Source organism: Cnephaeus nilssonii (genome assembly GCF_951640355.1).
Source record: "Cnephaeus nilssonii genome assembly, chromosome: 21".
NCBI classification, from domain to species: domain Eukaryota; kingdom Metazoa; phylum Chordata; class Mammalia; order Chiroptera; family Vespertilionidae; genus Cnephaeus; species Cnephaeus nilssonii.
Genome location: NC_137092.1, coordinates 19081828 through 19225615, shown reverse-complemented (window position 1 = coordinate 19225615; position 143788 = coordinate 19081828). Strand labels below are relative to the sequence as shown.

The following is a 143788-nucleotide window of genomic DNA, read 5'->3' as shown; positions in this document are numbered from 1 at the left end:
TTCCTGGTCAAGGGCATGTACCTGGGTGGCAGGTTCATTTGTAAACAGGGGGTGCATGTGGGAAACAACCAATTGATGTGTCTCTCTCACATTGATGTTTCTCTCTCTCTCTCCCTTCCTTCCTTCCTTCCTTTCTTCCTTCCTTCCTTCTTTCCTTCCACTCTCTCTAAAAATCAATGGGAAAAATATCCTCGGGTAAGAATAATAATAAAAAATTATAAGCCCGGCTGGTGTTTCCCAGTGGTTGAGTGTTGACCCATTCACTAAGAGGTCACTGGTTCAATTCCCAGTCGATTCCCAGGGTACATGGCCGGATTTTGGACTGGATCAATGTTGACTTTCCCATTGATGTTTCTATCTCTCTCTCCCTCTCCCTTCCTTTCTCTCTAAAAATCCATTTTAAAAACATAAAAAATAATAATAAATAAATAAAAACTCAGTTACATTGCCAGCTCTGGGACCATGCTGTATTGGGGTGTGGTCTCCAGGGTGAGGTAAATGCTCTAAGCCTTTGACTAATACAAGGTAATACGTTCTCTTCTCGGGGAACAAAGGAGTGGAAATGAGGGTTATGCCTCCCACAGTTTGCCCAAATGGTCCTTGCACAAAGTGTTTATTTCCTGTCCCCATGACTTTGGGACTCTGCTAGTTTAGCAGTCTTAATAATTAAAGTAAGAATACATCCATCGGGGACATAGAACTTTGTGAAGTAGACAAGTAGAAATGTCTTTCAATCAGAAAATAAAGGATGACAGTTTAGGGGAGAAGATAGGATTACAGACAGCAGTTTGAGGGTCATCAGATATCAGATGTAAAGGTATAAGAGTAGATTAGCCCTCTGAAGGAGAGTGCAGACTGAGCAGCAGCCAAAGACTCTGTCCTGGGACATCCCACAGTCAGAGGCTGGAAGGAATGAGAATAGGCTGATGCAATCACCATAAAAATCAATGAGGCATTTCCAGTTTTAAATGGTATTTGGCTAGTAGCCCCTGACTCAGCCTCTCCCAAAAGCTGCCTAAAACACATAAAAAGACAAAGAAAAATGACAAAATTCATACCAATGCAGAACATAAAGAATGACAGACTACTTATTGCCAGAAGGAATTAACTGAGTTCAAGAAGCTGATGGAATTGGGTTCAGAGAAACAATGGTGGTCCACACATACTGTGCTTCACGATACAGAGCAGATCCACCCTCTGAAAGGCAGGAAATTTGAGCATCCCTGCCTCACTGTATGGAGCCTGGCTTGCTGACTCACCTCCAAAGTCCACAGTCCCACTCTTTGGTTATAGTACTGTCAGAGGCTATCATCTTTCTGTGTATATCTGGAAACTGCAACTTCCAAAATTCCGTGGGGAAGGGTGAAGTGGGGAGGTAGACGCAGGTAGTGAGTGGTCCACTGTGCCCTGGCAGATCTGTCCCTGTAACAGTCTACAGTCCAAGTGCTGGTCACAGCACTTGCTGAACTGCACCCAATCGTTAGTTCCACTGGCTTGGTTTGTTAGAGAATCAGTTCCTCTTCCTCAGGCAGTGGCATCAAGACCACAATGTCTTATCGCAGTATAGCAGAGCCACGTAAGAAAAAACAACGGGAATTACTCTAGACATGAGCATATCTAGTTAGAGATCTGAAAGGGGAGCCTGGGTATATGATGGGTGTACTAGATGTAGGTGAAAAAATAAACTGTCTAACTGATGCAAGGTCTTAATAATTCCCTCCAAAAGCTAGTGCATGCTTGTGTGTCTTATTTTCTCAGGTTAACTTTCCCACTTTGTCTACAGAACCTTAAAGAAATTATGAGTATACTAGAGGCCTGGTGCACGATATTCATGCACTCAGGGGTTGGGGGTCCCTCAGCCTGGCCTGCACCCTCTTGCAGTCCAGGAGCCCTCAGGGGATGTCCAACTGACGGCTTAGGCCACCTCTGGCCACAGCCCCTGTGTTCGCCAGCCATGAGTCCGGCTTCTGGCTGAATGTTGCTCTCCCTGTGGGAGCGCACTGACCACCAGGGGGCAACTCCTGCGTTGAACGTCTGCCCCCTGGTGGTCAGTGTGCGTCATAGGGACCAGTCGTTCTGTTGTTCGGTCGATTTGCATATTAGCCTTTTATTATATAGGATGTTCAACTAAGAAATAAATCAAAATAAGAGTCCTAGATACAACTTAACAAAAGGAAGGTAAACAACCCAATCAAAAAAATGGGCAATGGACCTAAATAGATACTTTTCTAAAGAGGACATAAGGAAGGCCAAGAGACATATGAAAACATGCTCAAAGTCACTAATCATCGGAGAGATGCAAATCAAAACGACAATGTGGTGCCATCTCACACCTGTCAGAATGGCTATTATCAACAAATCAACAAATGACAAGTGCTGGCGAGAATGCGGAGAAAAAGAAACCCTCTTGTTCTGCTGGTGGGAATGCAGACTGGTGCACCCACTGTGGAGAACAGTATGGCATTTCCTCAAAAAGCTAAAAATGGAACTCCCATTTGACTCAGTGATCCCACTTCTAGGAATATATACCAAGAAACTGGAAACAACAATCAGAAAGGATATATGCACCTCTATGTTCATAGCAGCACAATTTACCATAGCTAAGATTTGGAAACAGCCTAAGTGCCCATTAGCAGATGAGTGGATTAAAAACCTGTGGTACATCTACACAATGGAATACTATGCTGCTGTAAAAAGGAAGGAACTCCTACCATTTACAACAGCATGGATGGACCTGGAGAGCATTTTGCTAAGCGAAATACATCAGTCAGAGAAAGATAAATATCACATGATCTCACTCATTTGTGGCACATAATGAACAACATGAACTGATGAAGAAAAACAGATCCAGAGACAGAGAAGCATCGATCAGACCATCAAACCTCAGAGGGAAGATAGGGAAGGGTAGGGGTAAGGGGAAGGATCAACCAAAGGACTTGTATTGGACACAGACACCAAGGAGGTGAGGGCACGAGTGGGGGGCATGGGGGACAATGGGGGATAAGGACACATATGTAATACCTTAATCAATAAATAAAATAAAATAAAAAGAGTTCTAGATGAGGAAGTCGTGGACATTAAAGCACATTTAACATCACTCATTCGTTCGTTCATTCAGTTAACAGATATTTTTTGAGTCATTGCTATGTGTGCTTAGCATTGGAAATGCATCAGGGAACAAGGCTATTGTCCTGGAGCTAGTGGAAAGTAAAGAAAATTGAACAAGTAACTATAATCAAATGTGTAACTATAATGAGGCATGTAATAGGGGCAGCTGGCCTATTTTAGGGTCAAAGAGGATACACCAGAAGAGAAATTTTAGATGTGATCTAAAAATTGCTAGGAATTAGCCACCCAAACAAGAGGAGGGGAAAGAGTGTTTTAGACAAAGGGAAGAACTCTTATAAGCCTCAGAAGCAAGAGAGGACATTTGAAGAACAGAAATATGTTCACTGTAGCAAGAGCTTAGAGATCAGGCTAGAAAGGTGGTCAGGGGATTCAATCCTGACTGTAAGCCATTCCAAGGGGGTTGGTTTTTAATCCTAAAGGTAAGTCAAGGGATATATGGCAGAGTTTAACAGGAAAGAGATTATCAGATTTGAGCTTCCTTTTTAGAAACAGGGGGAAAGATAGTATCTGAGCACAGATGTAGGGTGGGTAGATGTGCCAATGTTAGGAAAACATAACAAAAATTTTAAATTAAGTAGAAGAGCCCTGGCCAGTGTGGCCCAGTTGGTTGGGAGTCATCCTGTGCACCAAAAGGTTGCTGGTCTGATTCCCAATCAGGGCACATGCCAGGGTAGCAGGCTTGATCCCTGATGGGGGCATGCGGGAGACAGCCAATTGCTGTTCCACTCTAAAACTCAATAAAAACTGAAATATTAGGAAATAGCATGTTATTTAGAAATATGAGTCTAAATGCCAGAGCAGCCAGCCAAAAGACGTGAAAGCAGTACCTCCTGAGGAATAAAAAGAGGGGGCAGTCTTGGGGGAGAGAAGAGACCAGAGATTGCCTTTCTCATTATAAGCGTTATAATACTATTTGGCTTTTTAAACAATGCACATGCAGTAAGGTGATAAAAATTTTAATTGAATTTTAAAAACCAACAAACTGATTATTTTTCTTTTGTTAAAATAAAGCAAAAGGAAAATGTGGGCAACTCCTTTATACCAGGATAGCAAACTACACAAAATCTTGTTAGTTCCTACCTTCTTCCAGTTCTGCAATTTCGAAGTTTCTTGTTCTCTGTGCTCTAGGTCCCTCACATTTTATTAAATAAAGAGTATTTACCATTTTCACAAGGAATGAGGAAGAACTAATAAAAATGATCGATAAGTATAAAGAAGCCTGAAAAGATGGGAATCTAGGGCAAGTCTTTTGGCTGAAAAATTTTAGAACATGAGATATGAAAAAGAATTATAGAATGTGTGGATTTTCTTCAGAAATTTTCTTCCTGGAGATAGATGTTTTTATTAAACAAATCCATCCTGCCCTAACCAGTTTGACTCAGTGGATAGAGTGTCGGCCTGCGGACTGAAAGGTCCCAGGTTCGATTCCAGTCAAGGGTATGTACCTTGGTTGCGGGCACATCCCCAGTAGGAGGTGTGCAGGAGGCAGCTGATCGATGTTTCTCTCTCATCAATGTTTCTAACTCTCTATCCCTCTCCCTTCCTCTCTGTAAAAAAGCAATAAAATACATTTTTTAAAAAATCCATCCTGCAAACACTGTTAAGTATAGCAGCAACCAGAGTGGTCCTCTAATGCATTCCCTTAGCCAATGATTTCAATATTCAAGACAAAACATGCCTAAGCTGGAATATAACACAAATTAATAAAATAATAAAAGCTAATAATAACTGAGCAGTTGCTAAGTGATAAGCATTGTGCTGAGCCCTTTATTTGCATTTTCATCATTTGCATTCTCACAATGTTCCTATGAGTTAGGTTGACTTTTCCTAATTCTACATATGGGAAGACCTTTTCAGGGATAAGTCATTTGTCCAAGGAAGTGGCAGTCTGAATTTAAACTCTGATCTATCTTATTCAATAGCCCAAGCTCTTATAAACTTCCAGTGTATTTTGAGCAAAACCAAAACTGACAAGGTGGGACATGGGAGGGGGGAAGATCAGCAATCACTCTGGCTGCCAAGTCTCAAGGCAGAAGTATAGGAGTGGAAGAGAAAATGACTGAGGACCCATTGAAACAGCAAAAGAACGATACTACTTGATAAAAGAATGCCACAGTAAACTGTCACATGAACACTACTAGAATACAGCATAGTACATGGAAAATAATTCACCAAACATGTATTGAGTGACCTCTGATATGGTCACTGACCTAGATACTGCCAGCATGTATTTTTTCATTGATGTAATATACAGGGTGGGATAGCCGAAACCGGTTTGGCTCAGTGGATAGAGCGTCGGCCTGCAGACTCAAGGGTCCCAGGTTCGATTCCGGTCAAGGGCATGTACCTTGGTTGTGGGCACATCCCCAGTAGGGGGTGTGCAAGAGGCAGCTGATCGATGTTTCTCTCTCATCGATGTTTCTAACTCTCTATCCCTCTCTCTTCCTCTCTGTAAAAAATCAATAAAATATATAAAATATATAAAATATATATATATATATACAGGGTGGGATAAAAGTAGGTCTACAGTTGTTTGCATGGAAAATAATACAATAATTAGTACATAATAATACAAGAATAAACTCACAACTGTAAACCTACTTTTGCTCCAATCTGTAGTCAGCAACAAAGAATGTGTTAAAAGAATCACTACAAAATCCAAGGCCACTTGCTATCCTGAGAACATTCAATAATGTTTTAAAGGAAATTATTGTAATACTATAGCATATCCAGTAGAGGGCACTAGGTGATCAAGATAGTTTTGAACTTCAAGTTATCAAAATAGTTAATAGGAGCATCTTTCAGAACTACATAGTCATGATTTTAAAAAACATATCAGGTATTCCAAAAATTTGACAAGCCTTAAATCAAAAAATAAAAAGGATTGATATATTAATATTGGGGAGATCACTAGGGTCAATATTCTAGATGCTTGCACAATTACAGATTTTTTTGTGTGTGATTCTATTTATAAAATAATTTCCATTACTTATTTGCAATTCTCTATTAGGAAATGCACTTATGAAAGAGATGGTTTAGGGCACTGGCTGGCAAACTCATTAGTCAACAGAGCCAAATATCAACAGTACAACGATTGAAATTTCTTTTGAGAGCCAAATTTTTTAAACTTAAACTTCTTCTAACACCACTTCTTCAAAATAGACTCCCCCAGGCCGTGGTATTTTGTGGAAGAGCCACACTCAAGGGGCCAAAGAGCCGCCGCATGTGGCATGTGGCTCGCGAGCTGCAGTTTGCTGATCATGGGTTTAGGGTATTAGAATAAGCCTTGGGCCAAAAGGCAAAGGGCTAGAATTTGAGATCACTTCCCCCTGCCTACTCCCACCAATTGTCTTTTGCTAATTATATGCCTGGTGGCAAATTACTTAATCTCCATTTCCATACCTCTAAAATAGTCTAATTTCTCCCTTGTTTATGAATGTGAAAATGTGTTGCAAATGTTGTAAATATGTAAGGTATATAAAAGTACTGTATAAAAAGTCAAGCTGTTAGAAAAAGTAGCACTGTTTAAGCACTGTTAATTTTCCCTAAAGCTGAGATGGCATCCCAGGTCCAGAGCCTCATCTCTGAAGATTGTAGGGTTGCTATTAATCACATGGCATCTTATGAGCTGCGTGTCAGTGATGCTTCTTTACCTACGGCCTGTTATTACAATGAAGACACCTCTTTTTGCAAAGGGAACATGCCAAACAGTTCCTAAGACCTAAGAAAACGTGGGGGTAAAACCTGCCTTCCAGTGATTGACAGGCCTGATATAAATAACTGGGGAGCTGGCATACAAGCTCTAGAGTCTGCTCTGGAGTTGGAGAACAAGTTAACCAAGCTCCTGTTAGACCTGAAGACCGTGGCTTCTGCCAACAGTGAAACCAATCTCTTACGCTTCCCGGAAAAGTAGCTGCATAAACAGAAGAGGAACACAGGCTGTCTGGAGCACCAGCTTGTATATCATGGGGGATTAGGAAAGCAGGCCCAGCAGGAGACACATTTTAAAAGCCTGCTGAAGTGTCAAGTAAAGAGACCCAACATCTGAAGGCAACAAAGCAAGTCCACCCATTGTAGTAGGTCCCAAATCAACTACTTAAGAATCTCAATGTTCTCCATTTGACAGAAGACTGCTTTCCTTCATCGTTGTGTGTACAAATACATGTTTTTGCATTTTGAAAATAAATCTGGTTTTTGCATTACAAAAAAGAAATTCCCAAAACTTAGCACAATGAGTTCTTTTAACTCTTTCAATGAAAACGCTCTCATCAAGCACTTTAATTCACCAAATATTAGTTAAACACCCAAATGTATAGAAGTAAAATTTGGGAGATGTTGCTCCTCCTCAAAATGCTTACCAGTGTGGAAGGTGTGAGAAGGGAGAGAAGGGTCAAGGATGGTTCCTGATTTCTGCCTTAGAGTACCTGGGTGGATGGTGGTACCATTTTTGAAATAAAAGATACAAAGGAGGAATAGAATTTGAAAGAAATTAAAGAATGCAAATTTGATTTGAGGCATGATAAAATAAAGTGCCTATGGGACATCCAGGCAGAGAAGGCAGGTGGCAACTAAGTATAGAGAAAAAGAGTCCATAAGAGAGATTTGCCCTGGAAAAAAAGAGAATTGGTAATATAACAATAAAAATAAGATGATAAGGGGCAGGGGGACAAGAGAATCCTTTCCCAGGGACAGACTTGCTTTGCTAAACCCATTTAGAGAAGCTAGGCTTCAAAACTCTATGGGAAGATTATAAGTTAGAGAAGTTACTCTAAATTACTCTAAGACAGTGGTTCTCAACCTTTCTAATGCCGCGACCCTTTAATACAGTTCCTCATGTTGTGGTGACCCCCAACCATAAAATTATTTTTGTTGCTACTTCATAACTGTAATTTTGCTACTGTTAATGAATCGTAATGTAAATATCTGTATTTTCCGATGGTCTTAGGTGACCCTGCTCGCGACCCACAGATTGAGAACCGCTGCTGTAGAGCCTAAGACCATCGGAAAACACAGATATTTACATTACGATTCATTAACAGTAGCAAAATTACAGTTATGAAGTAGCAACGAAAATAATTTTATGGTTGGGGGTCACCACAACATGAGGAACTATATTAAAGCGTTGTGGCATTAGGAAGGTTGAGAACCACTGCTCTAAGAGGAGGATATATGAAGGGTTAGAAGAGAATGAGAGACCCTGTAGCTGGTAGTATTTTGGGAAGGGTTCAAAAATGTTCGATTAGGGGAGGAGAAACCAAGATGGCGGCATAGGTAAACACCTGAACTTGCTGCCTCGCACAACCACTTCAAAACTACAACTAAAAGACAAAACGGACATCATCCAGAACCATAGGAAGACTGGCTAAGTGGAAATTCTACAACTAGAAGGGAAGAGAAAAGTACACTGAGACTCAGAGGAGCTGCGGAAGTAAAGGCAGAGGTACGGAGGTGCGCGTGTGTGTGCGCGCGGAGAGGGCTGGCAACTAAGGACGCTGCTGGCTTTTTCAATCTGCAGGGAGACACAAGCTCCCGACTGCTCTGAACTCCAGTTCTGGGCGAGACTCTGGGGACCCAGACTCATACGGGGAGAAACTGGACTGTCTGGCAGCGGGTGGAACACGAGGGCAGCTTTCTCTCAGAGGTGCTTGCAGTGATTACCGTGGGACACTGAGACCCGGGGCCTCTTAGGGCAGGGCTAACAGGAAGCCATTGCTGTTTGCTCCACCCTGAAACCCCGCCCCAACCAAGCTGTGCGCAGAGGCTTTTGCATATGAATGGCCTGGTCCTTTGAAATCTAAACTTACCTAATAAACTGCAGCTGGGTCAGTGAGACCCAGAACATCCAAAAGAAGGCCCAAGGCCCCGCAGCAGCTTGCATTGCTTCATAGCTGGGCCTCATCTGGGCACCTCCAAAACCCAAACAAAGAAGAGGAATCTGCAGATCTCTCCATAGTTCCTGCTGGGTGGCCTCAGGCAGAGGCTAAATTAGCACCTCCTTGGAGATCCAAGAGCCAGTGTACCCAGGGGTCAGAGTAGGACCATCCAGATTACAACTCCTCAGATCCATAAGGGACACACTCAGGGGGCAGACTCAGTGAGCACCAAAGCCCCACTGAAGCAAATCTTGCCTCATAAGGGTGTCTCCAGCATAGAAGTTCTCCCAGCATAGACACAGCTGATCCTCACAGCCAATTGGCCTGGAGGTCAATTCCTCCCAGTGATACCAACAACAATCAAGGCTTAACTACAACAAGACTGTGCACAAAGCCCACAAAGGGGTGCACCAAGAGTGTCCACCTCAGGTAACTGGGGAGGCTGAGTCCCTGGGCCCTAGAGGACACCTAGCACACAAAGCCACTCTATCAACTCAGGGAAGTAGCCAAAATACGGAGACAAAGAAACAGGTCACAAATGAAAGAAATGGAGGAAAGCCAATGACTGGATATAGAGTTCAAAACCAGTTATAAGGTTTTTCAAGAATTTCCTAGAAAAGGCCGATAAATTTAGCGAGACCCTTGAGGATATGAAAAAGGACCAACTAGAAATTAAGCATACACTGACTGAAATAAAAAATAATATACAGAGATCCAACAGCAGACTAGAGGATTGCAAGAATCAAGTCAAAGATTTGAAATACAAAGAAGCAAAAAACACCCAACCAGAAAAGCAAAAAGAAAAAATAATCCAAAAATATGAAGATAGTGTAAGGAGCCTCTGGGACAACTTCAAGCGTACCTACATCCAAATTATGGGGGTGCCAGAAGAAGAGAGAGAGCAAGATACTGAAAACCTATTTGAAGAAATAATGACAGAAAACTTCCCCCACCTGGTGAAAGAAATAGACTTACAAGTTCAGGAAGCGCAGAGAACCCCAAACAAAATGAATCCAAAGAGGACCACACCAAGACACATCATAATTAAAATGCCAAGAACAAAAGACAAAGAGAGAATATTAAAAGCAGCAAGAGAAAAACAGTTACCTACAAGGGAGCACCCATACAATTGTCAGCTGATTTCTCAACAGAAACTATGCAGGCCAGACGGGAGTGGCAAGAAATATTCAAAGTGATGAATAGCAAGAACCTACAACCAAGATTACTCTACCCAGCAAAGCTATCATTCAGAATTGAAGGTCAGATAAAGAGCTTCACAGATAAGAAAAAGCTAAAGGAGTTCATCACCGCCAAACCAGTATTATATGAAATGCTGAAAGGTATTCTTTAAGAAGAGGAAGAAGAAGAAAAAGGTAAAGATAAAAATTATGAACAACAAATACATATCTATCAACAAGTGAATCTAAAAATCAAGTGAATAAAAAATCTGATGAACAGAATAATCTGGTGAATATAATAGAATCAGGGGCATAGAAAGGGAGTGGATTGACAATCCTTGGGGGGAAAGGGGTGTGGGGGGTGCAGGAAGAAACTGGACAAAAATCATATACCTATGGATAAGGACAGTGGGGGGGAGGGGGTAAGAGCATGGGGTGGGGTGGGAACCAGGTGGAGGGGAGCTATGAAGGGAAAAAAGAGGAACAACTGCAATAATCTTTACAATAAAGATTTTTTTAAAATAATAAAGAAATAAATGGAAAAATACTCTCAGGTGAGGATCAATAAAAAATAAAATAATATAAATAGCTTGAAAAAAATGTTCAATTAGGAATTTAAAATTATTTGTTGTGTGATATATAATTCTTCTCCTTTTCCTTCCATGAAATCTTTAGTAAAAGCTGGCTTTCCTTCTCAGTATTTTGTGAAGTAGGTTTCTTTTTGGGGGGATGTGACAAAAAATGAGTAGTGTCTTAAGGTTTGTATAGGGAGAAGCCAGACACGGTCCATAGGAGGACAATGACATAATTGTAGTAGTCAAAGTACTAGGAGCATTTGCAAATGTCCCTCCCTGGTGAGGGCTAATACCAAGCAGTACCCAAAAAAGTCACTGTGGTTACATGGGAAGGTCTTTGATCATCTCAATTCTCTTCTAAAAATAATGTTTTGTTGTTGTTGTTTCTCTGTTCCTCCATTACTGCTTTCTCTGTGTTTTTAAAATTGAGATGTAATTGACTTACAACATTACAGTCATGTACTACTTATTGGTGGGGATACGTTCTGAGCCAGCAGAGTTTCTACTATAAACTCAGAAGACCAAATTTATTTTCAATGTTATTATATTGATTCTAAGTGACAGGGGGCGGTGGCAGCAAAAATAGAAAGCAAAGTATAGATTTTCAAAACCTACACTTTAGAATATCTTAGAAGCAAATGCGTCAGGAACTGGAAACACTGGTCTCTGGGAAGGGAATGAGAGGCTGGAGAACAAGAGCGGAAGGAAGACTTGTGTTCCATGGTATATCCTAAAGTACCTTTGAATTTCATAGCTGTAAGATTTTATGGGCCATGGAGCCCTTGTTGACATAAAGGCAGGAACCAGATGAGCCTAACTTCCAGTTTCCTGGAGATTCTTTGCGATGATGCTGAAGCCATCTTCCAGCCTTTATTGTGACAGATAAACCAAATGGCTTTGTTCTCATTTACCACGTGACCACGCTGAATCCAGCTGCCGGTCGGAATCCGGGCTCAGTTGTTTGCTACTCATGACTCAGCCAGCACTTGTCTTCACAATACATCTTGTCCTGTTGAACCCAATAAGTCACTAGCTAACAAAAACTGGTTCCCTCCCTCTTTTAAAGTTGTGGGTTAGTTGACTAATGTTCTTCAGTTTCCCAACAATAAGAAAGAGATTTTTAGGCTGTGAAGGTCCCCTCTCTTCCTTTAGCTCCTGTTGCCCACAGATTTGAAGCTTGAGGGAAAAGAATTAAAATTTGAAATTATTGTTTCATTTAGCTATTTGTCTTGAATGATTTTGATATATCTTTGCTTAGAAAATATTGAATTTCTGAATTTTAGCAACAATGAAATGAATCAAAAGATGTTATTAAATGTCTCTGCCTTTTCCAAGGAGTGAAATGTAACTATTAAAGATAAAATAACACACATAAACCCTCACCGGGGAGAAGGGAAGAGAGAGATGGCAGTGGTGGTAGGGGAAGAAGGCTGGAAATGGAAGTACTTTAGCTGATGTCCTATTTTCCTCAAAATATTTTTAAGAGACAACAACAAAATACAATTTTTAGAGCCTAAAGTATAGATGGTACCATATATCAGTGCTTTAAATATTTAAATAATCTATATGTATATAAAACCCTAATATGCAAATAGACCAAACGGCGGAACACCTGAACAACTGGTCACTATGACGTGCACTGATGACCAGGGGGGCACGTGCGGAACATGGCGGGCATCAGCTGCAGCAGGATGGTGGAGCAGGTGAGTAGGGGTGCCAGACCAAGGAGGGGCACCGGTCACTGTCATCGGGGTGAGCCTCTGGTGGTTACTAAAAATTCTTTGCTCCCACACGCTGTGGCCCCGCCCGGTGCTCACACCCGCTGCTGGTGCCGGAGCCGTCACTTGAACCCACTGCCAGCGCCAGGCACCAGCCCTAATCACTCAGCACTGTCAGCAGGTACAAGTGGTGGCTGCCAGCCCCAATCATCCCTCAGGGCTTCTCCACCTCCCCCTGCTCCTGAGGGGCGATCAGGGCCAGCAGCCACCACTCGCACCCACAGCTGGCACCGGAGCTGCCACTCCCACCTGCTGACGGTGCCCACCACCAGTCCCAATCACTCGGCACTGCCAGTGGGTGTGAGTGGCAGCTGCAGGCCCTGAACACCCCTGAGGGCTTCTCCACCTCCCCCTGCTCCTGAGGGGCGATCACTGCAGCAGCTACCACTCGCACCTACTGCTGGTGCCAGCCCCAATTGCTCCGCACCGTCAGCAGGTGCAAGCGGGACCGGCGCCGTCAGCTCATGGGAGCAGCGGTGGTGGGAGCGGGGCTGCCGGCAGACAGGACCAGGGGCCACGGTGGGAGGGGCCGGGCAGGGGTGCAGAGGATGGGCCGAGACCCGCCCCTGTGCCCATCGCAGCTTTGCGGCCCACAGTTCCTTTCAAGGTGCATGAATTCATGCACTGGGCCCCTAGTGTATTAATAAAATAGAGAGAGAGAGACAGAGAGAGAGAGAGAGAGAGAGAGAGAGAGAGAGAGAGAGAGAGAGAGAGGTGCGCTTAAAGATATCTATTTTAGTATGAAGTCATTATTTTCCTTTTCCTCCATAAATAGTGAAAAAATGTGATAATTTTTTACTATTACTTTTCTGTGCTGTGTTAACTGAACCTGAAATACATTCTGAGTGTTTTCTTTCTCCTGCAAGTATTGTCTTTGAACTTTTCCCAAATTTTGCACCATAAACCTACACATGGCAACTTTGGCTTTATATTTAAAACCAATAATAATTTTTAACCAAAGTAAATATACTCAAATGCACAAGATGCAAAATGACAGAAATAAAATACTCAAACCCTGGTGAGGTCATTCCATTATTCTGTCTGTTGGAGGCTACTTATCTGCTTTACGGACTGGACTGATCCTTTATTCCATCTCACTCCAAATATAGTTGCACTTCTGCCATCGAACTTGGAATTTTCTTCTCCCCCAAAGGATCTAGGAGATATGGAAGAAAGAAGCAATATTTCAGCTCTTGAACTTGCCAGGGGCAGTAGATTGTATAGCATATTCAATGCCTTGGTCTGCTACCCCTACTGCCAGGGACATTGCATGCTGGCTCCAACTTCAAAACTCTCTGGAAATTGTTGTCATCTGATGAGAGCCACTTCACCGAAGACATGTCCTCAGAATGTCACGCTCCCTTCCTGGGGATAGTTCTCATCCAATAACTGGTCAATGTGAGGTAATAAAGGTCTGGCCTCTTGCCTCAAAGTGGGATAATTTTCAGCTCCAGACTTTTTGTGTGAAACAGCTGAGGCCTCTGGTGTTGCTGCATCAAAGATAAACTTTCCCCACTGCCCCCATGCCCTTACAGGTGTTGTCCCTGGGAGGACTCCTCAATTAAATTTTCTCCACAGGTCACCATCGGAAAGTCTGCCTCTGAGGAAACAACCTAAGGAGTATGGGTTGATTTTTCCCCACACCAGAAGTGAATTGGTTTATAGTGATAAGTCTGTACTCTTTTCTCACCATTTCCCTTTAACTTCCCAGTAGTTTTTGTTCCTTTAACTTCCTGTGGCAGCATGTTGCAGCAGGAAAACGAAAGCTGGATTATTTCTTGCCTATTTTATAGCTACCCAAAACAACATTCTAGACTTTCTCTGTGAGTTTAGGGGAGAAGATGAAGTCTTTGAAATTAAATAAGGCTAGCTGACCTTGATGGACATCAAACTCATGACCTTGCCATTATTTTGCTATGCTCTGCCCAACTGAGCCAATAGTCTCATATAGAAAACTTAAAAGTGAGATTTAAAGACCATTTCTATAAATCTTGCTATTCCTGTTAATGACAATTATCAAATAATCTACAAATTATATTTTTGAGAGATTTTACATTTCTCAATAGATTCTGGTTGAAGATGGCAGATTGATCATATGAATGAATGTATCTCCACTCCTGCCTAAGACCACCTCTTAACCCTCCAAAAACGAAAAGAATAGAGAAGAGCAGCAGATAAGAAATTTCAACAAGCTTTTGAAAACCTGAAATCAGATGAAGTAGTAATTGATTCTGCATAACAGGAACTGAATAGCCCCAGGAAAAATATACAATATGTGGCCTCCAGTGAACAGTCTGGTTCCTGCCCAATCATCCTAAACCTGAGGAAGAGAACAAAGGTTCCCAGAGAAAACAGAGATAACATAGGAAGAAGAAAACTCTTTTTAAAACTCTAAAACTTTCAGGCTCACTCTCCCTCTCAGGAGCACACCAAAGGTGCCTTTCCCTTCCCCCTTGGCCTCGCCCCAGGCTCCATACCTTTGCCTTTCTCTTTCCTAAGCTCCAAGGGCTCTTCTTTTGCTTCTGAACTTGTTTCCTGAGCCCACGCAGCCCAGCTGGCTCACTTCTACAACCAAAAACAAAAAAACCCCACAAAAATAAACTCTAAAACTTTCAAGAGTTAAGAGATGATATGACACCATTAAAAACAAAACAGGCCCCAGCTGGTGTGGCTCAGTGGTTGAGCATCGACCTATGATCCAGGAGGTCAGGTTCTATTCCCATTCAGGGCACATGCCCAGGTTGCAGGCTCAATCGGAAGCAGCGAATCAATGATTCTCTCTCATTATTTATGTTTCTATATATCTCTCCCTCTCCCTTCTCTAAAATCAATAAAAATATTTTTTTAAAAAAAAAAAAAAAGAGGAGCCAAGGTGATAATTGAGTTAAGTGGTGGGTACATAGGGTCTTTATTATATCCTGTCTACTTTTGTATATATTTGAAAATTTCTATACTAAAAAGCTAGGATAAAGGTAAGCTCCCAATAAAGGAAAAGGTGTTAAATCCATTTTCCTGAGCAAAGAAAGCATTTGTTGGTATAGATCCTCTATTGTTCCCTAGCCAACTTAGAAAAAGAAAGAGTCCATTTTCTTGTAAATATTTTCCATTAAAAAGTCCATTTTTGTTTTTATGATAAAGAGCAGCCTACCTGAAAATAATGAAGACTTAATCTCTCTTCAGCTGAATAGGCCTTGACCTATACACCTCAAGGAGAGACCCTCATGAAAATCTAAGCAGGAAGCAAAGTGTTGATGAGTCACCCCATGGCACTCTTTCTCTGCATTGACGCTAAATCGAAACTTCAGTTAATAACTAGGATTGTTTTGCTGCCTAAGCACTTGTTTTGTGAGAGATTGATAGCTATTAATAGGTTTGAACACTTCCTTCTTTTTTCCTGGGGGTGTTTATTGCAAAAGTCCAAGTGTTATTGGTAGAAACCTAGATAAGTCATTATTTGGATAATATTCTCTTAGTGAAATTCCATTGGTGGTTTCAGTTAAACAAAATACGATGTTGCCTTTCCTGCTCTAAACTATTTGACTGGGTTGTTTATACATGAAGTTGTGCCAAGCCTACTCTTTCCCACAAAGGCTGTGTTTTACTGGTCTTTCGGGGTGATTCATCTACTATATACACATAAAAATTATAGTTCATAAGGTTGTTGTAAGAATTAATTAGCGTTTGCCATGTACTTATGATCCTCAGATAAAAGGCACTAAGGAAATACAGTGTATCTACATAATATAATAACATCCGTACACAGTGTAAAAGAATATTGGGATCTTTTTGAATGAAAGGTCCGGTAGTAACTTCAAGTTATTTTTATTAGTGTTTGCAGAAGAATCAAACACTATTTGGAGGAACAGAATGAAACTGAAGAGATTTTTTTCAGGTGAACATGTAACAAACAAAAGAAGGAAATAGACAGTCTGTTGTAGACTAAGGAAATATAGCCTTTTGGATACCTAAATATCAAAAAGAAGAAAGAAAGGAAGGAAGAGAGAGAGAGGGAGAGAGGGAGAGAGAGAGAGAGAGAGAGAGAGAGAGAGAGAGAGAGAGAGAGAGAGAGGAAGAAAGAGAGAGAAAGAGAGGAGAGAGAGGAAGAAAGAGAGAGAGAGAGGAGAGAGAGAGGAAGAAAGAGAGAGAAAGGAGGAGAGAGAGGGAGAGAAAGAGAGAGAGAGAGAGAAAAGCATATGCTCAGTGTTCAAAGGAGACAGCCTAAAAGCAAGAATGAAGATCCTTGATTCTCCACATACTTTTCCCATTGAGATGAATAATTATAAACTCACCAAGAAGAGCTTATCACAAAAACTTGATCTTATGTTACTCCTCATTAGTTTTACATGTGGTTGGGGGAAGACAGTTCAAAGGAAGAGAAGGGAGGGAAGGAGGAAAAAATGAGTAAACATCAGTGGACACAGGAGAAACCTATGGATTATTTTGAACCCATCCTTCTATTCCACTGCTCCTGAAAATGAAGGCCTAACAATATTTCCTCCTAAATATCAGTTCCTCCTATTCATTCTCACCTACTTCACCCCTGATGGATACCTCAGCATCTCAGATCTGGATTACTGCGGTCAGTTGCCACCTGGCTGGCCTTCCCAAACATTCTCACCCTGCATACCAAACTCATCCTATCTAAACTATCTTCCTGCCATGAAAGCCTGTTATCCTCAGGCCCCCACGCTACCTGTCCTGCAGGACCTTGATTCAGTCATATTGTTCTCCTTGGGAGTGATCCTCTCCCTCATAATCTTTAAACCACTGGGATGTACGATCCTTCCCCTCCATCAATGTCAATGTAGCTCACTCTTAAAGTTTCTGATAAACTTTAAAGCCTTCCCTGACTATGTCAGCTCACAATAATCTTTCTCTTTCCTGGCCTTTTTAGTATCTGAGCACCTAGAGTTTGTACCACGGACTTTCATGTCTGTCACTCTTACCTACATGAGGAGGCTGTAACCTCTGTGAGGGCAAGGACTGCTCGGGATACACATTTTGCATGTCAGAGTGAAGCACTTCCAAGGAGCACAGGAAATGTTCCTCTGATTGTCTGATCCCGACTGAGCTCTGCTGTTGTCTCTCTTTTAAACCAGGATGGTGGGGTCCTGTGAGGCTCACTGGCTTTGGAATCAGAGCTGAAGGAGACTTCCACCTCTGCCACTTATGTTCCACCTCTGTTGCATGAACGTGGGTAAGATTTTTATTTTCTCACATATAGATAGCCACCAAAGCAAATACCAGACATGTCCATCCGGCCCCTGACCCATGGAGACAGACATCAGATCTGGAGAGAAGAACCATCAGGCTGTTGAGAAGAATGTTTCATCGGCCACATCCAGCCTAAAGGAAACTGACCTGCCAAGTTTTTTACTTCCCTTGCTATAATTCTATCCTCACTAGCAAAAATCCTGGTTTTCCAGAATCCCTGGTCTTACTTCATCTGAGGAAACGTAGGCATAGAAGGATTGGCTGCTTGCTCCAGGTGACTTTTTAAATAATAGAGTCATGCTTCAAACTGAGGCAGCCTAACTCTGAAGTCTATTCTCTTGACCATGGCACTTTAGGGCTCCTCTGGTGTAGCCAAAATCAGGTAGAACAAGCAGAGCTGTTAACAGTCTGGGGGACTGAGTCGGGAGTGTGGCTTAGGAGCTCTGCTCTGGCAGGCCCCCTTTGGCAGAAGACTTAGAAGGATCGCCACTGTTCCTCAGCTTTTATTTTTATTTTTTAATTAAATGTATTGGGGTGACATTGATTAATAGGATCATAGGGGTTTCAAGGAGCTTTTTTTTTTTTTTTTAATAAACTGGATTTTCTCAATTACTTAAAGATAAGGAGCCCTGGCCATTGTGGCTCAGTTGGTTGGAGCATCGGCCCATTTACTGAAGGGTCATGGGTTTGATTCCCAGTCTCAGGGCACATAAATGTTTTCTAGGTTCAATCCCCAGTGGGGGTGCATATGGGGGGCAACTGATTGTTGTTTCTCTCTCACACCAATGTTTCTCTCTCTCTCTCTCTCCCCCCTAATCCCCTCTTTTTCTCTCCTCGGGTGAAGATTGGGGGAAAAAAAAAAAAGATAAGGAGTGTCTTGAAGACAATTCACAGTGACCAAACTCATAAGACACAAATACACAGCCATAATGTCATGTAATCTATTTATAAGTCCTCAATAAATAATTATTATGTGAAAGGCAAGTTCCAGGTAGGACTATGATAAAATTAGTTTAGCTGCAATCTGCTAACTCATCTTGGTAAAGTATGGAGAATAATTTAAAGAACTTACTGAAAATTTGTGCATATTGCTACTTCCCCATTTTTGTCAGTTTCTTTTGACCACGTTATTTGTTTCCCATAGCAATTGACAGTAATTCCTTAAAAACAAAAGGGCCCTGGGCTTTTTCCTGAGGTCACTGAAGTTGGTAGTTTCTCAGCCTTGTAAGGAGAAACATAGATGGGGTGGTGGCACCTGTGAAAAAGAGAGGAAGACAGGGACTATCCCATAGACCCAAGCGAAGAAAGGTCTCCAGAGATGTCACTGGATCTCAAGAAATGCTCCATCAGCCCTGGCTGGTTTGGCTTAGTGGTTGGAGCATCGGCCCAAGGACCGAAAGGTCCGGGTTAGATTCCCGGTCCAGGGCATGTACCTGGGTTGCAGGCCCTATCCTGGCCCGGGTCAGGGTGTGTACAGGAGACAACCTATCAATATGTCTCTCTTACATCAGTGTTTCTCTCTCTGCCCTCCTTTCCTCCCTTCCACTCTCTCTAAAAATCAATGGACCCTAACTGGTTTGGCTCAGTGGATAGAGCGTTGGCTTGCAGACTAAAGGGTCCCAGGTTCGATTCCAATCGAGGCAGCCAATTGATGATTCTCTCTCATCATAGATATTTCTATCTCTCTCTCCCTCTCCCTTCCTCTCTGAAATCAATAAAAATGTATTTTTTCTATTGATTTTTATGTTTTTATTTTGTGTATTAAACAAATAAAATAAAAATCAATAGAAAAAAATATCCTAGGGTGAGGATTATTTAAAAACAAAAACAAAAAAATCCTCCATTGCCTTTTGAACTAGAGTTTCTGACTTAATTAAAGGTTGGCTTGATGCTTGCTCTCAGATGTACAAAGAGACTGTCTTCAATCCTTCAGTGGGTAAAGGATTGTTTGTAATACAGTAAGCTCTTAGTTAATACCCAAGGATCTGCAAGATATGCTTTTTCATGGATATTCTCCTAGGAGGTTGAAATAGATTGTTATCTAATATATTCCTTGGATGATTTTGAACATTGATGGAATTCTTTAAAAATTCACTCTAACTTTCACCAAACATTTGAGTCTTCAACATTTTATGAAAGTTAAAAACCAAATTGATCTTTTGGATTGATTCCAAATCTTCCACTGAGTGTACTTGAAAATATGTTTTCTCATATCCAAATATATTGGGTGGGTTTTTCCCTCCTACTCTTTGTCAGCACAGCCTAAGACTCAATTTCCAGCTCTACTACTTTTTTGATGAGTGACCTCGGGATAAGCAACTTGATTTTTCTCTTTTCTCATATATAAAATGGAGATAATGAAAATAATACCTATTTATAAGTCTGTGTAAGAATTAAATTAGTCGCTCTAGCCAGTTTGGCTCAGTGGATAGAGCATCAGTCTGTGAACTGAAAGGTCCCAGGTTCGATTCTGGTCAAAGGCACATACCTTGGTTGCAGGCTTGATCCCCAGACCTGGTCAGGGCACATGCGGGGGAGGTGGACAACCAATTGATGTGTCTCTCTCACATTGATGTTTCTCTCTCTCTGTCTCTCTCCCTCCCTTCCACTCTCTCTAAAAATCAATGGGAAAATATCCTCAGGTGAGGATTAACAACAACAACAAAATAATTAAATAAGTCAGTACATTTAGAACAATGCCTGATGACAGTAAGCACTCAATTAATATTGATTGCTATTGTTACTTTTTTGTTTTCATTTATTGCATTATCTCAAAATGATTTGTAATATATCTTCCCTAAAAAGCAGTGGGGTCAGCATATGTTTCAAAAGGCACTTAGCATAGATTTATCTGTGTAGTTCTCTACTTCTGGTTCCATGTGTTTTTGGTGGAGTTATTAATCAAGGTCCCAATTTTCACAGCCACAAGTGTGGGTACATGCCACAGTTTGGGCCAATCTCTTCCTCCTGGACTTTCCTGTGTGTTGTGCTGAGGATGGGGTTGAGAGTGGGGAGTTCCTTGGTTTTGCATTATGAAGTATAAAAATGTAGCCCTGGGACTACCAACCAATTCTCCCTACCCTTTCCACTACAGAAAAGAATGACGCCAGCAGACAAAGAATGGCAGACAGTACCAAGAGAGGCAGAGAGAACAGGTCTCTCCCCGTCTGAGTAATCCAACACAGTCACATGCACCATAGCAAGAGAATTCATGCCATGTATAGTCCTGATCTGAACCCCCCACCCATTATGTTTACATAATACTCTTCAATGGCCATTCATTATATATATAAAATATAAAAAAGCCTAATATGCGAAGTGTCAAGTAGGCCAGTTGGCCGTTCAACCAATCAAAGCGTAATATGCTAATGATATGCTAAGGCCGCACAACCATACGCTATGACGTGCACTGACCACCTGGGGGCAGACACTCCAACTGATAGGTTACCTTGCTACTGGGGTCAGGCCGATTGGGACTGAGCAAAATGGGCTGGACACACCCTGGAGCCCTCCCACAGTCCCTCCCTGGCTGGCCAACCTCCTATGTCCCTCCCCAGCCCCGATCATGCACCAGTGGGGTTCCTCAGCCTGGCCTGCACCCTCTCGAAGTCTGGGACCCCTTGGGGGATACCGGAGAGCCGGTTTCAGCCCGATCCCGCAGGCCAGGCCAAGGGACCTCACTGGTCATGAATTCGTGTGCCAGGCCTCTAGTATATCTTATCTAATAAAGATGGAATATGCAAATTTACTGTCACTCCGCAACAAAGATGGTGGCGCCCACAGCCAATAAGGAGGGAATATGCAAATTGACATGACAAAGATGGCAGCAGCCGGGCCGGGACACTTGCGTCGTCGCCATGGCGATGACACAGGCATTCCACCCTGCTCTGGCTGCTCTGGGCCTCTGGGCAATGCGCACGGAGCAGCTGGGGCGGGGTGGGACGCCTGCTATGGGGGGGGGGGGGGGATGGAGGATGGAGGGAACTACAGGAGGGCGGCAGGGCCGGAGCAAAGGCAGAAGGCAGGAGCCAGAGCGAAGGCCCAGGTCTGAGGTGCCTGAGGGAAGCTGGTGCCGGTAGCCAGAGTAAGGAAGGCCTATTCTTGCATGAATCTTCATGCATTGGGCCTCTAATATATATATATATATATATAATGTGTGTGTGTGTGTGTGTGTGTATGTATATATGTATATATGTATATATGTATATCCCAAAGCTCTTTCTACATACTAATCAAATCTGATAAGCAAAATGATGTTTACAGACTTGCAAATCTGACCATAAATGAAATATATTTATGGATTAAATTTGTCTGGCTTCTTTTGAGGTCAAATCTAATCCAATTTACAATCTGTAATAGCTACTCAAGGAATCAGAAACTTCCTTATTAGTTAATTTCCAAAATATGTGTAGAATGTATACAATTCAACACCAAGAAGACAAACAGCTCAATTTAAAAATGGACAAAGGCCCCCACCGGTGTGGCTCAGTGGTTGAGTGATGACCCAGGAACCAAGAGGGTACCAGTTCTATTCCCGGTCAAGGGCACAAGCCTGGGTTTCGGGCTCAATCCCCAGTAGTAGGTGTGCAGGAAGCAGCCAATTGATAATGTTTCACATGGATGTTTCTCTATTCTTCTATCTCTAAAAATTAATAAAAACATAAAAATAGATGATTCTCCAAAGAGGACAAACAGATGGCCAATAGACATATGAAAAATGCTTGTCACCAATCATCAGAGAGATGCAAATTAAAACCACAATGATATATCACCTCACACCTGTCAGAATAGCTATTATTAATAAACCAACAAACAACAAGTGCTGGTGAGGATATGGAGAAAAGAGAACCATCCTGTACTGTTAGTGGGAATGCAGACTGGTGCAGCCACTGTGGAAACAGTATGGAGTTTCCTCAAAAAATTAAAAATGGAACTGCCTTTTGACTCAGCAATCCCACTTCTGGGAAATATCTGAAGAAACCTGAAACATTAATTCGAAAGAATATATTTACCCTTATGTTCATTGCAGTGTTATTTACAACTAGTGGCCTGGTGCATGAATTCGTGCACATTGAAAGGAAATTAATTAGAAGAAATATTTTAATACTGCTATTTGCCCTTTCTCTATAATAGAAGTGTCAACCAAATTCACAATCGACCATGACAGATCGAAACACACATGTGCGATTGGCACCGGCAAGAGCTTTATATGTATTGTGCATGCATGAGTTAATTTAGCCATATATATATATATATATATATATATATATATATATTGGATATAGCCATATTATATATATATAATAAACTTGCTTAATTAGACTTGCTTTCTGATTTAGCTAAACTTTTCCCAGCCCAGTGAAGCACCCCAACTTCTCTTTCAGGTAATTGTCAGCAACACAGCAGTAAATATCAATACGAAGCAGATTATTATTGTAGCTCACGCAAGGAGAACAAAGGGTAAAATATTTAACTGCAGCAGTGTTTGACTATATTCTGTGTAGTGAGAAAACCTGAAGTCATTTTCAAGGTGCACCATTTCTTACTTCTTTTCAGTTGGGTCAAGTTTCTAAGCTTTCTAAATCTCTGTTTTCCAGCTAATGAAAAAAAAAGAAAATAGGATTCTACCAAGTCTCCTATCTACCTACTCCAGGACTTCTGTGAGGATCAACTGAGATGAGGCACGGGAAAATGCTTCACAGACATTTGGTTAAAGTGTAAAATGTTTGCACATGGCTATATTTCACTAAGCATAATGTCCTCAAGGTTCATTTATGTCCCAGCATATGATAAGACTTCCTTTTTTGATGCTGAATAATAATTCCATTGCATGTATATACAACATTTTCTCTATCCAGTCATCAGTAGATAAACATTTAGGTTATTTCCACCTCTTGTCTATTATGAACAATGCTACAATGAACATGGGTGTGCAAGTATATCTTCAAGATCCTGCTTCAATTCTTTCGAATACCCAGAAGTGGGATGGCTAGCTCATCGATGTTTTGATTTCTTTCCAAAGCATTTCACACTCTCACTAGCATCACATGAGAGAACTAGTTGCTCCATATCCTTGCAAACTTCTCATGCACTTTTGCTCTGCCTCCAATACACCACAACACAGTGACTGGCACGTAACAGGTTATTAAATATTTATTGTGATTGTAATAAAGTAGATGCAAATTAATTTTGTTCTATTGGCTGAGAATATCATCATTTGAGAACATCTGAGGCTGGATTAGATGTTGCAGAAATAAGGTTACAAATTTGCAGAAAAGATCTATAAATGAACACTTCAATTATGGTCATTGAAATACTTCTGCAAAAATTTTAAAAAGAATCCCTTTTCCATATAATTTTAGCAAGGAGGGCTTTGATTGCCCCAAACGAAACCCTTGATTAGGAAGATTCGTGTTAGCAAAAAAAATTCAAGAAAAGAAAAAAAAAAGCACTTTGCTTTTGTAATGATTTTTAGCTAAACAGAGATTTGTATGGAACTTTTCCCCTTGAGAAATCTGTGTATTTGTTTTTAATGCAGACACTAAACATTCTTAGCAGAATAAGTAAAATCTTGAGAGGAGTGCTTATTATTTGGGTATAATCAATGAACTTAGTTAACAAAAGGAAACCTACCTTAGGATACCTTCACTTCAGTTTAAGTGAAACGAATACCGATGTACTCTTAAGTTTTGAGAATCTAATGACTAGGGTCATAAAAATCAGGGTCCAAAGAAAGAGAAAACATGGATAACTCCATTAAACTGAGTGAAGGGCAACTATATGAGAAATAGGAAAGTGGATTATTTCTGCCTTCCCTGGATTTCTGCACCCTTCCCTTTGTATGTTAAACTATCTCAGTGGCTAACTTAAGCAGAAAGGGAATTTTCTGGAAGGACATTGAGTGGCTCACAGTTTAATGGTAAAGAAGGGAACTGAAGGAGGCTTGATAGCCAGAACCACAGCTAAAATCCGTCCTGAAATGGCCTGGTAAGGGTACCACTGCCATTGCCAGGGGTTGCTGCCATTGTCCCACCAGACTGTGGATATCACAGATGCTGTGGGATGAATTCTAGGTACTCCCATGTAACTCAGTCCAGATTAAAAGACCCAAGTAAGAACATCCAGTTTACCAAGAAGTTTAGGTCACTTCCCCTCACCCTAGGATCGCTGTGGGGGCAGGGCAGAGGGCAGAAGGCGAGTAGCTGGACTTACTGGCCCCTATAGTAGAAGAGATCCTGCCACCCACAAAAATTCTCAAATGGAAAATTCCCAAACAGTTTAAGGAGGAGAAGCTAAGATACTGGACAGCCAAAATATTACAAATATTCATTATACATGTCCATCTTTCAGGAATATGAGTAGTTACAAGGGAATCTTGCCCTATCCAACAGCAACTATTGCACCATTTCTGTAATTGGAGGCAATAGGTTACTGAATTACCAATCACTTGATTTAACCATACCCATACATACACAAGCACATGAACAAATTGACCTACTGACTTTTCTTCTAAGTTTACTAGTATTCCTGTTGAGAAAGGGAAACATTTTTCTCTGATGCAGGTTAAGTAAAGGAGATGGGCACAGGTGTCACTAAATTGCAACCATAGCCCTGCTGGTTTGGCTCAGAGCTTCTGCCTGTGGACTGAAGGGTCCCGGGTTCGATTCCAATCTGGGGCACATGCCCAGGTTTCCAGCTCGGTCCCCAGTAAGGGGTGTGCAGGAGGCAGCCGGTCAATGATTCTCTCTCATCATTGGTGTTTCTCTCTCTCTCTCCCCCTCTCCTTTCCTCTCTGAAACCAATAAAAATATATTTTTTAAAAATTGCAACCATAACACAGCCCCTAACCTCATAGAATAAATCAGGCAATAATGTATTTTAACAAAGAAATTACAATTGGGAGAAGGACCCTTTTGAAAAATGCTCTCATAAAGCCTCTTGCTGAAAAGGACTAGCCTGGGGCATTGTTCTCCTCTTTACTTTGGCTCCTGGATGAGACCTTGTGCTTTTTTATTTTTTTTAATCTTATCTGATATTTGTAAATCAATAGCATTGGGGAAATCTGCCCACCTCTGAATTCAGTTCCACATTTAGCTTTGTAGAGTCATCTGTTTATATGGCAATTACTCATTCAGGAATACTTATAAATATTATGTCTGTGCTGTTGTTGTTTTAGATTACTAATTCCTTGGAAGGCAGGAGCCCTGTCTGTTTAATTAATTGTGTTTAATAGTAAACACTGGTCATTACGTGTAAGGCTTTTAATGCTGCTGTTGAACATAATAGTAATAAAATACTTTCCCTGGCTATAGCAAATATAATCTCTCTTCATATAAGACAGAGTTGGCAAATAATAGTCTGGGAAGCCAAATCCAGCCACCATCTCTTTTTGCCTGTTTTTATAAATAAAGTTTTATTAAAACACAGTTGTGCTAATTTGTTTACAGTCTGTGGCTGCTTTTCTGCTGCAGTGGCAGAGTTGAGTAGTTGTGACAGAGATCTCTTGGCCTGTAAAGTCTAAAATAATTATTACCTGCATTTACCAAAAAATGCTGATCATTGCCCTGGCCAGGTGGCTCAGCTGGTTGGAGCATCCTCCCATATACCGAAAGGTTGTGGATTCAGTTCCTAGTCAGGGCACACACCTAGGTTGAGGGTTCGTTACCCGGTTGGGGCCTGTACAGAAGACAACCAAGTAATGTTGTCTCTCACATTGATGTTGCTCTCTTTCTCTCCCTCTCACTTCCTCTCTGAAATCAATAAAAATATATATTTTTAGCCCTAGGTGGTTTGGCTTAGTGGATAGAGTGTCGCCTACGGACTGAAGGGTCCCAGGTTCGATTCCGGTTAGGGCACATGCCTGAGTTGTGGGCTTGATCCCCAGTGGGGGGTGTGCAGGAGGCAGTTGATCAATGAGTCTCTCTTATCACTGATGTTTCTATCTCTCTCTCCCTCTCCCTTCCTCTCTGAAATCAATAAAAATCTATTTAAAGTATATATATATATATATTTTTTTTTAAAGAGAATTACTTAGGAAAAAAAACCATAAGGCATTACTCAGATTTGTGTGTAATCTAAAAAATAGCATTAATATTTTATTAGGATTCATGCTAAGAGCAAAAATGTATTTGATGAGTTATTGTTATTTGATAAAAAAACACTAAAGACTAGATGACACATATATATAAAATAGATTAAAAAAAATTTTAATATACTTCCTAGGTGCCACGTGCTGTTCTAAGTCCTTTACTTGAAGTAACTCATTTAATTTTCATAGTATATCAGTGGTGGAGGACCAAGCAGAGTCTACATTTCTAGGTATTCTATATCAGAATTAAATAATAAAATATAAGATAAAACTAAATTATTTAAATTGTGTTAAAACTACAAAATAGTGATTTCTGAGAACAAATAATCTAAAACTTTTAACCTGTTTGTCTTTAGTAATTCATTTTTTAAAAATATATTTTTATTGATTTCAGAGAGGAAGGGAGAGGAAGAGAGAGAGATAAAAACATCAGTGATGAGAAAGAATCATTGATTGGCTGCCTCCTGCATGCCCTCTATTGGGGCCTGAGCCTGTAGCCCAGGTATGTGCCCTTGACTGGAATTGAACCTAGGACCCTTTAGTCTGCAGGTGGACACTCTGTCCACTGAGCCAAACCAGCTAGGGCTAGTAATTAATTCTTAATGTGTTATCTTAGATCAAGGTACTTCTCAAACACAGTTTCACTGTATTAATAAAAATTTCATTGGATTAAAACAATTTTAGGAGTTAAAACTTAAATTTCAACATAATATCAGATTTAATCTTATTTATATTGTCTCAACCCTCTGAAAAAAATGTACTATTACATAACAATAACATAGCAAAAACTTTTGAACAGCAAAATCAGGAAAAAAGAGCTTAATTCACTAGCTAAAATTCTTACAGAGTTAATTTGGGAATAAAATCCTTTTTTTTTTCTCACTGAATAACCATATTATCTTTCTTCTAAATAGGCTCAGTCTGGAGGAATAAATTATTCTTTCTATCTTATATGTTTAGCCTAATCAGGCAATTTAAAGCATATAAATGACTTCTTGTAGATTAGTTTTTATTGTAAACACTTCAGTGTTTTCTTCAAAGCTGCTCTTCTCCTTTTTCTGCCAAATGTTTAATTATACCACTAAAATGAATTTTTGGGAGCCCCTTCATTTTAAACTTATTTTTAACTGAAATATTGGTGAAATACATTTAAGTTAAAAATTCTATTTTTTTAAGGGAACCTTGAAGGGGCTTTACCAACCTAGGCACAACTATTAGTAGGTCAAAGAATTAATAGATCGCTTGGTTGTAATGGAAGTTACTGGCTTCCCCTAAACAAATTAAGTTGGCATGTTTGCCTAGCAACAGCCGCTCAAACCTTCTGTTGTGGAAGGTTCCCTAGTAGTGAAAAGAAGAGAGGAGGAGGAAAAGCAGGAACAGATTAATGTTTTTCCTAGCAGGGGACTGAGGCCTGGCTGTTTGAGATGGGAGATAGCCTTTAGGTTAGCACACGCTAGCCTAATCCCTCTGTGGTAGCTGGAAATTTGTCCTTTGTGGAACTGGGACTACTAATTAGTAGGTTGAAGACAAGGTTACAGATTTAGTTCACTTCAAAGGCAGTCATTTCCAATCCATAGGGCTTCTAAAAAGAAGCTGAAATCTGAGTAGCAGGAGGGTGGTAGCAATGAAAAAGAACTCTCCCCTGCTCAGAGTTCAGGAAGGTGTGTGATACACTATTTACAGGTAATATAAAAACACTATCTGTCATAGCGACTGGATTTTATCACGTTAAGGGCAGAAGCGTCTCTAAATATAGTACAGCACTTTCCTTGGTATTGGAGATGCATGCAGTGAAGAAAGGACGGGAAAGCAACATCTCTGCGCTCTTGGCCAAGATCTGGGGCAAAAAAAACAAAACACAAAAACGGGGATGATAGTTGAGAGGACTATTAACTGGGTGCTTACCTGAGGACGATCTCTCTTCTCTAGTCTAATAAAACGATTTATTTTGAAATTAGATCTGCATCGTATGAAAAGCATTCCATTTCTCTCACTTCCTAAAAGCTAGGATCTGGCTAAACTGAATTGCCTTGCAGGGGTCTCCCATTACCCCGAAGCAACATGGCTCCTTCTCCGTAAGGGAGAAGAAACTTTCAGCCACCTGGAGGTTAGCTTTTAGGTCCAGGAGCAATTCCAGGGGCCGAATCTTTTCCTGTTCCCGCCCTGTGCCCCTCGCCCCCGCGCCCCCTCCTTCCCCCAGGGAGCTCTTCCCTTCCCCGGGGCCTGGGGACACCTTCTGGGGCAGCAAGTGTGCAGGCCTTTGGGCCATTGCGCCCTGTTGGGGACTCTTGAGAGGGGTGACTGGGGCAAAGCTGTTGTGATAGAGAATCTGGATAAAATGAAGTAAGAACAGATTCTTCTGGGGTGGGTGAGGCGAACCATGGCAAAGCAACAAGAATGGAGGGACAAGGGCTGGAAAGCCAAGCGGGTAGAAGTAGTGCGGGGACGGGAGGGCAACGTCGGGAATTTTCCCATTCACCGTCACTGTCTGGCCACCTGCTGGCTGGGCGCGGAGGCGCTGAGGGCCGGGCCGGGTGGACCTGGGACCAGTTCTCCGGCTCAGGCGCGTCGAGCTCCGGCTCCGGGCGGTGCGCGTCGCCGGCCTCCCCGTCGGGCGTCGGCGGACAGTGACTCAGAGCGACCCTCCCGCGTCCGCCCCGCCTCCGCTGGCCCCGCCCTCCGTAGACCACGCCCTCTTCTGCCCCCGCCCTCCGCTGGTCCCGCCCCGGAAGGTGTGGCCTCGCCCTGGTCCCCGCCCAGTCTCCGGGGCGGGCGCGGGAGCCCGAGGAAGAGGAAGGGGACGAGGACTAGAGCGACCGGGCGGAGGAGGAGGAGGAGGAGGAAGAAGAGGAGGCCGACCAACAAGATGGCCCCTGCTGCCCGAGCGGCCTCCGCAGCAGCAGGTGGGGGGCCGCAGGCGGCACTGGCGGTGGCGGCGGCCGGGGCCCGGCGGCCTGGGACAGAGACGGAATCGACGGTGGCAGCGGCGGCGGCGGCGGCGGCGGCGGTGGCGGTGGCTGCCGCGGCGGTGGCGACGGCCGCGGGGACTCGGAGCTGAGAGGAGCTGCTGCTCGGACCAGCGCGGTGAGCGGCGGCGGCGGCGGCCTGGGGAGCTTGCGGGGCGGCCCGGGCTCGGTCGGGAACAATGGGCAGCGGCGGCGAGGAAGGGGTTGTCCCCGCCCGTCCTCTGCTCCTGGGCCGCGTCCGCCCGCCCGCCCGGCCTCGGGCCCCGTCGGCGGCCGGGGACTAGTTAGTGGCCAGCGGCCTCTAGGCCTCGGCCAGCCGCCTGGAGTGCCTGCGGGGCGGGTAGGCCGTGCGGACGCTGCTCGGGACCTGGGGAGGGCGAGCGAGGCTCCGGCCGGAGGGAGGGAGGGGGCCAGCAGGCTGCCCAGCTGCTCCGAGACTGCGAGGCCTGGCTGGGAGGGGACAGCGCCCGGGAAACGCTGCTGGACCCCCCAGTCTGCGGGGTGGGGGAGGTGAAGGCGTCTGTAAACAGGCGCCGCCTCTGCCTCCCTCCTCGGAGCTGCTCCCTTCCCCAGCCCCGTGGGTTTTACGACGTCTCTTTCCCTAGAGATCGATCCAGATAGTCGTCTTTCTTCCTGGTGGCGAGATAGGGAAATCATAGATGCAGGTGTCTTTAAAAAAAAAAAAATGTAAGTGCAACAACAAAAAGTGTGCATGGTAAAAGGTGATGATTAGCTAGAAGGATGGACAGGGATGGAGATCTGAAGCACGTTGCTCCCCTTTAAACATCGCTAGGTATCAGTTATCTCTAAACATCGGTGACGCCCACGTCCCGGGGAGAGTGGAACAAGGGCGCTTTGGGAGCACTCAGAATCTAACTCTTGACATCCCAGAATAGTCCATGAAACTGGAAACAAAGCCGCTTACTGGCGACGCGAAGACAAATTGCAATGTTTGCATAGAAAGAACTTTTCTTCACACGAACCGAACCGTTGTGCATTATTAATGTGCCGCATAAGAAGCAACAGCAACTGGCATGAAATGGACCCGATGGAGCTTTCATTCCTTCAGGAGGCAGAAGTGGTTCGTCCGCAGGCTAGAACTTCTTGTGTCCTGTCTCATGTTCTAATTTTGTCTTTCAGTAACTCCTAAAATTATTCAAGATCAAACCTTTCCTCTGAGTTTGACATTTGGTTTCTAAAGCATATTTTATAAGATTCCAAAAACGTTATTATAATTTTCAAAAACTGGAAACAACTGTTCTGTTGTGCTGTTTAAGCTTATCAAGAAACAGGTATTCATTATATTTGTCCTATGGTAGTGGTGTCTGAAACTTCAACAGTTAACTACTGTTTCTCTTAAACTTAATTTTTAAAGGCACCTACCACATCTATTTCCAAGTGAGGGGGGGTGGCGGGGGAATGATTCAGGTTATTTCTATTACATTTTCTACCTAGGTGTGCAGAAATTTATATTAAAATTGTTTGCATGCATCTGAGAAGATTGCTTTCCACTCTTTAAGACTAAATTGTGTGGCTCATCTAGTTGGTATTTGTAAAAGGAAGATTGACCTTTGGAGCGAACATGCCAGTTAATATCGTCCTAAGAAGTTTTGGGAGCATAGCTCAGGAATCAGATTTGCATATTCTTGGTAATATCTTTAGGGTAAATTTCTAATTAGAATTGTTGTCCATGTCTATTGTAATTCAAAGCATTTTCAGGTTACTGTATATGAAGTTTAATGAGCTGCCCTTACTAATCCTTAGTTCTTCTCCAAGAGTTGACAGTAAATAGACTAGCAATTGGATAAACATGGAGGTTGAACTATCTGTTTGGGATTGAAGTATAGTGGATGAATATGAATGACTTTCATTTTATGTGTAGCATAAGTAACCTGTGGATTTTTTTTTACTTTTTAAGTGATGGGGAAAGAACAGCTTTCCTTCACATGGCTCTTGCTAATGTGAATTTCCTGAGAAATAAGTTTCAGAAAGGACACTTTTAAGTGCCCAAACCCATGACTTTTTTATTATGCTGAATTTTGGTAGGTCAGTACACGATGCAAGGAAAGTCTATGTTTCATGATTCTTAAATTTTTCTGTGATGCTAAACCTATTACAACACTTTTAGTAACTTATGAGTTTGTACATTGTAAGTAGTTACTGTGCTTTGTTATGAAAAAATCTCATCATGTTGTTCAAGGACTAATTTGCCTCGTACCTAATGTCATTTTTCTGAAAACAAAGTTTTTTAAATGTTAAGGTATTGTGTTTGAAATTGGATGTTGATCCAACAATTAATTTCTGGGTTGAATCTGGGTCCCTATTTCTGTTTAACATTGAAAAATGTCTTTAGAGAATTACGTTTTTATTTATGTCAAAATTTTTTTATGATGTGACCCCTCAGCTGTCAAATCTTCATTTTCAATGTTTATTCTGATTATTTCAATTCAGAATTTCTCAAGTAATAGTTAAGAATTTTCTTCTAAAAAGTTTTGGGACCATAGCTTAAAAATCAGATTTGTATTTTCTTGGTAATATTGAAAGTCAATATATGTTCAATTCATTTGAAAAAATTTGAAAACATGTTTGTGTTGGTTTTTTTTTTACATAGAAAATTACAGTTTTTCAAAGCATATTTGTTGAATGAATAAAAACATTCTCATTTAATTCTCCTACTTAGGCTGTAATATTCTCATTTTATATATGAAGAATCTAAGGCTAGGAGAAGCTAAGTAACTAGCAAAAAGGTCACATAATTAATAGTTAAAAGGTTACTCAAACCAAGGTCCTGTGACACAAATTAGATGCTTTACTATTGCTACCATATATCTCAAGGTTAAACTTTGAAGAATCTTGTTTTGACCACCAACTATGTCTTATACTACTGTATTTGCCTTTAGCCCAGATATATTTTCTATTATTATTTGTATCCTGCCAAGTATTTACTTGTAAGTTTGAGAAAGTATACATTCATGTGAATTACAAAAGGCACATTTATATTTGCTTTTAACAGGTCTAAATGCTTTATATATAGAAACTCATACCATTTACATAGGACAGATCTGTGGATTGCTATAATTGTGTCATGGCTTTAATTTGTTATGTAAGCAGTAACTAAGGTGTGCCTTTGAAATAGTTTATGAAAATTAAAAAATAACTTTAGTAACATTCAGTGATGTTTAAAGTTGGGTCAGCCAACATTTGAAATTCTTCATTTTTTAAAAGCCATAGACGGTTTAGAATTCTGCAGCATTTATTTTTTAAACCTCTAAATCTTAGGGCTTAAAATGGAGTTTGAGGGGTCTAATCAGTCTACACCTGCTTATATCTTGCAAGTGGTTGGCATCCAACAAAGTGAAGAATGAACTGATAAATGATCCTTGTTTGGTGGACACCTCGGAGCAAGCTGTTCCTTGGCAGGGTATACTGACCTGGTTTAGCTTTGGCCCTGTCAGTGCTCAGGAGTTCAGGTATTTTTTTGGGTTGGATTCCAGTGGATTTAAATTCTCAGACTGGCCTGCATCAAAATAGTCACAGATTTTGAAATCAGCCTGTTCTGCAGGGTCCTCTTTTTTTTTAAAATATATTTTATTGATTTTTTACAGAGAGAAAGGGAGAGGGATAGAGAGCCAGAAACATCAATCAGCTGCCTCCTGCACACCCCCCACCGGGGATGTGCCCGCAACCAAGGCACATGCCCCCGACCGGAATCGAACCCGGGGCCGTCGAGTCCGCAGGCCGACGCTCTATCCACTGAGCCAAACGGGTTAGGGCATGCAGGGTCCTCTTTAAGACCTCTTTTGTTTAATCCTGGAGTCTAGTCTGGATTTGGACTAGCCTTAGAGGTTATAACATAAGATTAATTTGTCAGGTATTTATGCAAAGGGATTTTTCTCCAAAGTTTCTTACATCTTCTATACATTTTCAAGTGTGAAGTTTACTAATCTGAAGTAATGTTGCCCTGCATTTACATAGGACAGGTAGCTTTAGCAGGTCTAAATGCTTAGTTAGCTTTAGCATCTTTATTTATTCCATAGTGATCATGCTTATGCCTGTTTGCTTTTTATATAATGTTAGAGACTTCTGATAAGTGCACATGTTTTCCTGATTGGTTGAAGTTCAGGAAAGGAATTATAGTAAATATTTTGAGTTCACCTTACATGTACAGTTAAGCTGACAGAAATTGCATTCTGTCATAGAGGAATAAATGTTCTAAGATTAATTTATATCTTTCTTTGAGATTATTTACAAATATATGTCAGCAATTTTCTTTTGACATTTGTCAAGCATTTTAGTCCTGATGTCACCCCACTCCTCGCTATTTCTGAGCAAATATGGTAATAATTTAACTTGTAATGCATTTTAGCTAAAAATCTCCAAGATCTAAATAGCATTTGAACATGGTAGCAATGTTCTGAAGAAGAGAATTCTAAAGGGTTCAATTTTATATATCTTAACATAAATGTTTTATTGAGGTTTAATTCACACAACATAAAATTAACCATTTAAAGTAAGCAGTACAGCCCTGCCAGTGTGTCTCAGGGGGTTGAGTGTTGACCCCATGCACCCAGAGGTCGCAGGTTCAATTCTAGATCAGGGCACATGCCCAGGTTGTGGACTTGCCTCCCCAGTAGGGGGCTGATCAATGATTCTCTCTCATTGATGTTTCTATTTCTCCCTCTCCCTCTCCCTTCCTCTCTGAAATTAATAAAAATATATTTTTTTAAAAAGAAAATAATTTAAATTTTGATACTAACCTCCCCCCTTTTAGGGAAAAGTTATGTAATTAATAAAGTTAGTTCTAAGAACAACTTAAGTGATGAAAAAGAATTATATAAGACTACTTAGGACTCAATGCAAATTTCTCCATTTTTAAAAAAATATATTTTATTGATTTTTTACAGAGAGGAAGAGAGAGGGATAGAGAGTTAGAAACATCGATGAGAGAGAAACATCGATCAGCTGCCTCTTGTACACCCCCTACTGGGGATGTGCCCGCAACCAAGGTACATGCCCTTGACCGGAATCGAACCTGGGACCCTTCAGTCCGCAGGCCGACGGTCTATCCACTGAGCCAAACCGGTTTTGGCTCTGCATTTTTTAAATAGTGAATTTTTTCGGGGAAATATCAATTCTTTATAAATAATTTGTTTTTATATATAACTCATTAATTTTTATAGTAACATTTATTGGAAAGCTAGTGTACTATATGTAATCATAAAAATAACATCTTTTTACAAATTTATCTTTTTCGAAAGTATTTCAGATGTTTCCCTTTCCCCCCAAAATAACATCTTTAAGTGGGTGATGTTTAAAGGTGCTTGAAAATATGATTTAGTGGAAGATTTGTGAATGAAACTGGATTGTTATATTTTTAACTTTATTATAGAACAGTATTTTATCTATCCAGGTTCCAGCTTAGAATAAGAAGTAGATAAAAGACCTTTAATTGTCACAAAATTAATTAACTAAATCATCTGATTAAAGCACTAGCTTACAAAATCTCTTGCTTTGTAGGTAATTCTAAGAAGTTTGATTGTCTCTTTTCTAATCCCATAGCAGATTAAAAGGTGCAAGGAGGGTGACAGGAAAAAACCAGGTTAGCTTGGGGCCATTTGATAATAGGGATAGTACCTCATTAGACTCCGAGTGTATGGTTAATTATTGTGTTGTGCTATATAACTTATTCAAAAGGTTTAGAGAAGAATAAGAAAGAAAAAGATGACTCCAAATTTTTAAGAATTCCTGATAATAAATTTATTGTAGGGAAATGTTTGTAATTTTGGGATTCATAAAAATATGTACATAGTATATTAGAACATAGACTTTGGAGTCATATCTAGCTAGGTTTTCATCTTTTATTATTTAAGCATTATGATTCTTCATCTCTAAAAACAGAAAGAGTAATACCTCCCCTTAAAGATTGTTTTGAAATTTAAATGAGATAACATGTCTTTAGTATACTACCTGACATCTAGTACCCAGTCAGTAAATGTTATTTTCCTCCTTAAATTCTGTTTGACAAAAAAATCATTTTAGGAAGATATCTAGAATATTTGAAAAAAGTTCTGCTGTAAAATGTTAATATTAAAGCTACATATAAACTTTGTAGAGTTTAGCATTAACTGAGTGTATTTTATCAGAAATAAAATCCTATTCTGGTTTTTTCCCCACACCAGTCTTATTAATATGGACCTGTGCTATTCAATATCAGCCACTATCTACATGTGGCTACTTATTTTTAAAATTTTTTATAGATTTTATTGTTTTTAAATAGTTTTAGATTTATAGAAAAATTGCACTGAAAATATACGTTTCCATATACAGCCAGCTTCCCCCACAGTTACCTCTGTTAACATCTTACATTAGTGTGGTGCGTTTATTATAATTGGTGAACTAGTATTGGTAAATTACTTCTAACCAAAGTCCATAGTTTACATTAGGGTTCACTCTTTGTGTTGTATAGTTCTATGGGCAAGATTGTTTTCTTTCACTTAACAATGTATATTTAAGCTTCTTCCATGTCTTCATGGCTTGATAGTGCATTTCTTTTTACTGCTAAACAATACTCCATTGTATGGATACATTTAAGTTTTAATTAATTAAAGTCAAATAAAATTTAAAATTTAGTTACTCACTTGCAGTAGCCACATTATAAGAGCTCAGTGGCCACATGTGGCTTGTGGCTTCTATATTGGAAACATATAGAACATTTCCATCATCTCAGAAAGTTCTGTTGAAGAGTTCTGATGTAAACTATTCCCCAAAGATCCAGTTCTTCATTTATAGTCACTCTCACAGAGAATTTACCTATTTACATGGCCTCAATTTGTCCTCAAGCCTACATTTTCTATGCTTTGTCACTTACACTGCTGGCAATCCTAACCTTGAAATAATTTAAAATCCTTTATTCTCCCAAAGCCCTAAACTTTCCAAATGTCCATTTGTAGTGTGGCTTCCTCATTTTCCTATCAGGGCATCATCTTTTACTCCACTCTTCATTGTTCCTAACCTGGAGTCATCCTTTTCTTTCTTACTTTGCTCTAAAACTTTTGAATATTTACCAAATGTATATAGATCTCAGAGCTAATAAATAGCATAACTGAGATTAGAATTTAGATTTTCCTATTCTAGTTCTCTCAAGATCCCCATTAGTTGGGGTTGCTTTTACAATCACTGTTGAAGTTAGGATCACTTTGAAAGCGGTTATTGAGGACTATTTCATTAAATACTGAGTAATTTAACATATACTACTTACAAATCAAAAGTACAGAGGTTATTGCTATAGATTTAATAGTGATGTATTGTTCTTTAAACAATTAGAATCTTAAATGAAGGCCCTAGCTGGTTTTGCTCAGTGGATAGAGCGTCGGCCTGGGGACTGAAAGGTCCCGGGTTCAATTCCGACCAGGGGCACATGGGTTGTGGGCTTGATCCCCAGTAGGGGGTGTGCAAGAGGCAACCAATCAATGATTCTCTCTCATCATTGATATTTCTCTCTCTCTCTCCCTCTCCCCCCTCCTCTCTGAAATCAATAAAAAATAAGTTTTTTTAAAAAAGAATCTTAAATTAAGAAATTTATCCTACTTAATGGATTTTTTCTTTAATTTATGATGGAACTTTTTTCCCTCCAAGTGTGACCCATTTTTTTTTTTAAATATATTTTATTGATTTTCCACAGAGAAGAAGGGAGAGGGATAGAGAGCTAGAAACATAGATGAGAGAGAAACATCGACCAGCTGCCTCCTGCACACCCCCCACCGGGGATGTGCCCGCAACCAATGTACATGCCCTTGACCGGAATCAAACCTGGGACCTTTCAGTCCACAGACCGACGCTCTATCCACTGAGCCAAACCGGTTTCGGCAAGTGTGACCCATTTTAGAAAACAAAAATTAATTTCCATCCCTAACCGGTTTGGCTCAGTGTCTATAGAGCGTCGTCGGCCTGCGGACTGAAGGGTCCCAGGTTCGATTCCAGTCAAGGGCATTTACCTTGGTTGCGGGCAAATCCCCAGTAGGGGATGTGCAGGAGGCGGCTGATGGATGTTTCTAACTCTCTGTCCCTCTTCCTTCCTCTCTGTAAAAAATCAATAAAATATATTTAAAAAAATTAATTTCCAGTACTAATACAAATGGACTGGTAAGGATAAATAGAATTTAACTGAACATTATTGGTATCCAGAATTTTCTGTTGGTGCTAGTTTTACATTTGGATTCTATTCAAATTACATTTTGATCTATAGAATCCAAATGGGTTGCCACATGAACTTGCATTTCCCTAAACTCATCATGTTAAAGTTTCCAGAGTTTGAAAAATGGAGACCCTCATGTTAGTCTGTGTTTTCAGTTGGGTTGTACCTCTACTTTTGCTCAAAGCAGTCATGCTGTGTATGATCTGCATTTGACCTTCTCTGCATACTGGTTATGCTTGCTCCAAAGTCCATTTTTGTGGAGACATTCTGTTAAGAGTGGTAGTCTTCCATATTTAAGTACTATACTTAAAAAAACACACACCCTGGATTTTAACCTTCATTTAGAAATACTTCCCCTATAGTTACTGCTTTTAAAACCCATATTTTATATGTCAACTTTTACATTACTCCATTGATAGCAGTTTTTGAACTGTTTTGATTAAAACTGTCACTCTTTGCTTGAGTCTAGCCTCTTTAAATTTATTAAAAACTTTTAAAAAGTAAATGTAAGGCTCCCCATTTATTTAGCAAAAATTGAATTATGGGTTCTTTGGATTGACTCATTTGCTCTTGAGTCCATTTTTTCAGAAATGTCATTTTATTATGTAGGACTGCAATTGATGAAAACCAGCTCATAAGGGTACAAAAGACCCTTGAATTTATTTTCTTTCTACCACTGTTTTTTTTTTTTTTTAAGTTGGCTTTTTGAAATAAAATTCGTAGAATAGAAAATGTTCTGTTTAAATCTCTTTGAGTAATTTAGACCAGGGGTCCTCAAACTTTTTAAACAGGGGGCCAGTTCACTGTCCCTCAGACCGTTGGAGGGCCGGACTATAGTTTAAAAAAAACTATGAACAAATTCCTATGCACACTGCACATATCTTATTTTGAAGTAAAAAAACAAAACGGCAAAAACACCTGCATGTGGCCCGCGGGCCGTAGTTTGAGGACGCCTGATTTAGACTATCACAGAGCCCAAACAGGTAATATTCTTATGAAAGCATCATTGAATATTGAAGTGGCAGCACCTGTTCCCCTAATGATTGCCATTAATTAATTCATTATATTCAGATGTTAAGGTAAAACTTTAAGAATCTTCTTAAGTACATGACAAAATGGTGAGGCAGAGAGGAAAGATGGGGGTATCAAATCTGTATATTTGAGAGAGATTTCAGATTCAGTTGTTGATTACTAATTTTGTTATTGTTTGTAAAGACTATTTTTTAAAGCAGTTTTAGGTTCACAGCAAAATTGAAAGAAGGTACTGAGATTTCCCATATACAGTACTACTTGTCTGTACACATGTGTAGCTTTTCTCCCATTGTCAACATCCACCACCAGATTGGTACATTTTGTTACAATTGATGAACCTATATTGACAGAGTTCATGGTTTACATTTGGGTTCACTCTTGGTGTTGTACATTCTATGGATTTGAACAAATATGTAATGGTATGTATCTATCATGATAGTATATATCATACATGGAATATTTTTATTGCCCTAAAAATCCTTTGTCCTTTGCCTATTCATCCCTCCTCCACTCCAACTCCTAGCAACCACTGATCTTTGTATTGTTTCCATAGTTAGCCTTTTCCAGAATATCCTGTAGTTGGGATTGTGAAACAAAAACTTCCATGTGAACGCTTTTCTAAAACAAAGGGTTTATTGAGCCTTATGCTAGCCGGGGTTCTGGTAATATGTCTGTTGGGTATACAGATATGTGCACTTCGTGATAATTCATTGAGCTGAACCTTCTTGATCTGTGTATCTTTTTGTATGTATGCCATACTTCAATATATTATATATAAAATTAGGAGTCATTTTCTATTTCAGTCCCCTGAGTATTTCTCAGTGTGTTCTAGTAAAATATTCCTGTAGTTCTCTTCAAAAGAAATAGTTGCCATAGTCTGTTTTTTGTTTGTTTATTTTTTAAATAAACTAGAAGGGTTAAACAGTTCTTGGATTCCTGTACTGGTCTAGCATATGGCCTGTTTTGGAGAGTGTTCCATGTACACTTGAAAAAAAAATTGCTGTTGTTGGATATACTATTCTATGGATGTCTTTTAGGTCCAGTTTCGTTACAGTAGTATTCGAGTCTTGTATATATATCCTTGTTGAGCTGTGCATGCTATTCTGGATGCTAAGGCCTTAAAGTTTTCCATTAGCCTAATTGACGTTCTCTTGGAGAAAACAAATACTCCAGCTTGATAGGTTTGCTAATGTATATTGGCTGACTTTTTCTATATTAAAACTATAGAGCAAAAAGCAAGAGGGGGGAAACCCCCAAGATATTCTCTGATTTTAAGGAATTTACAATCTAGTTATATAGCCTAGCTTTGCTTAATGGGGATACTGTTAACAGGGACACCAATTAAAAAACTGTCACATACCCTGACCGGTTTGGCTCAGTGGATAGAGTGTCGGCCTGCGGATTCAAGGGTCCCAGGTTCGATTCCGATCAAGGGCATGTACCTTGGTTGCGGGCACATCCCTAGTGGTGGGTGTGCAGGAGGCAGCTGATTGATGTTTCTCTCTCATCAATGTTTCTAACTCTCTCTCCCTCTTCCTTCCTCTCTGTAAAAAAAAAAAAAAAAATCAATAAAATATATTTTTAAAAAAATAAAAAATAAAAAACTGTCACAGTAACCCAGGTAAGAGAGGTTGATAACCTAAACTAAGGTATTGGGAATGGATGGGAAGATTTCAAGAAACATTGAAGAAATAAAATGAATAGGACATGGTGATTGGTTATTTGAGGAAAAGGAAGTAGTCAAGGATGATTCCCCAATGCTTCTGTCAACAACTAAGTCATTCCGTCACTGACTTAGAGAACAAAAGGTTTCATTAGGTTGAAATGGTTTGAGACCTAGTTAAACATGAATGACTAGTAGCCAACTGGTTATATGGCCGTGGCACTCAGAAGAGAGGTCTGAATTTGAGATATAGATTTGGAAGTCATCAGCATCTAGTTGATAGTTGAAAACTGAAAAATAGATGACATCACTCAAGGAAATTTTGTAGAGACGAGAAGAGAGGAAGGAATCTGAGGGAACCACACATATTCCAAGGATGGACAGAGAAGGAGAAGCCCTCAAGAGTGGCACACAAGGAGTGGCCTGCCATACTTGGATAGTGTGCCATTATAGAAGCCAAAGTGGGGTAGCATTTGCTATAATAACTCGTCAACATTAATTTTTTTTAAAATCCTCAACGGAGTATATTTTTCCATTGATTTTTAGAGAGAGTGGAAGAGAGAGAGACAGAAATATTGATGTGAGAGAAACACATCGATTGGTTACCTCCTGCATGAGCCTGGAGCAGGGAGGAGCCTGCAACCAAGGTACGTGTCAGTGCCCTAGCTCTTGACTGGTATCAAACACTGGGACCCTTCCATCCGCAGGCCGATGCTCTATCCACTGAGCCAAACTGGCTAAGGCAACTGGTCAACATTATATATGCTGTATAGAAAGAAGAAAGATAAGGACTGAAATGTGACCATTGAACTTCATATGAAGGTTTATGATATGCCAGTTAAAGTCATTTCAAAATAGTGGTTCGGGGAAAGTGTTGTTTGAAAACTGAGAGGTAAGGGATTAGAAAATAGAGTCTAGGAGAAGACAGGGACAGGGATTGAATGATTTAAAAAAAAATTTAAGTAAGACAGGTGGGAGATAGAAATGTGTTTTTTAGCTTCTCGAAACAAGGATTTAACTGTGCTGGTGGGAAAGAAATAGTAAAGTGGGATAAGTTAAAGAAATAATATTAGTGCTACTCCTTAAAATGTCTCAATCTCATTGGATTTCTCATTCTATAGATTAGTATTTAACAATCTGAAATATAAATTTATGAGGCACAGTTAGATTTTCTTTTCATTGTGAGTTTTTTCCCCTACATTCAAGATTATTGACTACTTGCCAATCAGATTTGTCATTGTGTCTCAAAATAACTTCTGGGTACACAGGGAGCAAACTTCCTCTACAAAAAGGAGCCATTATTGTAGCAGGAGGACAATTTCAAGATGTGATATGAAAAACTAAAGTCTCATTAAAATATTTGGCCTAGTTTTCAAAATTTATTCATGAATCTTTTGTATGGGACTGAGTTATCTTTATGATTTAGCAAACAACCTTAATTAAGGAGACACCAATTTTTACAAAGGAAACAGCCAGTTTCAGAAGTTTGCATTTAATTTGAAAGCAGTTAACAGAAGACAGATGAACTAAAATGCCTGGTATATTCCAAAATTGTCTTGATTTTATTAGTTCTCATTATGTCCTTGATGTTTGGGTTACCACTAAATGATGATGATATATTTATGTACTTGACAGTATAGTATATGTACCACTCCACAGAGTATTAATGCAAAAACTAAAAGAAGAAAATAATTCTTTGCTGTTTTGCTATAATGGGTACGGTTTTTCTGCTTCAAGGATCTTGATGATGCTTTTGAGTCTGGCCTTGTCATTCTATCACCTCTTAATAACTGCTGATTGTCCTCTTCAGCATAGCACATTTACACACAACGTGTAACTTTGTTACATAGAATAGAAACCTGGAGCTTCAGACTACCTACACAAAGTTAGACACGGTCATTCACAGGCTATTTCTGCTTCAGATCAGGCAGCTTCCCCAGGAATGGATTTATCTTTTTTTACTGTTTCTTCTAAATTTGTCATTAAGTTGGAGGTAGAAATGTTTCTTTTTGTCCCTCTGCACACTGGGTAAGCAAGCTACCTAATTGAACCCTTTGAAGCTTTCTTAACCCTTCTTTATCAAGTTCTATTTTTCAGGCCTTTCCCCCTCTAACTCAAAAGCCCTTCTCATCATACTTGTCCCAAGTATTTCTCTATTAGTACTAACATTAGCATATGAAATTATTTATATCTAGGATGTTGTGCAATCGAGTCTTTCTTCACAGGGTATTATTGCTGGAGAAATGTTGCTCTTAAACATCTCCGACTGCTATTTTATCTGTAAATTAATTTATATTCTTCTGAGAATTATAACACTGAATAGTTATAATAAGCTTTCACTTATTTTCTTCTTTTTGTTTTTATTTCCTGCTTTTAGCTTTATTTTTCAAGATAGTTAAAAATTTTTCTCTGGTGTTGCCCTGCATGTTGGTTGCTATGGAAATGTTCCAGAGAAATGGTAGGTTAAGTTAAGGCCAAGAATAATGAGTTAAACTCATCTCATAGGGTAGGGTGGGTGGGAATAGACCAAGATTGCCTTCTTACAGACAGTAAGTTTTGTTTGATATAATATCTTTCTCAGAGCAACTTATGCTTCAATTCATATAAGAGCTGAGTTTTAGTCTCAGTTCCACAATTTATAGCTTCGGGCAAGTTATTTAATGCTGCAGCAGCTCAGCAGTTTTCTATAAAACTAGTGGCCCGGTGCACGAAATTCATGTACGGGGGGAGGTGGGGGAGGTGGTGTGTGTGACCCTCAGCCCGGCCTGCATCCTCTCCAATCTGGGACCCCTCGGGGGATGTCCGACTAGGAGTCAGACATCCCTCTTGCAATCCAGGACCGCTGGCTCCTAACCATTCGCCCGCCTGCCTGCCTGATCGCCCCTAACCACTCTGCCTGCTGGCCTACTCGCCCCCAACTGCGCCCCCCCCTGCTGGCCTGATCGCCCCCAACTGCCCCCCCTGCCAGCCTGATCGCCCCCAACTGCCCCCCTGCCAGCCTGCTTGTCCCCCACTCCCGGCCTGATCGCCTCCACTGCCCTCCCTCCCTCCCCCCCGCTGGCCTGATCGCCTCCAACTGCCCCTACCCCCCGCCGGCCTGATCGCCCTCCCCTCCTGGCCTGATCGCCCCTAACCACCTCGGCCTCAGCCCCGCCACCATGGCTTTGTCCGGAAGGACGTCCAGAAGGTCTCCTGGTCTAATTAGCATATTACCCTTTTATTAGTATAGATGGGCCTAGTAATGCCTCAGAAGAGTGACTGGCCCAGAGTAGATACTTGATGAATTTTAATTTCTATGTTTCACCCTCTAAATGAGAAGCAGATAAGATGACCTGTAATAGAGGAGATGGTAATATGTTTTCAAACAACATTTAAAATGTCAGTTTGTAATATGTGGATGAAATCCTCAAAGCAATATAATTATTTAATAGTGGTATTGCTGTGCTCATAGAACAAATCTGAAGTGTCTTTATATTTTTAAGTTATTACATTTAAAAATTTGAAACTAACCTTTTATAAAAAGCCTTTAATGACTATTTTAGCAGCTTTATTGAAGTATAATTTGCATACTATAAAATTAACTTATTTTAAGTGCAAGGTTCAATGATTTTTAGTAAATTTACAGAATTGTGCAACCATCACCATAATCCAATTTTAGAACATTTCCATCACCCCTAAAAGCTCTCTCACTTTAGTGACTATTAACTTTCATCTGTAAGGTGGCACAAATTATAGGATTTAAAAGTACCAGTTTGGGAGTTAGGTCTGACTGAGTTTGAGTCCCAATCCTGCCACTTACTAGTCTTGTGTCTTTGAGTACTTCTATGTACTTTGATTTCTTTTCTTTTTCTTTTTAATCCTCACCTGAGGGTATGCTTATTGCTTTTAGAGAGGGGAAGAGAGAGAACGAAAAAAAACATCACTGTGACAATTGGTTGCCTTCCATATGTGCCCTGACTGGGGACTGAACCACCCTCAAACTAGGTGTGCACCCTGACCAGGAATTGAATCCACAACCTTTCAGTGTACAGGACGACACTCCAACCAACTGAGCCACACTGACCAGGCTGTACTTTAGTTTCTTTGTCTTTAAAATGGAGATAATGACATTACATCATTGCTGTGAGCATTCAGTTAATAAGGTACTGTGTATAGAACACTGAAAATGCTAAAATACCTAACAGATACTGGTTACTGGTGGAAGTTTATATTTTGATTTAGATTTATGGTAGATCCTATATAATAAAAGCATAGTATGCAAATTGTCCCCTCAACTGGGAGTTGTCCAGGAGTTCGACCAGGGGGCAGGGCCGGCCAGGGGAAGGGAGGGAGGCCCTGACCAGCAGCTGCTAGGGACCCTACCAGTGCACAAATTTCGTGCACTGGACCTCTAGTATTTAAATAAGAGAAGCATCTGAAAATACCTAAAATAATGCCTGACACATGGATTGTTCTCAGAAAACTAAGCTCTGTGATATCATGTTGTCGTAAGTTTATAGCAGCTCTTTAGCAGTTGCTTTAACCACAGTTAAACCTTTGAGGCTCACAACATATAGTTATTTGTTATTTTGCAGAAGCATGGATTTGAATTGAGTGGCTACACAGCAGCTATGAGAGTTGGAGTTGGATATCTGCAGACTAGTTTCTGAGCTGGTAGAATGAGTCATTGGTCTTATTGTTTATTGTTCATTGAAATACTTTTTTTTTTTAATATATTTTATTGATTTTTTACAGAGAGGAAGAGAGAGGGATAGAGAGTTAGAAACATCGATGAGAGAGAAACATCGATCAGCTGCCTCTTGCACACCCCCTACTGGGGATGTGCCCGCAACCAAGGTACATGCCCTTGACCGGAATCGAACCTGGGACCCTTGAGTCCGCAGGCCGACGCTCTATCCACTGAGCCAAACCGGTTTCGGCTGAAATACTTTTCTTACTAGGAGATCTTATTTCTTTGTAAAACAAAAAGCCCTGAAAAATGATAATATTAATTATTCATTTTATTAATATAAACATTTAGAGATTTATTTATTTATTATTTTTTAAAATATATTTTTATTGCCCAGCCAGCATGGGTCAATGGTTGAGCATAGACCTATGAACCAGGAGGTCATGGTTCGATTCCCAGTCAGGGCACATGCCCAGGTTGTAGGCTAAATCCCCAGTGGGAGGCGTGCAAGAGGCAGCGGTTGATGTTTCTCTCTCATCATTGATGTTTCTATCTATCCCTCCCTCTCCCTTCCTCTCTCTCTAAAAAATCAATAAAATAAAACATTTAAAAAAAAAGAATATCTAAAATCCTTAAATATAAATCTTAAAAATAAACCATAAAAAAACACTACAATTTCTTTTTATCTCATTACCCATACCGAATTTGATGATAAAGTATTTTAAGGTAGTTTTTATTTTGGGCCAATTCCCTCTTTATTGAGGGGTAACATACAACAGGAATGTACATATTTTAAGTGTAGAGCTTGATAAAACTTCACAGCTGTGAACAACTTCATGTAACTGGTGTACAGATTAAAAAACAGAATATTATTGACCACCTTAAAAAGGCTAATTTTTAAATATAAAACAATCACAGATTTAGATAAACTTGAGAGACTTAGGTCTTGGGTCTTTTAATTTTATTACTAACTTTGTGTGTCACCTTAGGCAAGTTATTCTATCTTTCTGGGGTCTGTATCTCATCTTTAAATTGAGGGGCTGAGATTGGATGTTTTATTATGGCTCTAATTCTGTAAAAGGGCAAAAAGAGGGTATGGTGATATAAATTCACTATAAAAGGTTGGAGGTAGTAGGCTGAGAAGACAGTTTAATTTAAAAAGGGAGATTGATTTTTTTTCTTTTTCTTTGTTTTCCAGGTTATATTTCACACTATGTGCTGACTGTATCTACAGAAACTATTAAAAAAAGATAAACTTTTTTCAAAGATTTTGATTCCAGTGGAATCTTTGCTTTAGATAGTGTGTGTGTGTGTGTGTGTGTGTGTGTGTGTGTGTGTGTGTTAGTGAATTGCAACTCCAGAAGCAATGCCTGTACAAGCTCCACAGTGGACGGATTTCCTTTCCTGCCCGATTTGCACTCAGACTTTCGACGAAACAATTCGAAAGCCCATCAGTTTGGGTTGTGGCCATACTGTCTGCAAGATGTGCCTGAATAAACTCCACCGGAAGGCTTGCCCATTTGACCAGACCACTATCAATACAGACATTGAGCTCCTTCCCGTGAACTCAGCGTTGCTTCAGCTAGTGGGTGCTCAGGTATGATGGGTGACCTACTATACTTTTTAATTTCTGTGTATGTTTTCCTCCTGAGGCAAACTTGTTGAATTAAAACTGGGTAACATTGCCCTCTATTTAAATAGATAAAATTCTGTTCAGTACTATGCCAATCCTTTATTTCATTCTGTTAGGAGACTTGCCGTGGTAGTCCAGTGTTTCTGTCATAATATGGTAACAATGTTTTAATCTGGTGGTCCAACTTTCTCAACAAATTTAGCAATTCAGATCACTAGAGAAACCTAAGAAGTCACAAGGACCTCTTATATTGAGGAAAATATTATTCACAAAACCATTGCATTTTACTTAATAAGAAAAGTGAAGCTGCTTCAGACAGTTTTACTTAGTAGACATTAATCAAAATGAAAGAAGAAGAAGGTGACAAGAAACTGTAGCCCGCAGCCTTTGGGAACCATTTATCTACGGTAGGAGCAAATATCCCTAGATAACCATAAAGTTTAGTGTGGTAATTCTGAAAGTAATACTTTGAAAGTTTTATGTCAGTATTCTTAAATTCAAGATCAGTGGTATCTTCAGAAGGCTTCACAAAGTCATGGGAGGCAGGGTTTTGAAAGCTAGATATGATTCACTTAAATAACCCCTAACTAGATTAATTTGCATAATGTCCAAAGTACCATCTGTTTACCGTAAATCATTATCGGAATAAATATACTGAAATTTTGGATCTAACCCTACTCAGATCTTCCTAAAGGCTGCAGAAAGTAGAGAAGGTTAATATTATGTATGTTGAAGGTAAAAAGAGCAGTTCTTATTCAAAAGGAAAACTTAATTTACTTACATACTTGTTTCGATGTCATCAACAATACTATAAAATATTTGTCCAAAGGGAAAGTTCAGCTTTTTCTTTTCTTCCTATACTTAAATTTTTTATTTCACAATCATTTTTCTTTTTATTTTGAAAATTCCAGTATGACATTTTGGAAACGTTTTAAAAATAGACTTATTGGCCCTGGCTGGCGTGGCTCGGTTGAGTGTCATCCCATGCATGGAGAGATCACTGGTTCCATTCCTGGTCAGGGCACATGCCCAGATTGCAGGCTCAATCCCCAATAGGGGGCATGCAGGAGGCAGATATCTTTTCGTAAAGATATCTAAGGATGAACTGATTTTTTCCCTACAAAATGAGTAAGTCGTCCTCATATCTTAACTGAGACAGTTAATGTTTGTGAAATTTGAGGGTAGCATCGTATGCATTTAATACATAATATCCACTATTTTAACCCTAAAAGTTCCATTTAACAACTGTTAGAGCCTTGGCCGGTGGTTCTCAGTGGTTAGGGTCAGAGGTTTGATTCCTGGTCCAGGGTATGTACCTTGATTGCAGGTTCGATCCCTGACCCTGGTTGGGGCATGTGTGGGAGGCAACCAATCGATGTGTCTCTCTCACATCAATGTTTCTCTCGCCCTCTCTCCCTCTTCTTTCCTCCCTTCTACTCTCTCTAAAAGTCAATGGAAAAAGTATCTTCAGGAGAAGAATAACAACAACAAAAGAGAAAAGTTTGAGCTAATAAATTAATTAACCAAAGTTGCAGTTAAAAAATCAACACGCAAAAATTAATTGTATATCTATACTAACAATGAACAATCCGAAAGGAAATTTAAGAAAGCAATTCCAGCCCAGGCTGGTTCGGCTCAATGATTGAACATAGACCCATGAACCAGGAGGTCTTCTATTCCCAGTCAGAGCACATGCCCAGGTTTCGGGTTCAATCCCCAATAGTGGGTGTGCAAGAGGCAGCCGATAAATGATTCTCTCATCATTGATATTTCTCTCTCTCCCTTCCTCTCTGAAGTCAATAAAAATATTTTTTTAAAAAACACATATGTAAGTCAGTAGTGTCAAAAAGAATAAAATAACTAGGAATAATTTTAGCAAAGGTGGTGAAAGACTTGTACTCTGAAAACTACAAAACTTTGCTGAAATTTAAAAAGATATAAATAAAGGGAAAGACATCACGTGCTCATGGATAGGCAGACTTTGTATTATTAAGATGACAATATACCCAAAGTAATCTACAGGTTTAGTGTAAGCACTATCAAAATCCCAGTGGTGGTTCTTTTTTTCAGAGATAGAAAAATTCACCCTAAAATTTATATGGAATCACAAGGGCCTCAAATAGCCAAACAATCTTGAGAAAGAAGAACAAAAAAGAATCACACTTTCTGATTTTGAAACTGCAAAACTAAAGTGATCAAGAGAGTATGGTACTGGCATAAAGACATATTTAGGTCCTGGTAACAGAATAGAGAGTTCAGAAATAAACCCAATGTACGGTCAGATGATTTTTTTGCCAAGGTTGCCAAGGTCATTCAATGGGGAAAAAACAGTTTTTCCAACAAAATGATTGGGGAAAACTTGATATCCAAATGTTAAAGAATGAATTGGACCTCTACCTCACATCATGTACAAAAATTGACTCAAAGTGGAACAAAGGGTAAATGTAGGAGCTAAAATTACAAAACTCTTAGAAGAAAAATATAGGCCTAGATATATCTATGACCTTGGAGTAGGCAGTGGTTTTTTTAAGATATGACACTCAGGAGCACAAGACAAAAGATAAATTGAACTAAATCAAAATTTAAAACTTTGTGCTTCAAAGGACATTGTCAAGAGAGTGAAAGAAAAACCCACAGAATGAGAGAAATAATTGTAACTCATATCTGGTAAGAAACTTGCATCTAGAATATGCAAAGAACTCTTACAGCTTATTAAAAAGAACATAATTTTAAAATAGACAAAGATCTGAACAGATACTTCATCAAAAAAGATATACAGATGGCATCTGAGCAAATAAATGAGCTCAGCAGCATTTGTCATTTGGAATTACAAATTAAAACACTGAGATACTACTACACACCAATTAGAATACCTAAAATCCAAAACACAACATCAATTGCTGGTGAGGATGTGGAGTAACAGAAACTCCTTTATTGTTGGTGGGAATGCAAAAATGGTGCAGCTACTTTGGAAGCTATTGTATCATTCTATGTTCTATTTATATGAAATGTCGAAAATAGGCAAATTTATCGAGACAGAGAATAAATTAGTTTTTTGGGCTGGGGTAGGAGTGGAAAGAAATATGAGAGGAATAGCACTTAAAAGAATATGAAGTTCTTTAAGAATCCAGTAAATTTAATGGGAGTTTTGATATTACTGGTGTTAAATGGCAGTGCATAAAGCATACTAAAAAAAGCACTTGTTTAATTGATTAGTAAGCACTGACGCAGACCTCTTCTTTTGATCTCTAGGTCCCTGAGCAGCAGCCCGTTACATTGTGTAGTGGGGTTGAAGATACAAAGCATTATGACGAAGCCAGGAAATGTGTAGAAGAATTAGCATTGTACCTGAAACCACTCAGCAGCGCTAGAGGTAAGTCGGGTGCAGTTAGTAATGCTAAGCACATGTTTATTAAAAATACTTTTATTACCATAAAAATTGTGGGCTGTAAATGAATGTTAATGAAATTTATTTAGTGTAAGTTAAACTCACTAGTGCTAAATAATGTTATTACAAAACTTATCAAACAAAGTAGTGAATTGAGAGTTTATGTGATGTTGGAAACATTTGAATGAGTTACAGAAATAAGTATAAGTATAAATGTAGTAATGGTTTCAGAAGGGCTCGCTATCATTTGGCAACTCTGAATTGTCTGCCTTCTATTCAGTTTTATATGTTGTGCTATAGGGAAGGTAATAAAATTGGAAGTTGCCATTACTATCTTGCCATTACAGCTTATTATTTCACTATGAAATAATATGTCAGAACTGTTATGACCTCCAGATTTAGGTCTTAAACTAATTATTATTGTCGGGCCTTTTCATCTTTATTTCTCCATGATTAAAATGAATAATGGTATATTTAATGTCATTAATGTCGTATTTGCATGAAGTAACAGCTTTTGTTGTATACTTTTAAAAATGCTTCACTTGTGTAATTCTGTTATTCATTTTAAATATTCTAGTAGAACCCATAAGTCAATCAGCCCATCTGAGGAAGTTTTTCTGAACTCTCTGAAATTGCATTGTAAACCTAGAAATAATTTTTTACTCTATTTGAAGGAGTGGGTCTGAATAGCACTACTCAGAGTGTTCTGAGTCGCCCAATGCAGAGGAAGCTGGTGACTCTGGTCCACTGCCAACTAGTGGAAGAAGAAGGCAGGATTCGTGCCATGCGAGCAGCTCGATCTTTAGGTGAACGAACAGTTACAGAGCTCATTCTCCAGCACCAGAATCCTCAGCAACTCTCTTCTAATCTTTGGGCAGCAGTAAGGGCTCGGGGCTGCCAGTTCCTTGGACCAGGTATAGAATTAAATTCCATACATACTACACTAGTAATTCTTAAAGTATGGTCTGGGGAATATAAATACATACAACGGCTAGTTCATTGCAAATTCTGTTGTTATCAAGCAATATTCTACTTGATAACTATGGCTTGGGTGATTCCACGTCAGTTTTTCAGAGCACTTAACTTTTCCCTTAATGCCAAAAGTTTATTCATTTTGATAGACATTTTTCTTGAATGTATTGACTTTTTATTTCTTTCATAAATAAAATGTAATACAAAAAGCCCCCAAAAGGTTAAAAAGCGTAACTGTCTATCATTGCGTTGTCTATTTAACTGATACCTGTAAAAATTATTGAGTATTGCCCTTTTAATAAGTGAATTTATCTTATCCCTGCACATGATAAATTTTGATTTTGCCCAACTCTTCCTAGCAATGCAGGAGGAAGCTCTAAAGTTGGTTCTCCTGGCTTTAGAAGATGGTTCTGCTTTGTCAAGAAAAGTATTGGTTCTCTTTGTGGTGCAAAGGTTAGAGCCACGGTTCCCTCAAGCCTCTAAAACTAGCATTGGGCATGTTGTCCAGCTCCTGTATAGAGCCTCCTGTTTCAAGGTATGAACCTCTGTTACATTTCAGCTTAAAGGAAACATTGTCCGTTCCCTAAACAATTAATAAAACTTTTAGTTTAATAAAGTTGCCTGAGTCTTTTCAGAAAATTCAACAACTTTTCTTTTAAAGAATACAGATGGCATCCTATTAAACTTAAATCTTTTTGTATTAAATTTGTATGTTAGATATTGAACAACATAGATCAAACCGAGGCTTATAGATTTTTCTATTTGGAGAGACTAATAAGCTGGGTCAGTTTTCTACCAAGACTACAAGGAGAATTGGTCTGGATAGAGAGTCATTGAAGCAGGAAATAAGTTGTGTTTGGCTCTTTGTTCTGATATCATTCCAGGGATTTTGACATCTATAAAAGGGGAAATGTTTTATATCGCAGAATGGTGTGCTCCATTTTAACCTTGCTATTGTTACTATAAGAAATTTGTTTGTTACATTAAAAATTACCTGTTATGCCCAGCCAGTGTGACTCAGTTGGTTGGGTGTTGTCCCTTGCACCAGGAGGTCACTGGTTGATTTCCAGGTCAGGGCACATTCCTGGGTTTCAGGCTCGATCTCCAGTAGGGGGTGTGCAGGAGACAGCTGATTGGTGTTTCTCTTTCATCGATGTTTCTATTTCTCCTTCTCCCTTCCTCTCTCTGAAATCACTAAAAACATTTTTTTTTAAGAAAATTATCTGTTATCTATAGATGCTCTTATAAAGAATAAGCCCATTTTGTTCCTCACCTGACTCACAGTGAGATTATGTGTGTCTTGTTAGGTCACCAAACGTGATGAAGACTCCTCTTTGATGCAACTAAAAGAAGAATTCAGGACCTATGAAGCTCTACGGCGAGAGCATGACTCCCAGATAGTTCAGATTGCTATGGAAGCAGGCTTACGAATCGCACCAGACCAGTGGTCCTCTTTGCTGTATGGAGACCAGTCTCACAAATCTCATATGCAATCCATTATTGACAAGGTAGAACCTTTTGTTGTTCCTTACTTCTTGCAGTAATCCTGGAATTTTGTTGATTCATTTATTTAACAAGTGTGTATTAAAGTGAGTACTATATGTCACACTCCTTTAAGTTATATTCTCTATAGTCCGGTGTCATGTCATAACTAGTCACATCAAAATACCAGTTTGCTAACATAAAGATTTTTTTAAATTGAGGTATAATTGACATTTTTCATATAATATTTCATTAGTGTTTTAATGCTTTTTCCAGCATGCATTCGCTCATTTTTGAGAAGCTGGCATTTCTTTTATATCATTGCCTCTCTCCCTACTTTTACTGTTCTCTGAGTTTTGTTCACTGTGTTAGTTAAACCCATTTCCTAAGTGCCTTTATTGTCTGCCTGTAGCAGCCATTTAATGGTCTGGAAGATGTACACACTGAGGCTTCATATTATTCTCAGCAGAAAATTTTCACCAACCATTAGAATTTTACCAACCATTCTAAGTTTGATCAAATTTTCAGTAAACTTATTTTTACTTTCTGTTGTTTGTTATGATGATGAAAACACTAGAGTTCACATGAATTTTATTTATTTCTGACTCTAAGAGCTAATTTTAATTCTCTTAAAACTGGAGCATACTAAAAAACAAACAAACTTGGAGCATACCATAAATGTGTTGTAATTCAATATGAAATATATGAAAGTGCTATAAAAATACCTTGTAAATATATTATGTTCAATAATAGTATTTAATTTAATTTTTACTATTTTACCTTATATACTTATAACCATAGAGATGATATACTTAGAGTTACCCAACCATTAACTGAGAGAAATAAGGTCAAGATGTTGCCCAAATATTTAACACTTACTGAGAGCTTACTATGTGCCTGGTAGTTTAAACAGTTCATTTAGTCTTCTCCAACAGCCCTCTATCATCCCTTTTACACAGAGACAGAGAGGTTAAATACATTTCTCCAGTGACAGATCTGGATTTGAACTGGGGTATTCTGACTCTAGAATCCATGTTTTTAATCACCAAGCCTCTTTCTGGGCTACTCTGCTTTTCTCTGTCTCTTTCTCTCTCTCTCTCTCTCTCTCTCTCCTGTTCCCCAAAATAGAATTCTTTGAATGATTAGAATATTGATGTTAAAGGAGAATTGGGAAATGTGTTTTATAACTACTTGGTGCAAAATTTTCAATATGATATATATTACTTCTTTTGTCTTATAAGTCTTCCCTAGATACCTTTTTTTGTTGTTTATCCTCACATGAGGATATTTTCCCATTGATTTTTAGAGAGAGTGGAAGGGAGGGAGGAGGAGGGAGAGAGGAAGAGAGAAACATCCATGTGAGAGAGACACATTGATTGGTTGCCTCCTGCATGTGCTCTGACTAGGGCTAGGGATCAACCCTGCATCCAAGGTACGTGCCCTTGACCAGAATCAAACCTGCAACTCTTCAGTTCGCAGGCCAGTGCTGTATCCACGAACCAAACTGGCTAGGGCCCCTAGATACCTTTAGCCAAACTTTACCTGCAACTTTTAGGTCTGAAATAATGCGACTGACTGATTATAGCATATTGAAACTTTTGTAATGATAGTTTTTCTTGTTAATCCTCATCTGAGGATATTTTTCCCCCATTGATTTTTAGGGAGAGTCTGTAAAGATTATAGCCCGTGTCATGATCTTTGGTCTATAACAGAATTTGAACTCAAACTGAGTTTGAGTTCATTTTCATTGTTCTGTCCTTTGTATAGCATTATTTCTAGACTATCTTTCCAAATTTCAGTTATTTGGAAGGACCCCAAGATCCAGTCAAACTGTAAGAACATAAAAGAGTACTTCCAAACTGAGAATTGAGAGAGGTCTCACATGTAAGGAATGTGATAGCAGAGGGAAGCAAGGGCACAGTACATATCTGGCCAAAGCTTGGGATGTGTGGAAGGGTAAAATTAAATTTAATAAATTGCAAAAATGATTGTGATATTATAAATAATCTCTCCCCCCCCCCCCCCCAAGGATTTTCTGGCCTTTGGAGAGTTAATATTTTTCTTTTTTTAAGTTGCAGACTCCAGCCTCTTTTGCACAAAGTGTCCAGGAACTAACAATTGCTCTCCAGCGAACTGGAGATCCAGCAAATTTGAACCGACTAAGACCCCATTTGGAGCTATTAGCAAACATTGACCCTAGTCCAGGTAAACCCAAGGAATGTTAATGGACTGTCCTATGTGTGCCTCAGTGCTGCTCAATGAATCTTTTAATTATTTTTTTGTTACCATTCTGAGAATGGCTATTGCAGATTTCTTCTACAGTATTTAAGTTCTGCCCCCATTTTTGTCTGTCTATATTACTTCAACTAATATTTATTTAATACTTTTTATTATGCTGTTCATTTCACCAGCAAAGTAGATTCTCTCTGAAATCCTTTGTTTCTTTTTTCTCTCATTGTCAAGTTGTGCTATATTTTACCATTCTCATCTTTTTTGACTAAAGTTTTCTAATTTTTTCTAAATCCTATGTCATTAGTTGTGTGTTTTTGGTCCCATGTTTTCCTTCTCTATATCTCATTCCATCAAGTATCTCTCTTATTTTCACCCCTTTTCCTGTTCTTTCTTGACCTGAAAATCACCCGACCTTCATTTTTTTCACCTAATACTTCATCTGAGATATTTTAGCTTGTATTCTATTGTTGTCCTTGTGTTTATTCCCACTACTGATATAAAACCCTCTTAACATTCACTAGTAACCTCCCAGTTTCTTATTCCAAAGGCTTCTTCTTAGTCCTTAAATTACTTGATTTGTCTTCAGCATTTGATAATGTTGACTACTTTCTTGATACAGAAACTCTTGTAATAGCTTGTAACTGTAGTCTTGCGGTTTTCTTCTGACCTGTCTAAATGCTAGTTCTCTCTTATTTTTACCATTCTTTCCTCTCCCGCCCATCAAGGAGTTGGCTGGTTGTATTCTTGAAATTTTGTTTTCTCTGCACTCTGTTGATGGTGGTCATTCATTCTCAGCATCAGGTATTATCTCTTTATAGATAACTAGAGGCCTGGTGCATGAATTCGTGCACAGGTGGGGTCCCTCAGGCTGGCCTGCGGGGATTGGGCCCCAGCTCATGCCCCCAGCCTTGCAGCCCCACCTGACACCCTGCCATGGCCTGGCACCACCCCCTCACCTGCTCTTACCATCCTGCCTGCGGGGCAATTGATTGGGGCCGGGCCCCTACCCCCCCCCCACCCCCACTGCTGTTTGCTGTCTGCGGGGTGATCGGCAGGGCGATTGGGGCCCCCGCTTGCACCTGCTTTGGCCTGGCACCGCCCAGTCACCTGCTCCGCCATCCCACCATGGTCCCGCTCTCCTTGGGGCCGGCAGCACCTCCACTGACACCCACTGCTAGCGCCACATTGCTGATGCCTGCCATGTTCCGCTCCACCCCCTGGTGGTCAGCGCACGTCATAGCAAGTGGTCGAACTCCCGGTCGAATAATTTGCATATTAGGCTTTTATTATATAGAATAGGCTCCCAAATATCTCTATCACTGTTTTCTCTTCATTACTCCAGACCCACTTTCTGAGATTCACCATCATCTTATTTCGTCTTCATTCATTACCCTCTCTTCCTCCTATGTTCCCATTCTCTGTAAATGACCTCATTCTTGAGGTATGTGAGCTTAAAACTTGAGTCTTTTGTGTTACTTCAGATCTTTTCCTTTCACTTGCTCTACATACCATTCCAGACAATAGGATCTATCTGTTCCTCTTTCACAATATCTCTTTATCCCATGCCCATTAATATTAATATGCCTTAGTGAGGCCTCAGTCCTTTTCCTAAGATTGAATGCCATCCATTCCACTTACTGCTACAAAATAAATCATATCTCTCATTGCTACGTTCATAAGCTTTCAGTGATACCCTATTGAATAAGGTTTTAAAATCCTGACTGTGGCATTCAGAGCTCTCTAATTTTTATCAATCTACCTTTGTAGATTTACTACCAAAACTGCTTAATCAAACCAGATTAGATCTATTCCTAGAACACAGCGATCCACCACACACACTGATCATTCTGAGCAATCAAAAGAGCACTTTCACAAGCTCACCACTCCATCAACCCCCAGCCTGTCTACCTGCGTCTGTGCCGTAGAATCTGTGCTCCTTATGTGAGCGTGGATAAACTGTACTTGCACCTAAGGCCACCCTCTCTCCTCCTGTACTAATATCATCTTGTCAAGGCTGTCTTCCAGACTTGTTTCTTGTCAGTTTTTCTTCTCTACTAGAGTATTTTTATCAGCATACAAATGTACAATTATTCCTCTCATTGTAACACACTTTTGATACCGTTTGCCATCCACCCACCACTCTGTTTCTCTATTTCTCTCCTTTTTATAGCACTCTCTTGAGCTCACTGTAGCCAGGCATTTATCTCTACCACTTAATTCGGTGTGCTTTTGTCAAGGTTACAAGTGACTTACACATAGCTGACTCCATACATCAGCTCTTGATACTCAATTGTATTTTAACTATTAACAGCATTTAACATTGTTGTTTACTTTACTTTTTGCAACACTTTTTTCACTTGAATTCAGGCCACTACTCTCCTAGTTTCCTTCTTTCTTTATAGGATCCTCCTTCTCAATCTCTGTTGCTGGTTTCTCCTCCTCTCCATAGCTTCTAACCATTTTTCCCCCTAGCCTCTAATTTTTGGAGTGCTTCTAGAGTTTAATCCTTGTATCTTTTCTGTTTTCTATTTATACCTATTCCCTAGAATGTGCTTGAAATATTATTTCAAGTCTGAAGTCTACAGTTGTTTTTTTACAGATCTTAGCATTTCTGAAATTAGAATGCACTTGAACAAGCAATGACATGTGATAACTTAATTAGCAATCTTCTTTTAATTATGGGGTCACATAAAATACTGGTTTGTGGTGTTACAATTGATGGTATTTTAGGATCTATGAAACATAATATCTCCAGCCCACACCTTCTTCCAGAATTCTTTTTTATATCTACCTGCCTGCTCAATATCCAACCTCTCTATTTGACTATCAGATAGGAATTTCGAACTTAATCAGTTGAAAAGTGAGTTCCAAGCTTCCGCCCCACCCCCATTCCAGTTAGTGGCAATTCTGGTCTTCCATTTCCTCAGTCTAAAGGCCTTGGTGATATCATCTTCAACTTATCTTTCTTTCATAAGGTACATCTGCTCCATCAGCATGTCCTGTAAAATCCATTTAGAATCCACCTACTTATCACTTTCACTTCTAACACCCTTATCTCTCTTCATGGACTATAGAATAGCCTCCTGTTGTCTGTCTGGTTTGAGCATAGGCGCCAAGGTGATTCTGTTACCCCTCTGCTCAAAATTCTTCAGGGCCTTCGTCAGTCAATAAAAGCCAAAATCTTTTCTATGACTTACCAGGTCTCCCAAGATCTGGTCTTCCTTTACCTTTCTCTTCGTCTCTCCTCTTTTCCATCCAACTTCTCTCTGGTTTCAGCTCCACATACAGGCCAGGCGTACTCTCACAGCGGCTTTGCACTGCCTCTTCCTTCTCCCTAGAATATTTTTCTCCTAGTATATCAACCTTTCTTTCAGGTCTTTGGTTAAATATAACCTTGTCAAGGACGCCTTCTCAGGCTACCCTGTCTGAAATTTTACATGTACCTGTACCCGTCTCACTCCCCCTCCTTTACTCTACTTATTCAATTCATTATTATCAAAATGCTTTGTATTTTGGTTATTCATCTTATCTATTGTCTGGCTCCTCTCCTTGAATACAACAGGGATTTTTGTTTGGTTGCCACTGCTTCCCCAGCAATGAGAACAATCCCTGGGAATTAGAAGTTCAAAAAAAAAAAAAAAATACTTTTTGTGTGTGACTATTCTCTTTACCTTCTCTGTTATCTCCATCCTTTTGTTGTTAAAATTCCCTGTGCCCTTCAAAGCCTAGTTTAGATGCCATCACCTAAATCTTTCAGAATGTCTTCCAACAGAAGTCATATCTGCATCTGTGTTCTCATTTTATATTTCTTTTAAAGAATATTTCATATTAAGCCCTGTGGTTAATTTTTCCTTTATAAAATCTCAATGCTGGCCCTGGACAAATAACCTACTAAGTGAAGAGGATGTATAGTAAAGTTGCTTTATATATTAGCTCTTCTGTGAAACTTTAAAAATATTCTGTTTACCAATACTTGATTTATACAAAATTTCAAAATAGTCATTACAAACTAAGTTGCCTGTAGACAATCCACAGTTAAGTTTTGTTTGGTACACACAGTGTTGGCCTGCAAATATTCCAAATTTTTTAGATACCAACATATAAAAACTGGGTAATTTTACATAAAAAAATCTCAAATTTCACCTTTCCCTGGGAAACTGTGGAGTATCTGGCAGGGCCAGCCTTGCATTTTCACATAACAACCATCAGCTAAGGTTTAATAGTAACCATGACTTTAGATGTGAAACATACTCTCCATTTCAACACAGTTTCTGCCTTTTTCTGTTGTCATTTCCAAAATTAAGCATCTGTTGACAGTTGCCATTTATCATCTGGCCTACTTAATTCCCTTATGTTACCTTCCTTGTTCCTATAGCTATTTTAGTTTACAGCCCCAGATTTAGAAGAATATATCTGTTTCTTTACAATGACGTTTAGGAGAACAAGCTATTATTACCTGAAGCTTAAGTTGATTTTACTGAAGAGCTGACACATCTCCTTTATTAATTTAATATTGAGCAAAACATTGGATAACATTGTTTAAAAAATTGATTTTTATTTGTTGTGTAGATGCTCCTCCTCCTACTTGGGAACAGCTAGAAAATGGATTGGTTGCTGTGCGTACAGTGGTACATGGGCTGGTTGATTACATCCAGAACCACAGCAAGAAAGGAGCGGATCAACAGCAGGTAAGAAACACAGCCAGTGAAGTAACATGAGCATTTTAAAGCTCTGACTGTAGAAATGATACAGTAAGTTAGTGTGGTTAGCAGCCAGTTTCCTGGATTAGCCTAGTAATTTTATGTGACAACATTGAATGAAATAATGTACTGGACTCACTGATCACATTGGATATAGCAGCATTTGATTCTGTGCTAAAGTTTATTCAATTTAAATTCAATTATTCTCTTTGGTTACTATTACATCTCTGTTGGACAACAGGTATCACTTTTTAGTGCTAATGCTACATCTCTCCAGTACTGTTCACAAATTTGTAAATGCTTTTTCTATATTAGTATTTTAACATTTTTCATTCATAATATCTGTTATGCCATTGGGCCAAATTTTCCTCAAATATTTTAAAATGAAATTTATGGCACTAAAATATAATAGATCATGTGGCTAGAGTTTTTTCATTTTAATCCCCAGAATTTTGTTTTGTTCTTAGGTTTTATGTTAGGTTCACTAGATCTTTTATTCTTCAGTAATAAACTTGAGAAATTAAAACTTTGTTTTTAATTCATCTGGCTCAGGTAAATACTAACAATAATGATTTACTATTCTTAACTTCTTTGGGAGATAAATGTTAAAACTGTCCCAAGTAGAATAATATGGATATACTTATCATAATCAATTTAAGAACAGATCAGAGCTTTATGTTTTGATTCAGAAATGAAAGAAATTAAAACCTCTTTTTAACTCCCTATTCCATTAGACATAAAGAATGTAACAAAAATAGTAAGAATAACGTTGAAATTCTGCCAGTAGGTGATAAAATACATTAAATACCATTTTGCTTAGTATTGTATTTGATATTAACTCCCAGATCTGTTGCCCTGCCTTATCACTGAGTTGTAAATAATGTTTCCTTTGTACCTTTGGAGTTATGTTAAGTCTTTGATATAGTCTATATGTCAAGAATTGGTTACAGAATATTTTTCAGTTATAGGGCCTATTGTAGATTTTGTGGTATGTTATAAAGAAACATAATTATAAGTATACTATCCTACACATTGTTAAAAGCAAATATTAGAACACAGTTTAAACATTTGAAAGTCCTAAACTTCAATAGTTTAGGACAGTGGTCGGCAAACCATGGCTCGCGAGCAACATGCGGCTCTTTGACCCCTTGAGTGTTCTAACGCCACTTCTTCAAAATAGACTCGCCCAGGCCAAAAACTGACTTCTGTACATGGGCCACGAAGTTTCAGTCGCACTCTATGTGCACGCCCGCACGTGGTATTTTGTGGAAGAGCCACACTCAAGGGGCCAAAGAGCCGCATGTGGCTCGCGAGCTGCAGTTTGCCCACCACTGGTTTAGGACTTTCATTACAAACCTAGAAAGAAGATCATAGTGCTCCCTTGAGACTTAATCAAGAATTTATGTGATGGTGCATGTTTGAGAACATATCAGAAAATTTGGCTACATTCTTTTTAATTAACTTACTTATTTTGGGACCCTGAGACTTCAGACAAAATGATTTTCCAGCACTTTTGCTCACGGTAGGCTAAGTGTGTGAATCAATCTGAATTGTTTATCTAGATTACCAAGATCCTAAAATGGCAGTGAAAAATTTCCATCTGTTTTTAATGTCTAATGTTTCGATTTTGGTCTTAGCCTCCACAGCATAGCAAATATAAGACATACATGTGTCGAGATATGAAGCAGAGAGGAGGATGCCCTCGTGGGGCCAGCTGTACATTTGCACACTCCCAGGAGGAACTGGAAAAGTAAGTGAGAAAGGCATTAGACTCAGCCTTCTAATAGATAAGGTTGAATTATTAAGTAGAATAACTTTCTGCCATCGAGAAATACAAGAGGAGTCGGTGCATTCTCTTTAATGAACAGGAAATGTTTAGAAAGTAATGCAGAATTTTAAAAAGAAAACTGAATCAGTTTTTTCAGCTTGCTTTATATCTTGCCTAAAGATAGGAAACTATTTATAGTTAACCAAATCTAGAAGTGAGTCATTATAACTATCAAAAAAATGAAAGTTCTAAGAATTTTCATCAGTTTTAACTGACTTTAACTAATTGAATAGTGCATTACCAATGGAAAAATTGGCCCTTTGCTCTATTAAAGGAATTATTTTATTTCTAGGTTCAATTTCACAGGTTTAATTTCAATTTCAAGGATCAGATAATTCCAATGATGTTAAATTTTCCAGCACATAATAGAAAGAAAAACCTTTTAATTTTTTTTATAAAACCAGTAATACTAACTTTGACAAACAGCACAATTAAACTACAAATTTATCTTGTATGTTAATATTTCTTAAGTCTCAAATATTAAAATTAGAATTCAGTAATACATTAAAATAGATGCCATGGCTAACTACAAAGGTAGCATGATATTAGTTACTAAGGTTAGAGAAGAAATACCTTGTGGTCATATCCAAAGATTCGAAAAGGCATTTGAATAAAACCCAATGTCCATAATAGATCAAAATCCCTTATCAGGACAATAATAACATATAAAAAATCCAGCATGAGAGTATCATACTTAATTAGTATAATTAATTATAACTAATTAGATGTAGTCTCATTTAAATTAAGAGTAAAGCAAAATTTTCTACTAGCAAGACTGTTACTTAATGTTCTGGAAGTAGTAACAAATGCATGTAAGAATAAAATAGACTTAAAATGATTACATGGAGCAATTCAAGAAAACTGGAAGCTAAAGAAATGAGTTTAGTAAGGTGGCAATTCAGAAAAAATTTTAAATGACTTGCTGTCATATAAACCAGTAAAGTAAAATTAAGGATTCCTTTTGCATTAACAGCAACAAAAAGACAAATACCAAGTAATAAAGTAATAAGAAATATTCAGTATTTATATTAATTGAATTAGTAGACTAGCTAGGAACATAAAGGAAGAATTGATAAATGAAAGAATACTATATTTTTAGGTAAGACTGGGCATTATAAAGGTTTTGTTGTCTTTTAAACAGTAATGTGCAAATAGCCAAGAAAATTCTGAAAAAAAGGAACTAAATCAGTAACTATTAGCCAGTATTATGAGCTAAAATGAATATAAATGCTATGGTGTGAGCATAGAAATAGATAGATCAATGAAATATAATAGAAAATCTAGAAGGAGTTCCAGATACATGGGCATATGTGCCAAAGGAGGCATCCTATCTAATAAAAGAGTAATATGCAAATTGACTGTACTTCTGCTACACCCACAAGCCACACCCACCAGCCAATCAGGAGCGAATACGCAAATAAACCCTACCAAGATGGCTGCGGCCACGGAGAGCAGGAGGGAGGCTTGGGTTTCCCCAGCGATGGAGGAAGCCAAGCTTTCCACCTGCCCTTGCCGGCCTAGGCCTCCACTCAATGCTACAAAGTTTCAATGATAGAAGATAAATAAATCCCAACAAAAATGGCGGCAGCCACGGAGCTGGAGAGAGCAGGAGGCTAGGGTTGCCCCCGGCGATGGAGGAAGCCAAGCTTCTGCAGCCCTGGCTGGCCTAGGCTTCCACTCCAGGCTACAAAGTTTCAATTATAGAAGATAAATAAATCCCAACAGAAATGGCTGCCGCCACGGAGCGAGCAGAAGGCTTGGCTCTGCTCCAGGCTACAAAATTTCAATTATAGAAGATAAATAAATCCCAGATATCAGGGTCTTTGCTTGGGTCGCCGGGGGGTGTGGCCGGCCTGCAAACCACCATAGGCCCCTTGCCCAGGCCACCCCACGCCCCAAGGGAACCCCCACCCTGATTCGGGACACCCTTCCGGGCAAACCAGCTGGCCCCCACCCATGCACCAAGCTTATATCCTATCTAATAAAAGAGTAATATGCAGATTGACCATCACTCCAACACACAAGATGGCTGGCTGTTCCCATGTGGTCAAAGATCCTGCCCCCATGTGGACACAAGATGGCCACGACAAGATGGCCAGCAGGGGAGGGCAGTTGGGAAGGACTAGGCCTGCAAGGGAGGGCAGTTGGGGGTGATTAGGCCTCCAGGGGAGGGCAGTTAGGGGTGACCAGGCCGGCAGAGGAGGGAAGTTGGGGGTGACCGGGCCTGCAGGGACAGGCAGTTGGGGGGGACCCAGGCCTGCAGGGGAGAGCAGTAGGGGGGGACCAGGCCTGCAGGGGAGGCAGTTAGGGGTGACCAGGCCTGCAGGGGAGGGCAGTTAGGGGCAAACAGGCTGGCAGGGGAGCAATTAGGCATCAATCAGGCTGGCAGGGGAGTGGTTAGGGGGTGATCAGGCTAGCAGGCAGAAGTGGTTAGGCGCAATCAGGAAGGCAGGCAGGCGAGCAGTTGGAAGCCAGCAGTCCTGGATTGTGAGAGGGATGTCCGACTGCCCTTTTAGGCCCGATCCTAAACGGGCAGTCGGACATCCCTCGAGGGGTCTCAGATTGGAGAGGGTGCAGGCTGGGCTGAGGGACACCCCCCTTCCTGCCCACCCCCCCCCATGCATGAATTTCGTGTACCAGGCCTCTAGTTTTATATCAATAATAAAAAAGATGATGAAATAACTGCTATCCGTTTGGAAAAATAATTACAGCTGGTTCTTATCTTTATACCAAAATGAATTACAAATGTATCCGAGATTTAAATATTTAAGAAGGAAACTATAGAGTACTTAGAGATTTTTGTTGTTGTTACATAATTTTATAGTAGGAAAGGATTTTGGAAGCCTGACAACCTAGCATCCATAAAGAAGATGATTTATAAATTTGATTATATAAAAATTAAAAACTAAGATATGTCCTAAACACCACAATTGAAAGAAAAAAGATTAGTGGGGAAATGATATACAAGGGCTGATAATCCCTAACCTAGAATGAACTCCTATAAATCTGTAAGAATGTAGAACCAGTGGAAAGATGGAATATGATGATAAATGAGCAAAGCAGAAGAATACTCATTGCCAATAAACGTGTGAAACTCTGTTCAACTTCACTAATTGCTCAAGAATGCAAATAAAAACAAAACTTGGTATTTTTGAACTATCAGTTAACAAAGATTGATACTACCCAGTGTTTGATGAAATACTGAAAAAAGACTTTATCAGTAGGAGCAATAATAGTTTTGGAGCATTAAAACAGTTTCTAGCCCTAACTGGTTGGCTCAGTGGATAGAGCATCTGCCTGCGGACTGAAATTTAAAACAGACGCTGAGGTATTTAAAACTTAAAACTCCGGTCAAGGGCATGTACCTTGGTTGTGGGCACATCCCCAGTAGGAGGTGTGCAGGAGGCAGCTGATCGATGTTTCTCTCATCGATGTTTTTAACTCTCTACCTCTTTCCCTACCTCTCTGTAATAAATCAATAAAATATATTTAAAAAACAAACAAACAGTTTCTAATGTGCATACATGAGACTTAGCAAGTCTGCTTCTGGTTACTCACACAGGGGTGCAAATACATGTATATAATTATCCATTACTACATTATTTTACCAGCAAAAAAAGTTAGGAATAACTTAAAATGTACTGACTTAAAGGAATAGCCAGGATTATAAAGGGGAGAAAAAAATTACTAAGCAGTCATATATGATCCTGTTTCTGTAAACAGTAATCTTATATACATATGAATATTAAGGCAGGATATGGAGGGAAAAATCTGATGATTATATACCAAATTGTTATCAGTGGTTACCCCTGATGGGTAGATTTTTTTCCCCCCCAGAAATTTGTCAGATATGGGAAACATTTGAAAAAATAGCATTACTCTGTTGGGGGTTTGTGTTTGAAAAATTTTTAAATGCACTAGATAGTTGTGAATAGATTTGTTTTCATTGTTGAGGACCAAGGATACTGGAGTTTGATGACTTAATTTTTTCCTGTGGTTAGATTTAGAATCTACAAGCCTTTTATACCTCAGCGTCTGTTTTAAATTTCGGCATTATTCTACATGATTTCCATTAACCCAATTTTGAAATAATTTCAGTTCTGCATAGGCACACTTATAATCAGCATCAGATCTGATACAAATTACAATTCTTGATTATTTAAATAATTTAATGGAATAAATAGTAAATTTTTCTCAGTGCACACTGGCCTTTTGTTTTATTCTTAATTTATAATATAGGCTCACTGTCCCAAAGCATTTGAGGAGCACCTAAGATAAAATTTTTCAGAACACTGTCCTTTAAAGCTTTTTCTACCCTCTCCTCCAATAAGTTTTAGAAATAGAAATTTCAATGAAAATAACATAGTTATATTAATACAAATATTAATTAGCATAATTTTCTTAAAATTTTTTAAATTGATTTCAGGGAGGAAGGGAGAGGGAGAGGGAGAGAGAGATAGAAACATCAATGATGAGAGAGAATCATTGATTGGCTGCCTCCTGCACACCCTCCTACTGGAAATCGAGCCCGCAACCTGGACATGTGCCCTTACTGGGAATCGAACCATGACCTCCTAGTTCAGTGGTCGGCAAACTGCGGCTCGTGAGCCGCGGTTTGCCGCTCTGTTGACTAATGAGTTTGCCGACCACTGGTAGACTAAATGTTACCATGTAGTTGGAAGCTGTGAGGATTAGGCAGTTGTGGCATATTGTGTGCAAAAAGGTAAAGGGTAGTATATGACAGTGGTCGGCAAACTCATTATAATGTCAACAGAGCGGCAAACCGCGGCTCGCGAACCACATATAGCTTGCAAGCCGCAGTTTGCCGACCACTGTCCTAGTTCATAGGTCGACACTCAACCACTGACCCACACTAGCTAGGCTTAATTAGCATGATTTGTAATGTTACAAATATTATGAGGAATTTTATACTTAATCAGTGTGTCTTGCTTGAGATTTTATACAGGCCTATAATTTTCTTTCTTTGTATTGTCTTTATCTGGTTTTTGGAATTAGGATAATATTGGCCTCATAAAATGAGCTTGGATATATCCACACATGCACATTCTCAAGTTTATAGCTAAAGCCAATGTTTGAAGAGAATTTCTAGAAAACAATGTGCTTAGAATCTTTTAACTTTTGTATCTGTTTCTTAAATGCATTTGGTTTTGCTTTTGTAATTTTGATTTTGGTGTGTGCCTTTGCTCTTTACATAGATTTCGTAAAATGAACAAACGCCTGGGTCCCAGAAGACCCCTGAGTGCCTCTATGGGTCAGCTTAATGAGGTGGGCCTGCCTTCAGCAGCTATCCTTCCTGACGAAGGTGCGGTGGATCTGCCGAACAGAAAACCCCCTGCTCTGCCCAATGGGATTGTGTCAGCAGGGAACACAGTAACGCAGCTGATTCCACGAGGAACAGACCCCAGCTACGATTCTACTCTGAAACCAGTAAAGATGGATCATCTGAGCAGCAGCGCCCCTGGATCCCCTCCTGACCTGTACGTCATTTTCATAACTTATATTTTAAAATTTCTTCTTTATAAATACGAAGTAGAGGAAAAGAAGAATAATCAATGTTTTAAAACTAAATTTTTGGCCATTTTGTTGTTTTTTATTTCTATTTCTTACGTTAATTGATTTTTAAGAAAGCACAGGTGAAATAAGATCCAATTTTATACATTTTGTAGAAGGTATGACTATCGGAAGAAAACAGTTTCCCAAATTTGTGGCAATTCTTTTTTACATTTAACAATTTATGTACATTTCAAGACCTTAAGCTTGACTTGCAGAATTTTATTCCCATAGGCTAGAAACTGTCCCCAAGAGTATCCCACATCCTGTACCTCCGAGGGGGCCATCAGACCTGCCTCCTATGCCTGTCACTAAGCCAATGCAGATGGTACCGCGGGGTTCGCAGTTATATCCTGCCCAGCAGGCAGACGTGTATTATCAGGATCCTCGAGGAGCCGCTCCACCATTTGAACCAGCACCTTATCAGCAGGGTAATGATCTTTCCTTTATTGCGCTCACTTTTCTTAGGAGTTGTGGGAACGATTCCAGGTAAGAATGATCGTATTTGCAGTAGCCTCCTTAAGATAAGTGTATTTTTTAATACTTTGGAAAAAAAAAAACAGATTTTATGATCAGCTAAATAGTATAAAATAAGTGAAGTAACAAAGCTATAAAAGAAAATTGCCTTGGGTGTGGGGAGGGCAATGGTAAGATATGTACACATATAATACCTTAATAAAAAAATTGAAGAAAAAAAAAAAAAAAGAAAATTGCCTTAACTACTAAAAGCAGTTGTATGTTAAATATGTTCATACACAGGGGTTGGAAAAAGTAGGTTTACAGTTGTTATACAAATAAATAATACAATGATTAATAAATAATAATATAAGAATAAAGTGTTTCGTGTACTCACAACTGTATACCTATTTTTGCCCAGCCCTATATTTATGGAAATAACTAGTCACCCAAGTTAACAATGGAAATTTGCTAAGGCAGTATATATTATCCTGACCAAAATTTCCTTCAAACATGAAAAAAGAATTTATTATTACAATGCGTATAAATTAAATACAGTATATTTTTCTTCCTTTCAGTTATCATCGACTATTTTTCTGGGGCCTGTAGTGTATATGAAAAAAGCAGCATACATGCCCTAGCTCTAGGGTTTGACTCAGTGGATAGAGCATTGACCTGTGGCCTGAAGGGTCCCAGTTTCGATTTCGGTCAAGGGTACATGCCTGGGTTGCAGGCTGGGTCCCTGGTAGGGGGCGTGCAGGAGGCAGCCGATCAGTGACTCTCATCATTGTTGTTTCTATCTCTCTCCCTCTCCCTTCCTCTCTGAAAGCAATAAAAATATATTAAATTTTTTTAAAAAAGAAAAAGGCAGCATACATATAGTTTATAGTATAGAATCAATATTAGTTACGAATAGAAAACTGTGGCCCAGCCGGCGTGGCTTAGTGGTTGAACATCAACCTGTGAACCAGGGGGTCTCAATTCGATTCCTGGTCAGGGCACATGCCCAGGTTGCCGGCTCGATCCCCAGAGTGGAGCATGCAGGAGGCAGCTGATCAATGATTCTCTCTCTTCGTTGATGTTTTTATCTCTTTCTCCCTCTCCCTTCCTTTCTTAAATCAATAAAAATATAAAAAAATAAAAAATAGAAAACTGTGCCTGACTGGTGTAACCCAGTGGTTGAGCATCAGGTTGAACCAGGAAGTCACCAGTTCAATTTCGGGTTTCAGACTCGATCCCATGAATGTTTATGTTTCCCAGTAAATATAATAGTTTACACTATACTATAGTATATTGATATGTGCAATAGCATTATGTCTAAAAATATGCATATCTTTATTTAAAAAAACTGTTGGTAAAATGCTGCCCCCATCATCTGGGCCTATTGGAAAAATGGCACCGATAGACTTGCTCCTCATAGGGTTGCCATAAACCTTCAATTTGTAAATAGTATAGTGCTATTTTTTTTTAACAGCTTATTCTGTGTGTTTTGTTTTTTATTTGAATTTTTTTAATAGTGCTGTTATTTTTAAATGGGGATAGATTAACTAAAGGTGTTTTCCATTGCCTTTTCCCAAGGCTATCTCAATTGTGAATCAGAATTGTCTTCTCTACTTTCTAAAGGATAGTTTTAAATTGGTACAGCATCCTCTCTAATAAAATGGTAATATGCAAATTAACCATCACTCCGCTACATAAGCCACACCCACCAGCCAAGCCACGCCCACCAACCAATCAGGGCGAGTATGCAAATTAACCCCAATCCAAGATGGCTACAGCCACAGAGAGCAAGGTTTCCGAGGTAACAGAGGAAGCCAAGCTTTCCATAGCCGTTGCAGGCCTAAGCCTCCACTCAAGCTACAAAGTTTCAATTATAGAAGGTAAACAAATTCAAACAAATGGCAGCAGAATGGAGCTTGAGAGAGCAGGCCAGGGTTGCCAGCGGCAACAGGGGAAGCAAAGCTTTCCGTACACCCTGGCCGGGCTCACCCGCTTAAGGCAACAAAGTTTCAATTGTAGAAGGTGAATTAACTGCCACAGAAATGGCTGCCAGAGCCCCAGGCTTGGCTCCGCCCCAGGCTACAAAGTTTCAATTGTAGAAGGAAAATAAATTCCAGATACCAGGGCCTCCCCTTGGGTTGCCAGGGGGCGTGGCTGGCCTGCAAACCACCACAGGCCCCTCGCTCAGGCCGCCCCACACCCCAAGGGAACCCTCACCCTTATCTGTGACCCACTTCAGGGCAAACCAGCTGGCCCCCACCCATGCACCAGGCCTCTATCTTATCTAATAAAAGAGTAATATACAGATTGATCATCACTGCAACACACAATATAGCTGCCCCCATGTGGTCAAAGATCCTGCCCCCATGTGGACACTAGATGGCCACCACAAGATGGCCAGCAGGGTAGGGCAGTTGGGAGGCACCCAGCCTGCAAGGGAGGGCAGTTGGGAGGGACCAGGCCTGCAAGGGAGGGCAGTTGAGAGGGACCAGGCTTGCAAGGGAGGGCAGTTGGAGGTGATCAACCCTGCAGGAGAGGGCAGTTAGGGGTGACCAAACCGGCAGAGGAGGGAAGTTGGGGGCAAACAGGCTGGCAGGGGAGCAGTTAAGCATCAACCAGGCTGGCAGCAGAGTGTTTAGGGGGTGATCAGGCTGGCAGGCAGAAGCGGTTAGGGGCAATCAGGAAGGCAGGCAGGCAAGCAGTTGGGAGTCAGCAGTCCTCGATTGTGAGAGGGATGTCCGACTGCCCGTTTAGGCCCGATCCCACCAGGAGTCCCAGATTGGAGAGGGTACAGGCTGGGCTGAGGGACAACCCCCTGCCGTGCACGAATTTCGTGCACCGGGCTTCTAGTTATTAATATATATGAAAATATGATAAAAATTGGTTTGTATCTTTCTTTTGACCATCCATTGTCGGAAAAACCCAACTACTTTTGTTGAAGTGACCTTCAATACAGTGTACCAGTTAGGGTTCAATAGTTAGCAGAAAGAGGTTCAATGCATGAAGTTAGGTGTTTATAAAATCAATGGAAAGTGCTGGAAAAGCAGGTTTAAACTAGGCCCGCAGGAATAAGTCCCAGAACTAGCTGCTGAAAGAACCTGTTTTAGTGAAGAAGCAGTAAAAATTGGAACCTTATATCCTTAACTGCTAGCTCCAGAATCACATCACTTGAGGCAAAAGTCTGGAAATTGGGAAGCTGCTAGGTTTGCACCAGATCGCCTTCCAGCTAACACAGTGGCACATTCAGAACTCATGCAAATGAGTGATTTGTGCAACCTGAGCTTCAAGGAAATGTAGTTTTTTGCTTTCCAATGTTTGCATTGTGTTAAGGCACATCTGAAAGACCGTCAAACAATTAAGAGAACCAACCTATAATTGTAGATTCTAAATTAGTTTTTTTTCAGGTCAATTTGTCACTTTTAAGGACAATTTTTAAATGTTATTTTTCATAAAGTTAACCTGAGTACATAGCAGAGGGGAAATATCTAAAGAAATGAGTTGATTGTTAATTATTTATTGTTGAAATATTTTAATGGACAAAGTCTTATATAGAAAATTAGATTAGCTCATTGTTGCTCTGGTTGCTCTTCTGTAACATACAGGTGTGTACTACACTGCGCCACAGTGTGTGTCCCGCTTTGTCCGACCTCCACCATCTGCTCCTGAGCCCGGTCCTCCCTACTTGGATCATTACCCACCCTACCTCCAAGATCGTGTTGTAAACTCTCAATATGGCACACAGCCACAACAGTACCCACCTATGTACCCGCCACACTATGATGGCCGTCGAATATACCCTGCTCAATCTTATCCAAGAGAGGAGATTTTCCGAGATAGTCCTATACCCATTGATATTCCACCTGCAGCAGTACCATCCTATGTACCAGAATCCAGAGAAAGATACCAACAGGTGGAGGGTTACTACCCAGTGGCTCCTCATCCAACTCAGATCAGACCTTCGTACATCAGAGTATGCTGTATTTTTTTCTTATTACATAGATTTAATTTACTTATTGCTTAGAGTGACTGTTTAAAATAAAGCATGCCCTTATTTTTCATCTTGTCATAATTTGGGTAGGTTTTTGTTTTAAATTAAACTATTAAAGGGGGGAAAATTCCCACCCCACTCTCACTAATAACCCTTCTTAGTTTCTGAACTTTAGATGGTTTTATTAACAATTCTAGATCTGTTTGGAAATTACGGCCTCTGACCAAAAAAAGAAATTTAAATTTAGCTCTTTGGGAAATCCTGAGAATTGGGGGGGGGGGGGGGGGGGCGGATTTTGTTTTGCTTTGTTTTAAATGTTGGTATTTCCAAATGTTAAATAAGCTACTGCTTATTTAAAATATGTGCTAAATAAATAAATGTGTTCTGAAGTTCTTTTCAATTTTTACTAACGTTTGCATTTTCAGGAGCCTCCTTATAGCCGGCTTCCTCCTCCTCCCCAGCCCCACCCTAGTCTAGATGAGCTACATCGAAGACGAAAGGAAATAATGGCCCAACTAGAGGAAAGGAAGGTTATCTCTCCACCTCCTTTTGCACCTTCACCAACATTGCCGCCTACCTTCCATCAAGAGGAAGTAAGCACATCATTTTTAGTCTTGGTTATCCATTTTTCCTTTATCAGTCGTTTGACATGTCCTGCCTAAGTAGTCTTTGCTTATTATTCTCAATGTTCTGAAAACATTTTCCCATGTTTTCTTCTAAAAGATTTACCTTTTTATTTCCCATTTAGATCTACAGTCTGTCTAGAATTGATTTTTGTATCCTAGTGTTTTAAGAGTCAAGATCCATTTTTTCCCCCAGAGGATATCTCATTGGCCCAGCACCATTTAATAAAAAGATCATCCTTTTCCCAGGGCCCTGTAGTCACCTTTATCATGGTTGGGAGACTAGATATGTTTCTGGACTCATATTCTGTTTAATTGATATATTTCTGTGTACTTAGACCAATACCACATTGTCTCAGTGTAGTTTTATAATACATCTTATTAATTGGTGATGTTTGTTTTTCAGTTTTACTGTTCTTCAAGGTTACCTTTGCTGTTCTTGGTCCTTGGACTTTCCAGGCACCTTTTGGAATCAGCATATTGTTGTCCACAAAAATATATGCTGCAATTTTTATTAGGGTTACATTTATTCTCTGGATCTGCACTGTCCAATATGTAACCACTAGTCACATGTGACTACTGAGTGCAAAAAATGTGGCTAGTCCAAATTCACATGTGCTATAAGCATAAAATGTACACTGGATCTGAAGATTTAGTACCCCCAAGAGCAAGATACTCATTAATATATTTCTATTAATTACATGTTAAAATGATAATACTTTGGATATACTAGTGTTAGTTTTACAAATACATTATTAAAATTAATTTTAAGTTTCTTTTTATTTTTTAAATGTGGCTGTTAGAAATTTTTAAATTACATGTGTGAGTCTCATATTTTCATTAGACAGTGTTGCTTTAGATCCATTTGGAGAGAAGTGACATCTTTTCACTATTGAGTCTCCAAGAGCATGGTCTTGCCTCCACTTACTTGAATCTTCCTTAATTTCTCTCAGTAATATAATTTTCAGTCTTTTTTAAAATATATTTTATTGATTTTTTACAGAGAGGAAGGGAGAAGGATAGAGAGTTAGAAACATCGATGAGAGAGAAACATCAATTAGCTGCCACCTGCACACCTCTTACTGGGGATGTGCCCGCAACCAAGCTACACGCCCTTGACCGGAATCGAACCTGAGACCTTTCAGTTTGCAGGCCACTGCTCTATCCACTGAACCAAACGGGTTAGGGCTAATTTTCAGTCTTTCACATCTTTCATTAAACTTACTTCTAGATAATTGATTTTTAAGCTATTTTAAATGGAATCCTTTTTGAAATTTTATTTTCTCTTTATTATTAATGTAGAGAAAAAAATATTTTTGTGTATTGACCCTCATATTCAGCAGCCTTGCTAAATTTCCTTATTAATTTTCATATTTGTTGGTGGGTTTTTATGGATTTTCTTGCACACAGTCATATCCTCAGTAGAATAATGACCATTTTTCTTTTCAAACCTTATGCCTCATTTTTTTCTTATCTTGTGATAGCTAGTCCTCCAGAATGGTTTTGAATAAAAGGAATTATAGCATGTATTCTTGGCTTATTTGCAATCGTTTAGTGAATGGAGCATTTAATAATTCATTATATTTACTTTTTTTGTAGATAATTTTTATCAAATTAATGAAATTCCCCTCTCCTTAGTTTATACTATTTGTATAAATGAGATATGCCAAATATTTATTTAAATAGCTGCCCTAGCTGGTTTGGCTTAGTGGATAGAGCGCCAGCCTGCAGACTGAAGGTCCTGGTTTTGTTTCCGGTCAAGGGCACATGCCTGGTTGCAGTCTCGATCCCCAGTAGGGGGCATGCAGGAGGCAGCTGATCAATGATTCTCTCTCATCATTGATTCTCTCTCTCTCTCTCCTTCTCCCTTCCTATCTGAAATCAATAAAAATATATTTAATAAATAAAGAGGAAAGTAGCAGGATGGTAAAGATGATTCAAAGAATAGGAGAGACAGGCTAGTATAGTAGTGAATGTTAGAAAAAAAAAAGAACACTGAAATAAGGTTGCTATAATAAACTGATTAAAGCACTACAGGGCAATAAGCCACACTTTTGGGGGTTGTCTTCTTTGTATTTTTACAGGACACTGTTAATAGTCACCGTGAATGAATATTATTGTCTTTTTAATGTCTACAGGGTCTATAGTGGTGTTCATTTTCCCACTTCTAATATCAGTTAATAATTTTTTTTCAGTCATGCTAGGGACTTACCAGTTTCGTCTTTTCAAAAAACCAGCCTTTGCTTTGTTGATATGAATTCTGGTTTGTTGATTGTACATACTGCCTGAGCTTATAGTATGTATATATGGTGCGTTTTTTTTATGTCAAACAGATCTTCTCAGCAGTGTTGTAGTTGATGCTATGTAAGGAAAATGTCTCACATCCTTTATGTGTAGAATTATTATTCTAAACAACACTGCTGTCTGGCAGATAATGAGTAACAGGAAGTGAAAAGTGAAGTGCATCAGATTACGTATAATAAACAGTAACCTTTTGGGTCTGTGAAAGTCATAACATCTATTAATGTAATTTTACTTGTAAAGTATAAACATTACATGATGGAAAACTGTGTTAGAGACATCTTAGAACCTTGTTATGCCCTACTGTTTTTTAAGAATTATGGAAAGCAATATGACACTGAAAAGTGAGCTAATTTTGGAATCAAACATCTTTGAGGTTTAGCTGTGTCACCCAGTGTGTGATCTTTTGTAAGTTCCCTAGCCTCCCTGAACCCTGAGGCTCAGGTTTCTCTTTGGAAATCAAGCATAGTGAAGCCTATTCATAGTGATGCGGTGAAGATTAAATGAGACATAAGTCATGTGGCACATAGCAGGCATTCAGTGAATAATAACTAGTTACTGACATGCAAAGCTATATACAGTTGACCCTTGAACAACATGGGGGTTAGGAGTGCCAACCCTGTGAAGTCAAAAATCTGAGTATAACTTTTGATTCTCTCAAAAGTTTACTACTGTATAGTTGTCCCTCAGTGGAGGATTGGTTCCAGCACATGCCCCCATATCAAGGGCCACATATGCTCAAGGCCCTTGTAAAAAATGGCATAGAACTATTAATACATTTGACCCTCTGCACCTGTGGATACAAAATCTGGGGATAAAGGGCCAACCGTATGTTTATTGAAAAATAACTGTGTATAGTGAACCTACGCAGTTCAAAACTATGTTGTTCGTGGGTCAACTGTATTTAAATTTCAGTTCTGATCATAAATAATACATATAGAGTTGTGTTAACTTTATACATTGCAAAAATACATAACAAAAATTTCTCCAAAATTTCCATTTTTTATATCATTGTCAGTTTATTAGATATTTCAACTTTTCTATGGGTGAACTAATAAGTATCATTTAGTAATATATCTTAAGGTTTTGTGTGTGTTTTGTATTTTTTTGTTTGTTTTTTTATTTTCATTTAACCAATTACCCTGCATGTCCTTCTGTGTCAGTATATAACCTTTTCTCATTCCTTTCAACAGATGCATAATACATTATGGTCAGAGGGAAAAACCCTCGTTAATAGGGCGTGTCTCTAAAAAGCTAGCTGTTCTACACAAAGTTTGTAAGTGGAAGAGAAATGATAAAAGACAGAATTTTATTATTTTTAAAAATATATATTTTATTGATTTTTTACAGAGAGGAAGGGAGAGGGATAGAGAGTTAGAAACATTGATGAGAGAGAAACATCCATCAGCTGCCTCCTGCACGCCCCCCACTGGGGATGTGCCCGCAACCAAGGTTCATGCCCTTGACCGGAATCGAACCCGGGACCCTTCAGTCCGCAGGCCGATGCTCTATCCACTGAGCCACAACGGTTTCGGCTAAAAGAGACAGAATTTTAAAACTAAAGGTAACACAGTGGCTCAATGGTTGAGCGTTGACCTATGAGCCAGGAGATCATGGTTTGATTCCCAATCAGGGCACTTGCCCCAGTTGTGGACTCGATCGCCAGTGTGTGGGGCATGCAGGAGGCAGCCAATCAATGATTCTCTCTCATCATTGATGTTTCTATATCTCCCTCTCCCTTCCTCTCTGAAATTAGTAAAAATATATTTTTTTAAAATAGATGTAGGATGAAAAAAAAAAGGTATTAACCATAGAAGTAGGAGTTGTGGTTGAAACTGAGTGATATTTGAAAACAGCAGACCCTGTGCCCCACAGAAGACCAATAATGATGATTCAGAAAGCAAGATTGTTTTAGATGGAGGTAGGCATAGAGCCAGTTATGTGTACCAGTGGCCCCTAGGGATCAGTATATGTATCTGAAGCAAAAGCAGCATTGAAGTTGTAGTTCTGGCACTGCCCTAGACTGATGGAGCCTTGGTTAGATCATGTGGACTTGAACATATGAGAGAGATAGTGTGCATCAAAGTACTTTGAATACTGCAAAACATTACACAAGTACGAATGTTGTGAATTTAGTAAAAATAGGTTAGACCTAGAATAGCTATTCTGTCATATAATTTCAGATTTCATCTTGAGAAAACAAAATTATGCATCTTACCCTTTTCACTCCATTGAGTCAACCTCAGGACCAGAAATTTTTCAAGATATGAATTATTACTGTTAAAGAGATTTCAGAAAAAAGTTACTACCATATAGAACATTCAAAATAGTTTTAATGCTCTTGTTTACCTGGTATGTTATTGAGGGGACGGTTAAGCAAAACTTGAGGGCTTGCTACATATTTGCTCATGTATTGACATGATCTAATGAGGAAGAGGATAATCAAACCTCAAAACTCTAGCTTGATTCCTTGAAAGACACTGAGATACTTCCTTTCTGACCTTCTGCTAACAAAATGTAAAAGCTAAACATCATTCTTCACTTGTTTTATATTCTATAAAAACTGTTGTGACAAATCAAATAACCACCATTACCTTGAAGATCCTATGTTGGCACTTACATTTTTAAACAGTGTTTTTCTAACTACTGAGTTTTGAAATTAACTGATTGGGGCATGATTTCTAAGAAATTCCTGCTTTTCCTGAGTTGTTATTCATACACCCATTTCCTATTTTTTCTTTTCTTTTTTTCCCTTTCTTTAGTTATTGGATGAAGACTTGAAGGTAGCTGGGAAATATAAGGGAAATGATTATAGCCAGTACTCTCCCTGGTCATGTGACACCATCGGCTCCTACATTGGAACCAAAGATGCAAAACCCAAAGATGCTGTGGCAGCAGGGAGTGTGGAAATGATGGTATGTGTAATAACTAAACCATAATTAATATAAGCCAAGATAACCAAGTAAATTATCTCCCCATTATAGTACAGATACATAATTGAGCTTTGCTTAAGAGTTTCAGGCCATATTCTATACTATGCACTTGAATTATTTAAAGTATACTTTTTTGTTTGTTTTTTGGGGGTAAATAAAAATATTTTAATACTTACCTAGACAAAAAAGAACATTTATTATATTTCTGTACAGCTAGCAGTTAACCCAACAACTGTTTAGAACCAAAATTAAATTATTTTGCATAATTAATCAAGATCTTGGGTTTCTTGTCCAGGAAATTATAACTCTTTTACAACTTTGAAGTTTAAACAACAAAGTGGAATCTAGTGAACAGTAGTAGTATTTCAGTCAGATTTGGAGCTACTTAACCTCAAGTGAGCTATGGGTATACTGAAATGTTACACTTATGCTATTTTTTTTTAACAAAAAAATAATGTAACACCAATGTACCCAAGCTTAAAATGTAACAATATTTTATCTTAATTACTTCTTTATTAAAAAATAAATAAAACTTCACAAAAGTAGTTAAATCCTCCTGTATATACTTGCCTAATCTCATGTTTCCCCTCCCTCCTTCCTGTCAAGTTCATTCATTTTAACTGCTTTTATCCTATATCATTGGATAACTGAAATCTGACAGTAAATATATATATGAATTATTTCTTTTTCTGCTGGCTGTTTAGACTATTTATTTTATTTAGGCTATTTTTTATCTTTTACTATTATGTGCACTGCTACATTGAACATTTCTGCGTATGTCTCCTTGTGCACATGCATGAAAATTATGCTTAGAGTGGTATTGCTGGGTTAAAAGGTATGCCTTGACTATTCTTTAACATTTGCCCTTATTAACTGTAACAAAGGTTTCCTAGGTTATTATATTGACTTTCGTAGACAAATATTTGGCCAGCTGGTTAAAAGAAGACCAATTCTCTTAATAGAAAAGGAAGACTTAGATGCTAATACTGCTATAAATGAGTAAAGTGATACTTACAGCATAAATATAATTAGATGCCAGAGGGAGGCAGGAAGGGAGGGAAGGAGACAGAAAGATAGATAGATAGACAGAAAGGGATGTAGAGGAAGAAGAAGCGAAAAATGAACCTTTTGTTTTTCTATGATATGATTGGGGACACGTTTTTAGGCCATAGAAAACTCTCTAAGAACAGGAATGAGATGAGGAGGAAGAGATAACAGGAACCCTTGCTTTGTATCTGGCTTTCAGAAAGTTATTATAGTAAAGTAACAAATATTAGCCAAAAAAAACTCATTTTCTTAAATCAGGTTTGCCAACCTTACCTGGATGTAATTGAAAATCTCTTAAATGGTGAAAGAAGTCTAGCTCATTGTTTCTCAGACGTGAATGTCCACATAGATTACCTAGAGTTGTTAAAATGCAGGTTCAAGTTGAGAAAGACTGGGGTGGGACCTGAGAGTCTGCATTTCTAATATTTTCCAATCGCTGCTGCTGCTGCTCCCACACTATATACTATGAGTAGCAATGGTCTAGCAATTAGATTTCCATTTCTATTTATTTCGGTACTTATTTCTTTCTGACTTTTGAAGATCCTATGTTGGCACTTACATTTTTAAACAGTGTTTTTCTAACTACTGAGTTTTGAAATTAACTGATTGGGTCATGATGGGTCTTTAAAGAAATGAATTAGAATAACAATATAAATACAAGAGTACATTTCATATAGTAAGAGTAAATATTTGTGATGAAATTATATTTGAATGTATATATGGGCTGACTCATGATATCTACATATATAAAAGCCTAAGTGACAATTCTGGGCGACCAGTAGGTATGATGTGCAGTGACCACCAGGGGGCAGATGCTCTGACTAGTGACTATGACGCGCACTAACCACCAGGGGGCAAACGCTTAACACAGAAGCTGCCAAGCTACAGTGACTTGGCAGCTGTGGTTCTCAGGTGACGCATCCGGAACCAGAGAGGAGGGAGCCTGATTCTGGGGTGCGTCATCCGAGAAGCGCTCTCTCGCAATCTGGGACCCTTCGGGGGGATGTCGGAGAGCCGGTTTTGGCCCGATCCCTCGAAGGCCAGGCCAAGGGACCCCACCGGTGCACGAATCCGGCCTCTAGTAAAATATATTGTGGAATAGTCAAAGGTTTAAAAAGTGATGTTTTATATGACAACCAACCAAAGGCAACTAATGATTTTAATCTTACCAGTAAGGATATTATACTCTTTTTCAACCTAATTACAGTGCTAGAGGAAATTATGTTAGAGACCTAAGTGTGGGGTGGATTTCTCATTTTACTTATCAGAATGTGGAGAGTAAAGGAATGAGAGACCAGCGGTTGGATCATCAGAGAAGAGCAACAGAAACCAGTGATGATGACCTCATCCCATTTGGAGACCGACCAACAGTATCTCGGTTTGGTGCCATCTCTCGAACTTCCAAAACAATATATCAGGGTGCTGGCCCAATGCAGGCTATGGCACCTCAGGGAGCTCCCACAAAATCTGTTAACATTTCAGGTAAGAACCTCCAGGGTAATCTCATCTAGAGGGTTCACAGACATGAAACCCCCCCCCCCCCCCCCCCCGCAAAAACCCTCCCTACTACTCTCTTACTGTCAGTGCTTCCCATAATCTTCCAAGACAGTCTGTCTTTAAACTTTTCCTCAGAATTATCCCTGTAGGAAGGTAATTATAACCCAGGCAATTCTAGGGGTATAAACTAAAATTAAATGTCTTATATGAAGATTTCCTAGTTTTTTAACAGCTTCATTACTCTTTATTAAAATAATGTATTCTCATTTTTTAAAAATTGAAACAGAAAGAAATTACAAAGACTGATGTTTCATTCAGGGAAAAACAGACATCAGTGCCCTGTTACTGTACTAGGAGACATCTTTCCAGATAGCTGTGTACATACCATGCCTGTGCCTTTTAGGCCATGACTGCCCCAGGAGAATCAAATCTGTGGATTGTGTTGCTCTACAGTGAATTACTCCTCTCTTACAGATTACAGTCCATATGGAACCCATGGTGGCTGGGGAGGCTCTCCCTACTCACCTCATCAAAACATACCTTCTCAGGGACACTTCAGTGAGAGGTATGAGTCATTCTTTTCACTTTTACAAAGTTTTAAAATTATTCAACTTCTCTTATTTTGTTTTTCTAGTCAGTATTTTTAAAAAATAAACATTGTAGCCGAAACCGGTTTGGCTCAGTGGATAGAGCGTCGGCCTGCGGACTGAGGGGTCCCGGGTTCGATTCTGGTCAAGGGCGTGTGCCTTGGTTGCGGGCACATCCCCGGTGGGGGGTGTGCGGGAGGCAGCTGGTCGATGTTTCTCTCTCGTCGATGTTTCTAGCTCTCTGTCCCTCTCCCTTCCTCTCTGTAAAAAATCAATAAAATATATATATATTAAAAAAAAAATAAACATTGTAATTTGTTCCATGCTTTCTTTCCCACCAAAGGGAGAGGATATCCATGTCAGAAGTGGCCAGTCATGGCAAACCCCTTCCATCTGCTGACAGGGAACAGCTACGACTAGAATTGCAGCAGCTAAACCATCAAATTAGCCAACAGACTCAGCTACGTGGACTAGAGGTACTAGCCTATAGATATTTTTTTACTCCAGTTTTAGAAGAGTGCTCCAAGATTTTAGAAGGAGGATCTTTTGAAGTACTATTTTAACAGTTACTAGTACATAGGTGTCCTTTCTTCAAAGAATTGAAGCACTTAGAGTTTAGTTCTGGGACAGTGCGAAAATTATCATTTTATTACCTGAGGATAAGATAGGTTATCTAAATTTTCACAATAGATATTTATCAGCATGTGCTTTAACTTAAAATTGGTTTTTAATTTCTTTAACTTTTAAAAATTTGTCTTATATTCTTTAAATCCCAGCATTTTTATACATATTTAAAAAATAGAAGCTTAGATCTTTGACTTTTAAAAATAGCCTCTGAAAAAATAAATAAATAAAAATAGGCTCTGTATAATAATAGCACCTTCATCAATACAGTTCTTTTAGTTTATAAGTTATTATCACATGTTATTTGATTCATACAATGTCCCTGACAGGTATGTTAGGCAGATGTTATTATTACCCTTTTTTGGTTGAAGATTTTAGTTTTACAGAGATTGAAACATGAGCCCAGGTCTTCAGACTCCAAATTCAGTATTGCTGCTGATTTATGGTTTTATCTTAGTTGAAATTTCTAGTCCCATTTTCTGTCCCAAAAGAATATCACCATCATTTGGAAATTTGTCATATATTTAACTCAACTGTGGTTAAAGGTCCTTCCTTGCCATTAATGAGATTTCATTGAAATTACAGGATTTACAGAGAAATTTCAATAAAAAGGGGGAAGAATGTACATTTAATGTTGACTTCTTTAAGAGCTACTTATACCTAAGATCAAATTACTATTCACTAAGTTTAAATCCTCTATGTTTTTATTTTCAAATGGTACTCAAAGAAAGAGACAGTATCTTACAGTTGCACCATTTTTATTGCAACTACCTGAGTGATAAGCTGCTTATGGCTGTGGTCTGAAATCGGGCCTGGCCATTCTGTGCATGGTGTGAAATGTGTTGAATTGTGTATGTGCTTGGCTTCATGCACTAGGCTGTTAGTAACAGGCTGGTGTTGCAGAGGGAGGTGAACACCCTGGCAGCCCAGTCACAGCCACCACCACCACCTCCAAAATGGCCTGGAATGATCTCAAGTGAGCAGTTGAGCTTGGAACTGCACCAGGTGGAAAGGGAAATCGGGAAGAGAACCCGGGAACTGAGTTTGGTGAGTGTTGCGGTGGGAAACGAGAGGGAAGGTGAAAGGAAAACATCCGTCATGGAACTCACAGCTCTAGAGTTGTAGAATCACCCAGAACTATAGAATCATCACCCCAAGGCACTCCAAGGAGTGATAAATGTTTAGAATAAGTCTCATGAAGATGGGCTTTCATCCTATTTTATTATTCTCTTTTGATTTGACTGTGTTCTTTGTGTTGGAATTCTGCATTACAAAAAAAACGTTTAGGGAAAACAAGGTAGGTAGTTGGAAGTTATTACATTTCTGTTAAATATACTGATTAGGGAAGCAGTGGGAGTGTGGTGTTTATGATTTTGCTGATATCGTCATGTTATATAAAGATGTACTACATGCCAAAACCGGTTTGGCTCAGTGGATAGAGCGTCGGCCTGCGGACTGAAAGGTCCCAGGTTCGATTCCGCTCAAGAGCATGTACCTTGGTTGCGGGCACATCCCCAGTAGGGGGTGTACAGGAGGCAGCTGATTGATGTTTCTCTCTCATCGATGTTTCTAGCTTTCTGTCCCTCTCCCTTCCTCTCTGTAAAGAATCAATAGAATATATATATATATATATAAAAAAAAAGATGTACTACATGCTACCAAATAGCATTCTAGTTTTCATAGCCCTTGTTATTGATGATCTGGCTTTTCTTATGCGATGCAATCTACACACTCTTTCCTGTGGCATTATATCCATGGATGTGCTTAGGCTTTGCTTCATAGTGCACTAACATTCATTTCGGTAAATTTTGAATCTTAGGGGATTGAACCAGTCCCCCAGGTTGCATGTAACTGATTTTGTTGTTGTGTAGCTTTCACATTTTTTCTAAGCAAATAAATGGGGTAGTTTTTCTGTTTTCATTAAGTAGATTATAGATAGATATTATACTTGGCTTGCTTTTTCTAAGTCCTCATTTATGTGAGATATTTCCATGTTAACTTGAGGCATTCTCCCCCATATTATTCAGCTTGGGTAGTGAACAAGTGGATTGTACTCTATTGTGTATGTCTCTCTTTTAGTCTGCCTGTTTCTTTAGTCATTTTACAAAACTATATGATTTCTGGATCATCAGTTTGTATTATCTGTGTTTGATCTCTTTTCCATTACCACCATTAAATAGAAGCTAATTGAATTTATTTCCTTCTCTTTCAAAGGAGAACCAGTGTTCTCTGGATATGAAAAGCAAATTGAATACAAGTAAGCAAGCAGAAAATGGACAACCAGAACCACAAACTAAGGTTCCAACCGAGGACCTTACATTGACATTCAGGTAAAGAAACAGTCATTTGCATAGTCATATATTACACAGTCATGACAGAAATATCCTTAGAAATATGATTTGATTTTTAAAGTGGCATTATTCTGTATACATTGAGAAAGAATATTTTCACATAAATTTAGGTGTTTAAAATTTTATTTTAGAACAGATCCAAAATTGAATTATCTGTTAAGACTTAATGGAAATTTTCTGGTTACATTTACTTCTTTCCCTTGCTTTTTAATTTATTTGAAACCAATGTTTACATTTTGATGTATACCTATCTAGTCTTTTTTAAGAAGTGTGGGCATTTAGCCTCTTTCAAAACCCACCCACCATTTCATCTCCCTGGTTTTTAATTTGTTCTATTCCATGTCATCTAATAATTCTTCTACAGGTTTGGAAGGATACCTATCAGATATTATGAACCACACTGCAGTAAACAATATTGAAGTTAATTCTTTGTACATCTTTAAGTATTTCCTTAGAACATTTTGAGACTTTTGATACATAGTCCTGAGTTGCCCTCCTGATCCTATCTAATAAAGAGGGAATATGTTAATTGACGCTCACACCATTTCAAAGATGGTGGTGCCCACAGCCAATAAGGAGGGAATATGCTAATTGACTGCCCCACCCTCAAAGATGGCAGTGCCCAGTCCCCTCAGCTCTGCTGGGGTGGCAGGTGCCTGCCTCCGGAGTCCCCCAATCCCCTCAGCCCCCCAGCCGGCCTGAGGCGCAGGCAAGCCTTGGGTGGCGGCTGCCCAGCCGCCCAGGGCCAGCCGAGGCTTGCGCTGCCAGCAGTGGCAGCAGCAGAGGTGTGATAGGGTGTCGCCTTCCCCTGATCGCCAGGTTGCCTCCCGCACCTGAGGGCTCCCGGACTGTGAGAGGGGGTAGGCCAGGCTAAGGGACGCCCCCGCTCCGGTGCATGAATTTTCATGCACCGGGACTCTAGTAATATATAACAACTAGAAACCCAGTGCACAAATTCATACACATGTGGGGTCCCTCAGCCTGGCCGGCGATCTGGGCCGATCGGGGCCGGCTGGCCAGGGGGAGGGACCACAGGAGGTTGGCTGGCTGCGGGAGGTTGACTGTGGGGGCACACTGACCACCAAGGGGGCAGCTCCTGCGTTGAGCATCTGCCTCCTGGTAGTCAGTGCGTCATCATAGCAACTGGTTGACCAGTCGAGCAGTTGACTAGTCGTAATGGTCGCTTAGGCTTTTACATATATAGATAACTGCTAATGCCCTGTTGCTTTCATGCTTAGGGTTTGGCTATTTTAACCCATGCATTGTTTTTCTTAAAGGCCATATTGTAAATATTTAAAATTATGTGTTTTATAGTCTCTGTCAAAACTCTCAATTCTGCCATTATAGTGTGAAAGCAGCCATAGACACTATGTAAACAAACAGGCAGGCTGTGTTCAAATGAAACTTTATTTACAAAAACTGGCAGCAGCTAGCCTTAGTTTGAGAACCTCTGTGCTAAAGCATGGATATAGAGCTGTAAATTAAAGTTTGAAAGCCATTCCTAGTCTCCATACTACTGAAAGAACTGTCCTGTTGATTTTATTCTACTAAATAATCATTTTATCTCCTATTTAGAAATTCCAACTCTTTTTTTTTTTTAATGTTAACAGTGATGTACCGAATGGATCAGCCTTGACACAAGAGAATATCAGCCTCCTATCAAACAAGACCAGCTCTCTGAACCTATCAGAGGACCCTGAGGGAGGAGGAGACAACAATGACTCCCAGAGATCAGGAGTTACACCCAGTTCTGCTCCCTAAAATATGAGGAGTCAGACTTCTATCTTCTGCTCCGAATCAATTTGTGGGACATAGGTGTAGCAGAACGATAACTTCTAAACTTCTTCTCTGAGAGTGGTCAGAGAAGTCCAGGGAAAGCACCGGAGGCAATGTGCACAAACACCACTACTAAAAACAAACCCTGCACATAGATCACATCAATGCATTTTTTAATTTAAAAAAAGGAAAAAGAAAAAGGAAATTAGCAGTATCTGCAAGCAATTCAGATTAAATTTGTTTTTGTTCTGTGAATGAACTTTATTTTAATAACTTTGGACGCCTTGGATCCAGGGCTTTAAAAAAAAGAAGATATTATATATACACTCTGTTTGATTAATTGTATGATCTTAATGAAGTAGGTTTTTCTTGTATTTTGGTATTATTACATACCCAGTGTATAATTCCTGCCTTGCAATCCTTTCCCACTCTCACAACCCCATAAATAAAAACAGACAAAAAGCACCGGCCTTTCTGAGAATCCTCCGGTGCTTGATAAACAAAAAGACAGTAACAGACCAGTTAGAAAATGTGCAGCAAACCAAGGTTTCTGAGAGCTGTCATTTGGAAGCCATGATTATCCTTTCCTCTCTGGGTCACTGCCTTCATGTGTTAAATATGTTTCCTATGTTATTCAAACGTATTTTTGTTCAGGGGGGTTTTATTTCTTGTTTTGTTTTTAACTTTCCAGAGATAATTGCCAGACAATTTTTTAAGTCCTCATGTCCATGTTATGGAATCCTTTCATTTTATTAATGTAATCTGAAAGCAGAGCCAGTGTTTAGATTGTTGGTTAGATTTGTATGGAGATTATTTTAAGAATGAACTCTAATTTATTAGCACTGGAAATACTTGGTTAGTGTATGGCCTACTTTGAGCTGATGGTTGGAAATTTGGACCTGTGCTTTTTTCTAAATTGAACTTTGGGTGAAATCAGAGAATGCTAAAAAAATCAGCACAGCACAATCAACCATGTTTTAAAACTGCAACACTTGATTTGAAGTTAAAATGGACAGAGCTACATTATTTCACTGAATTCTTTTATTTTACCCTCAAAACCCAAAAATATAAAATAAAATCCCTAAATACTGGTGCCCCTGGCTTTCAGAGGTTTGCCTGGATCCTGATAATAGTTTGTGAATTGATCAGTTGTTGCTGTTCAGAATCATTAGCACAAGTAGGTAGAAGAACCTAGAGGTTAATTTCCATAGACTTGGCTTTACAATACTATAAAGATTCTTCATGAAAACGTTATAAAGAATAAAGAAGAATTTGATTGGTTAGTTCTGCTGCACATATTCTGATGGCCCATGTCTGTACTGAACTAAGACCCTATAAACCATGCTAGGTGGGGATTATTGGATATAGTCACTCTCCCCATCCCTCTGTTAGCCTGATTTTTTATAATTTCCTTTTCTGGATTATACTACTAAAACAGAAAGCACTGGTTATGTAATGTTACTGCATTGCTTTGGTTGGGTAAAAGCAAGAGTTTGTATTTTTCTTGTTTCTTATTTTCTTAACCCTGAACTCCTGCTGAGGTCATAACAACCTCAGTCTAAGCTCTGTGTCCATCATAATGTTAACTGAAACAAATTGGGGGGAGGGGGGGTAATTCAGTCCTGCCATTGCCTACCAGTAGGAGAGTCCAAACAGAACACTCTTTTGAGTAGCGATTATTTAATTTGCCCAGTCAAGGCACCGTGTTTATATACTATTTCACATTGAATTTGATTATGCCCTACAGACCTGGCTGGTCAAGGATTTGATATACACATATTGGCTTGGGATTCGAGCTTTCTTTTTTATTTAAATAAAAATTTATATATATATTATATATATACATATATACATAGCTATATCTGTATATATATTGGGTATGTTTTAAGGATTTTTTCGCATGAGCGCAGCTGTTGCGATAAAATGACTGATTGGGAGGTAGAAGCACTGAATGAAGATGAGGCATTTTTTCATTTGAAATCCATATTTTCCTGTTTTGTTAATACACTTGCTTTTGTGCTTTTTTTTTGTTTTGCTTAAAACCCTCTTATATTTATTCTTTAAGTGTTTATTGTTTTTTGGGAGAAGGAGAGAAACTGTGTGTCTGACAGAGCCCCAAGACTTTTCATTTTTCTATATAGACAACCGTAAAAGGCAACATGCTTGGCCTGCAATCTTCTGTGGGCACAGTTGGGCAGATCTTACTTCTCCTTTGGACATGTTAGGTAACTCCTAACTTTTAGAAGCAGTTAGTTCAATTTGGAACTCAAAACAATTCTGGTATTAGAAGGAAACTTAGGGATATTGATTTTGTTAGAATAAGTAAAATTCCATTGGGGTATCTATTACCACACCTGATAACTTCTGTTATTCTGTGTCCTTCAAATGCTCTCATTCTAGCTATCACCATTTTGATATTCCAAACTAGTCAGGAACAGGGATTAACTTATACAGTGTTCCTTTTCTGAATAAAACCAGGAAAGCCACTGTTTTGAATTGATTTAAAATAGTTTTTCACTTTTTAAGGTATATTTATTTGGGGGCGGGGTAGGAAGATCTCTTAAATTGTAGCCTTAATTCTCGCTGTACCTCTCTAAGGTCCCACACTCTCAAGCAAGCTGGCTGCATGGGAAGGCAGGGGAGTAGTATATTGTCCATGTATGTGCCTGTAGCCCACGTACCTTAATAGGTCATTCTGCCCGCCCTCCTGGATAGTCTTATAGCTTTCCTAGTGCCCATAAGCAGTGTTAGGATAAAGCCTCAAAATTTTGGGTTCTTTTTTCCTTTTCTCTGTGATTTACTTTATGATATATGAGCCTGTAAGGGAAAGTGGCAAAAACTACTTGACTGTTGAACTGCCTTTTTTTGGTCAAAATCTATGAAAGGCATTGATTTTTCTAACTTTTAAAATTTATGCCATTAGAAACAAGAGATTAAACGAGTCAGATAGGAAATACAGTTTTTATGCTTTCTACTTACTAAAATATTAATTTCTTCTGAAAATGATTACTTGCTTTCACTGAATTAAAAATCAAGACTTGGGCATCTCAAATAAACATGAACAATTCTGAGAGGGCCAAGGTGGGAATAATAAGCACTGTGTTCACTCCTGTTCAAATAAGACCAGAATTTTATAGCTAGAAATATAAAAGTACTTTGACTTACTCTTTTTTTAAGGGGTCTCTGGAAAAGTGTAGAAGAACTGAGAATAAGAGATCTAGATTCAGTTTCTTGACTTATATGTAGCTCTTTTGCCTTACTGATAGACACTGTCACAATATAAGTCCAGTAGCTTGCCCTGTCTTGGCTATTTTACAGAGGCTAACGTGACCAACGATCCATTTCTTGTTACTTTTCTAATCAAAAGTTAGTTATAGCAGAGGTTTCTACTAACATTATTCAAATGACAAGACACTATTTCTAATGCCAGCTACAAATATTCAGCTACTCAGGATGTACACAGTTTATCTGGTACAACATTAATGTGGCTGAGTACCTTCTCCCATCCATTTCCCTTCCCTTCGCCTCACTGTTCCCATGTATTTATTCTTTTGCTTTCTCTAAAAGACATAAAATTGGTATGATTCTCACTTGCTACCTTGAATGTATAACTTCATCAGACCTTCCATAGACCTTCAGAGTTGAAGCTGAAAGTTGTTTTTCTCTTTTATTTCCTGGCCCTTTTCTATCTTGCAAATTCCCTTGATTTACCCACTGCCCTCCCCAATCTGCAACAGTGACAGTTTGCTGCCTCAAAACAGAGCATTCAAATGAATTCGCTTAGCCAATAACTTCTGTGAAGTTGCCTTTTCTAATGGTGTTATTACTCAGTGATGCACAAATGTGGTATTTGCCCTACTGGTAGGCAAACAAAGGTCTGGTTCAGAATGGTAACCTGCTGGGGTGTTTTTGTTTTTTTCTTTTTGAAGGAGAGCCAAAGACTTGTGCTTTACTCTGTTTTGGTTTGGGAAAAATAGTAGCCATTTTGATTGTGTAACCTTTAAGTATTTGTGAGTTGATTGTACTGTGTAAGTAGATTTATCTAAAGTTAACTGATAAGTTAGCTGGCCTTATAAAATGTAAAAGTAATGAAAGTTCATCAGTTTCTCTTTCATCAGGGAATATCTTTAACAATATTATGTGTAAGTGGTCCCTTCCCTTCTTTTTGAGACGATTTTGTCATGATAGCATCTTGTGTGTTTTTGCTTTTTTTAACTTGTGCCTAAAGAACAGTCTCCTATCACTGTGGTTAAGTCATGGGCTGGTGAGACATAATTATTAACTATGGACTGTATATGTCAGGTTATCACATGCCAAGAAAAATAGGTTCTTTTCACTAAAGAGTATGTGGTTGCTATTTCATGTATACAAATGGTGATGGGTGGAGGTCTTACCATCCTTCTTCCACTTTCTTTTTGCTCATTTTAAAGGATTGAGTAAAGGTTTCATACATAAAATCGATCTGTAAAAAGCACCTGTAATGATTTCTATTTCATTAAAAGCAAAGGCCCGGTTACTTTTTAGGAGAAATTAATAACCTGCCTGGAAATTGACTGCAGTGCTTGCTTAGATTTTTACCTTATCAGAATGCAACTTTGTTTATTTATTATTTGGTGTTACATTATTATAGTGTTCCCTTCCTGAAAAGTCGGCCTGTCCTTTTAGATAAAAATTAGAGCTTTTAAACTAAAACAGTCACTCAGCATTCAGGATTGGATAAGCAAGCCATCTGCTGCTGTCGTCATTTTACCCGTGTGCCTGTTGCCGATCCACATTCTCTCTCCCTTGGGCAACTGTGAGTTTTATATTTATTTGTTTTAGCTCAGCTTTATGAGATTTTCCTGCTGAAATGGCTTATTGGGAGTTGTAGGTGGGTTGCAGTTAATACATATATTTTAATTCTTCATTCAACCTTTCTGAGTCACTTGAAAAAGAAAGCTGTTTTTGTCAAAAGGTACTATTAATTATAGTAAATACCATCTTAAGATTTATTTTTTTAAGACTTTTTTGACTGCTAAAGATACTTCATATGTATTAGAGTATAATTGAGAAGTAATACTAGTTATGTTAAGAATAGGAAACTGCCACCACCAGAAAGAAGTAACACCTTCTACTAATTGGGTGGATTTTCAATACTGCACTGAACCAACTGGGTAAAGAGCCTTTTGAAATCCTGTTGTGATATAGGGACTTACCTACCACTGGAATCCTTGTTTTCAGAGCCTCTGAACTTTCAGCCAAACACTGAATTTCCCCTAAACTTTATTCCTGAGCAAAACATCCCTAGGGTAATAACTTTTATTTTCACAAGAAAATAGGCACAATAACCCAAGAGAGAGAACTTAAACCTCAAGACAGTATTGTGTCCAAAAATGTATATTTAGAAAAACAAAATCCTGTGGAGTTAGTATATTATATACAACATAAGGTGAGTTATTTTCTTGTATTGAGGTCTCACTGTTTCTGGTTGATTGGGGTTTGTTTTGTTTTGTTTAACTCTAAGTAGACAGAGCTCACAAGTCTTTGGCATCCATTCCAGGTTGTACACTCAGAGAGTCATCTTATAACTGGAAACTGTCAGGTAGTCCCTTACCCCGCCCCAGCTGGTGCATGAAAGGATCAAGAAAAGGATGGAAACAAACTATTGGGTGAATAATTGGTTGTCTGATTGTTTCGTTTTGCCTGATTTTAAAAAATCACTTATTGCTATCATATCTGAACCACCCTGTAAAATATTCCTCAAATTTGAAGGCAGTTTAAACTTTTGTTTATTATTTTTACATCCTCTGTTCAACTAATACACAGCCCTGGGGACCACTTTTAACAGGTGTATTGGCTAAGTTTTCATTGTCCCCTTTCTCCTCTTCCCACCTCTGGGAATGAAAGAATGTTGGGGGGAAATTTTTTTCCCCCATTTTATTCATTGATCCATAGGCCTCATTATCTTACTTTATGCCGAATCTATGACTTTTTGAAACAGGAAAAGTGGATTAAGATAATGGACAAAACCTTTCACCCACTTAAACATTTTCCAGTTGTGAGATTCCTCTTCCTGTGTGTGGTTTCCTCTCTGTCACCCCAGCTGCCCTGTTCCCCTGACTATGGTCAATTTGGTCTTTAGGCTCATACCAGTCTCCCCGAGACATTCTGCAGTCATTATCACCTTTTTGGGTGGATTTTATTTTGTTTTATTTTGGTTTTGTTTTTAAAATAACTTTTTAACACTGATGCATACTTGCTTGGGATAGAGCTTGTGTAATTTACCAATCGTATTGATTGTATGTGATTGTGCCCTGCAGAGGTATATTTAACAAGACAAAATAATCTAGGTTAATAAAGGAGCCCATGAGATTTGAGTCAGATTATGAATGATTTCATGAAATCACAGTTTTGCATAGTGAAATTTTAATTTTCTGTTAAAAATCATTGTTAGACTAAATACTTTTTTTTAAAATCTTGTATTCATATTCTTATATTCCTATTTTTTTCCTTGCCTCTGCTCTCTATTCTTTCTTGCCTGCGTCCACCACCTGTTCAGAAATAAAAGTACTGAACCTTAAAGTCAGAGCTAATTTTTAAATTGCTGAAGTTCGTGAATTTTTACTTTTTCCAAGTGTTTCCAACTTAAAAAGAAAAAGTGAAGACAGATGAACAGATGGTTGTAATTTCACAGGGTGTGAATAATTCCTTAGCATTTGGCAAACTAATGTCTTATTTGAAGACTGTATTTCCTGGAAGTCCTTTTGGAAAAAGGAAAAGAACCCCATTTGAAATGAACCATTTTCCTCTCTTTAAATCTGTTTAGAGTTCCAATTGTTTATCAAGTGAAGTGGAAAAACATAGTAGTAGGAAGGTATTTGGGGCAGCAGAACTTGGGGTTCGAGTAAGGGTGTGTTCTGCTTGTCGCAGGCTTTTGAGAGGATTAGGGCCATCTTTTTCAATTTAGTATTATTTGTGTGCATGTTGTTTATATCAAAGATGCCACGTTTTGTTAAAATACTATTTCCTTCCTTTATTACCTTGGAAACTGACTCAGCCTCATGTTGCTTCTAATTAGTGTTTAGGGCTCCCATGAGTTGCAGATAAAAGGATCATTTTAACAAGTAGAAGGAGGTGATTCACCTTTTGGTTTGTAAATATATGAAAGTGTCTACAAGGTCTTTATCTGCTTTCTGTCAGCATTTATATTAAATGATAAATTAATGAGGAGAAACTGTGTAGTCTGTGTTGTAAATGAGTCTGTGTCAACTTATTCTAACCATGGGATTAATTTCTTACATCTGTTTTTCCTTTTTAGGTGAAAAATAGAGAAGTAGATCATGCACACAAGCAAACACATACTTGTAGTAGCCAGTTTTGCAGAGAGATGACAGGAGTTAGTCCAGCCTTAAATATACTGCTGTCCAGATTCCTTCATTCATTACACAGTGATTGCCCACGAGGAATAAGGTAATGTTCTCGGAACCTAGGGCCAGTCAGTGTTCCATGAGACCTCATGACTCACAGCCAAGTCCTGCCTTTGATGGCTTCTCCTAACTCAGGACCTTGTTTATGGTTAAGCAACATGGACCTGCTCTGGATACCTTCCTGATACAGTTTTTATCTTTTTATTCTTACTGATGTCTTCTAATTGTCCTAAAACCCCCACCCATTAGTCATTCCTTGCAATTAGAGGATAAATGTAGGTTTATTTTTTCTTAGAGATCATGGTAAATATGAAAAAAGAGAAGGGAGGGAACTTAGTCCAGCTTGAAAGAAACTTAAGAGATTCTGGAATCAATTGCAACACTTTGGATTCTGATTCCAACAAACAAAATGTACAAAGGCATTTATGATTGGGAAAGTGTGAGTTGATTATTGGATATTAGATAATATCAGGGAATGACATTTCTGTTCAGTGTGATAATAGCAACATGGTTTTCTTCAGTGTAGGCTTGCCCTTGTTACCCTCTAACTGATTGGGCCTTTTGTTATCCTGATAACACGCTAGGGACCTGATGAACTCCTGGACCCAGGGCATTGCTCAGCTTCCTCCACCGCTCGCAGCTCGGGCTGGCCTCTTTCTCTAGCTGTCAGCAGCTTGAGGTTTTGCCTCCAGCCCATTCCCTGGGAAGCTGACCTTCCCGAGAGGTGGTTCCTGGAGTTCTAGCATCCTGCGCCCAGGTAGCATCTGCTGGTGTTCAGTATTGGCCATTTGGGAAGGGCCTGAACCCAGCTGTGAGTCCTGATGCGATGGAAGCTGCCCACCCACTTCCATTCCTAGACCCTCCTTTCTGCCTCACCCTCAAATGGACTTGGTCAGGTTGGCCAGAGCAGCCCTGGCAGAGGCAGGAAACAGGCACCAGTCACAGAAAACGCACACGCTTGGCTTTCCTGTGAGTTTCTTCCTGTTGCTCTGGACAACCTGTCTTACCCACCCTGTCTCTCCAAGGATTTCTCCCACCAGCTCTGCTCTGTGCTCTGCCTCCTGCCCATCTCTCTGTTTCTCTTCACCACCTACAACTTGCTGGACTAAAGCAGAAGCAATGACATAGACTCCATGCAACTATCTAGAATCCCCTTGCCGTGTTGCTGTTCATACAAGGCATCACCTCCCCTGAATCAGTAGCATTTTTACTTTGCTTGATAACTTTGCACTTGGGAGGAATTTAAAGTATCTTCCTATTAATAAGTCAGCAGAACTACTCGGAACCGGGGTTTCTTCAAACACAAATATTTATTGAGTATCTGGTACACTGAAGACCCAGTGGTATTGGCACGGAATGCGTTCAATAAATATTTGTTTTGATTTGGTTTCCCTGAAACCAAAACTGCACTTTCTAACGGTTGTGAGAATTGGGACAAATTCCCGTGACATGCTTTAAGAGGCTCCCCTGAAAGCTGCCCAGGTGGTAATGTAGGGTTTAGTGCGATAAACTTTATTTCCCCTTAATTAGTGTTACAACTGCCTGGTCTACTGGAAACCCCAGTGAGGTGGAGGCGACTCTGGTGTGGGTGCCAGATGTTTTGCCGAATTTCTGTGGAAGAGTTCAGCTGGGAGTTACTCAGTAACCACAGCAGGAGCCCTGCTCCTCTGTTTGTTCCCGCCAAGGTCCTTCTCTTGAGTCCAAAGAAAAGAACAGAACAGCCTGGATGTGAGGCAATGGCCAGGACCTGCTCAATTACCTGCTCACAGGACACCACTGAGACTGGAGGCAGGGCAAGGGGAAGAGGGATTTTTTTTTTTACTTTCTTGCTGACCCTAAAAAAAGGGGGTGATTGAATGCTACATTCTTTCTTCTCCCTGGCTCCTCAGACAGACCCCAAACACAGCAACGCAGAGGGCTCCTGTGTGCTCCTTCCAACCTTGTTTCCACTCGGAACAGAGACAAACTGGGCCACACAGAAGTGAGGGGTCCTCTTCCAAAACTAACATTTACCTGAGCAAAGTCCTTAAGGCTGCCTCCACTCCCGGAAATGGCTACAAGTGTCCATGAAGAATTTGATGTAAATACGTACAGTTATTAAAATACTTTACAGAATACTGATGACACTGTGCATGTGTGGAGATGGAGAGACAGGCAGACAGACCCAGGTTAGTCTGCCCTGTATACAAGCTTTTTTTTTTTTTCCTTTCATCAAACCAGCCTAGGATGAACCAAGAGGAAAGGGGTTTGGGTCATCAAAATCTAGACAGAGGCAAGGACGCTGTGTGCAGTGAGAAGGCTGGTGTGAAAACCTCATTTGGAACGTGCATTGGAGACAAACGTTTTCTTATTAAGTTTATTGAGGTGGCATTGGTTAATAGGATCATATAGGTTTTGGGTAAGGATTTCTGTGTTACAGGTTTTGTATATTGCATCGTGTGCCCACCAATCAAGACAAATGTTTTCTAACAAAAGGTGGCAGTGCCTGGGTTCATTTCTGGGCCCTGGGTTTTGGAGGAAATGTGGGCAAACGTGGTAGAGACTAACCAGAGCAGAACCAGATGGTGACGTGTTGTAACCTGGCCCCAGGAGAACAATGGGACAGTGAGGTTTCACCTGGACCGTTTCTCTCCGGCTCTCCGGTAGGAGCATGAGACCTGTGAGATGGGCAGACAGGTTTTGAATCTCAGCTGCGTAGGTTGGGGCACGTTCTTAAGCCTGGTGAGCAGTGGTTTTCTCATCTGTCAGCTGGGCATAGTAGTGTCTTCCTGACAAGAGGAGGATAAAGCTAATGCCTATAAAACACTTAGCAAGGATCCTGATATATGGGAAGTGGGATTTTAAGAAAACGTGTGTGAATTGGTTGCTTATCTGTTTCACTCACTAGAACATTTGCTACATGAGGGCAGCAACTATGTTGAATGTGCTATTCTATTCCTGGTGTCTAGAACAGTCCTTAACACAAAGGTGTTCCTTAAATGTTACCTTAATTAATCAAATCAGGTCAAATGGCACTTGGGTTGTCAGACAGTAGGTTCCCCTTTAACATTGTGTGCCACTCAGAAGCGAGTCATTAATGATGGTAAAGGAAAATCACACAACAGCATTTCTGTAGTATTTGACAGTGTCAGCTGACTTCTGCACGGCATAAGTCATGGTCAAATTCCTGTGCACTTCATCCTCTAATGAGGGTCTTCTGGGAGGACAGCACTTAAGCAGCCAAGCTTGATGATGAATAAAGACTTCAAAGTCCTGAAGGCATCTAGCCTGAACGTGGGAGACGGAGCTTGGAGGGCTGTGGGCACATTTGAGCACATTTGCAGCAACATCCCACCTCCCAGAACTTAATTCTGTGGCCCCACTGAACTGTAGGGGAGGCTGGAAATAGAATTTAGCTGTGTCCCAGGAGGAAGCGTAACTGTATTAACTTGGTAACAATAGACCATTGGATGATCTGTAATCCTTCAAAATGCCTGGGAGGTGGTTACTCTGTCCCCATAGAGAGATTTAAAATCTCTGACCCTCTGAGAGGTTGAGCTACACAACCAAGATCAGACAGCTAGTGATTACATGGCAAAGCCAGGGCTTCAATCAGGAGTCCTGGGATTTTCCTGTCACTTGGGGTATTAGAAAATTCCAGACAGTACCAGTCATTTCGGTGAGGCTGACTTGCTCATGATTTTATCTATGCTTAGCACATCTGTATAGGCCTTGGACTTGAATATTTTTGATATTTGTTAACATACTGTGGTTATTCTTCAGAATTCAGTCCTATTCACTCTAAGTGTCTTCTTTGATCTTACCAGAATTTAATAAAAAGGAGTCTTGTTATTTTTATTAAAAAGTACTTTATTCAATAATAAAGGTAATATAACAACAACAAAAATTTTAAAAAAATATTTTTTGTTGATTTCAGAGAGGAAGGGAGAGGGAGAGAGAGATAGAAACATTAATGATGAGAGAGAATCACTGATCGGCTGCTTCCTGCACACCCCTCACTGGGGATTGAGCCCACAACACAGACATGTGCCCTTGACTGGTATTGAACCTGGGACCCTTCAGTCCGCAGGCTGACGCTCTATCTACTGAGCCAAACCAGCTTGGGCACAACAAAAAATTTTATATATTATTTTATAGCATTCTGTGATAACTGGATTCTTTTTTTATTTATTTTGAGAGAGAGAGATACATCAATGTGAGAGAGAAACATTGATCGGTTGCCTCCCTTATGCGCCCCTACCTGGGATCAAACCCGCAACCTTTTGGTGTAGGGGACTGATGCTCTAACCAACTGAGCCACCCTGCCAGGGGATAACTAGGTTCTTTTCTATATAAACATATAAATGTACAGTAGGTGTTTAAAATGGCGCCTATTATTATCGTATTCAAAGATTTAAAGAACTTGACCTAAGCTAATGTAAAGATGGAATATCCTACATTACTAAACGTTTTTTGCCAGCCCAGGCACACCTAAACACCTGTGTTCCACCTGCAGACACTGACCTGGGCGTCTCAGTCTCCTTTTCTTCTTTGTTTCCAAGATCAGACAGCTAGTGATTACACATCACTTAAGACGCTTCCACTTCCTCTTGGGTGCTGCCCCGGAACTCCCCTGCCCCCAACCCTCTGTAGGATACAACATGATCTCCTTCTTGCTCACAAAGTCAAGATGTTTTGAACTTCAACGTGTTCAAAAACAGAAAGGAAGGTTCACAGCGACGTCTTACTCCCACCCCGTCTGTCCACCCCTCACCCTACCATTCCCCACTTTGCCATATAAAAGGTAACATAGCACCACCCAGCTATCTGAGGGTACACCGAGGACCCTCACCCTTGTGACAGCGGCACAGTTTAACAGTGTGCGATGTACCTTGGTTTATCCAACTGGTCTCCTTTATTGGTAATCTCATTAGGAGAGTTTCCTGGAGTGGGATTTCCAGCTCAAAGGGTAAATTCATGTGTAATGTTGGTATTGCTAAATTTCCCTTCAAAGGGCTACATGGCACTCTGTACTCCCACTAGGGAGCCCTTTGCTACCACCCTTTATAAAAGGTAACCTCCCCACCGGCCCCCATCACTGTCTAACCCCTGGCTCTGTTGTATTTTTCTCCATGGCCTTTATTGACTACCTGACTGATATGGAATGTATGTATTTAGTATATACTGGTTCGTTGTTGTTTTTTAATTCTCACCCAAGGATATTTTTCCATTGATTTTCAGAGAGAGTGGAAGAGAGAGGGACAGAGAGAAATATCGATGTGAGAGAAATACATCGATTGGTTGCCTCCTGCACGTGCCCTGAACAGGGAGGAGCCTTCAACTGAGGTATGTGCCCTGGACTGGAATCGAACCCAGGACGCTTTGGTCCGCAGGCTGACGCTCTATCCACTGAGCCAAACCGGCCAAGGCGTATAGACTGATTCTTTATGTGATTGATGCTTGTCTTCCCCGACTGGAGTCCCCGGCCTGAGGACAGAGCCCACTGGCACAGGTAGCACTCCTGTGTTCATAGGATGTAAGATGCTAAACTTTTCAGTTGTCTTTAACCTGGAGTGACAAGGAGCCCCTAAGCATGCGGGGGTTAGGACAGTTCCTAGTAACGTTCACACTGTGCACGGGAGTCCTGAAGATGTCCAGGGTCTAAGTCAGCCAAGAATTAGATACAGCTTCAGTCCAGACAGAGATTTTTGGCTAATCAAGAGAGAACTCTCGAGTTCCTCTGACTGTACCAGCTTCCAGGAGTCCTGTCACAGACGGCGCATCTCGTGAACTCGGCTGCAGCAATCCTAGGGATACTGTTTCAGGCTATTTAGGAAGAGAAAAATATAAACGGGCCCTTCATCTCCGTTGGCTGGAATTTATTTAGTTTTCCCCAATAACTAAACTAAGTAAAAATGACCGTACACACCGATCGTAATGTCGTTTGTTTGCTTTTAAAGTGTTTCAGCCATTGTGTTTTTATCTGCCCCGCACTCATTCTCCTGAGTCCCCCGTAGGATTGTGTTCAGTACCTCCCAACTGGCTCAGCTACCTTAAGCACGTCCTTGTGTGCACCCCGAGGCCCCTGCTCTGGTCCCCCTCTGTGGGCCACAGCTGTAACCATGTGTGTCCTGGTCTGGATTATGGGTGTGTTGGTTTAGAAGCTGGAAGGTAGCACCTTGTTCCAGAATATTCCTCTTCTCTCTGCCCTGATGACATACTATGGACTCTCCCTTTCTCTTTCCCTAAAGAAACCTGAGAAAGAGAGGGTATCGCACTGAGCAGGTAGGAGGCTAGACATTTCTAGACCTTCAGCTTGACTAGTTCTAGTCACCTATTTTCTATTCCCGGTTTGGTTCACTGGGAAAAAAATCCTGCAAAGTTGTCCTCAGCCAGGCATTTTCGGACCAAGTTTGAATTTGTGAACCTTCTTTTTCTGTTCTGTAAAGATGAAGAGGCGAGTGAGAACATATGGATGAGAGAGGTGGGCCTTGCTCTCCCTGGACCGGACTGAACTTTAAAACTTCTCTAGTAAGTAAACAACACTGGGCCCCACACTTTGCTTAACCCTGGTAGCTGGTCATCAGCCTCTGACCTCAGTCCTCCTCTCCTCACCAGCCCCTCCCCCGCCCTCACCTCTGGAACCTCAGATTTAGAGGAAAGAGCCAGTTTTCAGAGGGATTGCCTCGGCCACACTACCTCCACCTGCCCAGCCCGTGGAAGATTAGCGACCATGTTTTCCAGTGGGATAGGAACTGCTGCTGCTGCTGGAAGAAGGTAAGAGGGGCAAGCTTGGCCTTTGCAGGCTCTCACGGGTTCCTGACCTCGGAAGGACCCTCGAGAATGATCTCCACACCTTTGAGAAGACCAGGCCCTCTCCCAGGTGGTTACAATCAAAGACAGCTTGTTTGCAGGACGTCATTCCGAGCGCCCTCCCTCCGCCCCCTCCTGGGGTAAGGCCTTTCCCTAAGCCACACCTTGGGTTCTTAGCCCAAGAAGCCAAGGGACCTCTTCTTTCCCTTGAAGGTGCTGCACCGGTCCCAGCCCTCACAGTGGTCCCGAGACCCTCCGAGGGGAACTCCGGGCCCGCCGGGCCTCTAAAATCCTGCGAGTTTAATCTCCTAACTCCCTTTTGGTTCTTCCTTCTGTTTGGATGCCCCTCTCCGAGATTTCAGTGACCTTTGACGAAAGGGCTGCAGCCCTGTTCTCTCCTCCCTCCACACCACACACATTCCCTCCCTGATCTGGTTTGGGGAACAGAAGCAACAAGATGGAAGATGAATGGCAAGATTCTATCTCTGCTTCCCCCACTTCTCCCCCACCCCCCCGCCTCCCATCTTTCCCTCAGCGCCTCCACTCTTCTCCCATTCTGGGCCTCTGTTCTGCAAACAGCTATGGAGTTGGCCTCAGATCACACACAAGCAAGTACCCCTCAGCGGCCCCCAGCTTCCCGCCAGTCCCCTACTTGCCCAGTAGACCTCCCCAACACATCTTTCCTGCCCTGCCAGCTGTCTTTTCTTAGAAGACCTGGTACCACATAGAGACTCCCTTTTCCAGACCCAGGGACTCAAGCCTGCTAGAGGAAGCCCTGGCCCAGCCAGTCTTATCTATAAAACACAAGAGAATTCATCTCTGGGTTTGCTTACTTGGATGTCCCCATTCTAATTTGCCAATCTTGTGATCTCATTAAAAAAAAACAACAACTAGAGGCTCAGTGCACGAAATCGTGCACAGGTAGGGTCTGGCCAGCCCACCCCAATCAGGGATGATCGTGCCGTGCTGGGCGGGGGGGTGGAGGGGGAGCCTACTGGAGGTTGGCCGGTCGGCCCCACCCCAATTGGGGTGGGGAGGTGATTGGGGATGGGCGCAGCTGGGGGGAGGGGCCAGGGGTGGTTGGCAGGTCGGCCCCGCCCCCTGGTCAAACTCCCAGTCGATCTCCCGGTCAAGGGGACAATTTGCATATTAGCCTTTTATTATATAGGATTAGTCTCATTTACCTTTAGTGAACCCATGTTGGAAGCTATTAAGATTCCCAGGCAACAGACAATTATGAGGCTTGAACTAAGGTAATGAGAGAGCAAGGAGAAGAATTAATCGAATCTAGATCTGACTAAATGAGGAGAGTGGGAGGGAGGAATCAGGGTGACGCCCAGGTTTTGGGATTGGACCACAGGGTGTGCGAGGGTCCCATCTGCTGAGTTGGAGGACACAGAAGAAGAAGCAGGGTTGTGGTTGCATTTCATTAAGGAATATGCAGGGCATCCAAGTGGGGTTATCTAGCACACAATGGGGCTGGAGCTGCGAATGTGGGAGTCTTTAGCACATAGAGTACCCTTGCCCACTCATTCCTTCTTATCCCTCGTGTGTTAGTGAAGTCTCTCTGCTGTATCAGTGAAAACCCTTCCACTCCTTTTCCATCCAGGTTAAATCCCCAACACAGCTCTGTAAGTGGCTCTCACTGCTACCCTCCTCCTTCCTTGGGCACTAACGTTTCCTGCCTATTTTTCATGCGTGCACATCCCATCTCACCACTGGAAGCTCAGCATTCTTTATTTCTAATAACCATCCGTTGCTTCAGTGGTTGATTCCAATTTCAACATGAACTATCCACTTGTAGGGAATCCAGGACTGGACTTGTCCTGGGCCCTTGTATTTTACAAAGTCCAAGGTCCAATGGTGGTTTGGCATCCTATGCTTTACTGGGGCATGTCTGTGATGGGCAGTGGGATAGAGGGTCATCCAGCCTAGCTTAACTTAGCTTTCTGTCCCCCTATAGGAGGGTGTGTCTTCTCTCCTTGCTGCTCCTTGGCCTCTGGGGCTGTGTGACCTGCCACTGGAGCCCTGTGGAGGACATCTGCACAGCCAAGCCTCGGGACATCCCTGTGAATCCCATGTGCATTTACCGTACCCCAGAGAAGAAGGCCCCTGAGGAGGAGGGCTCAGACCAGAAGATCCCCGAGGCCGTCAACCGGCGGGTCTGGGAACTGTCCAAGGCCAATTCCCGCTTTGCCACTGCCTTCTATCAGCATCTGGCAGACTCCAAGAATGACAATGACAACATTTTCCTGTCGCCCCTGAGTATCTCCACAGCTTTTGCTATGACCAAGCTGGGAGCCTGTGACAACACCCTCAAGGAGCTGATGGAGGTACAATCCAGGGCCCTTCTGCCCGGCTCCTTACTATGTGTCTTGGTCTAGAGCCCTTTGGAGGATGTAGGTGCTATCCCAGTCTCTCTGTGTTTCTTTTCCCTTTTATCCTTCCTACCTTTATTCTTCTTTCATCCATGCGTTCATTTAGAAAACAGGAGCTGAGCATTTATGCTGTACCTGAAGGAGCTCACAACTGAGGTGGCTCTTGGTCAGGGACCAACAGCACCATGCTCACAACCCGTGGCAACACCGGACCCACCACCATTTTCTTTTGGCTTCTACAGGTTTTTAAGTTTGATACTATCTCCGAGAAAACATCGGACCAGATCCACTTCTTCTTTGCCAAACTGAACTGCCGACTCTATCGGAAAGCCAACAAATCCTCTGAGTTGGTATCAGCCAATCGCCTCTTTGGAGACAAATCCCTTACTTTCAATGAAACCTACCAGGACATCAGTGAGGTGGTATATGGAGCCAAGCTCCAGCCCCTGGACTTCAAGGTGAGTTACACATGTTATTCCTGACCTTAGAGTTCTTCCTCTTCACTAAGGGATTGAGATAGAGAAGCAGGATCCAAATTAACACTGCTATGCTAGTTAGAGGCAGGTGGAGGGGCACTGTAAGTCACAACCCCTGGAACACTTACTCTTGCTTAAAACCCGAGAAGTCAATGGTGTCTATGGATTGTAGTGGAAGCTCTAAAAAAGTAGTACAAGTAATAAATTCTTCATTTCCTCTACCAAGTTCACATATATACCCAAAGCTATTCTGGAGATGCCGGTCCTACCAGAGACCTTATTTAATTCAATGTTTTAAAGTTATCATGGTCAAAATTGGCATGTGGTGCATGTTATGTTCTCCTCTTGGAGGTTCACGAAGCACCAGAGGTATTAAGTGTCTGAGAAGTCTAGCGACTTTAATTCAAGCAGCATTTCTTAGGCATTTTTGACCTCCCCCCACTGCCCCATCACTCATTAGCTTCCCACAGAACATGTTTTGGAAACCTGAACTCTTGTGAGTTCATGGCACTGTACTAGATATGTGAGGTTTCCCAATCTGGGTTAGAGTGATGGCTTAACCACATGGTGGGAAAGGACAGAGGGATGAAGGATAAAATAAAATGCTGCATGGGGAAATGGAGAAGATGGTTGAATAGCACAGGTGGGTAGGTTTGTTTCCTGTTGTCCTTAGGAAAATCCAGAGCCATCCAGAGTGACCATCAACCAGTGGATATCCAATAAGACCGAAGGACGTATCACTGACGTCATTCCCCAGGATGCTATTAACGAGCTCACTGTCCTGGTGCTGGTCAACACCATTTACTTCAAGGTAAATGACCTTGGTAAACTGACCTCTGACTTGCAGAGGCCCTGTGATTTGATTGTGCAGATGGCCTTATCTTTCTCAGAGAGTCAAAAATTCTGAAGATTGTTCCAAATTAATTATGTTTGGGGAGAAGGATGGGGTGCGGGTGGTGAGAATAAACAGTTTCCTGACACAGTCAGGATGGTCACCCGTTGAAGGTGGGTAGAATTGTGGCACATTTGCCCATCCTGGGTCGTGCTCCATATGCATTCCCCCTCCTCCACAGGCGTTTAGCCCAGGGGTTTAGCCAGTCAACTGCTGTGGCCAACCACTCCGTTGCCTGGGGTTTCCTTCTCTCCAAGAGTAGAGTAGGTTGCATTTCCATAGGGTCTATTGCCCTTGACTGTTTAGGGAACACTTTGCCGTTCATTAGCCCTCCTGATCCTCCTAACATCACAAATGTGACCTTGGACTTCTCAGACAGGTTACGTAGTATAAATCAAGACTCTTTGGTCTTGACTGCATGAACTTGGCCTCGCTACCTGTGACCTTTCTCTGTCCCAATTTCTGCATCTGTAAAATGCTGGTAATGATATACCATAATTGCATTACTGAGGGGACTAAGTTGATGCATGTAAAATGCTTGGAGTAATGCCCTGCACACAATGAACGCCCTACAAATACTAGTGATCACCAGCTCCAAATGTTACAGAAGAAGGCCCACTGCTCAGAGTTAAGTTAAATGACTTGTCCCTAAATTAAAGAACCAGAAGATAACAGGGATGGTCATTAAACTTCAAAGGAGTGTCTTGTATCTCCTCCCTTTGACTAAGAACTTGGACAGGATGCACCCTCTGCCTGGCAGGGCTCCTGGATAACCCCCTGGGGTTATTGTGTGTGTGTGTGTGTGTGTGGCCTGTATTCACTCGGCAGAGCCCAGCATTTTGGATGATGGCCTTGGAAAAAGAGGCCGATGGGAGAAAGAAAGCAAAAAGCAATTCGATTTAAACTCGAGAGACTTGTGAAGAGGCCAGTAAGTTTTTCTTGGTTTTAGCTTTTACTTTTCTTATTATAAAAGCAAATAGTCAATCACTGCTAAAAATCTGGGAAATACACAGAAAGTTCACAGAAAGAAAACACTCTGACATACTAGTCATAATTCATCTTTTCACGCAGACCCCTCTAGTCATTTTTCCTAATAATTATACGTACAAGTTAACATAACAAAATGTGCATATGCCCATGTCAGGATCCTCCTGGTCTTCTTGCTTTGTGATTTTTCCACCTGGCGTCTTCTTCCAGGGCCTATGGAAGTCGAAGTTCAGCCCTGAAAACACAAGGTCAGAACCTTTCCACAAGGCCGATGGGCAGTCGTGCTCGGCATCCATGATGTACCAGGAGGGCAAGTTCCGCTATCGGCGCGTGGCAGAAGGCACCCAGGTGCTCGAGTTGCCTTTCAAGGGTGATGACATCACCATGGTGCTCATCCTGCCCAAGCTTGAGAAGAGCCTGGCCAAGGTGGAGCAGGAGCTCACCCCAGAGGTGCTGCAGGAGTGGCTGGACGAGCTGGCGGAGACGATGCTGGTGGTCCACATGCCCCGCTTCCGCATCGAGGACAGCTTCAGTGTGAAGGAGAAGCTGCAGGACATGGGCCTTGTGGACCTGTTCAGCCCGGAGAAATCCAAGCTCCCAGGTTAGTGGAGAAAAAAGACTTTACGCCTTCCTCTGCCCCCAAGGGGGTCTGACCAAAGGTGGAAGAATGGGAGGGATGCCCTAACCGGTTTGGCTCAGTGGATAGAGTGTTGGCCTGCGGACTGAAGGGTCCCAGGTTCGACTCCGGTCAAGGGCATGTACCTTGGTTGCGGGCACATCCCCAGTAAGGGGTGTGCAGGAGGCAGTGGATCGATGTTTCTCTCTATCCCTCTCCCTTCCTCTCTGTAAAAAATCAATAAAATATATTTAAAAAAAGAGAAAAGAATGGGAGGGAGAGTAAAAAAGAGCCACAGGTGGGACACCTGGGTCTAATCCAGTTCTACTGTGAACTCAGGGAACTCCCTTTTCCTCTCCAGGCCTCAGCTTTCTCTTCTGGAAAAGCGGGAGGTAGCTCTTGGTTCTCCTTGGGCCAGCTGGCACGGGAACCCTTTGAGTCTGTCACTGATAGAGGAGATGAGACCAGGTAGAGAAGAACTTGGAAAGGCATCAAATTCAGAGCAGAGATAGATCTGATGAAGAGGTGGGGATATCTGGGTCCCACAACATGGGGGTAGCTGACATCTGGTAACCCTTCACCTGCTATTCCAAAGGGCTCATGTGTTTCCCTCAAGGTCACTTGGACAGCCAAACCTTTCAGCTTACAATGTTAGGTAACTGGATTGACCTTTAATGGGCTATCTTTAAACGAGGTCTGAAAACCAATCCCTCTCTTAAAAATGTTGTCAGACTGGAAAGACATTCCTACCAGATAGAGTTTTTCTTTAAGAACAGAGCCCCTTCCCTCCCCCCCCCCCCCCCGGCTTCCCCCACCAAGGACTGAAGCATGAGACTCAATTCACAGAGCCAGGCTGAGAAGCCCTGCTTACGTTCTTCCTGTTACCATACATGGTATTTTGAGGGTGGCATTAGGTGAGGATCCAGAATGGCTTCCTATTTTCCAAAAAAGCCCCAAAGGGCCTCTTAACGAATCTGGATTCCTTTCTCCCATGTCACAGAGCCTTCTCTGGTCTTCCTTGTAGGTATTGTTGCTGGAGGCCGGGACGACCTCTTCGTCTCAGACGCATTCCATAAGGCATTTCTTGAGGTGAGTACACCTCCCTTTGCTCTCTCTTCTGCTTTTGTTATTCCCATGCTGTTTTATTATTCATTCATCAATATCTCCTGTGATTTGTAACTTTGGAGTTCTTGTTTCACTGGCTGTCCTAGTATAGCTAGCAGATGCTTGAACTGCCCCCTCCTTGGGAGGCCAGCTACAACACAGCCCTGCCCTGAAGCCCTGGGGTCTCATTGTTCCAACCTCCCTTCCTGTGTCTCTCCTGAAGCAGATGAAACAGGGACACAAACATCAAGGGAAAGGAGCCAGCAGAGGATTATCATGAAGAGGCACAGACAGTTTTAGTGATATTCTGGGTCCCCAAGTACCATTTTCCAAAGGCATCTCCCTCTAGACTGGTGGCGATTCTGCTTATCAGCAAATTCAAATACCATTGTTTCAGTCTATTACTCCAAGAAAACTCATCTCCTCCAGCCAGAGGGTCCTCCTCTTTTCATAGGCCCTAGGTCCTGAGTGGTTGCTTGGGGTACTTATATCTGGGAGCCTGATGCTCCAAGAGTGAAACTATTTCAACGTTAGAGCTCTGATCTTGAGTCAAAATCTCTTTTAGCATCAAGTACAACATAATTCCCTTGAAATACCATGTACCATGTGCCAGCCAGGAATGTAATAACCTTGTCTCCACTCAGATTTCTGGCTCAGCAGTTATCTGAGGATCCGGCTAAAGGCTTGGATGAATCCTAATGCCTACATACACTAGGTGGAAGAATGAGGAACAGTAGGGTTCCAGATGGAACCCCAGCTGACACAAAGGCACTTTTCACTGGGTGGCAGATAGCGCTTGGAGGAATGGCTGTGTCTATGCGTGACGTCCCTGTGTCCAAGGAACTGCAGAGCAGCTAACGCAGCAGTTTGTTTCCTGTTTGATCTGCAGGTGAATGAGGAAGGCAGTGAAGCAGCAGCTAGTACCGCCATCGTGATTGCTGGCCGTTCGCTGAACCCCAACAGGGTGATCTTCAAGGCCAACAGGCCCTTCCTGGTTCTTATAAGGGAAGTTGCTCTGAACACTATCATCTTCATGGGCAGAGTAGCCAACCCTTGTGTGAACTAGAGGGTTCGTATTCCTTGCACCTCCTCCTATTTGGTTTGTGAACAGAGGTAAAAATAAATACAATTACTCCCATCTCACCAGTATGAATGGACATTGCCACCTGAAATGAAGACAAGGGAGGGAGAAACTGCTAGACATGCTATTGGGCATTTGGTAAAATGATGATTTTACTTGCTACCAGTGAACACATCTGGGTAAAGAGAGTGAAGGATGTGTGACTGCATCATCCTGAAAGATGGTAGGCATCCCTGAAGGGCAGGGGGGGCTTGATATCTCGGTATTCCCACCTTACAAAAAAAATCCCCCAATTTAAAACGCGTTAATCTCTATATACAGAAAAACAGAGACTCAAATCTGAGTATTAAACCATTTAATTCTCAAACCACTCACATGCATAATGTTCTTTAACACAGTGTTAAAATAAAGAGGAAAATGTATTTTTATACAGATTTTCAAGTATACATTAATAGACTTTTCAGATTACTAACCAAGTTGTTAAGATTTCATTCACATTGTTCTTAAAGCTGTCCAACGAGAAAGCTTTTGCTAAGCTGCTTTAAATATGTTCATATAAACCCATCTCTTCACTCTTTCTTGGAATCTCCCGCCCCCAACCCGAGTCTCCGCCCACCCTCCTGCCCTCCCCCCTCCCCGACACAACAGGGCTCCTGGGCTCTAGGAGGCATGCAACCCCACCAAGAAAGACTGGCTTGTCATCAGGGGAAGGACAGAACCTACAGGAGGAGAGGCTGAGCACACCTGTCAAATTAAGGGCGAGAACACCTTAGAAATGACACAAGTCAGACTCATATCTTACAGCCTTTGCATTTTCACTTGACTTTCTAATGAAAAAAAATCTCAGCCTCCCACAAAACAACCCAGAAGTTTCTGATAGTTTGGTAGCTGAGAAAATAACTTAATATTGGGTACTTTCCCCAGTGAAACTTCTAAAATCAGAGTAGGCATTTTGAACTTGTTCATTTTGGTTGTTTCATTTTCCTTTGGCTGGGGGTGGGGACAGCTTAAAAATGGATGTTATTATTTGTGTTTACATTAAGGAATTTGGTTAATTTCACAGGGTCTGGCAAAAGAGTTCTCCCTCCTCAACTCTCCTCCTGAAGTAATCTGGCTTTAGGGCTGGAAACAGCCACTCTCCTTAGGAATTAAAGTGCATTTTTTCAGTAAAAAGGGGTGTGTGGGGGTGTGGTTTACACTTAAGTGATAATGATTAAAAGAGGGTGGGGTGAGAGGAAATCCTATTCCTATATATAGGTATTTATAATTAAGGTCATAATAAAAATCAATACTCTCTAAGGAAATAAGATGCGCAAACCAGCCCGGCACCCTCTGAAGTGCAAGGGCACTAGCCTGGCTCTCTGACTTGTCTGAGGCATCTGTAAGCGACCTGGAGTAATCGCTGCAGATGAAAGACACAAACCACAAGGTTTAGTTTTTTCAAAGGGAAAAAACAGACTGGTAGGTCCTTATAGTTAAAAACGACCTCATTCCCTTTCAGGGATAACAGCATTTTAGAAACTGATTGTCTGTTTTAATATGAATCCTTGATTAGCAAGTTGTGAAAAAATGTTAGATAAGTGTGTTGCTTACAAATATTACGGTAGCCTTTAAAAACTCCGGCGGAGGGGGCATTGTAGGTGCTTGCTATCAATCAGTATCAGCCGAGGGGAAGTGAAACTTCCCTGTAATCTCCTTATTTGATAGCTACCACTGACTATTTTCCTTTAAACCCTTTACTATTTCTTGGGGGACAATCCCAAGAGTTTTCCAAAGAGAACTAAGTGCTACATCATTAGCTGTACGCAGAAGTGATGGCTCAAAATGAGGGGGAATTGTCCTGGAGTCTGGCCTCTGAGTCCAGTGTGATCTGCTTTTCACAGTGACCAGTGGGAAGGCACAATGCCAGGGACAGTGGGTGGGGACAGCGTCACCCACCAGATAAGCACCATAGAGAACAGATTTCTTTCAGACCACGTCCATCTGACAGAAACCGAGTTTTGGCTACATGACTCTTCTGTCTGAACCCTCAGTCTTCTCTCCTTCTCTCCCAATGTACTTTTCCCTTTCCTCACGTATGCTGAACTGCCCCAGACTGAGAGTTCTGATTTTCAGATTTCTGAAAGGAGAAGCCCTTGGTTCCTGACTGAACTGGCAGTGCTCTTTAAGGTCTGCCATGAGATCACAAAAAAATGCAACAGGCTCAACCTGTGAACAGACCACAGCAGATGAACAGTGAGCGGCTGGGGCAGAACACATTGCTTCTGCCTAGAGTTGGGGAATGTCTTACTTTTGTTGAGAGGAGGGGGATGGGGCAGGTGGTGAAACTGTGGTCAGACTAGCCTCTGGTTAGCTGCTTCCAAAAGGACTTCTTAGAGGTTTAAAGGACTTCTTAGAGGTTTCAAAGGAATCAGCAAGCTGACCCAGGAGGGCAGAAGAACTTGACAGAACTTCACAGTCCTGATAGGGAATGTTTTGTTTCTTGCTTAAAATATAGTACAAGTTCATAAATATATATATTTTTTATCATCACTTCCCTATCCTCTTCCACTCTCCCCACTCCCAATCTTAAAATCCAGTGCGGCATGATTTGCATAAAGTTCAACAACGTTTCACAGTACTCCACAATGCTCTTCAGTAGGAGAACCCCATGGCTCACTCTCCCGATGCAGACAAGTCCCAAAGGCTGCCGCTTTCCAATTCCACCCAGCATCAGGAAGCCTTCACACGTTTTCTAAGGCATAGGAGGCATTTTCTCTAAGTGACATTGCAGCATTTGCATGCTAAGCAAATAGCCAGGCCTTAATGTTACTGTAATGAAATTTCATAGCCTGATGCTAATTCAGTCCTCTGCACTAACCAGTCTTTCCTTTTTGACCCACTTTTTCTTCTCAAATGCACCAGCTATTTGAAATTTAAATGGTCAGTTATTTGTAGGCAATATATGAACGAATTTCTATGGTGCTCAGAATTCTCTCAGGAGAGAGTCCATTGTGTTGAACCTGCTCTGAAACACAAATTGCTTTCATGAATTAGAAATTACTGGGTAGCTCCTTGGTTTGAACAGTGGCTCTCACTTTTTATGGGAAATCAAACAGTTCCCCCCTTCCATTACCATGTGTGAGGCTGCCATGGGCAGGTATCTTTACTACCTGGGGTGGAAAGAAGGAAAGATATGAAACCTCATTTGGGAATTACTGGATTAGGTCTTTGACATCCTGGAACAAAGATGCTAAAATGATTATTTCACATTTCTTATAAAATTCAGAAACATTTAAACCTTAGCTAGTGCATTTCATTCACAAAGAAGGAAAAATGAAAGTCACTTTACATAGAAATCCTACATAGAAGACAGCCAAGAGACAACCGAATGCATCACCCCAGAAAGGAGCCTTTTCTCTCCACTGACTTTAACAATGCTTCTCAGTTACTTTACAAATAGAGGTCACCCTAGGTGGCGTGGTTTGGCTCTTTTAATAAGGTCAAGGGTTCTATTTTAGGTAGCAGAACTGAGAAACCTCCACTCAAATCACCAATGTAAAGGAAAGTGGGTTATAGAGATCAGACTTTGAAAATATGCTTTGTTTACTAATGCAGACTTTGTATCTGGTATAGAGAGGAATGGAATGGATGGCAACATCTCTCTCCAGAATGACTCTGAGGACAAATGGACGATCTATTGTAACGCGTGAGTCTTAGCCCACCCACCATAAGCTTTAAACTCAGAGCCACGCCTCGGGTATCAATAAAGGTATCTGATGAGGGAGGTCTACGGGCCGAGGTCAACTGGCTCTGAACTAGAAAGCAGTAAGGCCAGTGTTCACCCAAGTCACAGGGAAGAAACGGAAGACTCCATGCTTCCTCACAATTCACAGATTTAACATGCCTCAAAGGAATAATCTAGGTGTTTCTCACTGTTGTATTTGTTCTGTTTTTAAGGAAATCACTTTAGCTGTACTGGCTGCACCATTAACAGTAAATTACTGACTTTACATAAGACTGTACCTTAAGCATGTGGTATAGCAAAACAGCTGGGGACTGGCCTAGGACAGAATCTGGGCCCACACAAAAGACAAGCCACAGGTGAGATTTTTCCTAAGCAGGAGTTAATTCCTGAGTCCAGGATATCAGCCTGGCTTATACACTGACAATTATTTTACAGTTATACAAAAAATAGCTGTGGTGAATAGATTCACATTGATTTTACTGCCTCATCTCCTACAGGATTCATACTGTATTCAGTTGTCACCTATGAGTATGCTTGTCTAATTATTTGAAATTTCACACTGTCGGTATCATCACTTGTCCTACTCAGTTACTGGGTAAATGAATATTTATTAGCTGGTACCTAAAACAAAGAAGCCAACTTCTAAAAATATGAAAATGGATCACTCTCTCTCATCTTCACTCCTAATTAGACATTAGGACCAGCCAGTGCATTAGAAAGAAAAGGCGGAAGCATTCCAGGGTACCTATTAAAGGGCCAGTGGTCATTCCCCAGCTGTAACAGATGTTCCAAGGGGAGGTGACCTGATGTGGCTCGGTGTACCAGTGCCCCAAACAGCTGGACTTCAAGATTAGGTGGCCTGCCTAGTGGTATTTTACTACTAAAACTACATTTTCTGACACCCACAACATTCAAGTGAGGCCATCCTGACTATTATAACAGTACCGGCATTAAAAACAGGAACATCTCTCTTTGGAGTGACAAAAAAGCAAAACAGGCCATCCAGAAAGCCATGTAATCCTCACCTCCATGTCAAGATATTGGCAGAAGGCTCATTACCAGGAAAATATGGTTTTTATTCCAGTCCCCCCAAAATGGACTGCAAATGGCAACTGAAAACAACAACAACGCAGGATTCAAACACATTTTTCACATCATTAAAAGGAGTTGGGTGCATCTTAGAAAACAACAGAAATGCTCCACTTCCACTGACTACTCTTGCCAAATAGAAGCCGGCGGATAAAAAGCACTACCCCAAGTGTTCTGACACTTGGATCTGGGCAACAGAACAAACATTAACATCTAACTTGACAAGGAGAACGGGATCTGGCAGCCTCTCTATTTTGGGTCTGGCTTTCCTTTGCTTGCTACAGAAAGCTACACTCTTTCTTCAGCCAAGTGCTCAGAGGTAGAGGAGCTGAAGTGAGTACAAGAGAGAATGGCGGGGACAGTGGCTGAGGAATCCAGCCTCCTGCCGAAGGGGTTGCGGGGCAACCTTGGAATATGCTCAGTCTTTAATGGGAGGTAGTGTACATTGACTCATCTGCCTTCATCAGACACCTTTTTCTCATGTACATACATGAAATCACATACACGGAGCTGGCCACTCACAACAATATTGCAACTTGCAGCAGCAGCACGCCTATCCTAACAGCTGCTTTCAGTCTCAATTTTATACTGTACCCCAGCTCTTCTCAGGTAGATGCAAGCCAAATCGGTTACTTTGAGGTCCCTCCTTTTGCCAGGCTTTTAAACATACATTTCACTTTAGCACCTACATCTTTATCTCTGAAGAATAGCTGCACTAAGTGGGTGCAATGTGTTATAACATCTTTATAAATAGAAAGTGCGAGAAATCATTTTCTTAGCCAAAGTACAAACAAAGCAACAAAAAGCTCTCATAGCTTACTGTGCCAAGAATGAGATTTTTAGAATCAACGATACAACTAACAAAATGCTTCTAATGCTACCAAGGTCATAGTTGACGAGTAAATATTTATAAACATACATTTATGAAAAAAGATATTAAGAAAATAGCCAAACTTCCCACAAGTTACTTGCATGAACTCTCTTTAGTATACCACTCTGTATTCAATGCACATGCATATACAAGTGAATTATATTAGTGTTATTTTTATTGGGCCAGTTTTCCAAAAAGAAAACAGGCTCATTTTTTAAAACTTCAAGTTACATGATTTAAAATCATTTTTTGTAAAAATATTACAAATACCATAAAAATTCTAAAAGCTCTGCTGTCTGGCTGACAGCCAATCTAGAGGTGACTTCAGTCACACTCAGCGCCCCGTTTCAGCATCGTGGCTTTCAGAGGAAACACATTTAAGCTCTGTTCCCTGTGTTGTAATTCTGTTTTTGCAGTGGTTCTTAAAGAACCACTAGAGTTAGGATTCTGTTACCTTATGGGAAACTCAGTAGATCGCCTTCTCATGACATAAATATCTGCTTTAAGATGCAGCTACCAGCAGAAATCTAAACCCTTAAGGAATTTCTACTCACTCGGGTTGTTGTGATTGGCTTGAAATGGTCTAGACTTGTGATGCTGAAAAAAAAGAACAAATATTTTGTCAATCTACAAATTCCCTTTCTTCTCTGTTCTCTTTTGCAATTCAAAACCACAGTACTGAGTTTCATCTAACCATCAGATGATTTCAAATTTAAGAGTCACCGAGAGCCTAGAGAAGGGCCCGGAGAGCTAGAAAATCCAGACCGAGAGACACCGCCATAGATTACCATGAGTTTTCATTCCCTGGAAATCTTTTCAAAAGCTTTCTCTATCACCAAGAGCAGACTTTGAGTGGAAATGTGGATCAAAAAGAATATGTTAAGGCTCCTTTATTTTTCTTCATTAAAATCTGCCCCAATCTTTGCATGATAAAATCGAATTAATCTTGATGCCTAAATGCCTCCAAGCATGCCATCCCAGCCTATCCAAAGTCTTCTCTTTCCCTTCCCAGCATTCTGTAGGGCCCTAAACTAACTCTTCAGCCCTGGGTGTTCCTTTTACTCTTGTATTTGCAATTCCTGAGGTCTGACCTAAGGACAGAGATCCCTTTACTGTATGGTAATTGGGGTGACCAACTAGAACCCCTCACAGCTAACTTCAGGGATCCACTGCACAAGGAATGGATGGATAATCCCAAACCTTTCTTCTCTTAGAAAGTGTATTGACTTGAGAATGATCATTTTGTTGCAGAATTTATTCTCCCCCTTTATTTCTTGTGATGGCAGTTAGAGTCTAATTATTATTAGCCAGCAGGAGTTAAAATAAAGCATCCTAAATCTAACAAAACTTCAATGATCTGTTATTTCAGATAAGAGAGGTTGGCAGCAACTGGTAACTTTAAAGGATTAACAAAATGTAAAATTGGGCAATAGATTTTCCTTATGAAAGGTAATAAAAGTGGGACGAACCTACTCATCTCCTAGCACAAAACTGAGCCAGAGCAGGTGGGTGGCAGTGATGATGGGATTAGGATACATAGGCAAAACTTCCGATTATTTCAAGAATATGGTCCTCTAGCCACTCAACAGAAACTCCTGTTGAAAGAAATTTAGTAGCCACATAAATTTCCCATGCCACAGGAGTTTTCACCTACCTGTAAACTTAAAATACAGCTGATACCTCAAGTTCTGTAACAGTAAGCTCTTTACGCCCTCAGGAGTAGCTCTGTCTCGGCATGTACAGTTTCTGTGGCTTCACAAAACAAAGAACCGGGCAAAGGCTCACAAGTTGGAACAAGAGAAAAAAAAACGGACATGTTGCTGTAAGATAAACGAAACTCAGGGGCAGGTAGATAATGAAATCTGTTGCAGGTATGTGTCTCATTCTCCTTCTAGCTCCTTTACTGGCCAATGCCAGACATAATAAATGGTGTCTATGGCACAAACAATGGACCTAAATGAAGGAACAGAGAAGAGTCAACACCAGTAAAAAAACACTGAATGCTGCCTATAACAGATTAAGGACGGGCCCCAATCCTTGAGAAAACTTCCATCAAGTGGGAAGGTATTTCCTGTCCCCATGAATCTGGGCTGACCAGTGACTTCTTTGACCAATACTGTATGGTGGTGACCCTGGCCTTTAACAGGATGCCACCTCCTACCCAGCCTCTTGGAGGCCTGAGCTGCCATTCTGAATGAGTCTGACTACCCTGATGGAGAGACCACATAGAGTTGCTGAGACACCAGCGAGGGAGAGGAGGCTTGCTGAACCATCCTGCGAAGGTGGAGGCATGTGGGTGAGGTTGTCGTGGACACTCCAGGCCAGTCCAACCATTTACTGAATACTATCAAGTGACCTGACTCGGCACCACAGGGAGCAAGATGAGCATGTCCTGAATTTCTGATCCACAACATCATGAGAGATCTACAATAGTAGTTGTTTTAAGTCACTGAAGGTTCGGGTAGTCTGTTACACAGCAACAGATATCTGGAATGCTAGCTTTCATTTTCTGCCTTGGTAGTAACTCATTCACACATTCACCACTAGACCTACTAAATGGGTGACTCTTGAAATCAGTGGGCAATATTCCTAGAAAATGTTCACCATTCAACATCTGCTCAGAGATCAACTGCATTATCTTTTGAAGAGATCTTCCAATCACATATTCTTGAATTAACAGTTCACTATAAGCAGTACTGTTACTGGCTATTGCATATTTCAGTTCATCCCAACCCTTATCATTAAACAGTCAACATGATAGAGTGAAGATAGTTTGGACTCTGGGATCAAATTGGTAAATACTGGCTGTGCAATTTATCCATGGTGTGACCTTGGGCTCATCAGTTTCCTCATCTATACAGTGTGGTATGATTATACCTATTAAAGGCAATATAGTCTTTTAAGAGTATCAACTCTCGTATGAGACCACCAGGGTCAATCTGTGTCTCGGTTTTTTCCTCTCTAAAGTGAAAATAATAACAGTATCTACCCTAATAGGATTGTCACAGGATTAGAAGAGTTAATCAATAAGCACAACTGTGCACGTAGTAAGCGTTCAAAAAAGTCAACTACTTTTAGTTCTTCTATTATTACTTTATAGGGTTATTTTCTTCATAGGGTTAGTTAATTCTGTCCCCTTCTTTTGGATCTTTTATCTATGCAGTAAAAAGTGCAGGTTTTAAAAAACATACATTCAGACTCCAACCAAGTGGGTTTAGGACTCTCAAGTACTATAGGAAGCCACATCTAAACTACGTCTAAGATCAATTTTGTTATACAAATTCCAAGCATATCGTCTGGTACCAAAAAGTACTTAATATTTACTTAATGGCACAGATTTGCCTGTATGCTACTTACTACTTAAGATGGTGATTTCACAGAATAGAGAAAACATTTCCCTATAAGATACTTTGATTTTTGGTATTATGGATTAATTCAGATTCTAAGATTCACAGTAATTAGTAATTAGTACTATTAAATTGTGCCGTTGCCATATGAGATGCTGCACATATATCTCTTTTAAATGGATAGTGAATTCTAGTCACTTCAATAGGACTGAGTAGACATGAAAGAAGCAAGCATTAGAAAAGTATTTTCTTTTTTTAACATAACTGCTCTGCCTTTATAATTTAGCTTTGTTGTTTAAAGCTCCCACTATTTGAGCTGGTGAGCCATTCTTAACTGTGTTAAGATGGGAGATACTTGTTAAATAAATAATGGGAAAGATGTATGGTAAGGAATTTATTTATATATGTACCCTCTGTGAAAATGTGTATTTCAAGTAATAATTGCCTTCTAAGTCATCGTTGTTCCTCACAGTTGAGGGAAAAGATAGTCTGCTTACAAAACAAAACTGGACAGTCTGTACAGATATTTTCTAAGTTTGATATCATTGTTCCCATCAATAATTATACCCTTTGGAACGTAACTAAGTCACGTGTTTCAAAGTATTAAAAATATCCAACTTTGGCTTGTTCTGAGCAAGAAAACCCACTTACTGCAAAACAAAAAGACTGGCCTTAGGAAAAGCACCACTTAAGAATAAGAAGATTGAAATCAGAGAATGAGACTAGAAAACAAAGGCAAAACAAAAAACTGATAATTACCAAAGAAGTCATAATGCTTGGCAAACTCCACTGTTTCTCATATTAAACAGATTTACATTTAAATGACATCTACTACAGACCTCAAGTAGGGATGGATGCAGATGATTCACTGATATATCCAAATCTAATTTCCTTCACAAGTCCAAAATCCCAGATTAATCAGAGTCTCAAATAGTCAGAAGAGCAACAGTCCAAAATGCCAAGAACCCACTATTACTATAAGTTTTTTAAGACAAGGCGGAACAAATGTAGGCAAATATTATCGATGAAGATTACTTATTACTAAGAGGGTGTATTATATAGAACTTACTAATCTCCAAGTTAGAGAAAGGCAACTCTAAGAATAAAATGCCTGGTGAAGAAGTGCCCTGCAGGTGGCTGGGTCACTCATCCGAACTTTGCATGTGTTATGGAGCTACACCCACAAGGTGAGAGGCAAACTCACTGGATTGCACTACAACCCTTTATTCAGACAAGCACATCTAATGCAGAGGACCATGTATTGTTTTCAAATGGGGAACAACTATATTTTCCTTTTGTAAGGAATTCTATTTTTTTTAAATTTTCCAATTTTTTCACATCTAGCATAAATAAGCTATTTGAACAGTAAGAATGAACACTCACTAAACAAATATATAATGGCCCAATATATATTCAGAAGAATTATAGTCGGTAATAGAAATTGAAAGATAGGTCTAAGAAGAATTAGCAATCTTCAGATGTTTCATTATGTTTTAAAAGATTCATTAAAAAGGGAAAAGGAAGATTTGGCTTTTCAGTACTCCACATGGAACAGAGTAAGTTTACTTGAGGAAATTAGAATGAAGATTTATAATACAGGAAAAGTTAGAGGTTTCTAATCTAGAAAAACAGTACTTTGAATAAGAATCAAACCACTTATTCCTAACAGAAATACAATTTTAATACTAGTGGGAATAAATTCACCCTTGCTATCATTATGCAAAGCAGTTCAAGTTATCTCAGAGGAATGGCAAAACTTACTTATAAAAACAATTTTTTACCGTATTTTATGTAAACATGGTAATCGTTTAACCTTACATTATGCATGGGGATTGTTTTTAAAAATTACTTGGTTATATCTATAACAACCATCCTAAACTTTAATCTACCTGCACCCTTAAGGCAAGGTCAAATCCTAAGGACTATTCTAAATGTTCTTAAAGCAATGGGAAGCATTAAGGAGCACAAGGATGGTTGTGAGAAAAGGAACTAGGAAAAGATGGCAAACTCTTTTGGGAAACATGCATATATAGCAATATGAATTAAAACCCTTTTAGACTTAGGCCGAAACCGGTTTGGCTCAGTGGATGGAGCGTCGGCCTGCGGACTGGGGGGTCCCGGGTTCGGTTCCGGTCGGGGGCATGTGCCTTGGTTGCGGGCACATCCCCGGTGGGGGTGTGCAGGAGGCAGCTGATCGATGTTTCTCTCTCATCGATGTTTCTAGCTCTCTGTCCCTCTCCTTTCCTCTCTGTGAAAAATCAATAAAATATATTTAAAAAAAAACAAAAAAAAAAACCCTTTTAGACTTAGGAATTTGTAAAAGCAAAATGGCAGGATTGACAAATTTGGGGGGTGATGCGTTCAAATTTAATTTGGAGCTGGTACACTTCTGTCACGTTCCAGACAGTAAATACTGCATTTTCAGGCTTTGCAGGCCATCGGGTCTCAACTTTGAATTGTAGTAGAAAGTAGCCATAAACAACACCTAATGAAGAGGCGTGGCCCTAGTCCACCATCACTTTTGACCAGGGGGCTGCAGTTTGTTGAACACAGACCTAATTCATAGTCCTCGGGACATACTTTACAAAGGGACAGCCTCTGAAATTTAGGAATTAACCTGACTTAATTGCTTGTTGTCCCTTCTAAATCGCAGGAACTAAAATACTTCAATATTTTCACTCTTTCCCATGAGGCATGAGTAAAGAGCCCCGCTTTCAAAGATTGAGTTCAGTAAAGACTTATCTGTTGTTCCTTAAGCAAATAAGTACACAGATAAGGAGAAGGACATGTGAGAAAGAGATAAAAACCCTGTCTGTTGTATCTGAGAGAAAAAAAACTGTCAGGATTCAAGCTCCTTCCTGACTAAATGCCTTTTCACTATGATTCAGAAGACTTTTGTCTTTGTTTAATTTAATTTCCTCTCCATTAGCCATTGCTTTCATTTCTTTAAATTAGATCTTCTAGTCAAACAAAAGGTAGTTTTTACCAGTTAAAGGAAACAAAATCAGTGTCAAGTAATAGCTAACACTTTTAAAAGTTATTTCTTGATAAAAGACTATTCAGTTATTAAGGATGAAGTTCTCTATTTCTCTCTTTGGTCAGACCACTTTCCAGCCAAGGCCAAATTTCAACTATGAAGTTCAGAGGAAAATGGTTTAATTCTATATGTTAAACCATCTTTGGAAAACCCCATTTCACAGATGTAGAGGGAACTGGAAACATAAAACAAAACAAAACACAACCACAAAAACAAACAAACACAAAACCCCACAAAAAACAAAACCACCAAAAAACAAAATAGCAAGAAAACTTCCCTTAATTGCCATCTTCCTTCGTTCTCAAGCTTTATCCTTTAGTAAGTTATTTTACATATTCAAAATTAGATTTAACCCTCTGGTACAATGAAATGGCTCTGGGGTGGTTTGCAAGTTACATAAAATAAAACTCAACTCAGTTCAGAGGTAAATATGGTTCTGAGTAAAGAGAGAACAGGTCATTAGAAAGAGCCTTTCTGCCTCAGTACAGTGTTACTGCGCACGCGAATGCTGCATTTTATACTGGTATCAGAGTTCAGAGAGAATGAAAGGTACCCCTTAGAATGAAAGAAGATGAATATATTGCTATCTCTCTTCGTTTGCTGAGAATATTGGGTAGCTCCTTTGCTATGAAGAGCCATTCAATGAATAAAAACAGGCCCAGTGTTTGCTATTTCTCGGCATTAAAGTACTTGATGATTTAGCTCTCATTGCTAATGCAGTTCCCTTCACAAGGTGAAGATTTGGTAATAATTTTCAGCATTAGCTAAAGTCATTTAGTACACCGTTAAGAGAGGTATCCTCTGTGCACACAACAATATAGCGATTCATTAATGTAGATAGAACACTACTAACTCCTATGCTCCTACATGAAGTTAGCTAAGAACTAGGGCAATGTCACAGTGAACCTGGAGAAGAATATGGATAAGTATTCAGAATAACAATATCACTCCTAGCTAAAATTGCTTTCGGAAACTTGAATTTTCCCGAACCTCCTGGCTCTAGTCTAGACCAGTGAAAAGGAGAGAACCAGCAAAGACAATTGTGCTGATGGGGTCCTAGACGACCTGGAGGCACTATTCACAGTATTAACACAGCAAAAGCTATTAGAAATGGGTGAAAAGGTGGGAACCCACCAAGCACTCATAGCATTTCCATGTCTATTAGACAGTCTCTGCTGCATTCAAAGTGTTTGCTGCCAACCCCGGATAGAGTACTGACAAATGCTGCAAAGTTTCTCTTTACAGAAATTACTGCACTTCACCTTTACAATTTGGTAATAGTTTAAAAAGCTCTATTTTCTCACTTAAAAGCTAAGGAAACTAGCAAAGCAATAACTTTCCAGCATATTACTGCTCAAACGTAGGATGGACTTAATATTTTTTTGGTAGGCTTAAAAGCTCCAGCTAAAGCAGCATATTCTGTACTTTTTACCTATTTAGTTATGGCAAGATCTGTCCGTTGAAAGCCTTGATTACCAGCTGAAATGTTTCCCTATAGATTTTAGTCTCATTTCAATTCTACTTTCTGTAGGCCACAGAGCCTAGCTGGTCCCTAAGATGGCCCTCAGCAAGAGTTTTTACCCTATCATGGTGTCCTGGTCAATGTCTTATAAAGATAAAACACAGCTCCAACACAACATTTAAGGGTAGGCTCTTAACATATGGTAGCATTATTACATTCCTATTAAAAGACACATTTCTGTTTTTCTAAAGATAAAATAACAGTTCTCTAGTGATACAGTGCAGCTGTATGTATATGTACAATTCTTAGATTGCTTAAGAATTACCCTTTGCATTTAACATCCTATCATCAAAGAAATGCCACCTTTTCTGTCCCCCTTTCCACATATCACAAAGCATTCTCAGGAAGGGAGCGCACTACTAACACAAATGGCTCACCAGTGCAGGCATGACCAGGCCTCTTCCAAATCCCTTTAACAATCATCTATGCCTCTGCACCAAGACAATTTCTTAAACCACTATGTATTTAAATACTAATCTTAACATTTTAATAATCATTAAGAGAAGCTAGAGATTTTTTGCTTTTCTATTTGCACTGTAACCTGTAAGCATCTACTTGCCTGCATCCCTTAAAAATCCGCCCTCATTCTCTGCATACAAAATTGGGCATCTAAAGCTCTACACGCTTGGTAAATTTCTCCTGACTCTCAGTGCTGGATTAAGAATCTCAGAATTACCAAAAAGGTCTCTTGAAGTTTTAAAAAATCTTAGGAATGATTAAGTAATCAAACCTGATCAAAACTGATGCCTTGATCAATTTATTGCAACATGATTGTGCCTGATGTTTTCTGGTAAATGCCCTGTACTATATTAAAAAGCAAAGCTCTTGGAGTCACCAGCAATTTGCTGATGGTTGGTTTATGAAGTACTAGGATGGCAGACATGAGACATGGATTTAGTGAGGTTCTTCTATTGGATTGAAAATATAAACTATTACTTATGTAAAAGGAAATGGAATTGTGGCTGCAATAAGAACCATAGTGTTGAATTTCTTCAATCAGAATGCTGCAGAAAAAAATGTGTTTAAAACTTCATAGAAAAGTTATCAAATAGGGAGACCTGTGGATTTAAAAATACAATCCAGGCTCATTTCACTGGAAAGGGACATTTCTGATGTATACTATTGCTGTTATGTGAAACTAGGAGCCGAAGAAAGTGGAGGAAACTTTGGTAGTCAGCCTAACACATTAATTCATCTGGACTAGAGCCATTTCCTAATATCCAAAGATATACAAGCACTGTGGTTTACAAATACTAAGCAGTAAGTTGCAGTAGGCTCTGTACTATTCCACATTTGCAAACCCAAAACTTCCCTCTGCTCCCCTCACCTCAACCCAGCACTCCAGCCCCCAAGCTTAGTGGTACCTATTGCAAACACTGCTGTCATTTCACTTCCAGCTGCCTAAAGTGCCTCAGCGGATGCTGCCTCCAGCATGGCTGTGACCGGAAACATGACAACGCAGCAGATGCCTCGTCAGGGCAAAGAGAAGTCTAACCTTTCAAAACAATAAGAAGCACCAGGATTCTTTTTTTTTTTTTCCCTTGAAATTTGAAGCTGCACATTCTGGCAGAAAGGAAGAACAGAAATTCCTCATATGGTTGGCTGGTTCCGATGACCAAGGCTCCTGCTGTGTTTTTTAGATATGGGTGAGTGACAGCCACCAGATGACATGGACCAAAGGACAATGTTCAAATGTGACTGGTAGATAAATGAGCATCTATCACTGTTTTGTTAAAAAAATTTTTTTCTTATAAAGTTAACAAACCAAGGCTGTTGATCCCTGAATTAGAAAGTTGATTTGCTTGATATTTTCCAAAGTGTGAGGTGGGAAAACGGGCGGGGGTAGAAAGCCTCTAGTGCTTCTGTGTATGTTGCTGATCCTCTAGTTTGGCAACATCTTGGGAGCATCTTCTGATCTGGTGATGTGGCATTTTGTGAATCGAAGTACCAGCCCATGGCCCTGATGCTGGCTGCTTACGGCCCAAAGGGGAAGAGGGTCTGCCCCCTCCCCCTCGATGTTTCAATCTGGCCCAGTGGTGGACACAGAGCCCTGGGCAATTTCCCCAGGAGCAACTGTCTCTTCTTGTGAAGGTGACTCTTCCTCGACTTGTCCTCGAGATGTGACAGTTGTTTCCGGGGAGATGCTATGCGGCCCCTCCAGGGGGATACAGCCAGGGTGGTTTTTGCGAAAGTGCTGATTCAAGATGGCCTGGAAGGGGAAACTTTTTCCACAAACATGGCAGTGAAAGGGCTTGTTGCCCGTGTGCTTGCGGATGTGATACTCCAGCTGATCTTTGCGGGTGTACTTCTTGCCACACATGCGACAGACGAACGGTGTGATCCCCATGTGCAGGCGCATGTGCCGGTCCAGGCTCCCCTTCTGGTTGAAAGATTTGGCACAGTAGATGCAGGTGAGACGGGGGTTGTACCGGAACCACCGCTCAGATACTTCTTGCTCTCGAAGATACTCCACATAGCCACTTACTCCCATCATGGCTGATTCTTCTACCTGTGCCAGGTGAGGAAAATAAGCACAAAAGAACATAGACTGTGAACAGACATAGTAAAATAAATCAAGTCTACTTTTACCTCTGTTACTAAGCTTTATGCTGATTTTAGAGATCCAAACAGGAAATTACTACCCACAAGTAAAGATGTTAACATAACAATTAAAAAAAAATGAGGACACTGTATTCCATTACCGTAACAGAACAAGAAAGTCAAGCTACTTTCTGACTGACAAACTGCACGCTTTTTATGAAACCCCCAGTAAATGTTCTATTGTACAGCAATAGAAGAATCTGGGCCCACTCATACCATCCTCTTGAATTCTAATTTACAATTTTCTCTAGATAATCAGGTAGGTACTTAGACAATGCTGGCCCAAGAGAACTTTCTCTGATGATGGAAATGTTTATTTGCATCATCTAAACTCTCACACATGTCAAGGCATATATTAACTCATCTGTTAATATCATCTCCAAACAATATTATTTATTTTCTATTTCTTTATAACCTGCACCTTCTGCTTTAGTCAGGTAAACATCCTTGTGGAATTCAATTGTTATCCCTATTATATCTACATATGCAGTAAGTTACCTCTTTCTAACCACTTCATTAAATACTGCACTTAAATTCTCCACTTTCTTTAAGTGGTTATTGATTCCAGTAACTGCCTTTTAAGCACTCTATTCCCACAACACTGTTAACGAGGTCTATATAGTCTCATCTATATCTGTTTTGTGTATGTGTTAGTCTGCCTTATGTCCCCATTAAGTTATAATAAGGTCTGCCTCATATTTATTTGCATCATAGTTACCTTCACATAGTCATCACATTCTATTTGAAAGGTGAGAGAAAAAGGGCCCTAATAATAAGAGTAAACTTTTCCTCCAAGCACCTAACATTTTCTCTAACACCTTATAAAATCTAAAAAAAATTCTTATAATAGTTACAATTCCTTTTCTGGTACCGAAAAACTGGCATGGTAACATGCAAGTAAATGTAATTTGTAACAATGTCTTGCTGCTGTTGCTATCATACATACACAATAAATGTCCAATGTTTAAGTAAAAATTAAACAAGATACAATCAGTATAATGCAGAAGCTAAAAAAATTAGCTATGCAATCTTAGTCCACCAGTGTTTTCTTTTAAAGGACAAAAGTGTTTACAATGTATTAAATTCTACTTGGTGAGTTCTACTGTCCTTTTAAAAATAAATCTTCAATGATAGAGACCTGTGAGGAAAAACAAACAAACAATAATATCAACCAACTAGTTATGCTACTTGCTAAGGAGAGTTGCAAAGAAAATAGAAGACATAATTCCTATCTTCTCTAAAACATTTTAGTCTAACAAAAGATTCAGGAAGAAAATAAATGAAAAGATATAAGCATATAAAAATGCAAAAGCAGCTGTTTACAAGTATTTTCTATTACATAAAGTAGTAATTATGTAGTGTTATACCCACCACACATGTGCAGAATCAGGCTCTCCATCTCAGGTCCTACATTTCCTGCATGTACTTTCCAGGGGTTACTTTTTTATTTCTATTCTCAGGACTAAAGACTGGTTTAGGAAAAGAGTTCCGCAATTTCATCTTTTCTATTTCCCAAACTCTGCTGATACCAAAAATGCATTTCCTGTATGCTTGCAAACAGGAATAAAGAAAAAAGTAATCAAGGAGAGTATTTCTTAAACAGGGCCCCTGTTCCCTCTGCTACACCTTTCCTGTCGGGTTCACACACAGTGGCAATTTCTTCAGCCATCACAACTACATACCTGGGAGCTGGGCTGCTTAGGCTCGTCCATTCTCCCAGGAGACTCACTTCGGGCTCTGTGTCTCTCCGTCAAGGGGACAACACTGCCGGAGGGGCTAAATCTGTCGGAAGAGGAGCAAAAGGGACGAACAGAAGAGCAGTGTCCAGGAACTTAAAAAATGGAGATGTTTACCCTCTTTATCCCATGGCTGAGAAAAGGGGAACAAACTGAGCAACAGATGACTAAGAAATACTTTAGGGAGTCAATAATAGGACCTGATTTGAAATAAGACAAGAAAGGTTTGCCATAGTAAATTTAAGAAATACAGAATTACATACGAGCTAGACCAGTGGTCGGCAAATCGCGGCTCAGGAGCCACATGCGGCTCTTTGGCCCCTTGAGTGTGGCTCTTCCACAAAATACCACGTGCGGGTGCGCATGTACAGTGCAATTGAAACTTCGTGGCCCATGCACAGAAGTCGGTTTTCGGCCTGGGCGAGTCTATTTTGAAGAAGTGGCGTTAGAACACTCAAGGGGCCAAAGAGCCGCATGTGGCTCGCGAGCTGCGGTTTGCCGACCACTGAGCTAGACCATATGACCTGGGGAAGCTAAGGCTAAATATAAGTTCTATCCTTGTGTAAGTATTGGGAACCATAAAAGAATAAATTAAAACTGGGTCTATAATTTTTTCTTCTATGTAACAATTAGGTTTTTGGTTGTTCCTTCCTTTAGGCCTCAACATTAACTTGTATATTTCAGACTGTTGATATAGTAGATCATGGAGAGTCACAGTCTTTGCATTAAGCTATTACTTCTGATACAGTACTAACATGGGGGTGGGGGGGCAATAAGTATTGTGCTCAAGAATATTTTAACTATTAAGAACACAAGAAGGAAAATAGTCAAATCAAGACTACCTGAAGTGGATAGAGTATATATTTTCGAAATTTGTAACACATATGTCTCTCAAGACCACGTATCAACCATTTTAAATTTTCATTGTTCATGCAGTCAATTTTAATTTATTTTAAAAGGGGAAAAAGAACATATATGATCAATTCAAGTTGATAATACTTCTTTCTTTTTTTAAAAAAACTTTTTTTTTTATTGATTTTAGAGAGAGGGAGGAAGAGAGAGAGGGAGAAAGATGGATGAGAGAGAACCATCTATGGGTGCCTCCTATACGCCCTCTACAGGGGATCAAGCCCACAACCCAAGCATATGCTCTGACAAGGAACTGAACTTGCAACCTCTCAGTGCAAGGGAAGATGCCCAACCAATAGAATAGAGCCACACCAGCCAGGACAATACTTCCTTCAATTGAAACTTTCTTTCAATTTATTTAAATTAAAACTATTGCTATTTCCACCAAAAAGAAATGCTCTAATTACCACTAGAAAGAGAAATGGGAGCCATGGGACCTAGTAGCACTGGTGAAAAAAACAGACTCTCGGGCCTGTGATAGCAGTCACCAATGAAAGACAAAAGAAAGACATCAAATGACAAGTGAAAAAAGGAATAAAAACCATGTCCAAAGCTTTTCTTTGGAATAACTGTATTGTGATCACACGGATTTAAAAAGAACAATTACTGCTGGTACCACACGCCTTCTAACTTGATAGGTAGGAAGCAAAGAAAAGTAAACAGCACTACAAAGGCAAGTAAAACTCCCCAGAGACCACCTACCTGGGTGATAGCACAAGGAAGAAGGGCAAACCTGCCAGGTTCCCAGCTGATGACCAGCCCTCTACCTGGGATTCCGAGAAAGCCTTGCTAATTACTGATGAGAGCGTGGCTGCAGATGCTATTCTGATTAATGGAAGTGTCTAATTTTACCATAGTTCTTGCAACACTGAATTCTTCAGGACTAAGAACTTCCTGCTTTATCACTCAATTCTTCAGGACTAGAAACTTCCTGCTTTATTTTTATTTTTAAAAAAATGTTTTTATTGATGTTTAGAGAGAGAGGAAGGGAGAGGGAGAGAAACATCAGTGAAAGAGAAACATCAATTGGCTGCCTCCTGCACACCACCTACTGGTTATCGAGCCTGCAAGCCGGGCATGTGCCCTGACCGGAATTGAACCAGTGACCTTCTGTGCATGGGATGACGCTCAGCCAACTGAGCCACACTGGCCAGGGCAAGGAGCTTCCTGCTTTACAAAAATAAAAATGCAAGTCTTTTGGCACACCTCCAGTTTCCCCAACATACTTATGTTGGCTAAGAGCATCAAGGAAGGAAGATGCTCTCTGTACCACACAGGGGGCCCGCTTGAGTTATGTCTGTACAACAGTTGTTAGATGGGTGAACGAAACAAAACAAAACTTACCTGTCCATCTCACTGCTTGTTGGCCGAGTCACCTTGACTCCTGAAGATCCTAAAGTGTAATTCTCCTGTGCTACGGAACCATGGCCCGTGGTGTCAATCATCATGGCTGTGACTTCCTCGGCGCTGCTCCCGTCTTCTCCGGAAGGCTGATTCTCAGGCCCCAGCCACTCCTCTAGATTTTCCGTTTTGATGTGTACTGCTCCAAGAACCCTCACTTCATCATCACTCCGGGCCCCTCGGTCTGCTACTCCTGTCTCTACGTACCACTGTCCTGCTCGGTTGATCCGAAGGATAGGCTCCCGGCTCTCTACATCAGAACTCTGTTCAATGATCTGAGGGCTGGTGGACTCCTCAGGAGGACTGAGCTCTCTGATGTCCAGCACAGCACTAACCTGACCTCGCCGGCTTCCCTTTGGGGCATTCTGTCGTGGGCTAAGGGAGCGGTTTAGAGTTGGTGTAACCCTGTGAGACTCCGGAGGTCTCTCTGGATGCTTTGTTCTCGTTTGACTTAATTCTGCTTCGACCTCAGCCACATTAATTTTGAAATGAATGCCTTCTAGGATCTGTGTGCATTTGTCTATAATATGCTGCATTTGCAGAAAACTGGCAGCTGTCAGGTAGCTGATGATATCTGCCAGCTGCAGGCATATCCGCCCCGTGTAACAGAAAGAAAGGAGCTGTTCAAAAACTGTGGGGTTCTTGATGACCGAAATGGAGACAGTACTCATCTCGTTCAAGGACATGTGGTCCCGGAAATAGGGAGAGCTGGCGGCCAGTACCACTTTGTGAGCCCGAAAAGCTTGTCCTTGCACGTTGACCACGATATCGCAGAGACGGCCCTGCATGCGCAGCTGGTTTAGATGGCTGAGGACAGAGTTGCTGAAGTCAGGGATCTCCAGTTGTATGTTACCACCCTTCTCCATGGTGGGGCCTGAGGGTGTAGGCAGGCATTCAACCCTGCTGAAAGAGAAAACCGGATTCTCATGAACAATTACAATTGTACTCCCCTATGCTTTCCAGTTCAAACGTATTTAAAAACATCACTTGGCAAAATTTCAAAATCTCCCAGTAAAGAGACACCTGCCTTATGTTTAGATATGGAATAGAAAAACCAACAGGCTTCTTCAGTTTAGGTTTCACAGCAAGACACCATTAAACCCAAAAAGTGAGAGTTAGCCCTTAGCAGGTTTGGCTCAGTGGATAGAGCATTGGCCTGCGGACTGAAGGGTCCCGGGTTTGATTCTGGTCAAGGGCACGTGCCAGGGTTGTGGGCTTGATCCCCAGTAAGGGGCGTGCAGGAGTCAGCCGACCCATGATTCTCTCTCATCATTGATGTTTCTATCTCCCACTCCCTCTCCCTCTCTGAAATCAATACAAATATATTAAAAACACACACACACACAAAAAGTGATTGTTAGATTTCTAAAAATTCAAGCTATGCCCATACTTTCCTTACTAATAAGCTATGCAACATCAAAATAGAGTTCAACAGAACAGAAAGCAGTTGTAATCATAAGGTATTTGCACTGAATACAAAATCCTATGACTTTTCCTTGGAGGAAATACGTTTTTGAATAAATGTGATTATGCACAGATAGGTTGATTAGATATGCCTCTTCTTAATATTTTACTACTTGTGTGAGTTTATTTTACAAAGTCACTACTATCCCACAAGAATGCAAGCCATTATTTTTAAGCGTGAGTCAGAGCCCCCACAAAAAGGGTTGAGGTTTAGGACTCGAGGCAAACTCTAGGTTAGGAAAGGTGGCACAGGACTCAACTGGGATAAGGAGACTTGAAGTTTACTCTCAGAATTAGGAAAAGGTAGGTACACCTGCCCCCATCTCAATAATCTAATTTCAAAGTTGGGAATTTCAGGGTGGGGATGGTACTTTGATTCTGACATTTAGTTCCCCAAAGCTGGTAAAAAATAGAGCATTTACCAAGTATGGCCAATATTTTTACATTAAAAGATTTTAAAAACACTAAGCCTATAATTGCATCCAACAGCTTTTCCTGGTTGAGAGTAGTTTATATAAACCCCACTAGGAAGACACTAACTTGAGCCCAATGTGTTTCCATTTATCTGTAAAATTATGACTTTACATAGTTACCTAAGACCTGAAACTTCAGGAATTTATCTGACAAGCTCACAGGACTGCCCGGCATTCACAACACACTGATCAATAAATAGGGACGTGTATACACTGTTTTCAAGAACCAACTTCAGCCAATCTGACCTTTTTCCAAAGCGTTTTTGTTTGTTTGACAACTTTTAATCCAATAAGAGCCTCTGTCGATGCCATCCTGAATTCAGATGTGTTTATTTTGGAGCCTACACCAGCGCCTTTTTGTTTGCTCTTTCCGGCAATGCCCCAGTGAGGAGGAGGCCCCTGGAGTAAGGTCTTTCACTACCGTCGGCACTGGAGGAGTGAGAGCTGTAAGAGGGAGAATCGGGAACGCCGCGGGGTTGGCCACTCCGGAACTTGAGTGGCTTCCGTCGGGGTGAGAAGCGTGGGGAGCGGGGAACTGACTGAGCCGCGCAATGTCACCGAGGAGCGGGGGAAGAGAGGGGAGCGGGGCGCGCGGCCTGGGAGCGGGCAATCAGGTGCGGGGTAAAGACCGGGAAGGGGGCGGCGCCCTGGGACCCGGTCCAGGCGGTAGGTGAAGGCGGGCGGAGAGCTGCTCGGAGGTGGGTGTGTGTGTCTGGGTGTGGCCGGTGGGGGAGGGGGCCGCCCATCCCGGGGTCCTGAGGGAGGGACTCGGCGAGGGGGCGGGTCCGGCAGCCCTGCCCGGCCCGGGGCCAAGGGGGTGGCAGGTCTCGGGTGCCTTAGGGTGGGAGTGGAGGGAAGTGGCTGAGCGCCCCAGGAGCAGGCAGGCAGAGGAGATCGGGCGGGGCGGCCCCAGGGCAGGGCAGCGGGACGGGCGTGCGGGCCCCGGCCCAGTCAAGGAGCAGCACCTACCTCCGGGGGTGGAAATGGGCAGGAATGGGCCGGAACACCGTCCCGGAAGTGAAAACCCCCGCCCCCTCCCCTGGAGCGGGCGACGTGCCGGAAGGAAATCACTCACCCTTATACCGTCCCCTTTCCCCCTCCCCCAGCGCTTTCCGTCCCCGCGCCCCCTCCCCGCTCCCGTCTTCCTCCTCAGTCGGTTTGGAGGGTGGGAGCTCTGCGTCACACTGGCCATGGTGACCCCGCCCACAAGCCGAGGGGGTGGGGCCAAAGGCGGGCCTAGAGGCCCGGACGAAGGTGTGACTGGAGGAGGAGTGGGGGAGGAGCTAAAGCCGACGCAGGCGGGAAAACTGCGTCATGACGTCATGGAGAGAAATCCTTATATACCGGCGCCTGGACGCCATCTCGGTCTTTCGAGGATGGAAGTCAGCAGCAGGTACGTGTGTATGTTTTCGCGGGTGCTCAGTGGGTTCTTGGCTAAAGGCCTCAGGTCGTGGCAACTACAGTCGCCCCAAACGCGCTGACTTTTATGGGCTAGTTGCAAGCCTTGGCAGGAACCACAAGATGAGGATTGCAGAGGATTGCGCGTTGGGGGCGGTCTCGACATAAACTCAACACTCGGTTGTCGTGCTCAACTGCGGAAATACCTCGGCTCTCGTGCCCTGCCTCTGATGAAGCTTATGTTGGTAGGGACATCTGAGACTGTTGATGAATGCCAACAGCTCTGATGGCGGCGCATGCCGAGTCACCGAGTGGGTCTTTGTTAATGACCTCGGCCGGAGCCACTTCCTCCAGGGAGGCGGGTTATCGGGGAAGTCCACGTGGTTCTCTGAGAGGCTGCATTCCGCATTGCACCATTATTGCCGTCAGTGGTTCTTAAACCTAGCTGTACAATGCTCTCTTGATAATGCGTTTAGTGCACCCATCACAGTATGAAATTATGGGTGATGTAAACCACTTGCATAGGCGACATAAACCGGCATAAATAATTTGGAACAAATATTTTCCCTAGGAATGATGCCAGGCACGAGTGCAATGTGGCAACTGATGGACAGGTAAGAATCGGGTAAATGCGGTGGGAAGGATGAAATTTGCTTAGATGTGGTTTTTTTTTGTTAAGCCTGTGATGGTTTAAGAGTAGTGGACAGAAGGAATTTCTGAAAAATCCTATTCTGAGGCTTCAGTATTAATGACATTAACGTTTAACGTGGCTGTGTAGTATGCTTCATTGGGTATTCTTTGTTTTCTAGTTCTGTGCCAAAGGAATGAGAACTGCTGCTGGGGTAAGTGAACCGAGAGGTTTTTTTTCAGGCAGGGAAGTTGGGTTAAAAGTACACGCACTGTGCCACAATGATGACATTTTATTTGCTACTCTCGACTGTGAGAATGACGAGAAGTATTACCACCATTATCCAAACTGAGGCACAGAAAATGGTGATTTAGAGAAAAGAAAGATTGCACCTAAGTTGACCGGAAACTCTTCCCTTCTCAGGTCTTAAAGTGCAAGCATCACACTCTTGCCATGGGCAGACAGGTGAGAAACCTTTTTTAGATAGCATTCTTATTTACCCAGGACTTTACAATGACTTTTCTAAGGGATCACACATTGCCAAATCGGTGCTGATCCCCAGGGTCTTACTCCTTCCCTTTTCAAACGTGAACGTCTGCACTAATATTTAATGTTGGGGGACACCTAAAGAAACGGATACTGTGATGTTTGCGTAGTTCAGCAGATTGAATTCTGAAGAGATGTACCACTTGTCTGATGTGTCTGGTATGAAATGTTTGCTGGTAATAGCATAAGCAAAGTGCCACTACTAATTTGGCTTTTCCTTTTGTGTAGGCACTAAAAAGGACTAACTGGAAGTTGGAATGGTAAGTAAAATCATCGTTAAAAATTTCACATCGGTAACTGGACATTAGGACATTGCCACCAGTGGCTTTTTAGGGTTTCCTTCTAATGCACAGGAAGCACTCACCAGGAAGTGCTTGAAAGGTATGCTGAGTGCATGAAATACCCGGTCCTTGTCCTGTCACCATTCCTAAGATTCCGATGTGTAAAAGCCTGTATGATGATAAGCAAATACTGACTGAACGTGAAGGTCTTAATTATTAGCTCTATCTGATTTCAGGCATTTTTTAGATTGGTAAGGAGAAAATTCATCTACGGCTATTGGAAAACCACTCTTTATTTTTTTTCTTAGGTGGACTTGAGTCTCTTGACATGTCTGGACTGGCTTGATTTACTTCTTGTAAGTATTAATTGTTAGAAACATTCTAATGGACTCAAAACAGAATGTTGATAAAATACACTGCATAACTACTAAGCTCCTAATGCTTATGTTCTGTTTGATTTAGTTGAGTGCATGTTGCGCATGCTTTGAACGGGGTTTTTGTAATGATGTTGATCAAATGTCTGACCTGAAATTAGCATGTAGACAAAATCTAACACTGAAGAACCCTGTGGCATGTAACAATGAGCACAAAATTTAATGATATTTAACGTTAATAAAAAATGTTCTGTTCCCCTTCTAGCTGTTGGATACACATTTTTATCCATGGATGGCATGCTTGGGGTAAGACATGAGAACAGTTTTGGCTTCTGGTACAGATTTATATTGCTAAAATGTGCTTGTCTTACTGATTGTTGACTGTCAGTGTTTTCTGGTGGGCAAAGCCATTGATTTGGGAAATATAGTCTAAATAAATACTTATTTTTCAGATGCAGGTTTTGGAGACACTTAAAGGTAATGCATTTTATTAATCTCTAATAGATACTAAGCAAGGTGCTGTTAGTGATGATTTAAAAAAAAACAGATGGGAATCTCTCTGAAAAAGAATGAAGATTTTTTTTTATAACTGAAACAGTACCTGGAACATTTTAGGAATTTTCCTATTGCTGCCTGTTACTAAATTTGAAAATACTTCCGCAGGTGTGAAGAGTTGGGTTGGCTACAAGTCCTGGAGCAGAGTTGTAAGCAGAGGTATGGTAGTTTTGATTTTGGTTTCTTTCTATGCTAAGTGGTTTAAAGCCGATACAATGATGATAACATAGTTCAGCAGACTAACAGTGATGAGCAATATTGTCTTTCGCTCCTATCTGATGTATCTGGCTGCAACAATCATAACCTCAAAAGGGGGAATTGGCCATGTTCCCATAAAACATTCAGGGGTTTGGATAACTAATGTGTTACACCAAACGTTCTATGTGGTAATGGAGGGTTAATAACACATTTGGAGAAATGCAGGTTAATAACACTTTGTGAACAAATTTTTATTGCATATAAATCTGTAGATTACACCTGAATTATTTAGCTGTTTTTATATTTTAATTCGTTAAGTTGAATTTTGCACTTAGATTCACAGCAAAACTGAAGTACAGTTCCCATTTACCTTGTAATTGCACACCTCATAGTCAACATCCAGCCACCAGAGTGAGCCTTTTGTTAAACTTAGGGACTTACAGGGACACATCATTGTCCATAGTTTACATTAGAGTTCACTCGTGGTGGAACGTTCACCATTGTGCTATACAGAAGATGCTCACTGCTCTAAATGCTATTTTCCCAAAAGTTAGAAATGTTAGTAGGGTATATTTCTAATAAATGTCCTCTTTCCCCCCCAATCTTCAAACAGGCATACCTGTAACCCTGGAGATTTCCAGGTAATATATGATATTTGTTATATATGATAAGTTAGAATGTAACCAGTGATGTAGTGATTCTGCCAAATGAAATAGGATGATATCAATCATAAAACCGTTCCATTTTTATTCTGAGGTTACGTTACTGACAAGCATCATACAAGTTCTTTTTACCAGGATTAATGTGTGTTCTTTGCTTTCAGGCATTTGTGGCAGCGGTCATGGCAGCTGGCTGACCTTTGAGAGGTAAGTCTTGTAAATATCAGTGCTGTGGTTTTATTCCAGAATACATGATGATCTCAACCCAACTTGAACTCTCTCACTGATTACTTGATGATGAAAGAAGATCTGATATTCTGTATACTGTACTTGAAATACCATTAAAATTGAAGTATGCAGGTTGACTAAAAGTGGCTATTTTATTGCAGGCAGCTGGATGGATACTCATGGGATAGAAGATCAACTTTGAATTTTAATAAATTTTTATAAACCATCTGATCAAGTCTGCTTATTTCATCTTAATGGCTTGAAGAAAGGAAAATAGGACATTTTTGTGAGTAAGACCCCATGGCAGTAGACTGCCAGTTGACCTTTTCATGTATATTTCATAGTTTCATAGGCTGTCTTAACCTTTCAAAGTGCAGTTGATGCTGAGAAACTAGCCTTCCTCAGCGGTCCCCTTATTGCCCAAAATGGGCAAGTGAGCCATTAAAACATGAGCTTACACAGATATAAAATTGCAAAGAAAAGCAGGTGATCTTAATGTGGAGGAGAGTGCTAAAGCTAGAGACCTCCATTGGCTGTACAACAAACACCTTGGTCTCTGGCCAAAATTGATCATGTGAGTCCCCCTGGTGACTGGCTGCCTAAGGGATGAATCCCCCAAAAGGAAAGTGCCTAGGAAGAACAGGGAGCATGTTGAATATTTTTGAGGTTGTTGGTACTGTGATTATAGCAATGTCCTTTATCTTTGGAAGATCAATTAAGGAGTGCTAATTTTGCAAATAAAATGTTGGAGGCATACATTAGGTCAAGTGAGAATATTAGTTATCCAATCGGTTGCCAGTGAATTTCTCTTAAAGAAACCATTAACTGGCTTCTTGCAGCTTTGAAAATCTTAGTCAATACCTGCCAATCAAATTTCAGCTCACTTTCTAAGTCAGCACTAATAGAGCTGTGATTTCACATTTTCTCCAAATAGGAGCTGCTGTTTGAGTTCTAACACTTTCCAGGACATGAAATTATTTCAAGTTAGCTCTAGCTCCATTTAGACCCTTACTTTGAAGTTACTTTAGACTTCTAATGCTGGTTCTGCAGGACAGTTCAAGTATCCATATTCATTTTGGTTCCTGGTCCCTACTCAAGTGTCCTCCCACAGGCCCTGAGACATCCTGAAACCGGACCATCCACACCAGCACTATCTTAAATTAATGCACTTGCGCATGTTTTCACCTAATAGCATGTAACTCCATGAGTTTGGTCTGTTGTATTGCAGTGTTTCCCAAGCTTTTATCAGTAGGTGGTTATATTGAAGAGGTATCAGGTGAAGTCTGAGAATTTTTAGTGACTTGAGTCCCAAAGGCTGAAGATAAAACACCCTGATCTTGAAATGGGGAAACAAGTTAAGCTAAAGCAAAATCGAGCACGAAAGTCCTGCAGTTCGGTCAACTGGTTGGGAGAAGATTGCCCACAGAATGGTTAATTGAAAGCAGTGAATTTGAAGTATATGAACTATAAGCATTAATCCTGTCTTGTTAATAAACTTTGGTGATGAAATGATTTTTTTGAACAATTACTATCTGCTGTTTTGAAGATTGCCCAGAGAGTGGTTAATGAAGCAGTGAATCTCAAGTATATGAGAAAAATAACTTTTGAACTAACTTTCGAACAATTACTATATGCTGTTTTCATCCTTTTGATGGCAGCAAATTTAGGAATTGCCTTCATTTTACAGATAGAGAATCTAAGAGGCCACAAGGGTAACAGTCAATATACAGAAACATTTGTAGTGAACAGAAGGCACTGGAGGATCTGGTGTGGGAAAAGGCCAAAATGCCACTAAAAAGGCTAGGCAGGAAAGGCTACAGTCTTGGTTTGAAAGTCCCAGTAGTCTACTTAAAAGGAAGGGAAAACTGGTTTGACAGAAAGTTGGGGAGACAAACAAACCCTGTATCCAAAAGTGGGAATAGATTGGTTTAAAAATGTGAACAGTGGGAAGTTGGATTAGCATGTGTCAACAAATTCCAGAAACCTGAAATTCTGTAACCTGTCATGTGCATGGGAAGGTGTGGGAGGTGCTATTACAGCACTGGTAACAAGTTTGAATTCCCGGTTCCCAGATTTATACTTCCAATATCATTGATTTGGGCCCCTGAAAAATTATGCCCATTTACTAATGGGCATTTTGTAATTTGAGGAAAACACATTGACCCCAACCCCATCACAGCCAACCATGGGGAATTTGAATGTTTCGCTGCATGCCCTGCCAAAAACAAAAGGGTCTCATGCTGTTAAATTCAGTCTGAAAGGCTGGGTTCCATAATTCAAAACTAATGGTTCTTAAAAATTTATCACAGCTTTTAAGGTAAATCATAATAAAGGAATCCTCACCTCAAGCTCATCTCAGGGCTTACATGATAAATGTTATATTCCAGACAAAAAGCTAGAGGAAGTGTTGGTGTACTGTACTTGTACAGATGAGAAAGCTGAGACTGGACTCTGATTTACCCCAAACATTGAAAAGTCGAGGTTAAGAAGCTAGCATAGCAACAAGCCAGCATTTGAGGGGTCTGCTTTAAGGGGCCTTCCCTATCGGAAAGGCAGGTCCTTATCTGTATGGTCTCAGCTGACTGAATCATCAGTATTGAAGGGTTTGTCTCCCCTACTAAAACCTAGGACAGTGGTTCCCAACCGTTTTTTTTTTTTGTCCATGCCCCACCTAAGCATCTCTTAAAATCCTGATGTTCCCCCCCCCCCCCCTATAAAAGACCATGAATTTGGTCTAAAGGAGCTTCCAAAGAACATGGCATCCGTGAAAAAAAAATTTTGAAATAGAGGAAGAAATAACAAAAATTGTTGAAAAAATAATACAAAGTGATTAAAAAAAGCCAAGTTTCAAAATGTAAGAACTGAAATGCATAAGTATGTCATATATTTACATATTACATGAGGCCCCTGACAGTAAGAAATGCAAAAAGCCTGACTGGTCTGGCTCAGTGGATAGAGCGTCAGCCTGCGGACTGAGGGGCCCTGGGCTCGATTCCGGTCAAGGGCACATCCCCAGTAGGGAGTGTGCAAGAGGCAGCTGATCGATGTTTCTAACTCTATCCCTCTCCCTCTCTGTAAAAAAATCAATAAAATACATTTTTAAAAAGATGCAAAAAATTTACTGTTAACTCATTCTGAAATTGCCCTCCTTAAATCAAATTTGCCCCCCTGTGGGTCGTGTGTCCAGGCCTCACGTTGGCAACAGCTGCTCTAGGAACAACCATGATTTACTCATTTTCAAGACCCCTCAGCTCAGCCCAGAGGTTAATTGAATAACTCATTTAATAATTTGACCCAACAGGTTTACTGAATACCTATTACCAAGTAGTGTTTTAGGTGCTGGGAATAGATACTGCAGAGACAGCGTGAAAAAATCTGCCCTCTTGGAGCTTATTACATTCTAGTGTGGCAAACTAAAATGTGATTAATGCAGCAGGGAAAGGGGGCAGAGGGTGCTGGTGGGGAACGGGCTCATTCTCTTGAATATGGTTGTCTGGAAATCTTCACTGAGGAGCACTTAAGCAGGTAGGATTAGGGAGTGAACAGAGCAAATATCTGGAGAGTTGCTAGGGCCAAGGCCTGCACTGGGCTCATCCTGGGAATAGGAAAAGCTAGGATGCCAGTGAGTGGAGCAGAGCGATCACAGGGTGTGGTCAGGTAGTAAGAGGCTCTGCAGGGCTTTGGTGCGCATATAAAGACTGGCTTTTCTCTGAGATAGAAACTGCTGAAGGGTTTTTAGCACGAGTGGCATCATCGGACCTTCCCCAACAGTTGCTTACCTTGTTTTTAAAATTTGTAACATAGGATAAATCTAAATTGCCTACGAGGTTGGGGATTGGATTTGAAATAAACTTGGCTTCCAATTTACAATTAGCTTGGTTTGCAAAGTCCTGGTTGTGTCATTTTCAACTATATTAATATTTCCTTAAATTTTGAGAAAATGTTTAAAATGTCACTTGACTTCAATGATAAAGATATAAAATAGTGACATTTCTTTGAATTTCAGATAAGCATTTTTTTTTCTTCTGAGGCAGAATTAAAAGCTGAGTGATGCCCCAGTGACAAGGTCTCTGAGATGCCAACACAGGACTTTGTGACGTTTGGGGACCTGGGGCTTTTGGTATTTGTAGCCCAGAAAACATCCTACAGATTTGGGGTGTTTTCTGAAACTCGTTCCAGCATAGAGACAATATTTTGGTTAGAATGAAGCTCTAAACAGTGAATAGTGACTTTATTATATTAAAAATTAGGTAACATGCATGTGGGAGAAGTAGATGTAAAACTGCATTTTCCTACCCAGTAAAGGGCATCTCGAGAAGTTCTCTCCACTGAGAAAATGCAGGCAGAGTTGGGCATCCTTTCTTACCATGAGAGCCCTGCCAACAAGGATTTTCTGGCCTCGGGGCCCACAGATGGGGAGAGACTGGGTTAAGGACAAACTTCAGGGAACAGCTTTCTGCAGGTGGGAAGGGCATCTTCCCAGCCCACTGAGCAGCTGAAATGAGACCTGGAAGTGAAGCTGCTGTTATTTCCAAATAGATCATAGTATCTCGTTGCTTTGAACACTAAGAAAAACAGACAGGGATATAGGCTGATAATTTGTGTTCACACATTTTAAATCAAAAGAATGCCAAGGCAAAAGTGAAGATAATGTCAACAAGAACAATTTCATTAATCAAGGCCTTCCTTGTTCCCATTTTGTAATTACTAATCATAAGCTTTTAAAAAAACTAAATCTTTATTATTGAAAATATTACAGGTGTCCCCCTTTGATCCCAATCACACAATATAAGGAAATCACAATGAGCCTCTGTGTTCACTCTTACACATTTGAGGTTGGTTTAAGGTAAATGTTTTTAGTACAATTGAGGAAAGGTATTCAGGGATTACTTAAAAAAATAGAAATATAAACAATACTGATGCATAAATTTACTGTTTTTCTTTTACTACAGGTAATCAGTTTTATCTATCTTAACCCTTTGCACTCGCTTGCTTTTGTCTCGATTCCTTTATTTTAATGCTAACCGTGTCGAGTCACACTCGACATCCGAGTGCAAAAGGTTAAATTATAAAATACACAGCTGTACCTGTATCTGTTTACAGATGGGTAGACAGTCACACATTTGTATCATGCGTTATAATTTTCCAAAGCACTTTCACTCACATTATCTTCCACGTACATGATTTCTGATTCTGGCAAGAGCCCTGTGAGGTAGCCAGACAAGTTCTGTTTGCATTTCACACAGCAGGAGGGAGACTAAGCACGGCCTACGTAACTTGCTCAAAGTGAAGCAATGACTGGGATTTTGTGAGTTTCATTTCAGTGATGTTTGGCATTATATCATGTTGCTTTTCACTATATTATGATGATTGTCCAGCTTAATTTGCAGCGTTTTCTTGATGACGCTGGTTAAACGGACTCCTCCATTAACTCACCAGTCTAAAGGGGCAAATATTTTCTCACATTTCACACACGATCTGATTACTTCTGTCCCAAGTGAACAACCTACTCTGGGGGTATGGAAAAACATGATTAGAAGATACTTAGCCATTATATTATTCTAACAAAGAGCCATCTTTCACACCTCTCCAAGTAAAAAGAAACTTCAAGAGTGTCCCAAACAAAGAATTCTAATAATGCATGTTATCAGGTCCAGAATGAGTACTGTCTGTTTCTTCATTGTGGTAAAGAATGTTGCCTGGAGTACTTCCACCTAAAGACCTGTCAGATCTTTGGCAGAACTCTGGAGGGAGCAGAGGATGAAAACCAAAAGCTCAACTTTCTGCATGGCGAGGAGGATTCAATGAGTTCTTTTCTGTTTCTGTGTCTGTTGGCCAGGAGACCTGAATATGATAGGACTTCAGGTCCTCAGGAGGGATAAAATCTGGGGCATTGCTCATGAGGTCTTGCCCCCGGAAGGATTTTGGGAAGGCTATGACATCTCTGATGCTTGGCGCTCCAGTGACAAGGCATATCAGTCTGTCTAACCCTGTGAGTAAAACACAAAGTTAACAGATGAGAATGTAATCTGAGGGTGGGAGTGACTTTGTTTTTCTACAAAGGTTACAGAACTTTTAAATAAGAATCTTTACCAAGTTGCACCCAGGCATAGTTCCCCCTTTTTAGAGAACTTTTGAGGTTACTTTCTATCTCACTTTAGAAAATTGCTCAGTCACATCTACTGGGATGAATAGTGATAGCAGGTAATATCTTTAGCAAGGGCTTACTAAAGGCTAAACAAAATTAGGTGCTGTGTAGGAGTCTCTTAAGAACACAGAAGGAGGTCCCTGTGGTTGAGGGTCCATAATCTAGTGAACTTTCTAGAATTTCTCACATTCTTCCTGATAAAAGAAGCAAGGTGAGCATCCTTGTCCATCAGAAGGGCCATGGCACATTCCTACTCACACAGGCTGGGGCTAGGCAGCAGGGCTTCCCAGGCTCCTACCAAGGTGTCTGAGCCCCCAGGGATTTGAGCTAAGACCACACAGTTCCATTCTATTAAATCTTTCAAAATGATTAGTTAAGTTTTAGCTTTATAACTGGTAAGTAAACAAACAAATTCTGTAGAACCCTTGGGTTCACTCCCTACCTCCTTTATTCCTCCATCCACCACCCCCCTTAAGCTGAGCCCAAATTGGAGACAGTCCAATGGAATGAAATTTGGCTTGTAAAAGGGCAGACTGTTTACCTAAGGCAATTCCTCCATGAGGGGGCGCCCCGTAATCTAAAGCCTGGAGCAGGTGGGAGAGCAATTTCACGTCTTCCTGAAATTCAAAAGATAATTCCATTTAAATACTGAGGGTCCACTAGGTGCACACTGTGTTTAGGTGTGAAAGGGAAAACAAAGGTGAGTTAAAAAAGACCTCAAGAGGTTTATAGTAGAGCAAGGTGATGTGATAAGTCACAGATATTAAAACCTGAAGAGAAATGCCTGGCGCTCAATAAAGGCAGTTATTATACTGATAACGCAAATAGTAAGACCAAGGATATGGCTCCAAAGGGTAGGATGAAAGCAGGGAACTGTCCTGTCAAGGGACTAGGGGAGGGTATTAGGAAGCAACAGTGTCAAATGCTGCTGGGAGGTAGGAGAAATTAGGGCAAAGGACGGGACATTGAATTTGGTGACCAAGAACAGACCACTGGATTTGGGTATTCATCTCAAGTAACAGAATTAAGTGTGTCAGTGCCTATGAAGTACTTAAGCAGTGCCTGGCATATAGTAAGCACTGCCAAACAGCTATTACCTACTTTTCAAAGACTTACACTAAAGGTAGAGAAGCTGATACTATCCTGTATCTAGTGAATCCTCCAATCATACAAATTTTAAAGACACAAGGCCAGGTTAGAACATGTTACCTTCAGTAATGTTTCCAGGATGTAGCGCTGGAGCTGTGCATCGTGAATTCGGATAGAACCGCCTCCTATCTCACTGCCGTTTAAAACCAAGTCATAGTGCTGGCTACGGACCTACAAGATTCAGAGTCTCGACATTAGAATGTTATCTACTGACTCAAACCGACAATTTCTTCTGGGGCTTCCAGAACTGGGTCAGACTGAAATCTGAAGTTCTTTGCTTTGTTTTTCCCCACAGTTCCTTTGATTTGCAAGCACAGATATGGTACCTTTTCGGGCTCAGTGTGGAGAAGGTGGATGTCACTGGGATGGGGAGCCGTGAATGGGTGGTGGGCTGACTCCAGCTCCCCGGGGTTTTCCTCCTTGGGAAGGAAGAGTGGGAAATCCACCACCCAAAGGAAAGAGAACAGAGCTGGGTCACGGAGCAGCACTCCTCTTGCTTCTAGAAGGTCAGCACATTCCAGCCGTAATTTTCCCAGCAAAGAGCACTGCACACAGAAGATAGGAACATTGAGGTAACTGCTGGGACAGAGTAGTCAGCGATGACCTATCTGGACTCTAAAGCCAGGCCATTCTCTGAGAAAGGATTAGCCAAGTAATAGACACACTCAATGGTCTGAGAAGGACTGTCACCCTCAGTGATTGGGGAATGGAGAACACAGGTATCAGTTTGAGTCTGAACTGTTTGCTACTAACATCTCTGCATCCTCGGCCACAGTGAAATGGAGATAAAAGTATTCCAGAAGGCTGGGTGACGACAGATAAGACGTGTAAGGTGCAAGATGATGGGCACCTATTCCCAGGATTTCCGTACTGCCCCGAAGGGTGTGATGAGCATCTGCGGAGTGCCTGGCATGTACTTAATGTTCTACAATGCTTGCTGCTAGGAGAAGGGCAGGGTGGATTAGAGGTTAACTCAGAGTGCACCTTTGGGAACAAGACTTTGAGGGTTAGGAAAAAAATCGGGCTCCTCCACATCCCAGCTGTGTGTGTGCGCAAATTTTTAACTTCCCAGCCTCAGTTCTCTTTACAATAGTAACAGTAGCAGTACTTGACCTTTACAGTATATTTTCAGTATTTGTGTGACTTCTATACCACTTCTGCATATTTTACAATGGCGTGTTCAGCTACGTCCAGTCTATTGTGTATCTTCTGAAGAACAGGGAGTCGGCCGGTGCCTGGCAGCCCTCACCACCTCCCAGTGGCTGCTCCAAGGAAGAGGATCCTGCCACGATCAAGTAGGGCCAGGTGTCTGCCAGCCAGCAGCCCTCCAGCAGTCTGACCTGTCCTCCACATTTTCAGGAATGCATTATGTATAAAAGTTAGTGACTACCAAATTTTCTTAATTTACAAAACTTTGAAAATGAACATATTTTTTCATAGTTATACATCGAGTCCTGACAGCCCTCTACCTAAGTGGCTTTCCTAATCAGGACCACAGCCAGGCTGTGAGCAGTGCCCATGGAGGCTAGTGGCTGGTGAAGAAACTAGTTTTTATACAGTGCACTATAAAGTGCTGAAAGACATTTACTCATATATCCCTAGCCGGTTTGGCTCAGTGGATAGAGCAACGGCCTGCAGACTGAAGGGTCCCGGGGTTCGATTCTGGTCAAGGGCATGTGCCTCAGTTGCAGGCTCCTCCCCTGGCTCCTGGTGGGGGTGCATGCAGGAGGCAACCAATCGATGTGTTTCTCTTACATTGATATTTCTCTCTGTCTTGCCCTCTCTCTAAAAATCAATGGAAAAATATCCTCGGGTGAGGATTAAAAAAAAAAAGGTATTTACTCATATAAAAACTCATGCAGAGCAGCTCCATTTAATGAAATTAACAGTCAATTTCAAATGTGTATTCCATGCACAGAGGAGAGCTCCATTCAGCCCCAGCAGCACGGAGCATGGAGGTAACTTCTCTTACTGCTCTCTTGTGCTCTCCGGCCGTTAGCAGGACCATGTCCTCCTCCTGGATCTCCATTCGTCTGATCAGGCCCAGGCCTTGCTCCTCCATCAAAAGCTTAGCAACCGGAGAATTCCAGTTCCTATTGGCTTTCAGGAACACAGGTAAGACTTCCTGTGATAAAAAGATTAACATTTTTCTAAAATGTGGGATTTTCTTATAGTACAAAGATTTCTTGTTCCCAATAGAAGAAAACTTACATGAGATTACCTCTATTCCCTCCTGAACCCCTTCAAAATGATACAAAAGGAATTTAAAAAGCAATCTCATTATAACAAAAAACAAAGAGAATAACGGGTCAGGAGGGATGTCAGTAGATGAGATTTCTGCAAATTTTTGGCAGATTGCAAGTGTGA

General features: G+C 40.6%; 5 protein-coding genes across 13 annotated transcripts in view; 3 read left to right on the top strand and 2 right to left on the bottom strand.

The window, feature by feature from the left end:
• Positions 1-29632: 29632 nt before the first annotated feature.
• Positions 29633-92634, top strand: RC3H1 (ring finger and CCCH-type domains 1). Of its 3 annotated transcripts, none has more exons than XM_079761536.1 (20): positions 29633-29919; positions 46558-46956; positions 50245-50365; positions 51055-51294; positions 51712-51887; positions 52660-52860; positions 54913-55039; positions 59636-59754; positions 61404-61516; positions 66811-67092; positions 67400-67596; positions 71224-71591; positions 72035-72202; positions 77296-77448; positions 79782-79995; positions 80485-80575; positions 80941-81073; positions 82098-82268; positions 83436-83551; positions 85183-92634. In XM_079761536.1, exons 2-20 carry the CDS (start codon positions 46726-46728, stop codon positions 85331-85333), a joined length of 3372 nt encoding a protein of 1123 aa, XP_079617662.1. In that variant the 5' UTR covers positions 29633-29919; positions 46558-46725; the 3' UTR covers positions 85334-92634. The 3 variants fall into 3 exon arrangements, with proteins under 3 accessions (XP_079617662.1, XP_079617663.1, XP_079617661.1); XM_079761537.1 differs by having other exon boundaries at positions 54907-55039; positions 82125-82268; XM_079761535.1 differs by having other exon boundaries at positions 54907-55039.
• A 6651-nt stretch (positions 92635-99285) lies between these two features.
• SERPINC1 (serpin family C member 1) lies at positions 99286-122135 on the top strand. 2 transcript variants are annotated; one of them, XR_013812961.1, is made up of 8 exons: positions 99286-99510; positions 101510-101879; positions 102167-102382; positions 103074-103211; positions 104490-104880; positions 105920-105984; positions 106889-118177; positions 118425-118537. XR_013812961.1 is itself a non-coding variant. In XM_079761542.1 (8 exons), exons 1-7 carry the CDS (start codon positions 99467-99469, stop codon positions 107063-107065), a joined length of 1401 nt encoding a protein of 466 aa, XP_079617668.1. In that variant the 5' UTR covers positions 99378-99466; the 3' UTR covers positions 107066-107068; positions 122071-122135. The 2 variants fall into 2 exon arrangements, 1 of the variants encoding a protein (XP_079617668.1); XM_079761542.1 differs by lacking the exon at positions 118425-118537 and adding an exon at positions 122071-122135 and having other exon boundaries at positions 99378-99510; positions 106889-107068.
• Positions 122136-122693: 558 nt separating this feature from the next.
• ZBTB37 (zinc finger and BTB domain containing 37) lies at positions 122694-130256 on the bottom strand (the record flags this gene model as incomplete). Of its 4 annotated transcripts, none has more annotated exons than XM_079761540.1 (4): positions 130227-130256; positions 127264-128223; positions 124957-125056; positions 122694-123182 (listed from the first exon to the last, which is right to left on the bottom strand). In XM_079761540.1, the coding sequence occupies exons 2-4, from the start codon at positions 128184-128186 to the stop codon at positions 122694-122696; spliced, it is 1512 nt and encodes a 503-aa protein (XP_079617666.1). In that variant the 5' UTR covers positions 128187-128223; positions 130227-130256. The 4 variants fall into 4 exon arrangements, with proteins under 4 accessions (XP_079617666.1, XP_079617665.1, XP_079617664.1 ...); XM_079761539.1 differs by lacking the exon at positions 130227-130256 and adding an exon at positions 129504-129635 and having other exon boundaries at positions 127264-128220; XM_079761538.1 differs by lacking the exon at positions 130227-130256 and adding an exon at positions 129504-129632.
• LOC307093428 (uncharacterized protein) lies at positions 129581-134355 on the top strand (the record flags this gene model as incomplete). Its single annotated transcript, XM_079761543.1, has 12 exons — positions 129581-129768; positions 131227-131269; positions 131465-131497; positions 131707-131748; positions 132058-132089; positions 132419-132466; positions 132750-132790; positions 132937-132961; positions 133148-133198; positions 133851-133878; positions 134061-134103; positions 134286-134355. The coding sequence occupies 6 exons, from the start codon at positions 129581-129583 to the stop codon at positions 132426-132428; spliced, it is 348 nt and encodes a 115-aa protein (XP_079617669.1). The 3' UTR covers positions 132429-132466; positions 132750-132790; positions 132937-132961; positions 133148-133198; positions 133851-133878; positions 134061-134103; positions 134286-134355.
• Positions 134356-138863: 4508 nt separating this feature from the next.
• DARS2 (aspartyl-tRNA synthetase 2, mitochondrial) overlaps positions 138864-143788 on the bottom strand; it is a 20722-nt gene continuing 15797 nt past the window's right edge. For 2 of the 3 annotated variants that reach the window (XM_079761118.1, XM_079761119.1), the window contains 5 exons: positions 143394-143546; positions 141748-141966; positions 141482-141592; positions 140814-140889; positions 138864-140114 (listed from right to left, as the gene is read on the bottom strand). In XM_079761118.1, coding sequence (XP_079617244.1) covers positions 139900-140114; positions 140814-140889; positions 141482-141592; positions 141748-141966; positions 143394-143546 — 774 coding nt within the window. In that variant the 3' untranslated portion in view covers positions 138864-139899. The remainder of the gene's footprint in view (positions 140115-140813; positions 140890-141481; positions 141593-141747; positions 141967-143393; positions 143547-143788) is intronic. The other variant, XM_079761120.1, reaches the window with a different exon arrangement.

Excerpts from the sequence above, each read along its gene's own strand:
- RC3H1 (XM_079761535.1), top strand. The coding sequence starts at position 46,726 with ATGCCTGTACAAGCTCCACAGTGGACGGATTTCCTTTCCTGCCCGATT. Across the intron at positions 72,203-77,295 it reads CTACCTTCCATCAAGAGGAA|TTATTGGATGAAGACTTGAA; the intron begins GTAAGCACATCA and ends CCCTTTCTTTAG. Across the intron at positions 83,552-85,182 it reads GACCTTACATTGACATTCAG|TGATGTACCGAATGGATCAG; the intron begins GTAAAGAAACAG and ends TAATGTTAACAG.
- SERPINC1 (XM_079761542.1), top strand. The coding sequence starts at position 99,467 with ATGTTTTCCAGTGGGATAGGAACTGCTGCTGCTGCTGGAAGAAG. Across the intron at positions 101,880-102,166 it reads CCCTCAAGGAGCTGATGGAG|GTTTTTAAGTTTGATACTAT; the intron begins GTACAATCCAGG and ends TGGCTTCTACAG. Across the intron at positions 105,985-106,888 it reads TCCATAAGGCATTTCTTGAG|GTGAATGAGGAAGGCAGTGA; the intron begins GTGAGTACACCT and ends TTTGATCTGCAG.